Here is a 143,768-nt window from a genome sequence, read left to right as displayed (position 1 = left end):
CAGCAGAATTAAATGATGGTCTTACCAGACATGATGTGGTCAACTCGTATCAGCCTTAAATTATGCTACCTTACTCAATATTTGTTTTACATTTTTAACGACAGGAAATCCCACCACCTCCGCCTACTTGTACGAAGAAGATTCTAATTTAGACAGTGGGTGTATTGCTTCACACTGAAATTATTCCGAGAGACAAGCAGAGGAACACATGGACGAGGAAATAACACAAGTCAGGACACATTGTGAGAAGGAATGTTGTCCGATGGTTGAGAGCAACGACGGAGTGGCCGCCAAAGGAGGGGAGGCGCCTGAGAGAAGGGCCATTGCAGAGACTGAACATTGACATAATCTCGGTTGCAGGAGCTAGATGGGGGTTTGCATCGCAAGACCGTGAAAGATGTCGATGGCATGCTAATTTCACAAATTAGAAAATTCGCTTGTACGCATGCATTATATAAAGGTGTTCAACATGTGATTGTACTCGGAAGTATTTAAATACCAGTGCAGAAGTCGACGAGTAAATTGTGCAGCAGATTTGCAAAAGTGTACTATCATCCTTTTGGCTCTAGTTTGTGTCCCCAAGTGTTGGACAGTTCAATTTAGCATTTATTATTTTCATTAATTTTGATGTTTTACCTACGTGACTTTACCGAAAAAACCTAAGAATATGATTCCTTGCAGTCACGAAAGCTTCAAATCTAGAATCAATTTAGCAAGTTCCTAAGAGCAACACAACTTTATACTAACTACATGGTCATTCACGTCGGATCATCTTCAATTACAAACAGACTGTTAGAGCCAAATCAGTGTTAAACATTACCAATGTATTGCCCAACCAATCATAGTGTTATAACGCAATTCAAGAGGCAAACACATGTGCCGGTCCTTGTTTGTTATAAGTGTGAAAACGTCGAAAAACTCACAATTGAACAGTAAGTTTGTTCCGTTTAAACTGCATAGGTCAAATGTATGAGTTAACATACGTTTAGAATTCTAGATTATATCCAGCAAATTTCGTATGTGTCACATTACTTAAACACAAACACTCGCGATTTCAAGATTAACATCAATTCAGAGATAACTTACCATGAACTTGCAGGATTGCGCACAGTAGTGCGATGTACACATATGCAACATGCGTAAGTATTCTTGACTCAGTCATTTTGACCGATTTAATTTAAACGTTAATCACACTTGCAATGCGAGGTCTCTGATGTTCTCCCGCTAAGCATGTCGACGGCAATGGTGTTAAGGGGGGTGCACAGCGAGGTTTTATTTACCACGCATCTCCGAGACTTCCTAAAGGCACACCCACAGGAGCTATGCGAGGCTACCCTTTCTGCGTTGCACTAATGACACAAAGTTTACCCAGACAATTCTTGACACGGCGTGGGCAGTCACCTTGGTGACACCTTCGTCACGCTGAACCGCGCAGCATTTGTCCAAGGAAAATTGACGCCGTGTCAAGGCGCGCGCCGGTGATGAGATGGCACCAATCGCCCGCTGAGGGCACGCAGCCCGCTGCCGAGATTCTGCTGCTGCCGAGGTCGTCTGCTGCTGCCGAGGTCGTCTGCTGCTGGTCTCGCCGTCGACGGCGCCAACGACGACGCGTTCGCCACTCGTGCACAACGCCACGTTTTAGTCTTCATGCACCGATACGAATGCTCCCCCTGGTTCGTTTGCGTGAGAGGTGATTGTGCGCACGCATGCCGGATGTTTATCCTAAACACAAACACAAAGCATTTGCACCTATGACAACTGTGCTGTGATACGACTTGTTTCTTTGACCATCTATTCCCATGCACGTGTGTGTATTCATTCATGGGAGTCAAAACATTTTGCAAACGGGATATGAAATGTGCGTTCAGATCCTCACATAGACTGTCTGCTGAGGGCCCCACGCAGTGACCACACCGCGTTGGTCAACGCCACCGATGTGAGCCATGACCAAGTGTCGGCCTCAGCTTGCCAGATTGGTAGCAAGTTCGCAATAAAATGTGCCACTGCTTAGCTCCATACAGAACGTCAAATAAAAAATGGTAAAAAACCAATAGCAGCTGAAGCGTCAAATAAAGACGAGTAGCCACGGGTCCTAGCAAGCCCAATTCTGAATGTCGAAGTTTTTCCGTGTTTGCTTGTATCGATCCATTGCTGCTGATATGATGCACATCCAAAAGGCCTTGTTGATGCTGATGGGATGTGAGAACACTACTTTAAAATGTTCTGCGGAGAAACAGATTTGGCAAGGAGGCGAAATGTCTGTCTATTTACATTGTTACGTATATTCTCCACAACGATGCTGACGATTATATTGTTCCATGAATTTGAAAGTTGGTAACGGTGGTCTTTTAGCATTATTGAGGATTTATTGCCACTTTAGAATGACGTACTCTAACATTAAGCACACCCTGTTTCACAGCTGAATATAGGTACATTTGCACAGATTAATATAGATACATTGCAGTTAATTACTCTTCTTCTTCGTGGCTTTTTCAAATTGAATTGAATGAACCGCTCTACCCAAGAGTGACGACACAATGGCCTGACATTTCATAATTTCAACAAACACGTATTGCGTGGCACTGTGTAAACATGTTACACAAGTGTTACAATGGCTGAGTTGTATTAGCTGTCTTATTTATATATTTTTTTTGTTGTCATCATGTTATTGGGATATTTTGTCGAACACGATTGACAGTGTGCATGCTTTTTATTTTTTTTATCTGCGGGAGAAAACCGCGGAACCTTGAGGGAGACGGAAGGAAGAGCATGAACACTCCACGCAGAGGCGCCAGTCGCGAATTGAACCCAAGGCCTCCTTGCTGTGAGGCACGAGCGTCATGAGGATGTCTTTGGGGAAAGCGGACTGTAATTCACGCTTGTGAAACGCTTGTGAAATCGACAAAAACCTAGTAACAATGCAGAACAAAGTACACAACATACACTTAAATAACATGTGTGTTGAACTTTTTTTGCACCGTACGTAGCCAACCGTGCCACTCGGAGGTGCAGGGGAAGGACAACAAACTAAACACACAAAAACCGGTTCTTTAAATTAGAGTAATTAAAACGTCAGTTTTCAGCTCACACTGCTTCAATTTGCAGTGGTGACACAGCAAGGAGCACTTGGGGCGCCTCTGCGTGGAGTGTTCATGGTCTTCCTTCCGTCTTCCTCCGGGTTCTCTGGTTTCCTTCCGCAGATGAAACCATGCACACTTGTCAATCGTGTTGGACAAAATATCCCAATACAGGACCCTGCTGAAAAGGCTCCGCAAAATCAGCGTAGCATGCCTGGGTAAATAAACAAATAACTGCAGTATGTATTTTTGTTCTTTGACCTTTCTTCAAAGGTTATACTATGAAAATAATCTCAAAATAAAATCTCAGAAACGTTTCTTACGTCGTTAACCTCCAGGCGGAATTTGTGGAAATGGGACGCAACTATGTAGCAATGGATGTGTCAATAACTCAACAATATTCACGCCCTCTTCCCCCGCCTGAAGTACGCAACCTTGGTATGCTGTTCGAGTAGAACTTGACTGAGCGCCCGCAGGTCAGAGCAGGTTTCTGCCACCTCTGAATTGCACCCACTCCTCTCCTCCCCAGACCTGGAATCACGAGTTCATGGCTTTGTCTCAACACGCATGGATTATGGGCACGCCCTCTACGCAGAGCTACCGCTGGGATTGTTGGAGAAGCTCCAGTGAGTGCAGAATGTAGCTGCCCGGATGATCCGATCTGAACTCATGACGCCCGCACTCCGCAGCGTGCACTGGCTACCGGTCCGCTTCAGCATTCTGTTCAAGGTTGCGCTCCGAACCGACAAAGCACTGCATGGCTTGGCCCCGGTCTACATGCAAACCCGCATCTCCCTCCAATCCTCAGGCACATTCTGTACACTCCGTTCCACGGGAATGGCGAGACTCTCCCAGCCCGGGACTGTTCACCCGACGCTGAGGGGACGAAGTCTTCTCGAGCACAGCCCTACAATCTGGAACTCCCCGCTGCCTGCCACCAGACATCCAAAATGCGCCGAGTGTCCTCTCAATTCCGTAATCTGTGCAAGACACAGTTACTCACACTCGCCTTCACATATCTCAATTTTAAGAAGGGAAAGAAATCAAACTCAGTTTCCTTATTTATTTTCTCAGTTTCTTTCCTTATTATGTATTTTATTCACTACTATTTTACGCTATTCGTTGCCCGTGGTTCTACTTCGTCTTGCGCGCGGTTGCAATTGACTCTGCTCAGTGGGTGGCCGCCGCTGAGGTCGTGACAGGTTCCTTTTCTCATTCACATGGCTCCATGCCCCTCCTGTACCGTTCCCGCTACGTTGTAATGTGCACCGATGCCCACTTTATTGAGGGCGATATTGGCACCTAAATAAGGATTGATTGATTGGCTGAACGTGTGTGTCTGGGGCAGGATTGATGACGGTGTTCCTGCACGAGCATCGGAGAGCCGTCCTCGCAGGGCGCGTGTCGACTGCAGCATCCGTGGGAAGTGTGGAATAACTCCGTGCGGGTGAGGCGCGGTGCATTCAGTGGCATGGGCCCTGTTGACCCTCCACTGGAAACGCTAAGCTGCAGCATAACATCGGGTTGGCCATCATGAAACACGAATATGTTACCGCCACTGAATGCACCGCGTGTCAATGAAACGCGCGTCAATAAAACGTTGTTGTTGACCTACATCTCAGGACGCGAATGCTCTTCCAATTCGAAGGCAATGAGATGGCACTGAAAAAATACTGGGAGTGAATCGAGGGCGTCCGCCCAAGGTTAAACCAGGTTTATGAACGAAGAGAGTTTCACGATAGGAGCGTGCGTGGTCTCCGGCGACTGCACAGCCTCAACAACCAACCCGTTCAGTTTACTCTCTTTCTGTTTAATCATCAAACCAAGCACTTAGTCCAGTCACACTCCGCGCAGCTGTCAATGGGAGATTAGCGAGCTGGCGTGATCTGTGCTGTTGTGGGATTTTGGAGGGATGCTTGTGATGCTGTTGATGGGTATTTGTAAGCGGTGTCGGAGGCGAGGGCAGCTCTATATCTAAAATAAATGATCCCATCATTGGTATAATGTCATGAATGAACAACAAATAGTTTTTGGCTGTGTGTTGGCACTGACTCACCTTTCACACATGTGCATTTCCACACTTACTCTTTGGTTATTTCGGTAAAGTCACGTAGGTATAAAATAAAATAAATTAAATCACGACGTTTCGATCGCAACACAAGCAACCGATACAGCAGGCGAAACCGATACAGCAGGACAACTGCTGATTTAGGAGTCAGCATGACAACTGTTGATTTAGGAGTCAGCAGTTGATTTAGGAGTCAGCAATTGATTTAGGAATCAGCAGTTGTCCTGCTGTATCGGTTCCGCCTGATGACTGTCGCTTGTGTTGCGATCGAAACGTCGTGATTTAATTTATTTTATACCTACGTGACTTTACCGAAAGAACCAAAGAGTATGGATCCCTGCAGTCACGAAAACTTCAAATCTAGATTATTTCCACACTTGCTCCAAAAGGGGAAGTATTTTTGTTTCTCTCTGAATATCTCATTATGGGGTGCAGCGGTGGTGCAGGTGGATCCCCAGCCACGACTCACATCAGTGACAAGTGAACCGGTCTGGAGCCCCCTTGTCACCATCCGGCACTGACCAGAATGGATAAGTATGGTCAAGCAGCCCCCTTGACGAACACGGTGTGCGAAGGCTTTTGTTCAGCGTTGGATTAACCTCGGGTTATACATTATTGTTATTTTAGCTTGTATGTATAGTCACCTGGTGAAAAAAATTGCGATGCATTGTGTGAAGTATGATTTTGCAGTTTGGCCCCCAGTAATATTTCGAATATCTTGTGATTATCCTGCTGATAAAGCCGTATTAGAAACAACGCTTTTCACTCTGCGTCTACGTAGGAGATGTTATCTGCAAGCCGCCATGCCAAAAGAGCAGATGTGGGCTCTTGCATCAAGATAGATAGAAATCCTCCATTCAAAGCGTGAAATCTCGTCAGAGAGCTTGAGAACGCTCTGCCTTTAAATCTTGACATTTTGTGATTACAATGCATTCTTATGTAACAAAAACACAAACAAAAGCAAAAGAAACACGTTTCAAAACCAGCGTCAACCTCGGCGAGTGACGTATTTTGGTGTGAATTCACCACTGGAGCTAAAATATCTCAATAATAATTTTCATTGCGCCTCCAAGCTAACGAAACATCTGAGAGAGCATTTTTCTTAGCACAGGGGACCACCCAGTAACAGCTGTTCCTGTGCAGTACAAGCTAACGCAGCACTGGCCTGCAAGTTGGCATTAGTCTGTCAGTAGAGGATGATGATTGCTAAGAGTAATCCCAATTAAGTCATTTGCGTTGCTCACTAAAGACCTCTGTGGTTATGTATGTATGTTGAACTTCTTTCGCACCGTACGTAGCCAACCATGTTCATCGGAGGTTCGGGGGAAGGACAACACACTAAACACAGAAAGCAGTCCTAAAGAAAGGAGTTGTCAATCTCGATTTAAAAGTGCACAGCTCCAGCGGATTCCTCATATTGGAAGAAAGAGCGTTCCAGATGGCCACAGAAGCACATCTGAAAGCACGCGATGCGGTGACCGTCTTTGTTCGATGGCCAGCAGCCAAAAGCCGCTGCGAGGATGGTGGTTTATGCTCCTTGACGAGATCAGCAAGGTATTGTGGTTCATTTGTGGCAAGCACTCTGTGTGTAATGGGTGCATCATTATAATGTTTTCGTTCGGCAACCAGAAGCCAATGCAGCTCGGTGAACACTGAACATCATCGCTTCTTGCAGTACCCATCACGACACGTACCAAATAATCTTGTACACGCTGCAGCTTGGTAATGGTTTTTTTCCAGACGTAGAGTAGTGAGTTGCAATAATCGAGCCTTGTCGAGACTATGCAACACGCCACCGCGTTGGCTATGTCACGACTACATCGTGACATAGCCAACACGCCACCGCGTTGGCTATGTCACGACTACATCGTGACATAGCCAACACGCCACCGTGTTGGCTATGTCACGACTACATCGTGGATACTACTCGCAATTGCAGTGCAACGCTATTCATTTTCACAATCTTCGCGAAAGGATATTCATCGTCATCACTTAACACCACGATGACATTCCGAGCACAGCATCTGTATCTTTGGGACACCCTGAGCAGTTCAGCCTAGAAACTTGAACATGGACGGGCAGGAATGAACAGATGTGATCGGATATCGAAACATTCGGACATGAAGATACTTCGGCTGGAGAAGCATCATCTTGGTGAAACATTCCCTTACCCATAATTATTAAGATATTGAGACCACCACCATAACAACCGCAACATTAATCACTGAGAGAACAACTAAACCCCTCAAACAATCTCCGTTAAACTTATCTCCTGCCCTGGAGCCACAAAAATGTATATTCTGTCGAAATTTACTCAAGAAATACATTTAAAAATGCAATTAATATAGCCAGCACCCCATTCCCGGGAAGCTTCTAGATTCGTTTTCCCAGAAAACCACGCAGACTCACATGAGAACAAGTGTAGCGATAGCCCAACGGAACACACTGGAGAATCGATCGTTGCATTGTCATCCATCTTGTCCTCTGTTAAGTTAACTGCTTACGTAACCTACAATTACAGAACTCGAGGTGGGGTTTCCCGCCTGCTGTGCATGAGAATGTGGGTGCGTGGGTGTCGGGGCACGCACCTCCACACGCGGACATGCACACGCGTGCTCGCTTTACTGTTTCTCGAGGCACAATTCCACAGCCAATTCCAGTAGCAGAATGGAAGCTCTCGTCATTAACTGGATTGCCAGCTTGTATGGCCTTGATTCGTAATTGAAGAGTGGGATCAGCCACGTAATGATCTGGCCAAATTTCTGTGAAAAAACTCTCCACAACCCAATTACTATTGTTTCAGCTCACGGGCAAGTGCAAGAACAATTCTCGCAACCAAATACAAATTGCATCCAATTGCTACATTTGGTTGTGAGAAATTACCGATGAGCTGGAACGATAACAATTGGCGTGTAATAGGCTTGTACACCACGTGACAGTCCAACTTGTTTGGCCATGTCAGCGGGTGCAGGGTCTTACACAGAAACTTGGCCAGAACATTTTGTGGCATAACCCAAACTCATGCCACTCCATGACATTGTCTATGACACGCGACTGGGTGGTGTTGTACGATAGTGCGACATCGCGGTGTGTGTTTTAGCAGTCACTCGCAGGAGCCTGTATTCTCTTCCCGTTTTTATTTCGTATAACATGCGACTCCTGGGAAATCACAACAAAGTAATTCCACGACATTTGCTTATGTAGTAACACATAGAATGTGGACAGACTGTCCATGGATAGACTTGCCCCCGCCATAGGAATGTGGAAGTTTGCTTCCACTGACTGTCAAGAGGCGATGGGCACCATTTGAGCCTGAACTCACGTTGAATGTTGGCGACCACAAAATGCAGTGAACGCCTTGATTACATAGTAACAGCACCAATTCTCAGAAACATTTATAAGGTGTGTAAAATTAAGCAGGATAACTACTGTTTCAATGGGTTTTACTACCGCTGGATATTTTTATGAATTCATTAGTGACATTTTTTTTTACGTGCCTTTCCTAAAAAAGGGAATGCCTCACAAGTACTCCGTTTATATATATTTTTTTACAATTTAAAATGCCTTTTTAACATAAGCTGTAATTTTTACAATCTACCGAAAATCTACTTTAGTTTTACGACTTCATGCGTTGTACGGGAATGTTTGTAACAGGTGTGTTGGCCGTAACTCAAAACATGACACCACCTGCTCAACTGAGACAGCCAGAAACGTTGACATGGATACTGTGCTGCAGAGGTGTAATCAGGGCCGGTGCTAGGCGGTTCTGGGATGTTCCTTTGCCCCTTCCAAGTTAACTTTCTTGCGCTGTATTATTCTAACTGTTATTGTGGCGCACACAACAGGTCTGCTGGGACCCTCATCCAAGAGGAGCTGGAGCCTGGTGTGATATTGCGTCGTCATCCATTACCACCGATTCTTAAGCTCACAACACGGGCATTAAAATGCACGTGTCAGGATCAGTGTATTGGATTGCCCCGGGTAGGACAGGATAGGTGAGGGCCGATTGCCGAGACAGGCATCGGAGTGGTCTCCACGAATCCCACGACCTGGCGGGACAAGAGAAGACCGAGAAGGGGAGTCCAGGGACCAAGGGGAAGAGAAGAACCAGACGGTGGCAGACTGTCATGGCAAGATCCTGCCGGTCGTATGTTGACTGTGCTGCAACTGTGGGATCTGGCAGAAAGTAGAATGTGTCCTGACATTGATCGTGCACTGGAACGTTTGACCAATTATTTCTTAAGGAGGGTTTAGCTTATGAGAATAAATCAGAGAAACCCCACTCTTATCAGATAAGCAAGTGGTTGTATGAGCCTGTTAACAAACCCAGTTCCTGTACTGCGGGTTTGGGAGTCTTGCAACTATTCTTTGGTTCTTTCGGTAAAGTCACGTATAAAGATAAAATAATAAATTAAATAATAGCATACTACGACGTTTCGATTGCAACACAAGCAATCATCATCAGGTATAAAAGAAATAGCAACACAAATCTAACCAGAAAACTATAGACAGACATATAAGCAGGCAGACATCATAAAGATACACAGAGAGAGAACACGTATCGGCACAAAGATTAAGATTGAACCACTTGAACCACTTCTACGGGGAAGTTTTAAGCTTATTTTTTCTCTCTCTCTCTGGTTTTTGTTTTCTCTCTCTGCCTGTGTCCTCTCTTTGGAATTTTCACACTTAAATTCTAACTTAGCAATCTTTGAAATACGTAATCAACCGGGCTATGCGTTAATGGTGTGTTGACCGACTCTCTGTGTTGCATTACATTACATTTCGATATTTTACTAGGTTATTTAATTTTAGTGTGTCTTTCTCCTAATTTTCAAGCTTGCGTACCGTACCACGTTGTTGTCCACTCATTGCCATGCTAATTTTTTCTCTGCCCCCTCCCTCTTACTTTCACAGCCCACACCCTATCAATTTAACATTTCCCATTATAATAACGCAACATGTTGATTCTCTCGTTTCGTTATTATATTTAACGTTTGTTATCCAGGAAAGCCTCGTGGAGTGTCTGGTGGATTTTAGGATAATATCCACCCTCTTTAGAATGTAGGTGTTGAATTTTAGGGTTTGCACATTTTTGTTGGCGTGTCACTGAACTTTATTTCTTGGATTCTTAGATTCAATATAATGACTCCTGTATTGTCAGGGTCCTATGGTAAGAAAACGTCACGTGATGCTTTGTTTTTATTTGCTGTTGCCGCCGTGTGCGTGTGTCGCTGTTACGCTGCATTGCATTCTCTGTCAATGATGCTGCGTGTTATATTTGTTGACTGCGGTCTCCCCGAGTGCTTATAGAAGTAAAGCGGTTGGATAATTATGAAACACAGTCCGTATTTGACTTAGGATGGGTCCGTTGTATCTGAAAAGAGGCTCGTAAAATCGCGGGAATTTAAATCTTCTGGCAGACCACATCCTGCTGACAAATATCACAGGGAAATATTTCCAACACTTCTAATTTTCACTTCAGTTAATACCGTGGATGTATTTACAATAAAAATGCGTGCTACCTACGCTCTAAGACGTGTTATTACATTGTGGGCGCAATATATGCAAATATTATTATTATTCAAGGTCAGATAAAGGTAAGTATGTAAGTGGTACATAGTACTGGGAATGATCAGTTTAAGTCTGGGTTACGTTCCTGGAAAATACGACTAAAACGGATTTAACGTTAACTGATTAGCTATTTCCCATAGGAATTAACTAAAATACAGGAGATACGTTCCAACACTCCAATACTCCATATGTAAAGTCTTAATAAATAATGTAATGTGGAAGAATAATCTTCTATCTTCTTCTTCTATATATAAGTCAAAAATTGTGGATTTGTGGGTTTGTGTGTGGGTTTGTGTGTGGTCGCGCGCTTGGCTCTCCAACGGTGGGGTTAACGTAAAAAAAATATCCAGATACCACGCCGTAAGCTCCGCGGTCAGCAAGCGCTATTCCTTTTTTACATCCGTCAACTTAAAATTAGTTTAATTAGCGATTCAGTGTGTTTTTAGTGCGCTTCTCTATTTTTAATGTATGACGCGTGCACGACCATACCAACTCACGCGCCTTTGATGGGGGGAACGGCCAATGCCAAGTCGCACGCCTTCGGTGGGAGTCAGGGGGACATTTTCTTTCGCGTTAAAAATGCTATAAAAATACGGTGTTAAAATGCTAAAAATACACTAAACGCTGACGTAAATTCTTCACTGTGTCATGTCCCCCACACCCCGATGCGTGCAGTTACTAATATTTACAGTCGCTAGATGCTAGCATTATGGCAGTATACCTTTTATATATTTATCACGCGCGCACGACCATACCAACTCACGAGCCTTTGGTGGGGGGGGGGGCATTTTCTTTCACGTAAAAAATGCTATAAAAATACACTAAACGCTCAGATAAATTCTTCACTGTGTGATGTCTCCCCCACCCAGATGCGTGCAGTTATTACTACTATACAGTCGCTAGATGTAGCAGGTACCACCACTGTCGCTATGCACTGCTGTATCATAGCAGGTACCACCGCCGGGACTAGGCCTCACCACGCCACTCTGTCAAGTGAGTACTTTGTGTTATAGAGTCGATAAATACTGCTATCGAGTCAGCATGTACTACTGTAGTGATAGCAGGTACCACCACAATCGCTATGTACTGCTATAATCATAGCAAGTACCACCACAGTCGGTATGCACTGCTGTAATCATAGCAAGTACCACCACAGTCGGTATGCACTGCTGTAACCATAACAGGTACCACCACAGTTGTTATTCACTGCTGTAATCATAGCAGGTACCACCACAGTCAGTATGCACTGATGTAATCATAGCAGGTACCACCACAGTCGGCATGCACTGCTGTAATCATGGCAGGTACCACCACAGTCAGTATGCACTGCTGTAATCATAGAAAGTACCACCACATGGGACTAGGCCTCACCACGCCACTCTGTCAGGTGAGTACTTTGTGCTATATAGTCGTTAAATATTGCTATAGAGTCAACATGTACTACTGTAGTGATAGCAGGTACCACCACAGTAGCTATGCACTGCTGTAACCATTGCAGGGACCACCACAGTATGCACTGCTGTAATCATAGCAGGTACCATCACAGTCAGTACGCACTGCTGTTAGATTTTTAAGAGTAGTTTTGAATTATTTTTAAGACCCGGGCAATGCCGGGTACTTCCCTCTAGTACTACTGTATATAAAAGAGGAAAGTAAGTACAAAATATATTTACACACATCAATTATGTATTATAAAACAATCAAATAAGATACGTAAGACGTACTTGTAGTTTCAAAGGTACATCAATATTTACATCGGGTATATTTGCTCACATTTATATGGGGGGGGGGGGGCGGGGGTGATGTGGTCATGTACAATGCTAAACCATTGCAAATGTTTATTGGAGGAACAACTGTAAAGCATAGCAGAGTTATTGTACCTAGGGCAGCTTTCGAAAGTGGACCGGGATACAAAAGATTAAATGAAGAGATGAACTAGAGCAAGTAAGAGTGATTTTATGAAACTGAATGTGATGATGAAAAGTAACAATGTGCCTAAAGAAAATGGCCAAAACATAATGGAATTTGAGCCAAGGAATGGTATGCATCCGAGAGGATGTCTAGCAAGGAGATGGAGCGTTGACCTGATCTATACACAGCAAATCAAATTACACCAACAGACAGTGAAACCAGTGGATTAAAGAACGAATGGCAATCAAGACATCATCGTGACTGCTGAGAAAAGTGGACTTAAATAGGACTCATGACTGAAAGAGATGATGGCTGATGGAAGAGGCAGCCAAAGGAGAGAACGTCCCCCAGAGGAATATCACCAGGGAGATGGAACGATGAGATCAGCTCACGTACAGGAGTGAGAGGGATTGTGGCATTTAACGCACGACCATGAGGAATGGCGATGGCGTTGGGAGGCCTTGATAATAATTATAAATCCACATGTATTGCAAATCATGTCGTAACGCATCAAAATAGTCGCCCGGACACGACTACTACTATAACTGCTGCTGCTCAGCAGTTATAGTAGTAGTGTGGGCAGTAGTAGTGGTGTCAGGAACATGTCAGTTCAAGGTCAAAGGCAGTGTGAACACACATGGGTGCGATGTGTACATGACCCCTCAGGCAGGTTTCTTTGTGTCTGAAAAAAATCCCCAAAACACAAACCTTGTGGTGAGGATAGAAGCCAATTGTTTCATTTCAATATTTTTATAAACGCACGCTTCCTGGTGAGCCGTGCTCACAAGATAAAGTTCTCAACGACAGCTGAACAAAGCGGCACGCACACAGAATGACGTCGGTTGCCTTTCAGTTGTCGGTTAACTTTAAACGTGGTGGAGAGAAAACCTGAGTCAAATTTGTATTTTTTTGCCCTTTTCAGCAGTGGAATTTTTCGTCACTTCTTTTTTTTTGACAATTGATGTGAAAAATTTCCATATAATTTATTGCCATAGCATCACTGATTTGACAGGGGTGTGGAAACCGGACTCACAAATTCGCCCGAAGCTAACTATTTGAAATATTTGGTTTATTTTAAACTTCTTGGTTCTTTCGGTAAAGTCACGTAGAAGGGAAATAATACAATTATATAAATATAAAATAATAAAAAATTCTCACTCTTTTTTTATTTCCCTTCTACGTGACTTTACCGAAAAAACCAAGAATATGAATCCCTGCAGTCACGAAAGCTTTAAATCAAAATTTATTTCAAACTGTTGGCTTCGGAAGGACCCCGTCACAGATTGTTTTGAGAAATCAACCCAGAACAGCCAAACCCATGGCAAAGGCCTCAACGCGAACTACACTTGTCACTTCAAACCCGTGGGACATAGGTTGCAGCGTGGATACCGTACGGAAGAAATATTTCATTTGCATGGGCAGACAGTTGCCTCGATGTCGCGGTAACATAACATGCAAATGAGCAACATGATACAAATGCCTTACTAACATCACATTGAATAGAGACGTGGACATGTGATCTCCCTGTATTTTTGCCTTAATAACCCGGGGGGAGGTGGGGGACATGGGGACCAGTGGTCTTGAATGGGGGGCTTCTATAACATTAGGGTTGAGAACTACTAGATTAGACTAATAGCAGGGCCTGGAGGTTTGTTGGTGACAGTACAACAGTTGCAGAATGTTTCAGAAAACAATAATAGCTTGATTTGGTGGTGGTGGCAACCACACTATTCAAATCTATGCCTATCTTCTGACCCAACTCCACACACAGGTGATGTACCTGCACCAATTGGCAACTCTGACCACTGCCTAATTACTGTAAAACACCCCTACATCACTCTAAAGGCTTATTTAACTAAGGTTGGAATACTGCTGTGGAATACCCGTCAAACAATCCTCGTAACCTACAGAGCATGGGCAGGCCTTCATCCAGCAGTGGATTGACAAAGGACTGTAGCTTGATTATTATTGTTGTTGCGGTTGCCTTGCTAGTACAGGTTACCTCAAGCAAGAACACTACCATCTCTGAATAGTACGCATCTGGAACAAGGTTATTGTGTACTAGTGTATTAATCATTTACTGTAGAGGTGCTGCTGCTTGGAATTTGCCTGAAGCGAGCTGGAAATAGCAAAAACAGCCTTTTCTTCTTCACTTCACAAACGTGTTCAAATGGCAGTTACAAGCGCAGAATGACGCGACCTGCAATTTTAACAAAAAACCTCACTATTTGTCATATGTTATATCTTTGTGACTCTAATTGGCAAACCTTAATACCACAAGTGTTTGAAATTTAAAGCGACTTTACTTGTTATGTGAATAACACGTCCATATCTGCTTAAGTGTTAGATAACAGGATAAAATCAAAGTTTAAAAATTTTTCTCACTGTTAAATGTCTGAGAATATTACCCCTTTACGCTCAAGTCTTGGCATCAAGTCTTAATTGAGCTCTAGGCCAGGTGCACACCTTGAGGGATCGTGCTTCTGTGCCTTTACGTGTGTGTGATATTAAGCAGCCACTTCTGGGTAGAGAACACGGCCCTTGGACAGACTCCAACTGCTCAGGAGATGGGCCCCTGAGAGGTGAAACGAGTCTTGGTAAGGTGTTGAGCTACTTCTTATCGACACGTATTGTGGGGCAGCTTTAAAGTTGTTCCAAAGAATACTGTTGCTTGTCTGGGTTGCACACCACGGCGTAGTATTGCACACCCCAGTGCCTGGTGTTCCAATTGTTCGGCATGGTAAAAAGACAAAGGTACAGACCTGTAATAGCTTGCTCACGCCACTGCTGACGGAAGGGCTTCCGCTCGAGGGGGCTCTGTAGAAACCACTTGAGATATTTTTTGGCCTACTCTTCCATGCTGGCCAGACATCTCGAGAGAGGTCGAAGCACCCTCACCTTTCCTACGGCACGTGACGTGGCGATCAACTGATGGTGGGTTAATAAAGTTTCACCGTCGTTTCGACTGCCACACTGTGGCATCAAAGTGTGCCGGCGACCTATGGATTGCAGGTCCAGCGGACTAACAATGACACCGTGGTATCATCCATCTCCTTTGGGCAGTGTTTCATCCATTATGCAAAATCCGTTGGGTTTCTGTCAGGAGGAACTGGAAACTCCGTGTTTATTGTGAGGGCAGGTCAAATTAAATAGTGAATGGGGGCATCATTGGGCAATGGACATTTTTTCTAAAGGTGTGTGCTTGATGTTCCACATGTGTTTATGAGCCACACACGACAAGCTAACCTTTTACTGTTTGCTTGGTCCACACATGGTGCATTGTGCTTGTATTTCACAGGAGACCTATGCAAGCATAGCTTCAGTTCTGTCCACAAGCTGCATTAACATTTGAGTCCTTTTGGAAGAGGAAGCTCACGTTCATGGAAGGAAGGTTATGATTGTCGATTGTCGCATGTTAAATCTTGACTTAAAGCTTGCTTGTGTTGCGATCGAAACGTCGTGATATTAATTTGTATTTATTAACTTTATTTTTATTTTTGTTATTTTATTGTTCTATCTACGTGACTTTGCCGAAAGACCCAAAGAATATTGTAGCATGTTGGGGGTAGCATTTGTTAATGCTACCCCCCTTCCCCCTCCCTTTGATGCTGCTAATCCTGCATAATGCACGGGCATAATATTAATTTGAAACCCCCCCGCCCACGTCCTACGCATTTTCCATATGCTAAATTCCTCTTGATATGCAAATTATTTTGTCAAGGCGCTCTTCTTCCCACCTCCCCCCCTCCAACCCAGCTTAAATATACGCTCCAAGCTTGGTAGTGTTTCATTCTTCACCTGAGGACGGCTGCTTGCGTTGTGGCCGAAACGTCGTGAGAATTATTTTATTATGTTTTGTTTTTATTATTTTATTACTTCCCTTCTACGTGACTTTACCGAAAGAACCAAGAAGATGAATCCCTGCAGTCACGAAAGCTTTAAATCGAAAAATAATTGGATACCTCAGGAATGATAAAAGTTGTGGTCATTATGAAGCTGCTCTACAACCCTCCTCAGCATCAGTTGGTTCACCTCTCTCCATAATGTGTTCCGGTATTTCAGCTGCTCAGTATCATAAAACATACACGTGCATCTTAAATATAAAGCAGAAAATACATCTGTTTGTTTGTGTGAACAAACTGATGCAGCAAAAAAACTCTCTGGCGTCATGAAGTTTGCACAGCTCGCTACGTCATTCCCTTCCCCAGTTGCCAAAATCGACCTTGCGTATAAGTGGGTTAAGGTTGAATTTCCTTGAGTGAAAAACATCCGATTTAGTTAAATTGATTTGTTTTGGCTTTTTTCTTTCTTGCAAGCATCAATTTTTGTCAGGGGTTTTAGTTAAATATAAGGGAATATGAAATTAATCCAAGACAAGAATCCAAGTCCCGGGTGAAGCCGGGTAGTAAAGCTAGTACTTTCATAATATCTATGGCTTTTAAAGTTCTAAAGATATTGATCTAGTTTTCCACGCTATCATACAAAATAAAGTGTCACGATATGACAATTGTCGTGATATTAGTTTCTCACAACATTATCATTTTATTTCGCATCTCCAATGTATTGTTTGTTTGCTTTTCTGTACTTCCAGTATTCATACCATTTACTAAAACATTCTACAACTGCAGTGCGCTCAACATAAGCCTGCCTGCCGAAAAAAATGTTTAATCATTAGAATCTGTAACGCTTACAATGCACATGCCGTCAGTTACAAAATATTGTTCATAAAAACGATGGTGTTATAATGGCCATGCTGTCAATTACTAGTGTTGCGAGTTCAACCGAGTCGAAGACGTACTCTTTAGGAGGCAACACATTTATTGATACCAACACAAAGGGGTAACTGCCCCTTTACCAAATAACAACCTATGGTGGTGGACCACCAGGCGAACTACACTAATCACACTGGGAGTAGCTACAACGGACAGGACCCCAGCTTGGGTCCAGGTCCACGTGTTGGTGACTCTTCTCGGATGTAGAACGTAGAACGTAGATTCTTCAAGATAACCACAGCAGCCGGTCACTCTCGGGGACCCGGCTTATATCCTCTGTGGTGTGGCTGGCTCCGCCCTTAGCCACGACCACCTTCGAGAACCCTCCAGCAGGATCTCGGCCCTGACACGAGACCACCCCTAGCCCCCACCTGGGGGCCCTGTGTAGACTTTACTGGTCACGTGTCCTTCAACAATTGTACAAATATAGAACGTGTCAAACATCGGCAAATCATTCCTCTTTACGTTGACATTAAATGACATTTCCTGAAATGTCAAGGTTGTTGCAGAGCTAAATGAAATTAAACTATTATATATATGCACACAAGTGTAATGGCGGTCAAATGCTTTTAAAATCGTGTTTAAAAGTGTTGCAATAAGCTACAATTAGACTTATTTTTAAGACTCGATTTTACGTAAACAGTTTGATAATGAACTTATAGGAGCTCTTCACTGTCTCCCATTTCAGTTCCAGATGAACTTCAAGATCGCACTCCTCATCTTCAAGATCCTTCAATGGACTTGTCCCTACTTGTCTCTCCCCAATGACTCGCTCTACTCCCCTCCACGCACTCTCCTACCTCTCACCTTTCTTTTCACTCTACTCCCCACCATACGCTCTCTCCTCATGCAATGAAGGCTCTTTGTTGAAGCCCCCAGTTAACGTGCACTCGGTGGGAGGTTGCTTATTCTCGTCTGTTGCCCCCATTGTCTGTAACTCCCTTCCACCTGCCATCTTTGCTGTCTACTCCCTGTCCCTGTTCAATTCCAGATTTGTTTCCCTCTGGCTGTGACTGACTGCCCCTCTCTAAATTAAGTATGCACATTGTTTCTGAAGAGCATATACGGTTGCATTTAGACACCATGTAAATCAAGGCCGATGATGATGCATTTTGGGTGGAACGATGCATCTGTAGCAAGTGTGAGCTCACCTGTGATTGATCACACCCTGTATAACTGTGCACTCTGCAGCATATTGGAACCTAAGAGACAATTTTGCATAGTTACGGGTAGCCAGTGAATGCAATGGCGATAAAGGATTGGACCCCGTGCCCTACCTCTCTCTTCTCGTCGAGGACGAAACATGCCCCCAATTTAGATTTGGGCGGATTTCGTGCTGTTAAGCTGAATCCTACATTAGCTTCAATAATAAATAACTTAAATTGATATTAATTGACTGTTAAGTCAACTGACAGGAACTCGGTAATGGTAATTGACTGTTGATTGAGTTATTGGGTAGTCGTGAAAATATGCATAATTAAGCCTTTGATATTCAAGTTGATTTCAAAATGTTAAATAATGAGGTGTTTTGGGTGAGATCGCGTCAATATAAATGTGTCATTAAACCCGCCGTCACCCGACACAGCCAACTAGTAAGGTTTGTCATGTAAACGGAACTTGCCAATTCGTTACTAGTGTAATGCGGGCGTAAACGGCCTCGCGGATATGACGTCACGGGGGGGAGGAGTTAGGTCACGTATGAGAGAGGGGTGAGGTCTTAAGGGAAAGATACCGGAAGAGACGGGAGAGTGTGGGAAATAGAGATAGAGTGAGGCCACGCAGGGCGGAGGTTGGAGAGTGGCGAGATCGCCACACACACAGAGTAAGACTCGGCACCGTCGGCCAGCGGTGACCGAGCACGGAGGAACGAGGAGCAGCGGTGGAGCTGCAGTGAGGGCAGCCGGAGGACTGCACAGGGAGCCTGTAGCGGAGCTGCAGAGGTGAAGAGGCTATGGGAGCGAAGGCAGCTGTGGAGCTGCCAAGCGGAGAGGCTCTGAGCGAGGGCCATGTGGGACAAGTGTAAAGAACCCAAATAAAGGACAACGGAGACAGACCCAGTGATCGAGTCCTTTATTACACTGGTGTCAGAAGTGAAACGGCATGTCAAAACAGCTCAGAAAAAAGAATATTCCTGCGCCATCATCTGCATCATCATCCGACGACGACGACCTTCCTCAGGCGGTGGACTTGCCTGCGATGGAGGAGGAGATCCGTGCGGGAACGAGTACGGGTCCGGGAGTCCAAGATGTCGCCGCGTCGGTAGACCCGTCTGCGCCAGAGGACGCGGATTGGCGATGGAGGCAGATGGCGGCGCAGCTGGAGACACTGAAAATCGTGCTCGCGCAATTGTGCGAGCTCGTCACGCCGAGGACGGCGTTGGGGAGAGCCGATGGAGGTCCGCAGGTCGCCGCCTTGCCTCCGCTGTCGGCGCCATCGGCCACGCGGCACGAAGACGCCATCTTGGGCGTGGCAGGAGAAGAACGGTGGGAAGCCGCCATCTTGCGCTCTCCGCGGCGAGAGGCCGCCATCTTGAACACGTTGCGATGCGACGCCATTTTGAATATGCCGCCTGGTGAGTCATCGGCTGAGGACGGCGCAACAAGGAGTCGCAGTCGTCATCTCACGACCGTTAAAGAATTCTCCATTGGTGGCAATTGGAGTGCTTTCGCCTGCAGATTTTTGGCGGCGGTACGCTCAGCAAGGTGGACGGACGTTGAGGAATTGGAGGTTTTACCGACTCTTCTCGATGACGAGTCGGTGAGATTCTTCCGTTCTATAAAGGCCGAGAAGAAGAAAACATTGAGAGGAGTTTTCGACGAGATGGCAGATGCATATGAGCCACCGGATGATGCTCATCGCCGGTTTGTTCAACGTCAGCGAGCACCCGAAGAGTCGCCGGTGGCATTCAGGGGTGCGGTATTGGAGTTGGCCATGGCTGCATACCCGGAGACGGAGCCTGACCTGCTTGAACCTCTCATCTTGGGTAAGATGCTCGAGCTGTCCCGGGATTTGGGGATTCCTATGCCGGTGTGTGGCCACGAAAAGCTGACATCCCGGGCGGCCGCTAAATGTCTTGATGCCCAGTTCAACCTGCGCCGTTGGAAGCAAGTCACGGCGTGGACGGGGGGGCCCATCGTCGAAGGAGGTGCCGCAGGTTGGGATCCCAAGAAGGCGGTGTACGTTCCTGACGGGGGGGGGGCCCGCAGGAGCTGACAGCCGCCTCTGCTCAGTGGTCGGCCCGCAGTAGGCCGGGGCCGCGATCTGCGCCGCCGCCACGGGAGCGTCGGGACAGGGGGCCTGCGGCGCGGCGCAACGACATCGACTGCTTCCGCTGCGGCCGTAAAGGCCATTACGCCAGGAACTGCTGGGCCCGTGTCCCGGGTCCGCCCCAGCAGGAGGCCTCGACAGCGGACGTGCCATGGAAGGATCCTCCAGGACAGGCAAGTCGGTGCGCACCAGACACCCGGCAAGGCTTGACACCTCACTCATCACCGTTGTCGTGCGATCCGGGTGTTGTTAATAACGGGGGGAGGCCATCGACTGGGCCACGTCGCTCGGTAACGCAGTGGCGTAAATTGGCACGGCGGGTCGTCGCGGCCGCTACTGGTTCGTCCACTGTACCCGGTTATATACAAGGGGTGGACGTGCGTATTTTAGTGGATTCCGGGGCGTCCGCGACCATTATATCGGATGTAATTTTCCATCTGTTGGACATCCCACCTGAGGCCGTGCGTCCGGTTTACGATTCCTGCGTCGCTGTGAACGGGGGTAGCATGGGCATTGTGGGCCAGGTGGACGCTAAAATATCTATCGGGGGAGTGTCGGCCTCGGGAATTGTGTTAATTTCGAGGTCCCTTGCGGTTCCTTGCTTGTTGGGAACTGACTTCCTGGCCAAGATGCCCATTCTAATTCGAATTAATCAAAACTGCATTGAATTACCGGGTGGGCGAAAAATTACATTTCTACCGTCGCCCTGGGGGTAACCTGCTCCGGTCGCTCAGGTGCAGGCGCTGTCCGAGGTATCTGTTGATATTCCACCTGGCTCACAGATGCTTATCCCCTTGCGATATCGGAAGCCTGTACCTGGTCGTCAAGGTGCAATTGGGGTTTTGTTGTCGCCATCCGCCACCATAACGGGCGGATCGGCGCTCGTTGGGGCGCAAACTATTGTCCGGCCAGACCAGCAGCCGTTTCTGCAGGTGCTTAATGCAAGTACCGAAAATGTGTGTGTGCCGGCTGGTACGGTTGTGGCACATGCCACTACGGCATTTACGGCACAAGATCATCTGGGCAGCCAGGTCATGGTTGGTGGTGTTTCAGGTCCTGGTGCCGCAGATAATCGCTGGATTGCCGAATTGTGTGGGGAAAATTCTTCCCTTTCCGGTGAACAACGTTGCGCGCTTTGTAAATTATTATTGAGTTATTCTGATGTGTTTAGCTCCGACGATTTGGACTTGGGACGCACCTCGTTGCTTTACCATCATATTGACACAGGGGACGCTGCCCCTATTCGGTTAAACTCGCATCGGATGAGTCCGGCGGAGCGAGATCAGGTTCGAGGGGCAGTAGATGATGACATGTTGGCTGCGGACATAATATCTCCATCTAACAGCCCATGGGGCGCGCCTGTTGTTTTGGTTAAAAAGAAGGATGGCAAATTGCGATTTTGTGTGGACTTTCGAAAATTGAATAAAGTGTCTGTGGCAGATGCGTACCCCCTGCCGCGTATGGACGACTCCCTCGATGCCTTGTCGGGGGCGAAGTTCTTTTCAACGCTAGATCTCTCTTCGGAATTCTGGCAGCTTCCCCTTGACGAGCCCTCGCGGGAGAAGACTGCTTTCCGTACGCCGCAGGGGTTATTCCAATTTAATTGTCTTCCGATGGGGTTGAATGCTGCCCCTGCCACATTTCAAAGGTTGATGGAGTTGGTGTTAACGGGGTTGGAGTGGGAGACATGTTTGATATATTTAGACGATATTATCGTATTCAGCCGCACATTTGATGAGCATTTACTGCGGTTGGAGGCTGTGTTCGCCAGGATGCGTTCTGCTAATTTGAAATTTAAGCCTAAGAAATGTCACCTACTGCAACGGTCTGTGCGCTACTTGGGGCATATCGTCAGTGCGGACGGGGTGGCCACGGATCCGGACAAGACAGCATGCGTCCTTGACTGGCCAACCCCGGCCACGGTGGGGGATGTACGTCGGTTTTTGGGGTTTGCCTCATATTATCGGAGGTTTGTTCCGAATTTCGCGACGATCGCGAGGCCCTTGCACCTCCTTACGGGTTAAGGACGGAAATTTGCTTGGGGACCGCCAGAAGAGGCGGCGTTTCAGGGCCTGCGCGATCGACTGGCTACGGCACCGACGTTGGATTATCCTGATTTCGATCACCCCTTCATTCTGGATACGGACGCGAGTGACACGGGCATTGGGGCCGTGTTGTCTCAGTCAAAAGGTGGTGTGGAGCGCGTGGTGGCGTACGGTAGCCGGGTTTTGTCTCCCGCAGAAACCCGCTACTGCGTCACACGCAGGGAACTTTTGGCAATTGTTTTCTTTCTCCGCCAATTTCGACCGTATCTCTACGGTCGTTCGTTTATTGTACGCACGGATTATGCGGCCTTGCAGTATGCTCTCAAGATGGACCAACCATCCGGCCAGTTGGCGCAGTGGTTGGACACGCTGCAAGAATTTTCCTTCCAAATTCACCATCAGAAGGGGGTGCGTCACGCGAATGCGGACGCGCTTTCTAGGTTGCCGCAGCGATCCCCTTGCGCGTGCGCGTCTGGGACGCATAGATGTGCGCCGATTCAGCACCCCCCTCAGCCTGTTGCGTTGGCGGTCGATGTGCCTGAAGCTCCAAAGGAGCCGGGACCGGCTGATGGGATTTTTAATCTTCCAAGGGCTGTGTGGATTCGGGAACAAATGTTGGATGATTCATTGGTCATGTTACGGAATCGGACTGCGAAGAAGAGTGGGGGACTGGGTACGGGGGATATGCCGGAAACCGCTCTCCGCGATGGTCTGCTGATGTGGAGGGAAGGGTTACAGGAACGCTGGCGTCTGGTTGTACCGGCATCCTTGCGGTACGAATTGATTAGGACTCTGCATGGGGACACGCGTTTACATCTGGGGGTGCAGAAGACCCTATTGACGTTGCAGCGAGACTACTTTTGGCACGGCATGACAACGGATGTCGTCGGTCACGTTCGCGCGTGTCCCGATTGTGCCCGGCGAAAACCACCTAAACAACCATATGTGCCGCCGATACAGTCTATTCAGGTGTCTAGAGTTAACGAATTGGTGGCGTTGGACATTTTGGGACCCTTCCCGCCATCCGCTAAGGGTAATAAATACTTGCTAGTTGGAGTGGAGTACCTCTCCCGCTGGCCGATGGCCTGGCCTTTGCCTGACCAGTCAGCGGCGTCTATCACAGACACCTTTCTATTTGGGTATGTTATGGACAAGGGGGCGCCAGAGAGGCTCCTCACAGACTAAGGCCAGAATTTTTCTTCTAAATTGTTGGGGGAGGTGTGTGCGGCTCTTGGAACTAAAAAGATACGGACATCTCCCTACCACCCAAAACGGATGGTATGGTCGAACGGCTAAATCGGACTTTGTCCGCCATGTTGTGTCACACCGTGAGTGAAAAACAATCGGATTGGGATTTGCATATCCCTGGGGTACTTTCGGCATACCGGATGACGCCGCATGCGGCTACAGGATATTCGCCGTTTTTCCTTATGTATGGTCGCGAAAACGTGCCGCCAATAGATGTGCAGTTGGGAACTGGAGTGAGGGGACCTGCTAAGCCTCTTCCTGATTACATTCAGGATACCGTTCGCCGTGTTACTGAGGCGCGGGAAGGGGCCCGCATGGCTATTGCCAAAGCCCAGGCCCGGAATGAGCGGTGTGCTCGACGCTCAAAGGGGGAGTGCCCCTGGAAGGTGGGGGACATGGCCTGGCTCCATTGCCCGCAGGTGCGGCCAGGTACCTCTCCTAAATTATACAAACCATGGCAAGGGCCGGTTCGCCTCATCGAGATTCCCAACCCACAGTCCGCGCGTGTTCGGTTTGGATCTCGGCGTTGGTTCGTTCAAACGTCGCGCTTGAAACCATATGTGGCCCCTCGAAACGATGCGTCATTTCCTGATGTTGCCTTGCCGGGGTCTGTTGCTGCCGACTCATCCTTGCCTGTGCCTGTTGACCTTGCAAGAGCGCCTGTCGTGCCTTTTACAGACAAGCCGGCCGTGACATTGCTGGAGACAGGAGACTCTGCTCGGGGTGTGCCTACCACGGCTGCGGGGACTCCGAGCCCCGCCGCCCTTCCGACCCCGCCGCAGACACGATCGCGACGCACCCCCGACGCTGGGCCTTCAGGGACACGGGACCGGGACGTTGACGGGCCTCCAATAGCGACAGGAGGACTTCATCCTGTCGCTCCTAAAACCCCGTCACGTTCCCGGTCTGCAGGAGGGCCGCCGCCCGTCCGGGATGGACCGGCGACCCGCACGCGCTCAAAGTCCCTTACAGTTCGTTGAATTTTACTGTTGTGTTTTCTTGTTGTTGTTATATTTATTGTATGCTTCGTTGTCCTTGCATGTGTGATGGTTGTGTTCGCTCGCATCACTTGTGTCGTTATTGTTCAGCCGAGGTCGGCTGGATTTTCTCTACGGGGGAGGGTGGTGTAATGCGGGCGTAAACGGCCTCGCGGATATGACGTCACGGGGGGGAGGAGTTAGGTCACGTGTGAGAGAGGGGTGAGGTCTTAAGGGAGAGATACCGGAAGAGACGGGAGAGTGTGGGAGATAGAGATAGAGTGAGGCCACGCAGGGTGGAGGTTGGAGAGTGGCGAGATCGCACACACACAGAGTAAGACTCGGCACCGTCGGCCAGCGGTGACCGAGCACGGAGGAACTAGGAGCAGCGGTGGAGCTGCAGTGAGGGCAGCCGGAGGACTGCAGAGGGAGCCTGCAGCGGAGCTGCAGAGGCGAAGAGGCTACGGGAGCGAAGGCAGCTGTGGAGCTGCCAAGCGGAGAGGCTCTGAGCGAGGGCCGTGTGGGACAAGTGTAAAGAACCCAAATAAAGGACAACGGAGACAGACCCAGTGATCGAGTCCTTTATTACACTAGTACCGCACACCGGTGTGTTGGAGAGCAAATCCACAACATTTACAATCTGAGTACGATGTTTCGGCAGTAATTACAACATCAGGCAGACAGCCAGATTTGTGGAGAAATCCTCCTGTTTTGTTCCTTAAATAGAGGGATAGATGTTATGCCATCACTTGTGAGCACTTCTAGTGTGCAGGGGGGGGCATTAATGAATGCATATACATTACAATGGGTATCTATTGCCGGATTGGGTTATTCATATGGTAATTAGCGTACATTGTGCATGCACATTATACATGTACATTGTTATTGTACTTTCTGTCGTTGGTGTGCACTAAAATAGTAGTCCCTGTTATTGTCTGCGTACAGGTAATCCCTATTGATGTATGGTGACCTGTATAGGCATGCATTTAAACAATGTATTATTTGATGATTAGCTTCCAAGCAGCACTAAGCCTGTAGCTATCCGAACGGTTACAATTATTTGTATATCTCTCAATTTCAATAGATTATCTAATTAGTCTTGGCCAGTAGTACCTTGTTTTGCACAGAACTTCAACATTATCAAAATCAATTGAGTGTCCTTGTTGGCACGCGTGTTCTGCCTTTGCCAATAGTTGTATTTGGGAGTATTTAATATTTATTTGGCGTTCTTTTATTCTCGTGCTGATCATTCGTCCTGTCTGCCCAACATAGCATTTGCCGCAAGTGAAATTAATCCGGTACACACCTTCTGTTCGTAACTTCGGTAATACATCTTTAGTACCAGATATTAGTTTCTTTATTTTATGTACCATGCCAAATCTGACTAGGATGTTTTGTTTTTCCAAAAATCTGGCTAGTTTATCAGTTAATCCCACAATGTTCTAAAATATTAACACTGGCACTCAATCCAATTAACAGAGGAATTCAGCTGCTGTGTTTGGACGTGGAAGGTATTTCTGATCGCTATTGCAGGTGTAATGTAGCACTCAGAGATGCTGTCTTCTTAAGTTATATATACATTTATTATACAAAACAGTCCACCCGACTTGATTACGTGTTATCAGATGGACGCAGATTGACTATATTACAATTGGGTGACTATGTCGCTGATACACGACGTTCACTCCATAGCTGACTGACTATATAGGAGCCGTCGATGTAGTAGCCATGGCGTAGATATATCACTTCCTTCGCTAGCTTTCCAAGACGACGAGGGTGATCCACAGCGATGACAGCGACGACGGGCTCGACTTTGATTCCCCGCGGCAGCCTCGAGCCTCTCTCCGTGCTGCCTTTTATCTCCCCTGGGCTCGGCCCCGCCCCTTTTCCCGAACGCTGTCTTATCGGAGATTCTGTAGCCTATCTAACACCTCGTGGGTTCCACCCCTCCCCCTGCGGTCACTCCTCACCCAGTTACCTCACTTGATCTTGCCTGTCCTCATCGCTGCAATCCTTATTTGCGGCCATTAGGCCCCGTACTGTCCTTACACAGGTACAAAATATTAACTTGTTTTTTAGTTGTATATATATATTTTGTAGTTTTTGCGTGGGAAATCGAATAATACGATGGCGTGGCGCCATGTGGTGAGTTATTTAATGTATTATTACGTTTGTTCATGATTTATTTATGTTGATAAATTCAACCCGAAGCAAAATATATAACGGAGTTGGAAGATTATTAGAGTGTTTTGGTGATGAAAATATAAGTTTTGTAATAGTTTATAACATTTGATATTGTGTTGCGTTGTACTGTTCAATAGAAAGGCACACAATGGCTGACTTAGAGCTTAATTTTAACATTGAGCTAATGGGGTGGGCAGCACAGGTGTTCTTGCAGAGGTCACGTTCCCGATTCGAGGATAAGAAAGAATAATAGTTTTTATATGTATTGTCAGTAAAACATAATTTATAAAATTTACATATTGTTAATATAATTTGATGTTAAAATTGTATTTATTTTTGTGTAATGACCGAAAAATTACCCCAAGCCATAATGTGAACCTTATGGCGGGACCCTAGGGTCCCATAAGCTCCCGGCGCTCACATAAACTGCGTTGCGACGTAATTTTATGTCTGTTGACGGTGAACAATACGGCAATCTATTCCTCTAGACGAGCTCTCCACGATGCGCCAATCAACGTTTCAAAGTTTTGTTTCTTCTGCGCATTTGTTCTCGCTGCACTTGGACGACATGACAACAGAATGATCCGTGCCAGGTGGGTCGCAGCATTTATGTGCGTGGTGGGACGAAGTCACCTAAAATAAATTACTTCATTAAGATTTTGACTTCCATTTATTCGGGACCTCTGGGTCCCGCCGTAAGGTTCATATGCAGCCTAAACGGCTATTTAAAAATAAACAACGGTCTCCGATTGGAGGAGAGTCCCTCACTGTGATTGGTCGGGAGCCAGACTTTAAAGGGAACGGAGAATAGTGTTTGAGCGGGCAAACAAAAGGGATCCATTAAAGGGAAAGTACAGGGATTGGCTAGAGCTAAAAACAAGGACAAGAAGGTTCAAGAAAGGGGGCTGAGGGAGATATAAGGGAAGAACACGAGGATTGGGGACGTTCGGAGGAAGATACAAACTGGAAGACAAGCACGAATCTTAGGGTCCCTTATTGTGGAAGTCTTCAAATAAAAGTGGCTCTTCATATAACTTGTCGTTGAGTCGTTATCATTGTATAAGTATGTATTCTTGTTTATGTTGTGTTAGCAGGGGCTGTCGGATGCGTTCCAGATGTTTTCGGCAGATGTTTGATGTTATTGATATATTAAAATGTTTCCTGTTAAATAATATGTATGTTAAATATGACAAGCGGTTGTTATCATTATTGAGATTTGGGCTATCTTCTGGACCGAGGAATTCAGCTGCGGTGTTGTGACGTGGAGGGTATCTCTGATCGCTATTGCAGGTACACAATTGCCCTTCTGAAGAGGACTTTGGAAATAAAGTTTTGCCGTTTCACAAACTCCTGGTGTTCAGCCGTTGTCAAGTCGCCCACTTCTCCGGAGGACAGAACACAACGCAGAGTCACTACTTGTCGTCTTTATTTAGTTCAGTTTATTTTGAAGTATCCTGTGAGTCAAGAAGCTCTTAAATCGGGATTCATCATCACCATCGGGTGGTTGTTGCCCCCCCCCACTCCCCTCGAAAGGGTTCCTGGCGGGAGCAGAGTGGACGGGGTGGATCGGGTTACACATCATTTCATAAATTAAAATCTATTATGTAAGCTCGAGATGCATGCATCAAAACACGAGTAATCGTCAACCAACCTGTTTAGATTCGTATTATATGTATTCACATGACATGTGCTGTGTACAATGGTCATCACCAATGTGTAATGCGGGCGTAAGCGACCTTCCGGATGTGACGTCACGGGGGGTGGAGTCATGTGACGTGGGGGGAAGGTTCGGGTCCTTAAGCGGGTAAACCGGAAGGGGAAGGCAGTCGGGGTGTGAGCGGAAAAGAGTGAGGCCACGCGGGCGAGTGTGGTGAGGGGGGGGCGCCGACGGCCATCGGGAGCCAACCCCGAAGATAAGAGGAAGCTGCGGAGTGGTGTGCAGCTGCAGAGGAGACAGCCAGAAGGGCTGCGTGTTAGAGGCAGCGGTGTGGCTGCCAGGAGGAGCTGCGGAGAGAGAGAGAGAGAGGGCTGCATGTGAGGGCTGCATGTTAGAGGCAGCGGTGTGGCTGCCAGGAGGAGCTGCGGAGAGAGAGAGAGACAGCACGAAGCTGTCAGAGCTGTGGAGAGAGAGGAGTTGCAGCGAGTACAGCCAAGGGGGGCTGTGGGAGAGAAACAGCAGCGGGGCTGCTGTTGGGGATCGGGCCGACATTGGAGTCAGCACGGTGGAGAAGCTACAGAGTAAAGACAGCCGTGTGGGTGTACAGCACGAACCGAATAAAGGACACTGAGCCAGACATCGTGGTCCAGTCGTTTATTACACTGGTGTCGGAAGTGCAACGGCATGTCGAAACAAGTGAGGAAGAAAGTTACTCCGGCGCCTGCATCGGCTTTTTCGTCCGACGACGACGAACTCCCTCCAACCACGGATCCTGTTGGGGTGGTGGAGGAGAGCCCGGCTGAGGCGACCACGGGAACAGGAGTGGAGGATGTTGGCGCGGTGGCGGGTCCGTCGACATCATCAGACGCGGATCAACGATGGCAAGCGATGGCGGTACAACTGGAGGCACTTAAGGACGTCCTGGCGCATCTATGCCATCTCGTCGCGCCAGGGACGATGGATGATGCAATTGGTGCTCCGCGGGCCGCCACGTTGCCTGTCCTGCCGCCGCCATTGCCCACGCGGCAGGAGGCCGCCATTTTGCGCGCTCCGTGGCGCCAAACTGCCATCTTGGCCACTCCGCGGGCCGACGCCATTTTGAATTTGCCATCACAACCACCACCATTGGAAGACGGCGGGAAGAGGAGTCGGAGTCGCCACCTTACAACGGTTAAAGAATTTTCCGTCGGTGGGGACTGGAGCGCGTTCGCCTGCCGCTTCTTGGCGGCGGTACGCACAGCAAGATGGACCGATGCGGAGGCTTTGGAGGTGTTGCCGACTCTCCTGGACGACGAATCTGTCCGATTCTTCCGTTCCATAACGACCGATAAGAAGGCAACTTTATGTGGTGTTTTTCAAGAAATGGCCGATGCTTATGAGCCACCAGATGATGCGCATCGGCGATTCGCTCAACGACAACGAGCACCAGAGGAGTCGCCCGTGGCGTTCAGGGGTGCGGTGCTGGAGCTGGCCATGGCAGCTTATCCTGAGACGCCACAGGACCTGCTCGAGCCTCTCATATTAGGGAAAATGTTGGAGCTGTCTCGGGATCTAGGGATCCCCATGCCTGTGTGTGGGCATGAGAAGCTAACTTCCCGGACGGCTGCTAAGTGTCTCGATGCGCAATTCAACCTCCGTCGCTGGAAACAAGTGACGGCGTGGACGGGGGGGCCCGTCAAAGAAGAGGATGCGCTGGGGTGGAACCCTGCGCAGGCTGTCTATGTTCCGGATGACCGGGGCCCTCAACAACTGACGGCCGCCTCCGCTCCATGGACGGGACGCGGCGGGCCGAGACCGCGCGCGGCGCTACCAGAACGGGGCCGTCAGGAGGCGAGGCCTGCGCTTCGGCGCAACGAGGCCGAATGTTTCCGCTGCGGGCGTAGGGGCCACTACGCCAGAGACTGCTGGGCCCGCTTCCCGGCTCCGCCGCAGCAGGAGGCCTCGGCACCGGTCAAGTCGGCTAAAGATCCTCCGAAACAGGCATGTCGGCACGCACCAGACACTCGGCAAGGCTTTCCACCTCACCCACCACCTGTGTTGCGCGATCCTATTGTTGTTGTTAAAGAAAGGCCATCGACGGGGCCTTGTCATTCAGTTACGCAGTGGCGCAAATTGGCACGGAGAGTTGTCGCGGCCGCTACGGGTTCGTCCACTGTACCGGGGTCCATACAAGGTGTGGACGTGCGCATTTTGGTCGACTCGGGGGCGTCTGCGACTATTATATCGGATGTCATTTTCCATCTGTTGGGCATTTCGCCGGGGGCTGTGCGTCCGGTTTATGGGTCGTGCGTCGCTGCGAACGGGGGTAGCATGGGTATCGTGGGTCAGGTGGATGCTAAGATATCTATTGGGGATGTGTCGGCCTCGGGTGTTGTGTTGATATCGAGATCTTTGGCGGTTCCTTGTTTGTTAGGCACCGATTTTTTGGCTAAGATGCCCATTTTGATCAAAATCAATGAGAATTGTATTGAACTGCCGGGGGGGCCGTCAAATCTCGTTTCTGCCGTCGCCCTGGGGGCGACCTGCTTCGGCCGTACAAGTGCAGGCGCTGTCCGTCGCATCTGTGGACATCCCACCTGGTACACAGATGCTTATACCCTTGCGGTATCGGAAGCCCCTGCCTGATCGGCTAGGAGCAGTAGGGGTCTTGTTGTCACCGTCCGCCACGATAACAACCGGGTTGGCGTTAGTGGGGGCACAGACCATCGTCCGGCCGGATCAATTACCGTTTTTACAGGTGCTTAATGCGGGGGGAGAAAACGTCCGTGTCCCGGCCGGTACGGTTGTGGCACATGCCACTACGGCGTTTGCGACCCATGATTGTCCACATAGCCGGGGAGTTGTTGCTGGGGTTTCCGAGCCAAGGAGTTCGGATGATCGTTGGGTTGCTCATTTATGTGACGAAAATTCTTCCCTGTCCATGGAGCAACGTGGTGCGCTGCGTAAATTGTTGTTGACATATTCCGATGTGTTCAGCTCCGATGATTTGGATTTGGGCCGCACTTCGTTGCTTTACCATCACATTGAGACGGGCGATGCTGCCCCTATTCGATTAAATTCGCATCGGATGAGTCCTGCGGAGCGAGAACACGTACGGGGGGCAGTGGAAGACATGTTGGCTGCGGACATTATATCGCCATCTAACAGCCCATGGGGCGCTCCAGTCGTCTTGGTTAAGAAGAAGGATGGCAAATTGCGATTTTGTGTTGATTTCCGCAAATTGAATAAGATATCGGTGGCAGATGCGTACCCCCTGCCGCGTATGGATGACTCCCTCGACGCATTGTCGGGGGCTAAGTTCTTTTCCACACTGGACCTCTCTTCGGGATTTTGGCAGCTTCCCCTTGACGAGTCCTCACGGGAGAAAACCGCATTCCGTACGCCGCAGGGGTTATTTCAATTCAACTGTCTCCCGATGGGATTGAATGCGGCCCCTGCTACATTTCAAAGATTGATGGAGCTCGTTTTGACGGGGTTGCAGTGGGAGACATGTCTTATATATTTGGACGATATCATTGTCTTCAGCCGCACATTTGATGAACATTTGACGCGGCTGGAGACAGTGTTCACGAGGATGCGTTCTGCCAAATTGAAATTCAAACCAAAGAAATGTCACCTACTGCAACGGTCCGTCCGCTATTTGGGGCACATTGTGAGTGCTGAGGGAGTGTCCACGGATCCGGAAAAGACAGCGTGTGTCCGGGATTGGCCGACTCCGGCCACCGTGGGGGATGTTCGGCGGTTTTTGGGATTTGCCTCGTATTACCGAAGATTTGTGCCGGGTTTTGCGACGATTGCGAGGCCCTTGCATCTCCTTACGGGTAAAGGACGGAAGTTTGTTTGGGGACAGCCGGAGGAGGCGGCCTTTCGGAGTCTGCGTGATCTATTGGCCACGGCCCCAACATTGGATTATCCCGATTTCGATCACCCATTCATTCTTGATACGGACGCGAGTGACACAGGTATTGGGGCGGTGTTATCACAGTCTAAAGGGGGTGTAGAGCGTGTCGTGGCGTATGGTAGCCGAGTCTTGTCTCCTGCGGAAACCCGCTACTGTGTCACTCGCAGAGAACTATTGGCGGTTGTTTTTTTCCTACGGCAATTTCGACCATACCTCTACGGTCGTTCTTTTATTGTGCGTACGGATCATGCGGCCTTGCAATATGCCCTTAAAATTGACCAGCCATCCGGACAGTTGGCACGTTGGTTGGACACGCTACAGGAATTTTCCTTCCAAATTCAACATCGGAAGGGAGTGCGCCATGCGAACGCTGACGCACTTTCCAGATTACCGCGGTGCGCCCCTTGTAAATGTGAGTCGGGGACGCATAGGTGTTCGCCGATTCCAAACCCCCCTCAGCCGCTTACGTTGGCCGTCGAGAAGTCGGACACTCCGATGGAACCGGGACCGGCTGACGGGGTTTTGAATCTGCCGAGGTCTGTCTGGATCCGGGAACAGATGATGGATGAGTCATTGGTGTCCTTGCGGAAGCGGTCTGCTAGGGACAATGGGAGTCCGAGTACGGCTATGGGGCCGCAAACCGCTCTCCGAGATGGTCTGCTTATGTGGCGGGAGGGGTTCCAGGAACGTTGGCGCCTGGTGGTACCAACGTCCTTGCGATTCGAGTTGATTAGAACCCTCCATTGTGACACTCTCTTACATTTAGGGGTGCAGAAGACCTTGTTGACGTTGCAACGTCATTATTTTTGGCACGGCATGGCGACAGATGTCGTAGGGCACGTGCGCGCGTGCCCTGCGTGTGCACGACGTAAGCCGCCGAAACATCCTTACGTGCCGCCTCTCCAGTCGATTCAGGTGTCTCGAGTCAATGAATTGGTGGCACTGGACATATTGGGACCTTTTCCACCATCGGCGAGGGGTAATAAATATTTGCTGGTAGGGGTTGAGTACCTCTCCCGTTGGCCGATGGCCTGCCCGTTGCCCGATCAGTCGGCCGCGGCCATTACCGACGGCTTTTTGTTTGGGTATATTATGGATAAGGGGGCGCCTGAGAGACTCCTCACGGACCAGGGCAGGAATTTCTCTTCTAAATTATTGGCGGAAGTGTGCGCGGGCCTTGGGACTAAGAAAGTACGGACATCCCCATACCATCCGCAGACGGATGGTATGGTTGAACGGCTGAACAGGACATTGTCTGCCATGCTTTGCCATACCGTGAGTGAACAACAATCAGATTGGGATCTGCACATCCCCGGGGTGCTTTCGGCGTACAGGATGACGCCTCATGCGGCTACAGGATATTCGCCGTTTTACCTTATGTATGGTCGGGAAAACGTGCCGCCGGTGGATGTGCAATTGGGAACTGGGGTGAAGGGACCTCGTAAACCACTTCCTGAATACATCCAGGACACGGTTCGCCGAGTCACGGAGGCGCGGGAGAATGCCCGCGTGGCTACGGCCAAAGCCCAGGCCCGGAACGAGCGATATGCGCGACGGTCTGAGGGGGAGTGCCCTTGGAAGGTTGGGGACCTAGCTTGGCTTCATTGTCCACAGGTACGTCCGGGGACCTCGCCGAAATTGCACAAACCCTGGCATGGTCCCGTACGCCTCATTGCGGTTCCCAACCCACAGTCAGCACGCGTCCAGATTGGGTCTCGTCGCTGGGTTGTGCATACGTCGCGCTTGAAACCATATGTTGCTCCCTTACATGATGCGTCATCCCCCAATGTTGCCTTGCCGGGGTCTGTTGCTGCTGACTCTCCCCTGCCTGCGTCCATTGATCTTGCTAGAGCGCCTGTCGTACCTGTTCCAGACAGGCCGGCCGTGACATTGCGGGGGACGAGGGGCCCTGCTCGGAGGACGCCTGCCAGGTCTGCGGGACCTTCGAGCCCTGCAGCCCTTCCGACCCAGCTGCGGGCACGGTCACAGGACAAGCCCAAGACTAACTCTTTAGAGACACGGGACGGCGGTGGACTTCCAGCTGCGACAGGGGGATTAACCCCTGTCATTCCTCGACTTTCATCGCGTTCCCGTTCTGCGAGTGGGCCGCCGACCGTCCGGGACGGGCCGGCGACCCGCACACGTTCCAAATCGCTTACGTTTCGTTGATTGTTGTTGTCTTGTTATTTTTTTTTCTTACAGTTGTATTTATTGCATGCTTTTTGTACGTTCGTTGATGTTAATTGCGTTGTTGTTGTTCTTGCTGTTACATTGTATGCTTAGTGTCCTTTAGGGGGGGAAGCTCGGTTCGCCGCATTACGATTTGCTATTGGTCAGCCGAGGTCGGCTGGGATTTTTCTACGGGGGAGGGTGGTGTAATGCGGGCGTAAGCGACCTTCCGGATGTGACGTCACGGGGGGTGGAGTCATGTGACGTGGGGGGAAGGTTCGGGTCCTTAAGCGGGTAAACCGGAAGGGGAAGGCAGTCGGGGTGTGAGCGGAAAAGAGTGAGGCCACGCGGGCGAGTGTGGTGAGGGGGGGGCGCCGACGGCCATCGGGAGCCAACCCCGAAGATAAGAGGAAGCTGCGGAGTGGTGTGCAGCTGCAGAGGAGACAGCCAGAAGGGCTGCGTGTTAGAGGCAGCGGTGTGGCTGCCAGGAGGAGCTGCGGAGAGAGAGAGAGAGAGGGCTGCATGTGAGGGCTGCATGTTAGAGGCAGCGGTGTGGCTGCCAGGAGGAGCTGCGGAGAGAGAGAGAGACAGCACGAAGCTGTCAGAGCTGTGGAGAGAGAGGAGTTGCAGCGAGTACAGCCAAGGGGGGCTGTGGGAGAGAAACAGCAGCGGGGCTGCTGTTGGGGATCGGGCCGACATTGGAGTCAGCACGGTGGAGAAGCTACAGAGTAAAGACAGCCGTGTGGGTGTACAGCACGAACCGAATAAAGGACACTGAGCCAGACATCGTGGTCCAGTCGTTTATTACAAATGTACAAAAAGAAATTGGACTCTTAACTCCAACCTTGACCCTGAATCACGTCACATATATTTGAAGAGTGACAGGTTGTGTGTCATTCCTCCACGGCTGTGTTTAGAATGTTGAGGGAGCACGTTCAGAGTTATGTTTTGTAACGTCAAACTGCCAAAGCAGAATTAACAATAAACAGGAGATTAGATTTACTGTATATGTTTGATGTCAGCTTTTACGTCTTGGGTGCGTCACGTCGCACTCAGACGCCTGAAAGATCTGGCAGTTGATTGTCACTCAGTCTATGGATTATTTACAAACGGGGCAGCTGTGGTGCAGTGTTCACGTAGTGAGGAAAGACGTTAGAGATAGCTGAGTGTGTGGAGGGGAGTATAGTGAGATGAGAGGTAGGAGAGAGTGAAGGGGAGTAGAGTGAGATGAGAGGTAGGAGAGTGTGAAGGAGAGTCGAGTGAGATGAGAGGTAGGAGAGTGTGGAGGGGAGTCGAGTGAGATGAGAGGTAGGAAAGTGTGAAGGGGAGTAGAGTGAGATGAGAGGTAGGAGAGTGTGGAGGGGAGTCGAGTGAGATGAGAGATAGGAGAGTGTGAAGGAGAGTCGAGTGAGATGAGAGGTAGGAGAGTGTGGAGGGGAGTAGAGTGAGATGAGAGGTAGGAAAGTGTGAAGGGGAGTAGAGTGAGATGAGAGGTAGGAGAGTGTGGAGGGGAGTCGAGTGAGATGAGAGATAGGAGAGTGTGGAGGGGAGTAGAGTGAGATGAGAGGTCGGAGAGTGTGGAGGGGAGTAGAGTGAGATGAGAGGTAGGAGAGAGTGGAGGGGAGTAAAGTGAGATGAGAGGTAGGAGAGTGTGGAGGGGAGTCGAGTGAGATGAGAGGTCGGAGAGTGTGGAGGGGAGTACAGTGAGATGAGAGGTAGGAGAGTGTGGAGGGGAGTAAAGTGAGATGAGAGGTAGGAAAGTGTGGAGTGGAGTAGAGTGAGATGAGAGGGGGAAAGGTAGAGGAGTGCGTGGGAGTAGCGAGCTGAGAATGGAGTGGTAGGAGGGTGGGTTTCAATGGGCTAATTGAAACTGACACTGTTATTGAAAATTGCTTTGTGCTAAGAGTATGCACCCAACGAATGAGCGAGGTGTGGTTTTAAGGGCTTTGGTCATGGTGACATCTTGATACGTTAAGCATTTTTATTTATTTAAAGCTTTCGTGACTGCAGGGATTCATATTCTTGGTTGTTTCGGTAAAGTCACGTAGAAGGGAAATAATAAAATAGTACAAATATAAAACAATAAAAATACTTTAAGCATTGTTTACTTGATGCAAACGCGCTTTTAATATATTTTTTACAAAACTCAAATACGTCACGTCAGTTTCAGTCTCTTGTGAAAATTTTAGTTGAAAAAAAAACCCAAGAGTAATAGTAAAGGCCGTGTGTGGCATGGAAGTTCATAAACATATTTTCAGAAAAAAAATGGTTGTCTCATGCTTTGCTCACACTCACATTTCCATCACCACAGAACAAATGTGTTAGTTTAAACACACGTAAAAGCAAGCAAACCCATCTCCCGATGACAAGAGAGGATATTGACTCAACCCATGGGTGAAGGCCTCATTGTTTTGTAGACGGCGGTGCTGGGCATGGACGAGTGCAAGTGCTTGCTCACAGCGGTGTTCCCTCTGCCACTATTCACCTGTCCATAGTAGCACGTCTTGCCTTAAGCACAGTGCCAATTACACCATAGCAACTGATTTGTGTTAAGACCACCCGGCCACCGGTGGCGGGCTGCATGTCTTATTGCTGTGCCACGTAACGGATGCAAAACACGCGTCTCTTCCACTGCAACGCCGTGAGGTGCCAGGTTTTCCACTTCAGAAGGCGAACCATGCCACTGACGTTACGTGCGATGAACGCGTCGAAACGCGTCTAGTTGAGGCGTGATGCACACACTCGCCATGCCAACACGGTTCGTCAATACTATTGTGGTCTCAAAAGGTACATTGTGTTAAACGAAACGTCGCCTATTATATACGTGTCCTTTTAAGGCCACAGTATTATTGAAGAATGTGTTGTTTATTTTGTTATTTGTGGCTGTGTACCACTTTCCACAAATGCAAAATGTAACACTGTCCAATGTGCGACTGAGGTCATCGAGAACAGACCGTCCAACGTATAACGACGCAATGTCCAATCCACAAATACGAAGGGGACATCACAGCGATTACACTTTGCTGCTCCTGACGTGGTTATCTGGCCTGACCACCTGAAGGTGAAACATTTTAGTTGTTGTTCTGCATCTACATCAGCTGCTGTACGAAAGATGAAGACAACCACTGCCAACACAGAAACACCGATATATCGTTTAATACTGGCACGTTAGTGTGGCGGCAGAAGGGAGACAAGGGCTTTAGAGTATGTGGCTGCTGCTATAAATGTCCACGTGATGATACGCCACTTCGTTGAGCTATCATTTGTGGCCAGGTCGCTTCTGAATAAAAACTCCATAGCTCAGTGGGCCTTACCTGGAAAAATAAAAATAAATCTAGTTTGGATAGTTTGGGGGCGGAGGGTACCACAAAGGTTGAGAATCAATGAGACATCAATTGCGGTAATTTTGGGCCACATGTCCAGACGATATATTTTTCCCTTGCCCAGTCTTTGATGTTATCTCCATCTGAGCGCCAGCTGTGCCCGCCGGGCTATTGTGCCTTGATCTACGAGCCCAAGCGAGCGCTGGGTCCAGGGTCCAGATCTCGCCCTCCCTGGCCACGAGGCTTGGCTCCTGTGGTGCCTGAACAGTTGGGTTCTAAATATATTGAGCGTTTAAGCCCCATCCTGTTCAAAAACAGTGACTCCTTCAAGACAGGTTTGCCAACTGTTCGGATATTAATAGCTCAGTTGATATTAATATTGTGTTGACTGCAGTGCGCCTTAAGTCCATTGTTTGATTTACGTCATGATTTAATTTTTCAGCCTCCATTATCACAACTATGGTTAATGCTCTGTTTGCAGTGTGGATTACGAGCGTGGCTTGCATAGTTACTGGAAGTGCTGTGCAGTCTGGTGGCAATTCAATGTACATGATTACACCTTAGCAATGTGACTTTTCACCCCTGCAATAAAACACGTTCACGATTCAATTCCAAAACTGAAGAGGACACAGCAAGAAGACCCTAGTTTCGATTCCGAATTGGCATCTGTCTGTGTGAAGTTTGTATGTTTTTCCCCTTTTTGCATGCGTTTTCTCTGAGTTCTCCGGTTTTCTCCCATAGCTAACATAGATATCACACAATGTAACTGCTATTAGATAAACATGCCAACGCTGAAAAAAGTACCAGAAAATTACTCAATTGTGACAGCCCATGGCAGTATTGGCTCTTCCTGCAACAACTTGATCAGAGCCAGCAAGGCTTTCCTGGATTAAAAAAAAGTAATCAGAATTCAATCTTGGTTATCTTTTTTCCTTTAAAAATTTGCTCTGTCTATACTATTTTTCTTAACTATATTTTACTGTGGCTTGCTCGCCATGGTTTGTCGCATCCCTCACAAACCATGGCAGTAGATACACATACCTGATACACAAATGAAAAATTATAAACTCTCCAGTCGTAGTGTGCGACTGTGGTCATCCAGAACAGAACGTAGTACGACGTGTAACGACGCAAGGCCCCGATCCACAAACACGAAGACATCACCGCGATAATTATAACTCCGCTGCTCCTGAGGCGGTTATCTGGCTTGACCACCTGAATGTGAAATAGTAGTTGAAGCTCTGCATCTACACCAGCAGCCATACGAAAGAAAAGTCGAATGTATACAAGTCTCTGTAGGCTTTAATAGTATTACACATATGTTCTTTGGCAGTGTGTATTTGATCTATGACTTCTTTGAGGGCAGCTGCACATTAGAAGGCCGTCAAAACATTTCCGTGCACTGGGATATTCGCTGGCAGATTGACGTCACGTCGGTTACGCGGGAATTACAGCAAAGTGTTTTCAGTATTGCTCCGGTGACTGCAATGACGAAGTATGTTTTTGTAACTGTTCGTGTTGGGCGTTGATGGAGCTGCAGATTAATTATTGCTTATTCATGTTGATGTCAGCTCACGAGAGAAATCTAGATCGGCACAAGCGCGGCTGATTGATGACATCGGCCAGTGGTTTCACAACACCTGGCGTGGGCTTTTTCGACAGATTTTGCTGTCAAAGCATTCCAGAGAGGTCTCTGTCACCCCCCCGAGGTCTTGGCTCTCCTTGGTGCAGCCCCCGAGGGGAGGGGAGGGGGCAGGTGAATGTCACAGAGCTACCTGCCGAGTCTGCCTCCAGCCAAGTCAACACAACGTTTGAGGAGCTACTTCAGTTAAGGGATAGATGGCAGAAAGAGATGTTTAACTTTTTTTTTATTTATCAGGGAATAGTTGTTTATTGGGCTTTCTCCCACCTTCATGAGAAGAGATAAAGACTGGGGTTGTTGAATGATAACCGCTAAATCGGTAACCGTTTTGAGCATTGGTTACCGGTTATAAACCTCATGAACCAAATGTGGTGTACCCATTTATAGGGGGGGGGGGGGGGGGTTGGACGTTCTTTATCGTCAGACATTCCTCCAGGACTGGTGTGGAGAATATGAAACCGATTTAATTTTTTGTTATGCAGTTACTGGTATTGCAAATGAATCTGATTTGAACAGCCCTGAGTGAAGATGGCCACAGTTACGGGCTGCAGTGTGGATACTTTTCAGCTGCTTGGAGTGTACATGTGGAGTAAATTGTTTCAAAGTATTTCATCGTGAAATAACTTCCAGTCATTCCTCGAAAAAACTCCTTCTCACTGCGCAACGCGACTTCCAGGAATGGAGATACGCCCATCCCACACATTGCTCTCTAAACGTGTACTTGAAAGTTTTCCTCGGGCAGTTCCGAGCCCCGCAGTGAGCCGTCGCAGGTGATTGTCGTGATTACACGCGGAGGGCTGGCTGGCCGTGGAGAGACAAAGAAGGGTTTAGATTCATCTTAAAATAATAAAAATAAAACATAATAAAAATAAAACAATAAAATAATATTATTTTATTGTTTCCATTCTACGTGACTTTACCGAAAGAACCAAGAAGATTAATCCCTGCAGTCACGAAAGCTTTAAATCGAAATTTAGGGTTTAGATTATTTCCGTAAAGGCCATCTGGCCTATGGGATGTAAACAAATATACTATTATTTATTTTATGTGGATGAATTGTCTGCTTATTTATTGTTACTGAATCTCTCTATAACGACAATAATTATTGTGATATATCCACTGCTAGATTAAAGCCTCCCCAGCCGTTGCCATCTCTCATGGTCTCGCAATGTATTTAAGTACAGTACGTTGAAATTATTTCGCACCGTACGTAGCCAACCGTGCTAATCGGAGGTGCGGGGAAGGACAACAAATTAAACACAAAAAGCAGTTCCAAAGAAATGAATTTTCAATCTACGCGAGCTGCCTTCACCGCTCCGTCTTCACGGTGGACGTTCTCTCCGTCGTCTTCCTTTGAGTGCCACTCCTGCGATCGTTCCCATCACCGGCCCTCCCGTATAGGGGACGCATCCTGACAAACCCAACCACTTATTGTGTGCAGTTTGAACGAGGTCTCTAATTTGCGCGTTCTCTAATCAATGTGTTGATATTTCCATCTCCGAGTGTAATTTCAACTTTGTGCACTTTTCAATGTCCGTGTTTCTGATCCACAGCAGATTATACCCGCCGATTATAACCGCTCCTATATATGCTCGCTGATTTTAATCTCGGTATAAGGGGCCATCCATTTAGAACGTACGCATGGAGGGGGGAGGGGGGGGGTTGATCCATATGCATACGCTTGCCCTAGGGGGGGTCTACTGACAATGTCCGTACGTGTAGTGGGCTCCACGGAGGCACACACTTGGAGGCAACACGTTTATTACACGGCCCCAACAGGGCTACTACTTAAACGTGCACAGACCCCAACAGGGTAACTACATAACCGGGTCAGTCAGTAACATTCTGACTGGTCCACGATGCCGAGCGAAGTCCGAAGATCGAAGAGACGCAGCACCGAGGGTTGATCCCAGAGAACAGCCGCGATCGCTCTCGGGACTTCCCCTTTTTGCTCCCGAGAGGCGTGGCCTCGCTCCACCCTCGACCACGCCCCCTTCTGGATCTTACCAGAAGGCTCTCGTCCAAGCACCACGTGTCCCTCGAGCCCCCTTTAGGCCACTTTGCTACCCTGCTCCAGTCACGTGCCCTCTCGGGTTCACTCATACTGCCATGTCTTTACTTGCCCTCTCTCAGACCATCAACAGAACTATGCCCCCTCAAGCGTACGTACGCAAGTGGGGGGGGGGGGGGAAGTATGCGTGCGTACAGGGAGGGGGGAGGGGTCAAGTTTTGAGCGATTTTTGCGTACGTACTAAATGGATGGTCCCTAAAATGGATGGTCCCTAAAGTTACGTTTTTCAAAAGTATTGTGACCCGTTCTCGACCACCACGGGGGACGCTGCACCTCTGAACCCCCCAGGGGTGGAAGGGGATCTGTGTAGAGCCTGGGCAGCAGAAGCAGCAGCCTCTCCTCATAGTCCATTGTGCTGCCGCTGGTGGCAATGAATCGTGCTCTTTGAAGAGCCGAACCTTTGTGGCGGTGTGGTGGAAGGCAGCCAATTCCTCCAGTCGTAGCTTGTACCATGACATCCAATGGCAGAGTGCACCACCTTGTAGGGCAGCAGTGAACGAACTTGTCCGTACGAGACCATTCTGTCTGCTTATTTAATTCCATATGCTCTATTTATGTCGTGTTGCCAAAAAAACCATGACTGTGTGGGCCAAGAGGATATGTAAAGAACGACTTATTATCTGCGTAATTATTGTATCGTCAAAACTGAACGCTTTCGTCAATATACACGTTGGCTTTAAAATAAGAACTGCATAATAGGAAATGTTTGGGGCATGAATTGATTTACATACCATGAAGGGTCATTACACAAACGTCGCCCCTATCATATTGGTTTTCTTTTAAGGTCAAATTGTTATTGACGAATATGTTGAGTTTTGTGAGTTGTGCTTGTGCTAATTTTAACCCGAGTTCTTAAAAGCTGGTCAGCAAGACTGGCGACAGTGAGCGATTGCTGTAAATGTTTGATGGCAGCACGAACATTCACAAGTCACCTACCTGAATGTCCCCAGAATAGCACGGCATTGTTGCACAACATTACACAACGTTACACGACTTCACGCAATGGGACACGGCAGCTTGTGCAACAAACACATCGCCCTCAACCGATCAAGAAAGTGGTTTAGTTTCCTAGCCGATTTTCGTTTACATGAAATGTGTTTTCTTTATTTTATCACATTATTTTATATATATTATATTTGAGCAGTTTTTGATTTCCTCTGCAACACTTTTTTCTTGTTTTTGCTCTGGTTTTTATTTGCTTCATCGTTGTACTTGTTTTTATGTTGTATTTGTTTTTCTGCTATTGCCTTTGAAATGTTGGTAACCCAGGTTACTCTTGTACATGAGACTTTATCAATGTTAAACCAAATTAACCTTAAATTGTATTTAAGCCAGGGCACGGTGGCTATGCTTTGCTTGCTTTGGAGGCAGGGGGTTAGCAGCTGGCAGAGTGAAACTCCCCAACGTGCTGGGTCGCTTTGTGGCCTCGAGATGGCAGTACAGCAAGTGTGTTGTTGAACCCATCTGTACGCACCTTTCAGGATTACGCTCCCATACGCGTGCTGGATTTTCTCCGGTCCCTCTAGGATTTCACTTACATGAAGACAGACTTTGCTTAAAGTGGAATTTGTAAACTATGCCACGGTGCAGTACCCTCCTAATGAAAGGGCCTTGAGAATCCGTGAAACTGTCCCCTAGATATACGACACTGGAGTTCTTTACATTGTATACAATAAAACAGCACCACGTTTAATGTCAAATAATTTATTTCTGCTTGTACTGTAGGGGATTTTAACCATTCTTTTAAAACAATGAAGAAATATGAATAAGTCAATTATACTGTTCAACAATGCCTCAACATGTAAACTCAAATGTTTCTCAAACGTTCATCCTGTTTTATTTGGCTACATTCCTCTTCATTTCTCACTTTAGATAACTGTGGGGTAAGTGTGTAATTTTAATAATGTGATTTATTTGAATATTGGTTACATTTTTATTAAACTGTCTTTGTTCGATGTTCTGTCATTATGAAAGTTATTTGAATTGTTCCTCTCCATAATAAAATAACATTTCAATAAAACAACATTTTCTGTATAAACATTCCAGTTCCTCATAAAACGATGGTCACTCTATTGCCAATTTAGTTTCAGTGGGATTTGTTTCAGTCTAATACACAGTAACTGTACGAATGTTCACATATATAGTCTGAGGTCCAAACATGTAAACCTTACAAGAACAAAACTTCCCTTCCAGAAAACAGATATATATGTTTTTACTCAATGCACATGTTTTTAAAAACAAGACACATTATTTAATATTTCTTCAGCTCGAAGTTTCACTATACATCCCATGTGCCTTGCAGAAATACATGCATTAATTAGGGTATTATAAGCATGTGTTGTGTGTGAACACGCGCCAAGTGGCTCATCAGCCACGGCAGGGGCTCAGCACGTGTCTACACTCCTCTAGAATCACATTCACATGCGATGTGAATCACACAGCAGTGGCTGCCACGAGGCTCCAGATTGAGGTGGCAATGTTGTTATCACAATTGAGTGATTTGTAAGTAATTTTTCAGCAACGGTATGTTTGGTTAATACCAGTTGCATTGTACGTTTTTAGAAACCCATGCAGGCAAAGGGTGAGAATATACAAATCCCATATGCAGACCGGCGCATATGTCGTAATGCGAACCGAGGCCCTTCTTGCTGTGAGGCGCAAGTGTTACCACTGCGCCATCCTGCCGCCATACACGTGGAGCAGTGGAGGTGGAGTCTTTCGATAATTAGAACACAAAGGCATTGTGAAATAATTGCAGTTCCTTAATTCATATCTAAGCACGTTTCTGGATCTCCATGCGAGTTCAAGTGTATCTGTAAGATAATCTGGGTCTGTGTGTAAGTCTATGTGCGTCTGTGTGAGAATCAGGGTCCCATGTGAGTGGAGTGGAAGTGAGATATCAAGACTTAATGGCATCATCACCCCGGCGACCGAACATCGATCAATGATCTCCTGGTCTCCAGAGCAAAAACTTAACTGTGTGAGTGGTTCAATTTGTGAGTCTATTGGTATCTGTGTGAGATGGAACTGATAATGAAACCAATGCATTTGAGTGTCTCGGTGATTCACCACCTGCGTGCATCATCACCTGAGAAGTGAAAACTCCGTCGGACTTTGTGTCTACCTTAGCCTGGAGCCTCGACGTGCCTCTTGCGATGTAGCCGCGTTAGTTACACATTCCAAACATATGTATACCTGGTTCAATATGTAAAATTCATATTGTACATCAACTCATGTCATGGTCATGATTCGAAAATGTTAATCTAAGCACTGTAACATGGACCTCTACAAAGTGGTTTTGTTTACTTAAGATTAAGAATTGCACGGAATTCACCACCGATACCGTGGGTCCACGAACCACGGGACTTGAGTAGGCACTTCAGTTGCCCCCCACCCCCCCCCAAAGAAGCCCCTCCCCGTTTCCACGTTTATATTCAACTTGAAGTTGGCTGGCAATTTAGGCTGGAGCCCGCAATCTCTGGGCCGGTTTTTCTTCATGGGCAGGCCTGGGATTCCCTACATTCGAATTTTTTGGACGGAATCAAAGTTCGACGCCATGTGGAAACGGGTTACAATGCTACAGGCCATTTAGTTTTCTGCGTGTAAATGCAACACCACAACTTGTGAGTGAATCATGGCATGTGATCGTCATGTTACAGTTCTCGGTTATCCCACGTAACGCACCATGACCCGCATACACCGTGGTGGACGTGCTTTTCCTGTGGGGCAGCCCACATGTCGGCGTCTTGTTGGCCTTACACAGATCGCTACTCGTACTGGCTCATCGCCGGGTTGTCAAATGCTGTCGCTCTTGGCAGACGCACCTGAATGGGAGATAGGGGTTTGATGTAAATCCACAGAAGCGGCGCGATTTATATTGTCGTGAGACTCCATGCACGGTGAGCAGACTGGTGTGGGCTTGGTGACAGTGTGAGAGTGAGCGAAGGCCAAAGTGCTTACACACAGTCACGACTTCATCGTAAGCCATTGTCTCTCCGCTGCTGGATGCTGCAGGATGAAGGCATCCCTTACGGTCCTGTGATTTTACAGTTCATCTCAGTCCTGCACATCTACCTATCCTGACGCCGGCACACAATGGCCTACTCTTGCGAAGGACGTCAGGGGATCTTTACCGTCCTCTGCGAGTGAAGCAGACTGCACGTGGTACTATTTTGGTTATTACACCGACAGTGTTAATCAGGCGGCCGCTGAGTGCAAGCACGCCACGTTCTCACCTCCTTGTGAGGGTCGGGCTTGCTGTTTTCACGATAGGACAGCGTCTTGATTCCTGCAGCGTCGCTCAAAATCGTGCTCTCCGGCATTGTGGTTATCCCTGTCCGTGAACACACGTGCAGTCAAACACATCAACACGAGATCGTAATGCGTAATACTGATTTTCATAGCGCGCTGCTTCCCTTTACACTGAGACGTCTCATCTCAATACATTTGAAAGGGCACCCTGCCGAGGCGGTAGGATCCCGCCCAGTGTGCCGAAGAGGGTGGCAAGAACACTCGCGAGATGAGCATCACCTCTTCACACCAGGTTCTCTGGCCTGCAAGCGGACGTGAGTCTGCCAGTAGGGGGCGATGATTGCTACTACGTGTAATCCCAATGGAGTAATTTGTTGGTCATTTTGCGGTTTAGGCAAATTTGGACCGTGACGCCGGTACCCGATGGTCTACTCATTTAGAATGTCAGGAGATGTTTTATGTCCACTATGAAGCAGACGGTGCGTATTTATGGATAATAAAAAGTCGCAGTAGTAACCAGAGTGGCCTGTCGGATTCGAATTTCGAGCCTCTGCAGCAAGTGGCGAACATGATATCCCTGGGCCGTGTCACCGAAACTTACACAAGGAAGACGCGGTGTGATGTGATTTCCAATGTCTATGATCGTAGCCAACAGGGCAGTGCAGCAAGAACTACGGTTGTGATCTTGTACCTATCTCTCTGCCTTCACCAACCCACACTGCACTATACCTGCACAACCCACACGGTATTGGGGAGGCCCTTATCCACAAGCTGATTGTCAAAGTTATAGGTTTAAAATGTCTGTATTTGTGTCATTTGCTATGAATGTGTCACTTGAAAAACGAGATGTCCAATCTCAGGAGATTACCCAGGTGAAATGTTGTAAAAAGAATGCACAAAAGTAAAGAAAAACGGCCTGGACACTTACATAAGTATTTCAGGGTCGTGTGACAAGCCAAATACATAGACGCATGTGACACACATTTTGAGTGTAAGATTCTGACAAGTGAGAATTGTTGATGTAATAAAATAGCGCAACTTACAGGGGATGTACGAGCCTTTCCTTGAGAAACTTGGGAACCGCGAGCGATTCGTCCCAAGGCTGTTGAGGAACAAAGACTATTTAAAAAAATATTTTACTTTGCGTTCCAGTTACAATCCGTCCCTAAATACATAGCGCATGATATTAGCACGTATGAGGTTGAACATGTTTTGCACTAATTTTGAGTACTCGGCATTTTTGTCATATACCAATTCGTATGTTCACCTGCAGACAGGTGTATACAATGTGATGTGTTGGGCCAGATAAATATTTGGCATTACAATAAAAACATGCCATTAATATAACGATGCGTTAATCACCGAGTGATACGGATCGTGGCTTCGCAGGGCCATGACAGATAGCGACAGCCCGGGCAGGCCTGCGTGCAGCAATGGATAGACAGTGGCCGATGTCGATGCTGATGAAGACGAGGATAACGATGACGACGAATAATCTGCGGCGTGTTGTCTACGGATCACGCTTCACTTGTGCGGCCCTCCCAGCTGCTGTGGGTTTGCGTGGCCCCCGTTGGCGGCTTTGAAGAGGGCCTTGTAACGGTCCAACTCACCTGCCCGTGTCACTGAAGCGGTCCCAGGCCTTCTTGCGGCGGTACAGCATGTAGCCAAGCAGGCCTGCGAGCAGCAGCAGTAGCAGGATGCCACCCAGTGTGCCAAAGAGGATGGCGAAGAACACTCGCGAGATGAGCGTCACCTCTTCGCACCGGCTTCCCGTCGTCTGGTAAATGCCTTTGTTGTTACACCTGTGGGGTCGCCAGGTATTAGTTCATGAGTTATTTTTAAACGCAGTTGCTGGGCACAGGGCTCAAATGCCGAAACGGTAAAGCGACCAGCAACAAACAGCACTGTAAGACGTGTACTACGTAAGAGTGTAACACGCTGTTTGTATGAAGAAAGATTATTATAGGAATTTGAGCAACAAGACGATGAGATGGAATTACAAAGTGGAGCAGTGCGAGGGAAGACGCATAAAGCTCAGTGTTGTGACCTGCAATATCGTGGGTGGGTATGTGATTGAATGCTTTATTGAGTGGGTGGGAAGATGAGCGAGTATGTTATAACCTGCAGTGTTGCGACTGATCACAGTATGGAAAAGATGAAACAGTCTGGCAGACCCGAGACCTCCACATGGTTGGAGGAATCAGTGAGTGAAGCTCACGGGAACAGTAACTATGTTAGTAGCGATATCGATAGAAGAGTGATAATGAGGTGACTGACCACCGGTGAGCGAGTTACTAGTTTAAAGCAATGAATGCTGGATCATCAATTTGTCAGTTGCGTAAAGATGGAGACATGCTGTTCAGTCTCAGTGAATTACGGAAACAGTAGTTTTGGCAAGCACCTCTGAATGCCAATATGGCCGATGCAAGGAGTGCTGTAACCAGTGCCAATCCCAGACACTTCCCACCCCACCCAACCCACCACACAATGCTCATGTCGAGACACAAAGCAGCAGCTGCCCACTTTAGTCTAACAAGTCAAGCCCAAGCCAAAGGGAGATATCAATCGCCACTGCTGATTTACAAAGTATAAACCGCTACGCCGCCACCCCCCACACTTTAGACACGCACGCAATCGTCCCGCGAAGGGTTCCATGGACCGTCTGCGAGCGACTGCCGCCGTGGCTGACGTGATGCACAAAGCGCGTGGCGGGGGGGGGGCAGCACCACGGACAGAGGTGTGCGAGCGATGCCGTTGCTTGTCGGCACGCTGGCCGCTGAGTGGTGCGAGCGACTCGGAGCTGCAGGGGCGGTTACTCACACACACACGGTGCCCGTCTGGAGGTGCTGGCATTCTCCGTTTTTGTTGCAGTGGTTCTCGTTGGCACACGGGGACAGGCAGACAGGGCCGCTGGTCTCCGGCAGGCTGAGCGTGTAGCCCGTGAATGTGGTGTTACAGTTGTACACCTGGTCCAGTTGGTTTTGCGGAACTGGAATGCATCAATGCCGTGGTGATTACAGTTGCCATTAGTGATGCACTCATCTCAACAGCAAAGTAGTTTGAGATCACGCTGCCTACGATTAAATGTTACCAATTGGCAGATATTTGTCAAACTGGCAGATATAGGGCTGCCTACACAATGTCAGTCACTGAGTTGCTTGACTATACTTCACCACACCGGTCAGTGCTTATTGGCTACTTCATAATTTATTGGATAGAGGTTATTCAATGCCAAATCTAAGTTTAGTCCGTTCAGATGCATGAAAAAAGATTTCTATTCAAGAACGATTACTTAATTACGAGCTCATTGCCGCAGGTCACCTGCTAGAAAACTTACACACAGCCACACATCTCAAAAGTGGCGTATCTCACCGACTGTCTGCTGAATGTCTTCCAGAAGAATGTTCCCCAAGTATCGCATAAACCCAAACTTGGACCTGATGAGGGCCAGCTGGGTCCCATTGTAGATGGCATGGATGCTGCTGTCGAGTGGGTAGTCAAAGTTGGCCATGCAGTTCGATTTAATTGTGGAGTTCCCGGTAGAGCTGATGAATATAAAGGACAGAAATGAATACCAGTTAACTTAACGCGTTTCATAATTGACGTTTGGGTTAGGTTATGTCACGATCGAGCCAAAGTTAGGCTACGTTATGATCTAGCCAAAGTTACCCTGTGAACCCTCCACCACCCGCCATCGCCAACACAAATTAAAGGGTCACCTGGTGCACAAGTGTTTAACGCGCCGCCATTTTCTGTTCTATTAGCTCATCAGTACGTTGAAGTTGAAAATGTAATTAACGCCATACATTGGTCATTACATGGTCTAACCAAAAAAAATATATGCATCACAAACACCAGTGTTAAAAGAGAACATATATTATGACTGCTCCACAACCACGATGCTATTGTGTGTCCATTGTTATTATTACCTGAAGTTTTCAAGAGATACTGCGTTGAACCCGGATATTATTTTCAGTTTGTTAATGACCTGTGAATCATGCAAAAATACGCAGAGTAGTGTTACAACCCAATGCTGCACGATTTCCAGCTTTTGTAACATTTCCACGTTTTATTTGCCGTTTGTTGGGGAAATTGACAGAAACTGTAAAAGAAAATACGCTTTCGAAAATTCGTGTTGCTCATGAACAGGGCTCGTAGTCAAAACGGACGGTGATGTGGCCCACTGTATCGCGTTCGCTGCTCGCTGCAGAGGTTCACGGTTTGAATTCAGAGGCTGCCCTGATTATTACTGCGGTGTATACTAACTATAACAATACCACGCACCATCTGCCGCACCCACAGTGGACGTTAAAGATCCCTGTGTCGTCATTCGTTAGCGGAGGCAATTGTGTGCTGGCGTCAGGGTCCAAATTTGCCAAATAAAAAAAATGACCCCCAAATCACTCAATTATATGCATGTTGAACTTCTTTCACACTGTACATAGGCAACCCATGCTAATCGGAGGTGCGGGACTGTACACAGCAATCATCGCCCCTTACTGGCAGACTCATGTCCCAAGTCACTCTTACAAGTACTAATTTATACTGGTCTCTTGAATTCTTAACTGGTTTAGTAATATAACTTGAACTTAAGCCAATCAGAGAGTGGTCTGTACAGCAGCGGACTGGCACTGATCAGTATAGCAATGCACTGTCCTCTGAAATAGGGGCAATGCCCGACCAAGTGGGCAGTGCCCACAGATATGTGGGAGAAAAGTGGCTCTGCGCATCGCTATAAATTCCTCTATTCGCTTATTGAAGATCAGGTTGGGGTCAGGCAAGAAATTCGTATTGGTTAAAATCCTGCCAGCTACATCTGGTGTTACATTTTTCTTTTACCTTAAAAACATATATATGTAACTGAATAAAATAAAGCAATTCTCCACTTGGGAACTGAAACCAGAAGCAAGATTCTCAGAAAGGGAACTTAAACCCCTTACATTATCAGTGTAAATATATATTGATCCATCAATTATTATTCATTCTCTGAGCTCACAAAATGTTAGTCGAGTGACACACATACAAATTTATGTTTTTTCCTTTTGTATATGTTGTATGTCATGTGTTCCCATGGACCGCTACACCTCCGATTAGCACGGCTGGCTATGTACACTGCCAAAGAAGTTCAACATACAGACACTAGTGATTGCTACATTTACCACAATGTGTAAGAGAAAGAATACTTTTTTGAATTTAATCGTAACCCTGAATTTTAGAAATTATCTATCAAATCGTCGAGGTGTCGAAGGTGTGAATCATTACTCCCCAATGTAGGGACAGTCTGGATAGGATTTGTCTGCTGAGCAATCAGATATGAGAAAGCTAGGACCAGATCTGTTTGGTTGGGAATCGGATTGATTGTACCTAATGTATTCAGGCCATATCAGTGCACCTTGATAAAATGTGATTTATATTTCTCATGTTTAAACTGGTCGGTTATTGTTACAAACAATACACATATTGGTTTAAGCAAGTTGTATAGTTATTAAATTGCTTCACGAGCCAGCCTCAGCGGTTAACCACCACCTTGAAGCAAACATCAGTGGCGGCAATGCCAACTTACCGCATTCGTCAGCTCAGCTTTGACAGCTTCTGTAATGCTACTGTATTTCTTGGAAATGAACCATAGTTTCAGAGCGTATTTCACCTTTGCAGCTCCTAGATGGGGTGCACAGAGTAACAATGTGAGATGACAACTGCCCATGTGCGTGTCAGTATTACAATGCTTGATATTTCTTTATTTGAATGCACAATTTTCACACTGGAGATTTCTCGTATGAATAAGAACTCAATGCTTTTGGCCACAATGCACAATGTCCGCACAAATATGACTCATAAAATGTGGACCGGAAACTCGGTGGTAGAGCAGCTGTCCGTGACCCATTTGTGACGCGATCGAGAGCGTGCACAGCACACGGGATGATCACTCTCCTTTGTTGCATGCTGCTCTCTTCTGTCCAACGAGTGTTTCACCAGGCACAAAAAGCGGCACCAACCTGGCTTGCGAGAGACTGGGACGGTGAGGGTCCCGAACTGACACTTGTCGCCTTGGGTGACCGGCGTGCACGAGCACTTTGCCGCGCTGCAGCCTCCATCCGCGCCGTCGACGTAGCACGCTCCGCCGTTAACGCACGGGTCACTGGGGCACGGCACGCTCCTGCACACCGGCTTGCATGACTGCCCGACGGCTGGGAGGAAGAGGAAAGGGGGGTCATGTGGGCAAGCAAACGGTAGAGGGCGGTGAAGAGAAAGAATCGTCCCCGTGTGAGCTGCGGCAAGGCTTGTTTTGACGGTCAAGGAGCCTCGCTGCCAATGCCCCCTTGGCCCTGGGTTCGGCCTCCCGTTGACATTTAAAAGATCACGCACACGCGTGTTTGTGTTTGCAAGGAGCAAGTGCGCCCCTTGAGCAAGTTAACTTCCTCCTATGTAGTGTGACCACAAGCTCATTAATCATGTTGCCTCCTTTGTTGAGTCTAAGCAGGCACTTGTAACATAAGAGCTTGCATGGTACAGATAAAGGACTGTTTGCATAAACTAACATTGAAAGCTGTTAGTTGGTAGAGGAAGTGCAGTGCGGTAGCTTTACATTTGAATTAAACAACACTCAGTGGTGGAAATGTGTCAGTATCCATATACATTTTAGTTTAGTGGCCACATCTGAGTCAGAATTAAGGTAATTTTATCAGGGGAAACACCGGTCTGCTGCAGCTGCCAAGTTGTAAACAGAGCGGCTGCAGGAACCCGTTGTGACTCTCCTCTCTGACACTCATTGCACTTTTCTGCCAGGCTAACCTGTGTAGTTTTCATTGCAGAAGCAGGTGAAGCTGCCGAAGGTGTTCTGGCACTGCGCGTTGGGCCAGCACGCGGTCTTGTTCTTGCACTCGTCAATGTCCACGCAGGCGTTGCCACTTGTGACCATGCCCGGCCTGCATGAGCAGCTCTGTACTCCGGGGACGTAGAGGCAGACTTCCATGCGCTCGCAGACGATCCCGTTGCCTGGGTGGGGGAAGAGGGAGGAGGACACGTGCTTGGCTTGCTTAGAGGTTTCAGGTGTAGAGAACTCAAAAGACAAGGAGAAGTCTGTCTGGCAAGAGTGAACTTGGTCGGCAAAAGATTACAAAGGCAAAAGCGTAAAAATAAGTACAAAAACGAAGTGAATAGAAATCAGAGCAACCACAACCAAAGAGAAAGTATGTATCATAATGGAGTGCCCTGGCAGCATTACGCTTGAGAGATATTGAAATATTGAACACAACTTCAAGACCATTTGGAACAGATTAATAACCCATCTCTATGAAACGTAGTATTCTGTTTAAATTTATTGCAGTCATCGTCACTTGAACCCATATCGCCGCTCGCATTGAATCGTTGCGGGTAGGGAGGGGCGGAAGTGAATGGCCACACACGTCCACACACGTAACCTCCAGCATCTACCGCGCTCTATCCAAAGACGCGCGTCACATACGCCGGAGTGGCCGTCACCTGTGAATCCCTCGTTACAGCTGCACGTGTAGCTTCCGTCCGTGTTGGCGCAGGTGGCGTCCGCAGAACAGGCGTTGGCCTGCGAGCACTCGTCAATGTCCAAGCAGCTGCTGTTGTCCGGTTTCATTTGGTACCCAGACTTACACCTGCAGTGACACGTGGAGAGAGCATCAGTGCTTATTTGTTCAATGTGCATTTATGAATTAGGCTACTTGGTTTAGCAGTAGAGCGAGTGGATCGCAATCCAAAGGTTGTAAATTTCACATCCTGGTTGGGTGTTGCCCATCATCTTTCTGGGGTCAATAAAATAGGTACCACTTTTTGTGGAAGTCAACAATGGTAATTTTATTGATGACCTCACAACCGTCATAGAGATGCGGAATTTCCACCACTGGCTCAGGGCTGTAAACAGGAGATGAGCACCGGCTCAATGTTCATTTGAACAGAAACTCGCGACCACTTGTTATAAAACAGGTCTATATTTACATTCTCATGTCTTCGCCGTACGTTCTGAAGAGCCATCGCCAGACATACCAGTCCGTTTTTCTGTATAGTTAAGAATGAACGAATTTTGAGCTCACAATGCTTGCATCAAATCGCGCGTGTAACAATCTTAGTTTTTACATGCACGTCGTTTGTAATGTGTTTAAGTGACCTCTACAACCACTCCTAGTAGGAGGGCAATCGAGAATCGCAGGCCGAATGCGACAAGGAGTCGTAATGCTACGTGCGACGCGACGTTCATGTGACCGCATGCGCACCCTGAGCAGCTGCGGCTCCAGCTCCTCTCGGATTGGGGGGTGGGGGGCAGTTGGACTGTAATGTTGGGGGGCCACCGTGACAGTCATACACGCCATTGAGAAGAGTGAACATGAGTGGACCAACGTGACATCTGATCGTGCAGGGCCCACGGCAGCAAGCCGCTAGTGCCGGCCCGGACACAGTGGAAAAGCCGCCTGCACTCGTGCCACCGACAAGGTGACGGCGATTGTGCCGGAGATACTCACACGCACACAGCTCCCGTGCGGAGGTGCTGGCAATTGTGCCGGAGATACTCACACGCACACAGCTCCCGTGCGGAGGTGCTGGCATTCTCCGATGTTATTGCAGTAGCTCTGATTGGCACACGGGGACAGGCACACGGGGCCGGTCTCTGGCAGGGTCAATATGTACCCCACGAACGTTGTGTCACAGTTGTACACCTGGTCCAGTTGGTTTTGTGGAACTGAAAAACAGATGCCGTAGTGGTTACGGATGAGTTAGAAATGCACCTGGTCTCACTGCAACATCAAAGCATACATGGGAAGTCAATATATTTTCAGAAAGACATGCTTAAATCAAGTTTTCTTGGAGGAAGCTGGGCAACTTATGAGTCAAAAAGCACTTCAATAAAGAATGTGTAACCTTTGTTAAAGACATTACCTGTTTCATTTAGATTTATTCAATCATGTATAGACACTCATGAATGGAGTTGGTCAAACATCCAAATATTGGGCCACAGAGCTTCGGCAATAGATGGCGCCAGATACGGTTTGCTTCTCCTCTTGTCTGTGGCTTCCCACGCCTCTGCATTACAAAGTCAACTTACAGCATTTGAGATGCAGTTCGTATGAATGGCGCGATATGAAGTCAAAATGAAATCGTTTTAAATAGGACCCTACATTAACATCAGTAATAATATTTGGTCTCAAGGGGGATGCGATCGACCATCGCACCGCCCCCCCACCGCCCCCTGCCCCCCCTTGGATCCGCCACTGTAGGCAGCGGGATAACAAGAACCCCTTGAGCCTGGACTTGAACAGCACGGAAAGATGTGAGGTGAGCCAGGTGAGAAATCAGATGCAGAGGAAATGTATCCGCATTCGTGGAAAAAAACTTGCAAGTTGAATTCCCAATGCCTTTCCCAACTCTATCGAGGAATGGCTTTCATGCATGTTGCAATTATGTCCTCAAAATGGGCAGTCAAGCACAAATCTTGCGGTGATCTTTAGACCAGGGGTGGACATGCGGCGGTGTAACCCGGAACGCTGTGGTCATGGATGTGAGATCTACACCAGACTCGGTCGTTCCGGAAGGAACCAGCGGAAAGGGCAGTAGCTTGGCGGGTAGTCTATGGTGTTTCTATCTATTTAATTCACAAGTGTCCGTCCATCACACTCTGGGTGTCCCAAACTATTTGTGGGGGGGGGGGGGGGGGATAAAAACAAATATACAATTGTGTAAAAGGTGTATGAACATACTTAACAAATATATACGTAACGTTGCTGTATTATTTTAAATTAATGCCGCTGCTGACACAGGCGAATTTATGTTAATTGATTAGTCAATACTCGTATCCCCCCCCCACCCCCTTGTGTTCAGGCTCAGTTGGTACGGTCCCGATGTGTTTTAGAAACTGGCTGCTCATTGCCGCAGGTCACCTGCTGGAAAACTTACACAGCCATACATCTCAAAAGTGCCACATCTCACCGAGTATCTGCTGAATGTCTTCCAGAAGAATGTCCCCCAAGTATCGTGTCAGCCCAAACTTGGACCTGATGAGGGCCAGCTGGGTCCCGTTGAAGATGGAATGGATGCTGCTGTCGAGTGGGTAGTCAAAGTAGGCCGTGCAGTTTGATTTAACTGTGAAGTTCTTGGTAGAGCTGATGAACGTAAAGGACAGAAAAACGCCAGTGTTAGAAGAGAGCTGATGTTATCACAGTACCACAGGCGCTATGTTGATGTACCTGCATTGTTATCGTGGCATGATATTATTACCTGAAGTTTTCAAGAATTACTGAGTTGAACCCAGATATTATGTTCAGTTTGTTGATGACCTGTGAATACAAGAAGATAACATTCAATGCCACATGATGTACAGATTCAGTGAACTTATTAAGAAGTTGATGGTGAAGTATGACCAAACAACCCCTTTCGACCAAATGGGCACGGGGAAGCCTTTATCCAGCAAGATCTTATCAAAGACCCGTACATTATTCACAAACTTTACAGTTAATTTAAAACATTTCCCCTGTGCTTCACGTACCAGCCACAGGGGTTAACCCCCACCTTGTAGCAAACAGCAGTGGCGGCAATCCCAACTTACCGCATTTGTCATGTCAGCTTTGACAGCGTCTGTGATGTTGATGTATTGCTGGGAAATGAACCATAGTTTCAGCATGTATTTCACCTTCACAGCTCCTAGACGGGGGGCACACAGAATAACAATGTGAGGTGACAGCCCCCCCACCCCACCCCGTGCTTGTCAGTATTACAATGGGAAGAGAAGTGTCTTTTATACTTTTTATATATTCGAATGTTAAAATGTATGAAAACGAATATGCATCCATGTCAGGGGATTTTCCAGGTGAAATATAGAAATGAATATTCCTCATGAAAACAAAGAGCCCTCTGGGAGTACCTATTTCAGCAGCATTGATTCAACACAGGCTATACTCTTGATACATTTTAAGACACACTTTCTCATCAGCAGAATCTGTCTTGCTTGAATTACTGCTTTATGACTGCCAGATATTATAGGCAAGGGCCATCTTCTCTCCATGATGTGGGGGCCTAGTTTGACGCCAGATTATACAACACACAACTCAATAATCATGGCACCAACCTGGCTTGCGAGAGACTGGGACGGTGAGGGTCCCGAACTGACACTTGTCGCCTTGGGTGACCGGCGTGCACGAGCACTTTGAGGCGCTGCAGCCTCCATCCGCGCCGTCGACGTAGCACGCTCCGCCGTTAACGCACGGGTCACTGGGGCACGGCACGCTCCTGCACACCGGCTTGCATGACTGCCCGACGGCTGGGAGGGAAGAGGAGAGGGGGGTCATGTGGGCAAGCGAACGCCAGAGGGCGGTGAAGAGAGAGAGAAGCGTCCCGTGTGAGCTGCGGCCAGGCTTGTTTTTCCGGTTACGAAGCCTCGCTGCCAATGCCCCCCAGGCCGCCCCGGGTTCGGCCCTCCCGTTGACATTTAAGAGATCACGCACACGCGTGTTTGTGTGTTTTTGCTGACTCCTGCAAATTAGGCTATTCTGGGCTCTTGATTTCTTATTTGATTAAACAAAATAATATCAACTATGTGCAAGGAGTAAACGTGCCCATTGAGACTGCTGAACAGCACTGTGACCACGAGCTCTGAACTGCACCATCATCTTCTCAATAGGCCGTCTTTTATTAAACCGTCCATTATAAAAAAGATTGGACAGGCGCAAGTGACTTAAGATATTCAATGACTCATACAGCAAGGTTTGATAAATTGACATGAGAATGTCAATACGCACAGTGATTGCTGTAACCTCATTCGTTAGTTGTGCAATATTTCTGACTGAACCTGGACTCGTTCTCTGTCATATTGATGTTTTTGTCTTTTGTTTTTGTTGTTGCTGTGTTAACGTACCAAAAAGATCCCTTTAAAAATAGCCAAGAAACTGACAAAACGCATTTATCCGTGTAACAAATCAAATCAACTCAAACTTAAAACTGAGTAACATTCTGCGGAATTGCAAAACCACGTTAAATCAGTGGAGACATTAGTGACGCAGCGGCGACCTGACTTAATTCCCAGCCTGAACTAACATCAGATCCATAGTTAGCAATATCTGAACCAGTTCTTATCACCCCCTTCACAAACATGCACTGACCAGCATGGTGAAGTATAGTCAAACGACTCCCGTGACTGACACGGTATGGGAAAGTCTTTAATCCGGCAAAGAATTAAAAACAAGATGAGAATTATCTTGAATAAATCTGTTCCGTAAAAATAATATAGTAACCCCCCCCCAACCCCCCAAGTATATAATGGTAGGTAAATGCAAATAAGGTTTTTATTTCTCCTCTCCTCTCGTGGTTTGGAATTCCCATTCCCCAGCCATCCCTTCTGGAAGCTCAAGACTCAAGAAAGCGTCTTGAGTCGGGAATTAATTGAGAGGAAGTGTTTTAAGTTTTAAGTTGTCAAGACAGCGTCTTGAGACACGGTTGAATTGTTAGCCTCTAGATATCCACTTTGTAATAGTTGTGCAATGAGTGATGAAAGCTATCGGGAGAAACACCGTGTGCTCGCCTGCTGCAGCTGCCTCGTTTTAAACAGAGTGGCCGCCGGGACCCATTGTGACCATCTTTTCTGACACTCATTACACTTTTCCGCCAGGCTAACCTGTGTAGTTCTCATTGCAGATGCAGGCGAAGCTGCTGAAGGTGTTCTGGCAATGCGAGTTGGGCCAGCATGAGCTTTGGTTCTGGCACTCGTCGAAGTCCAGACAAAAATTGCCATTGCTGACCATGCCCGGTCTGCAGGAGCAGTTCTGCAGCCCGGTGAGATTGAGGCAGGCCTCGATGCGCTCGCAGTACGTCCCGTTGCCTGGGGGGAGGGGTAGGAAGAGAAGACGTGTTCTCTGTTGTTAGAGGTCCCACATCGGAGATCTCGTAAAGCTATCCATGGGACGATTCATCTTTTACAACTGAGTTTTCACATTAAAGATTCACACGTAACATTGTTCACGTAAAAAAAATCGACGTGCAAATGGAGAGGAGTACGGAAAACAAGAAACAACACAGGCAAGATTGTATTCATAAGCATATACAGTGTGGAGTAGTGGCACACAGTGGTTTGCACATTGTGCTAAGAAACCGGCCACCTGGTGATAGAAATTACAATTTTAATTTTACCAGGTAAGGCTCACTGAGCTATTAGCTCTTTTTCAGAAGCGACCTGGCCACAAATGATAGCTCAACAAAGTGGCTTATGATGGGGAGATTTATAGCAGCCAATACTCAAAACGCATGTTTCTAAATGTGGAGAGAAAACTCGGAGGACCCGGAGAAAAATCGAAGCGACCACGGGGAGAATATGCAAACTCCAAATATACAAGCGTCAGGGTCGGGATCGAATCCCGGCAAGGGAGATTACATCTCGCCACCACGGCATCAATACTGCTCCAGGCCCTCGATCCTTCACCAACCCACATTTAAAAGAGTGGTGAAGTGTGGTCAAACAACCACGGTGACTGACATGGCACGGCTAGAGCTTCATCTACCAGTGGATTAACAAAGAACTGTAAATTGTCGAATTGTCTGCATGAAGTGCAACTTTGGCAATGATCAGCGATTCCGTCGGCCGTGCTAAAGCCACAGACCCTCGTCGCACCTGTGAATCCCTCGTTACAGGTGCACGTGTAGCTTCCGTCCGTGTTGGCGCAGGTGGCGTCTGCAGAACAATCATTGACCTGCGAGCACTCGTCAATGTCCGCGCAGCTGCTGTTCGCCAGCTTCATTTGGTACCCAGATTTACATCTGCAGTGACACGTGAAGGGAACGATAACGGTAACAGAGTCAGTGATTTTGTTTTTTATAGAGCTCCGTAAACTTACGTCTAATCTAAATGGCCGCTCAGTGCAGAGGGCAATGCCATTGACAGCGCAAACATGTATTCACCGATACATCAACGCAAAACATACCGCGAGGCATGTTCTGAAGAAACGCGACCTTCACGAGGAAAAAGCGAAAAACAAAAGCGGCGAAATGCGATTTCCTTAGATGCATGTGTGGCACATTAGAAATGATCACTCTTTTAATTATATCCTTGTGCAGCAAGGGAGTAAAGTGTGGTTCTGTGAAAGTCCTGATGTGCTGTGCAGTGCATCAATGCATGTGTGTACAGCACCATGTGATGACTGAGTTGGGCCTGTAGGTGGCTGGCAGGGTTAATGAATAACCGCACGTGTAAACCAGCCACATGGTTAATGGCGACTCTGAAGACATGCTGTTGTAACACGTGCTGTTGCATTTTACAGAGTTACGGTGCTGTTCTTCACAAGATTGCTATTAGCCACAATAAATGTGCTTGCCCTCGATTTGGAGCACCTGCCCACGTCCTTCATTTCGAGTGTGCAACACATGGTAGAAAAGACGAGGTGATTGGGCGAGGAACAATCAGTCGAGGGAGGACGCTGCAGAAGGACGGTTGTTGCTCGTGTTCACTTACAGGCAGGCCGGGCCATCCTTGAGATTGACGCACTCCATGTTGGTACCGTTTCCACAGTAACTGGCGTTGGCACATTGGGAGTGGCACTGCACGCCCCCATCGCTGCCCCATGAAACAGTGTAGCCACTATAATTCGTGTTGCACTTGTAATAGGTTAAAAACTCTTCTGCCGTGATACCTGTGAGAGCGAATAAAAACGAAGTGTTCGATCGCATCTCACTGTTGTACATCCATTTGCGCCACGTGAATGCAAATTATTCCCATTGAACACGGCTGCCCGATTTTAAATGTTGCAAAACAGTGGAGCACACTGATATTTTACCCAGAAAAAAACAGAGGATGCACATATTTGTTTTAATGTTTGACAAACCAAAAACAGAGCACTTTAAAAACCTAATAATCTCATGGGTAGCTTTGCCTCTGAATGAAGGTTAAACATTCTGCTAAACATTAACGCTAGAGTACATGAAAGCTAAATAGGTACAATGCAATAATATACAGATTCAAAGTAGCAAACGGCATGCGCTTATCCGTTATATGTTTTTATATCAGGGCCCGTGGCATGCGTGGGGATATTGTAAATGGTGGAGCGGCTTAGCAGCGCCGGGGCTGATAAGCCAAATGATACTGGTAGGAACGAAGTGGACCAGCCACCAATAGATTATTTCGTCCGTCCGTCCGACCGTCCGTCCGTCCGTCTGTGTAGCAACATCGCCCCCTACTGCAAACACTTGGCATGACCCTACAAACATCTTTAAACTCAGTGACGCTTTCCTGGCTAAACAAGTGTAACATTCCCTCATAATTCCCTCAGATAGCTTTTAATTAAAACATTTAAATTAATTAGGCTTTCCTGGCTAAACACGTGTAATATTCCCTTATAATTCCCTGAGATAGCTTTTAATTAAAACTTTGAAATTAAAAAATAATATCGTCCGTCCGTCCGATGTCCGATTACGTGTAGCAACATCGCTCCCTACTGAAAACACTTGCCATGACCCTACAAAAACCTTTAGACTCAGTGAGGCTTTCCTGGCTAAGCAAGTGTAACATTCCCTTATACTTCCCTGAGATAGCTTTTAATTAAAACTTTTAAATTAAAATTTAACTCACAGCGCCATAAAGCCTACAGCTAGGCCTAAAGCCTCGAACTACGCCTATCACTCTCCCTTCGTATCGTACCCCCGCGTGTGTGCAAGGGAGTTAATGTTTAACAATGTTACATTCCCTGATGCTTTTAAATAGAAACATTTAAATTTAAAGCTTTTACTTAAATAATAAAAACATTTAATTTTAAAATTAACTCACGGCAGCCTAAAGCCTACAGCTAGGCCTAAAACCTAGAACTAGGCCTCAACCTCTCCCTTCGTATCGTACCCCCGCGTGTGTGAAAGGGAGTTAATGTTTTACAATGTTACATTCCCTGATGTTTTTAAATAGAAACATTTACATTTAAAGCTTTTACATAAATAATTAAAACATTTAAATTACAAATTAACTCACAGCGGCCTAACGCTGACAGCTAGGCCTAAAGCCTAGAACTAGGCCTCACTCTCCCTTCGTATCGTCCGATTCGGTGTAGCAACATCGCCCCCTACTGCAAACACTTGGCAGGACCCTACAAAAACCTTTAGACTCAGTGGGGCTTTCCTGGCTAAACAAGTGTAATAATACATTATGCTTATATTCTTTGGTTATTCGTTCCTACCAGCCCACCCCGCAGGGTCCTGTTTAATTGTCCGGTCAAAGCTAAATTTTTATTGAAATGTTGCCCTCTTTTGCATACACTATACATCATAAACTTTCAAATGTCTTCTCAGTCATTCAAATTAGTTGGGCGAACTAGGTGGCGTTCCCTGGAAAATCACGTGGACAGGCTAGCCACTTATTTTGCAGATTGCGGGATGATTCACAGCCACCTTTGTCCCATTTTGTGCCAGCAAAGTGCATGGTAAAACAAAACTCCTTACAGGGAATAAAGATTTATCTCTCAATATGACATTGCCTACTGATGTGATGTGATGGCAACGTCCAAAAGCGTATGTTTATTTTGTTTAACCAGGTGATAACTTAATAGACCAAAATATCCTCATTTGTAAAAGTGACTTAGGTCACCCCAATGATAAAAACAAAGTACAACAATGAACCAAATAGAAATCGGAGCAAACAACCGTGTTAGAGGAAAATTATATTTGATACACTACTTTCTACAGAAGCTCTGCAAAGACATTGACTTGGCATGATGTTGAGAATGGCGTCATTGGCTGCAGGATGAAGTAATTGAGGATGTTTAGGATTAACGCTGCGAACCGAGCTCACTTACCTGTGCCGTTCTCGTATATGTCTGTTTGATTCGGGAAAGCAATTTGCAAGTCGCTGCTGTTTTGTACTTTGATTGATTCGGTGATGGCAGAAAATATTGATGGGATGAGATCTTTTGAGTAGAAGTCGAGAATGGTGCGGTTTGGCGTGTAATTGTAGCGTGCCTCGCTCGTCACGGTGATGCTGCCTTTGCTGTTTATGGCACACAGGCAAAAGGAACAAAAAAACCCCGTAGTAAGTGAAAGACATGGTTATCTTAAAGTGCAATAATGGGAAACCCGTGTGTCATCACAAAAATGTAACTCAAATGTTCACGTGATTCTAAAATAACAAATACTATAAATTGCCGACAAATTAGGGACAACAGCATTTTATTAAACAGTAGAGAATATATCATGGGACCTCCTTTGCCAGTACCAAAATATGAGAATAGGTTTTGTTGCCAGATAAAAGGGGAAAACCTATTCTCAGTAGAGAATATTTAACGATATAACTCAACACAAAATACACCTTCCCATATCTTAGTTTTCACATCCTATCGACCACACGGCCTTCTAGGAATTAATCTTTTCCATCAGCATTGGTTTCACACAAGTTTTATCATAACGAGTCTTCATCAGCCTAACGTTACCCACAATCACAAAATGGTGTGGTGGGGTGGGGCTTGGTAATAAATAGGGTGGGCATTCATGAACAGCTAAGTATACAGTGCTATCTCCAATCCGATATAGAATTTTGCATACCGGTCAATTTAAATTTCCACCCACCCCAGTCCACCAACCTTGAATTAGTGTGCCGACTATAGCCTACCATACAGTAGTTTACTTAATCTAGGAAAGCCTCACCGAGTCTCAACACTCTTTTTATAGGAGGGTCTCGGATCGTAGTCAGAGACTGGAGTACTCTGAGAAAACCCATGCGTATGAGAGAAGAAACACATGAAAGTCTTGTAAGTTTCACAAACCTATGTGATGCACCAACCCTTACCTCTAAATATATTACAAACAATACCATGCTCATCTCTGTTGATTAAAATGCATTTATCAGAAGTTATGGAAATGACGTACCTCATTTTGCGGATTGACATATCAAAGAAATCGCTGAGCAAAAAAAGCAATAACCTAAGCATCTGTAAAGTAAAAATAAAACATCAATTAGAAATGTCATCTGTGATATAGAAATATATATAATTTAACATCATGTAAATATTATTTACAGCCAATGCTGGATGGAGGCCTCTCCACACTGTGACGCTCATGTAGCTTGAACCATACTCCATCACGCTATCAGGTGGGGCTGAAGTATGGTAAAAACAATTCCTATGTCATGGGGGTCCTTCATCCAGCACTAGATTGACATAGGACCAAATAATATTATTAATACGGGATATGTTATCTCATGAGATTGCACTTACACATAAAGCGTGCAAAAATTGTGTTGCAGAAATTGTGCGTACCCGTCTCATGAACTCGTCTTCAAATAGATTTATGCTTTCCTGGTCTTTCATACAATCCTCGTAGTTCCTGTTGGTGACTCTGACCACGATGACGATGACCTTCGTGTGCGGCACTGCAGACGGCACAAAGCATCAACGGCCACAGTGAAGCGAATTCACCAAACTCACAGAAACCTTCGCTAGGCCTGTATTTACTATTTTTATTTTACCAGGAAAAGCTCACTAAGCCATTTGCTCTTCTTCATAAGCGACCTGGCCACAAATGAAAGCTCAACAAAGCGGCCTATCATGCCGATATTTGTAGTATCCGAACACTGTACTCTCAACGCATGTTGATTCTAAATTTCGAGGGGAAAACCCAAAGACTCGGAGGAAAATTCACACGACCACGGGGAGAACGTGCCAACTCCAGCTATACAGCAGGCGTCAGGGTCGGGATCGAACCCACGACCTCCTGTATACCAGGCAATGAAGATAACATCTCGCCACCACGGCGTTCCATGATGCTAAGCAGATGGTTCTCCTTAGCATCATCCAACCTGGGCCTATTTCCATCAATACACAAGTGGGCCGAATCCGGGGATCACTACACGACTGCTGCTGGTGTAGTTCACGACCGCCAGTGCACTCCGAGCAGTAGTCCACTACACCAGGAGTAGCAGCTGCACACCATAGTGCCACCACCACGACACTGCCAGGTGTAACCTTCTAAAAGAGCACCTGGCAGTTGGACTCTCTAGCTGGTGCTCATTAGGGTTGATGCGGATTCTTAGGGGCCGTCCATAAATTACGTCACGCACCTGGGGGGGGGGGGGGGTGTCAGACATTCGTGACGATGTGTGACGAGGGGGGGAGGTTAAGAAATGTGACTTCACATCAAAATGCGCAACTTTAAATAAATATAGACAACACGTTCTACTTAATTAAATATTCTTTTTAATAAATGTTTTCTCCTACAACATCAGAGTGCAGCGCCACATTAAATACGCACTACAATGACAATAGTTTATAGCGATTTGAAGCATATTTAAATTTTTAGGGGGGGGGGGGGGCAGAGCTTTGTGACGTCATATTTGAGGGGGGGTCTGACTTTTTGTGACGCCGTGTGACGAAGGGGGGGGGGGGGTTCAGAAATTGTCCAAAATCGCGTGACGTCATTTATGGACGGCCCCTTATTGGCTGGAGAGAATGTTCGTGTTTTGGCGGTGTGAGATTACCACACAGCTTATAAATGTGTTTTTTCTTCACATTGTGGCGAATGGTAGCACCTCTCATTGTTACAGGACCTATGCTTTATTTACTTTGTATTTATTCTGCTTGTTTACTCAGGAAAGCCTCATGGAGTCTCAAGACTACTCTTCAGCAGGAGCCTGACAAGTGGTTTTTTTTCAAGTTAGTAATTTTTCAAATTTGGAACATTTGGATCATTGCCTAGTTTGCTTCATCACGAAATGTTTAAGACGGCGCATATGTTTCGCCATGTTTAATACGCCCACAATATGAACTAGGGTGGCATGTCAGATTTGTGAACGTTGAACCTGCGACTAGTGGTGAACGCGCTCCTCGTGGACGTCATTGCATCCTACCGTCAAATGGGACGGCCGGCACGAACGTCTTTCCCCTTGAACAGTCATCGCCGGTGTAGGCGTCTTGGCAGATGCAGCTGGATCTACAGTCGTCATTCGTCTGACAGGATCCATCGTTGTCGCACTTTCTCTTGCCGCAATCTGTAACCACACAACGGAGTAGCAGTATCGTTTCACATCCGTGACATTACCACATTTACGGGTAAACGCGCGGCCTTGCAATCGTTCGCTCACGCCACCGCTGGCAGAAGGGCCTCCACTGCAGTGAACTCGGGAGGGTATTTGGTCTACTCTTCCACATTGACCAGACGTCTTGAAGAGGTGGGCATATCCACACTTTACCCCACCGCACGCGACCTGCTTGTGCTGCTGGGTGGACAGCAGCATTGGGGTGGATTTGGGAGACTCTCCCCCTTGTTGTTAATACTGCTGCGTTGTGTGCTCTCCATTACTGCACGGCAGCTACACCAACGTACACAGCAATATTAATAATAATTCCCTTTATTTAACCTGAATCAGGTTGGTTCAGTAATGGAACGCTTGAACCAGTTCCTTGATGACGAGGGTTTGGCGTGTGGCAGGAATCCAGTGTGGCTGGAGGAACCCGACGCAGACGGGGGATTAACGTCCAAATCTCCTAGCCCCCTTGCAGCCCAACAGGTTTAGCATTTTTCAAATCTCTGCGTGATCCACCAATCCTTGCTTCCGAAGTGCTAGATTACAGGTGTGCGACACCATGCACTACTGGCACAGAGAAGCTGGTTGGGATGTAAACACAGTGCCATTCACGTACACAATTTGTACTGCGTGTTTGTGTGCCTCGTAGTATACTGTATGTATACCGCAATAGGGTACATTAATCAGAAACATGGGGTGGCTACAGTCTATACTCTATACCAATAAACTACCACTGCATCTAAATTCCACTTCATCAGTAGTCATGAGCTTTGATTAAAACAATTATATATCCATGTTCATAATAAAGTAAATTAAATATATATATATAAAACATCTTACCATCCGTTTTGCACTTGCAGTTAAACGATCCCTCTGTGTTTATGCATGTTTTGCCTGAAGGGCAAATGTTCGATTTGGTGTCACACTCATTCACATCTCTGCATACTTTTCCATCTCCCACGAAGCCGCTCTTGCAGATGCAGTCATAAGAACCGATAGTATTTTTGCATTTGGCATTTGGGGTGCAGTTGTTGACTGTTGCACACTCATCCACATCGGAGCACTTCTTGCCATCTCCCTGAAATCCGCTTTTGCAGAGGCAGCTGTAGGAGCCAAATGAATTTTGGCAGCTTGCATTAACGCTACAGTCGTTGGCTATTCGACACTCGTCCACATCCGTGCAGACACCATCGTTCGCCGTGAAGCCAACCTTGCACGTGCATGTGTAGCTGCCAATGGTGTTTCGGCACTCTTTATTGCCAAGGCATAACCCTCCCGCCTGACATTCATCGATATCCACGCAAGTTCCTGTGACATCTGCAATACACATCAGTATGTTTAGTAAATTAAGGGTATGATGATTATTACAGAGCTGAAAACGACCATTCTCCCAGCTAACAGCTACCATTCCTCGCATGGGAGCACTGTGGGAACACGGATGTCTCGACTGGACATGTGCGAAAAAGACCTTCATAGCTCATCGGCACTGCTGTGGCAAGATGTTAACTCCCTCGCCTGGTATCCATGAAGGTCGTGGGTTCGATCCCGACGCTGACGCCTGTGTATTTGGAGTTTGCATGTTCTCCCCGTGGTTGTGCTGATTTTTCTCTGGGTGCTACGGTTTTTCCCTCCACATTTATAAATATGCGCTTAGAGTGTTTGGGCTGCTATAAATTTCCACATGATGAGCCACTTTGTTGAGCTATCATTTGTGGCCAGGTCGCTTTTGAAAAAAAGCTATAGAAGCTCCGTGAGCCTTACCTAGTAAAATAAAATAGTTCAGTTTTAGTTGTATTCTTTCCTCCAGTCTAAATACAGGCGCGGTTCATCCACGAGGGGCGTTGGGGCGCCGCCTCACCAAGCAGCTGGAGATGAGAAATTATTTTTCTCATAAAAAGACTTTTCTATAAATTGTTTTGTTGTGTTTACTTTTTAAAAATATAATCATTCTTTCAACGCGAATATCCTCCTGAAGATAACATTTTAATTTGTTCATATTATAAACCGCTGCAACACAGTCTGATTTGTGCCTCGGGGAGGTCTCGGGGGGGCTGCGAAGGCGTCCGAGTGAGAGATATCCCTTCATTCATTGAGATCAGCTTCGCATTTTAGCCACGCTGTTTGAGACCCATTCAGGGCGGTGAAAAAGGCGCCCATGGCTGTAATGACGATGTCACAACGCTAGGGTGCACTGTGCAAATATAGCAGGTCACGGTCTACACGCTCAAGCAGGGAGTGTTTAAGGGGCCGTCCATAAATGACGTCACGCGATTTTTGACGATTTTTGACCCTCCCCCCCCCATCGTCACACGGCGTCACAAAAAGTCAGACCCCTCCTCAAATGACGCCACAAAGCTCTGCCCCCCCCCCCCCCCAAATAAAAAAATGCTTCAAATCGCATGAAACTATTGTCATTGTCGAGCGTATTTAATGTGCAGCTGCACTCTGATGTTGTAGGAGAAAATATTTATTAAAAAGTATATTTAATTAAGTAGAACGTGTTGTCTATATTTATTTAAAGTTGCGCATTTTGATGTGACGTCACATTTCTCAAACCCCCCCCCTCGTCACAAATGTCTGACCCCCCCCCCCTCCTAGGTGCATGACGTCATTTATGGCCGGCCCGTAAGGGGTTGTGCAGCGTTGACTTGAGCGTCATGAGGACAGCATTTGAGTTTATTTGTTTTGTTTCGTATTGTTTATAAATGCCTACCGTTGGTAGATAAGACAGTTATATCACTTTCATGGGAAAGACAATAACATGACGAGGTTTTATTTAATTAAAATACCATATTTTCAGAGGTCACTCACAACAGCTCCACCTAGTGTAAATGTCACGAGCCGCACTAAAGAGTTGAGAAGCAATGCACAACGCCGAGTGCCTTGCCTGCTAACATCTTGAGATGTGTACGCATTATAAATCCCCACCGCATTGTAAGTTACAAAAAAATCCAGGATAAAGTAATGTATTAAAAAAACGGTATACATTGTGAACTTACTCTTAAAGCCGCTGTTACAGATGCAATTATACCCGCCGATCACATATTGGCAATAGCTGTTGCTGGGGCAATTGTGGGTGTTGCTCTTGCAGTAGTCGACGATCACACACTTGAGGCCGACAACTCCATAACCCGGCAAGCAGAGGCACGTGAAAGAGCCCTCGTTGTTGATGCACTGGTGTCCCTTGCCGCATGCCTCGCCACCCGCCATGCTGCATTCATCGATGTCTGTGCAGCCGCCGCTGGAAGTTTCTGCAGCAGGACAAGAGGGCTGTGACTGCGGCTGATGAACATTGAAACAATTGGTGCACCTTCCGCGAGCTCACGGCTCAAAGGGCACCATCTCTGGGCAAGTCTGTAAGAAGGCGTAGGTGGGCACTGCCATGCAAAACACTGCTTCAATGAAAAATACACTAGTTACGCCAAACAGAATTGGTTAAGGGGCCCAACGGGGCATGGCAATTTGTGCATTATTGTTCATGGGTCTACCAGAGCAATGTGTCTGAAAATTGGTACCGGAAGAGTGAGTGAAAAGATCGGGATGGGGTGGGGTGGGAAGGAAGGAGGATCAATTGGCTCACGCAAAAAGAGGCCCCAGGAGGGTAGGAGGGATCTGGGAATGTTGGAATAATGTGGTTCCACGTCTGCCCCGATCCTCGAGGAACCCCTGGGCGGACATGGTTAAGGATTGCTCCGCAACTAGTGTTCAGTGGTGCTGCAGTATTGTGCACTATAAAAATGTAAGTATCACATTCCCTTGCCCACAACCTATCAGAATCTTTATCAGAATCCAATGAGCCATGAAGCTCTTTTTCACAGATCTCCAGTCGGAGCAGGTCAGTAAGTTACAACAACAAACAATACGTAAAAACGATAGCGCAAAATAGATAAAAAGGTAAACAAGTTACTAAAAAAAAGTATATAACCTAAGATGATGGTTTCAAAATAAAGTGATGGAGAGGTTGTTATATATTTCCACTTACTGTTATATCCAGAAGTGCATCGGCACTCATATGATCCCACGGAATTCGAGCAGTTGGAATTTATGGGGCAGGAATTAGTTTTGGACAGACACTCATCCACGTCTGAACAGTTCTTGCCATTTCCCTGAAAGCCGGTCTTGCAAGAACAGCTGTAGGAACCGACTGAATTTGTGCAGTTGGCATTCTGGCTGCAGTTGTTGTATCTTGAACACTCGTCGATATCTGAACAGTTCTTGCCATCTCCCTGAAAGCCGCTTTTGCAGAGGCAGCTGTAGGAACCGATTGAATTTGTACAGGTGGAAAACATGCTGCAGGTGTTTGCTGTTGTACACTCGTCTATATCTGAGCATTCCCTGCCATCTCCTTCAAAGCCACTCTGGCATGCACAGCTGTAGGAACCGCGTGAATTCGTGCAGATTGCAACCATGCTGCATTTCCCTTCTTGTAAACACTCATTTATATCTGAGCATTTCTTGCCATCTCCTTCAAAGCCAGTCTTGCAAGTACAGCTGTAGGAACCAACTGAATTTGTGCAGGTAGCATCCAGGCTGCATGTTCCTTCTTGTGAACACTCGTTTATATCTGAGCATTCTTTGCCATCTCCTTTAAAGCCAGTTTTGCAAGTACAGCTGTAGGAACCAACTGAATTTGTGCAGGTGGCATACACACTGCATGTTCCTTCTTTTAAACACTCGTCTATATCTGAACATTCTTTGCCATCTCCTTTAAAGCCAGTCTTGCAAGTACAGCTGTAGGAACCAACTGAATTTGTGCAGGTGGCATACACACTGCATGTTCCTTCTTGTGAACACTCGTTTATATCTGAGCAATCTTTGCCATCTCCTTCAAAGCCAGTCTTGCAAGTACAGCTGTAGGAACCAACTGAATTTGTGCAAGTGGCATCCACGTTGCATGTTCCTTCTTGTAAACACTCGTCTATATCTGAACATTCGGTGACACTGGGAAGAACTGAGTACCTGGAAACACAGAAAGTAGGGTTAGTCACATATGGTACATTTCATTTCAGTAACATTTTGTCATGCTGTTTTAGGCCAGGGGTTGGCAATCTTTCAAATAATAAGTGCCATTTCTTTTGTTTTTGACCAAAATAGTTCGAGAGCCACATCACACGCATAGCTCCTTGTACACAAACACCAAAGCAGGTTTTCAGCAGATGACAACAACACACATTCTGACTTAAATAGACAATATAGGTGATGGAATAAACTATCTATTTAGTTTTTCTTCCATTAGTTATTCTTTAACAATACAGTTTGACTGTACATTTTGTTGTCACCAAGACATGACATAGTGACCCATTCCCTGGCATACTTAATAAGTGATCTTACGTTAAATTACGTTAAATATATTTTTGTAAGCGTCTGCTCACAGGAGGGCAGCAAAGAGCCGCATGTGGCTCTGGAGCCGCAGGTTACAGAGCCCCGGCTGTGTCTGTCCGTGAAACATGTCCGGCTTTGGTCTGTGAATAAAGTGGCAACTCTATCTGAAACTCCTCGTGTTGCTTCCATTTTATGCTCGGCAGCAGCTTTTAAGGTGAGTTTGAAGCCACGTCTGTAGATATTATCAGCAGGGTGTTGCTAAAAATTTAGCCGTTTTATCGCTCTCATTGCCAAACATATTTCTGTCGTGTCGTAGCAAGTCGTGCCACTGGCATTGCGCAAATGCTTACCCCGTATCGCAGACGCAGCTTTGAGAGCCGTTCAAGTAAAGTTGGCAATTCCCGTGATCTCCGCAATTAAGATTGCATTCTAGAAACGGAAATGCAAAGAACTGTGGTCAAACAGTGTTACTCAATGTGAAAACGGTAAAAAAACACATTAACACCATGTGCACACAGAATTTGTTTTTTTTTGCTTTTGAGCCATGCGGCCAGGATTGAGCAAAATGTAGCCCACTTTTCACACAAGGCAACTGGAGAGCACAGACTAAGTGTTTCACACATAACGTTAAATCTAACAATGTCAAATTTAAGTGCACGAGTCCCTGAAAATGTACACGTGCACAAATGGTCACATCGTTGGTGAGCGAGAAACGCACGACAAACCATATTCAGTGTCGGAAAACGGCCGCAATTTTATTTTAGTGACTTAAATTTGCAAGCCATGTCAAGCAACTGCTAAATGAAGGTCTCCACAATTCGTTTCCATCTGGCACAAATAAGTAAACTGGCTCTATCTCTGCATCGGACGTACATTTGGTTGCATTCCCTCCTTGGCTGCCACACCACCGTTAGTCTCGACCACCGGCCATCATCAAACCCACTTCCCTTTCTTAAGTCAATATGATGTCTCCAACGTGTGCTTCCTATGTGTTACTCTATCTCCTGCTTCTGCTGTGTGTGACTGCACAAACAGCAGACAGGCACAACTCTCACCATGCCTTGCATGCATATATTGTGAATACCACATTGCATCCACAACACTGTCAGCCTTATTCAGACCACTAACTCAAGAAATGAATGTGATCCATGTTTATGAGAGATGTGCCTTCCTGCTGTTTGTGTGTGTACGTTGAACTTCATTCGCACTGTGCATAGCCAACCGTGCTGGGTTTAGTCAACATAACTCTTTCCACCCTGAATGTCTTCTCGTGTTGTGATGCAATTTCCATCATTTACAGGAGAAACTGTTGCATTTGAAACTCAAGATCCCTGAAAACAAAGCGTCTGCACACAGCTGATGCCAAGCGGTAGCTAAACGGGGGCGTTCTTGAGGCGTAGTTTCAGAAAATAACACCACAGTGAGGGCCACACCGTTGCTCACTCACTGCCTTGGGGTCATCGTCACAGCCGAGAAAGCAATATTTAAAAGAAAAATCACTGTCAGCGTTGAAGGTGAGACGGAAAGTGCAGTGTTAGCACCACGTGATGTGCTCTCAGTATTTATAATTTGTAGTTATACGTCTTTGAAATAGCTGAAAGTGCTTAGAAATTTCACTCAAAGGTGAAGGCCTCCTCACACCATGTCAGTCGAGGGGAGTTTGACCTTACATCACCGCACTCGTTGGTACGGGTTGGTGTACAGGGGAGGGGGTGGTGGGGTCGGATATCACTTTGCCACTGATGTAAGTCGTGCACGAGAATTGACCTCAGCCCTTCAGCCCAGAGTGCAGTGCTCTAACCACAAAGCCACCACTCGATCCCTCTTCCGCTTTGTATAACCAAAGATAAGTTCATAAGAGGTTTTTGGGTTAGATCGCGTAAATATATAAATGTGTCGTTAAAACCCGCCACCACCTAACACAGCCAACTAGTAAGGGTTGTCACATAAACAGAACGTGCCAATTCGTCACTAGTACAGCCCACCGGTTACAAACTGAGTACGACGTTTCGCCAGTAAATACAACTAGCTTCATCAGGCAACAGCCAGATTTGTGGAGACGCCCATCTGTTTTGTTCTTTATATAGAGGCGTAGTAGATGTGGTGACCACCCTTCTGCGCTCTAGCGCCACGTGGGGGGGGGATTACTGAGGCAACGTACATTATGCATGTGCATTATGCGAGCCCTTTGAACTCGTCCTTCCTCTCTGTTGTGTTTATTAAAATAGCCCTACCAACGGTAATCCTATTGAAGTACGCTGCCCTTTGTAGGCATGCATTTAAATAATGTAATATTTGATGATTCGCTTCCACGCAGCACTAAGGCGGTAGCTATCTGAACGGATAAAGATATTTAAATTGATTTAAATTTCGATAGATTCTCTAATTAGTCTTGGCCAGTAGTAGCTAGTTTTGCACAAAACTTCAACATTATCAAAATCAATTGAGTGTACTGGTAATTGTTATTATGGTGACATTAATTCCACCATGTTTACAGCGTGGAAGAGTAGACAACAAACCCTCAAGAGTTCCCTCTGGGGCAGGCCATTCCACCAGCAATGGCGTGAAACAAGTCATTGCAGGGCCACACCTTTACATTATAACTGTGAAATGAGGACACATGTATCATGCTGTTGTGCTAGAAGTTTAACGTGCGCGTACATCATATCTCCTAAAAATAATTCCAATCTATGCCTCAAGTTTCCTGGCTGGCTGCTGGCTGGGCTCCCCTCCACTGTGCGCCATTGCCACAGAAGCGAGCTGGGTACCTGGCTGAACGGGATTTTCCGCATAATAAACACTGACTGTGAGACGGTACAAGTATGGAAGACTTAGTAAAGAGCCAGACCGAAGACTCGAAGAGGTTGAAGTAACAAACACAAAAGACTGACACGGTTCATTTACAATTGTCCTAACGTTTCAACCTGTGCTCCTAATACTACAATTATTTCACTAGAATATTGTTTAAAATCCTAGAGAATAAACAACAATCTTACAATACATATTATCTTGGCATTGTATTATTAAATAAAAAAAGCTGATTACTTGTAGTGCTCCGAATAAAGGATTGTGAGAAGAATATGAAAATGAAAATTGGTCCGATGAGTGTGTGTGAACAAAGAGGCTGAGTATCAGGTGTGGGTGATGTCCGCTGCGTTTCAGTGGAATCACGTGGCTGGAGATTGTAAGGAAACTCGTGGCTGGTGTCTTCTAAGTGGCGAGGTGTTAGCTGAGTCTGGTGAGGTCAGATGTCAGGTGAATGACTGGCATTGGTGTCAGGTGAGTGGTGAGTATCTGAGACAGTGGTTTTAAATCGATAGCGTGCTAATTATCGTTCGAGAAACCTAAGGTTTTGTATGTGATACGTAACTTTTGATAATCCATAACACTGGTCAACAAAAAAAAAATTCTGCCCTGGACTTTTGCAGCTGTTTTAGACTAATTTCAGGGTGCTGATTCCAAATCTGATCTCAGATTTGCTCTATCACATCATTTTTATGCTATCGGCATACCCCATTTTCATTGATTTTACCCAAAATTAACTCTGTAACTTATGATTGCAAGTTGTTGCGAGTCAGTGACTGCTTTAGTGTTAAAATATGGTGCTGTATTTTTAGGATAGTGTGTTTATAATATAATTTTATGTAGATATCCACATTTATTTAATATTTTTCTTCTGCAGTTTTTATTGAAAATGCAATATTTGATATCTCAAAAACCTGATGTGATAGACAAAAAACGATGCCAGATTTGGAATCAGCACCCCAAAATTACCTTGAACCCGTTGGAATACCTTATGCCAGAAAAAGTGTGTTGACCAGTGTAATTGATCTTAAGTCAAACTATGCTGCCTGCTTTGTTAAGTTCTGCCACAGTACTGTCATTTAAATACTGTATTTATGACCACACTGTTCCTGTGGCTCAGCATGGAAAGCCTTACCTTCAGGAGATCGAATTGGTGTGGTATAGCTGTCGTGGTGTCTACTGCCCGTGTGGACGATGTTCTACCTATTATATACGTCGATTTAGACGTTGGCGTAACTGCAGATGATGACGTCGAAGGCAACTTTAATGGCGATTGGGTCGTTGTTGGTAATACGGATGTTGTCAAAACTGCAATTGAGGATCTTGCTGCAGTTGTTGCACCAACATTTGTTGATGCAGATGCTACAGTTGGTGGTGTTCTTGGAGTTTGACTAGCAGTTATTGTAGGTGATAGAGTTGTCGAGGTTGCAGATGAGCCTGAACTTTCAGTTGTAATAGTTGCGCTTGATTTGGTTGCAGGTGTTAAACTCGTGGTTGCTGCAGGTGTTACATTTGTTGCAGTTGTGCTTTCAGGTGGAACTACAGAAGATGCATGAGCTACAGTTGTCATAGAGGCTACAGATGTTTGTCCTACAGTTTTTGCTTCTGCACTTGTGGGTGGATTCATAGTTGTTGTTAACACTGCAATGAAGGATGTTGCTGCAGTTGCACAAGTATTTGTTGATGCAGATGCTACAGTTGGTGGTGTTCTTGAAGTTTGATTAGCAGTTGTTGGAGGTGATAGAGTTGTCGAGGTTGCAGATGGGCCTGAACTTTCAATTACTATAGTTGCACTTGATGTGCGTGCAGTGTTTGAACCAGTGGTTGCTGTAGGTGTTACATTTATTGCAGTTGTGGTTTCACTGGGAACTCCAGAATTTGCCTGAGCTGCAGTTGTCATAGAGGCTACAGGTGTTTGTGCTACGGTTTTTGTTTCTGCACTTGTTACATTTACAGTTGTTGTCAACACTGTAATCAAGGATGTTCTTGAAGTTGTTGCACCAATATTTGTAGATGCAGATGCTACAGTTGGTGGTTTTTTGGAACTTTGACCGGAAGTTGTAGATGATAGCGTTGTAGAGGTTTCAAATGGGCTTGAAGCACCAGTTATAATAGCTGCAGTTTAATTGGGTGCGGTGTTTGAACCAGTGGTTGTAGGTGACATATTTATTGCAGTTGTGAGTTTAACTGGAACTCCAGATAATGCTGGAGCCGCAGTTGTCATAGAGGCTACAGTTGGTTGCCCTATTTTGTTTCTGCACTTGTGAGTGGAATTACAGTTGTTGTTAAGACTGTTATCAAGGATGCTCTTGCAGTTGTTGCACCAACATTTGTTGATGCAGATGTTACAGTTGGTGGTATTCCGGAACTTTGACTGGAATTTGTAGATGGTAGTTGTTGTAGAGGGTGCAGATGGGGTTGAAGATCCAGTTACAATAGCTGCAGTTGATGTGTGTGCAGTGTTTGAACCAGCGGTTGCTGTAGGTGTTAAATTTATTGCAGTTTTGGTTTCACTGGGAAATCCAGAAGATGCCTGAGCTGCAGTTGTCATAGAGGCTACAGGTGTTTGTGATACGGTTTTTGTTTCTGAACTTGTCGTTACATTTACAGTTGTTGTCAATACTGTAATCAAGGATGGTCTTGAAGTTGTTGCACCAATATTTGTAGATGCAGATGCTACAGTTGGTAGTATTCTGGAACTTTGACCGGAAGTTGTAGATGATAGCGTTGCGAATGGTCTTGAAGCTCCAGTTACAATAGCTGCAGTTGATTTGGGTGTGGTGTTTGAACCAGTGGTTGTAGGTGACATTTATTGCAGTTGTGAGTTTAACTGGAACTCCAGATGATCCTGGAGCCGCAGTTGTCATAGAGGCTACAGTTGGTTGTCCTGTTTTTGTTTCTGCACTTTTGAGTGTAATTACAGTTGTTGTCAACACTGTAATCAAGGATGTTGCTGCAGTTGTTCGTTGATGCAGATGCTACAGTTGGTGGTGTTCTTGAAGTTTGATTAGCAGTTATTGTAGGTGATAGAGTTGTCGAGGTTGCAGATGAGCCCTAACTTTCAATTACTATAGTTGCACTTAATTTGGTTACAGGTGTTGAACTAGTGGTTGCTGTAGGTTTTATATTAATTGCAGTTGTGGTTTCACCTGGAACCCCCGAAGATGCCTGAGCTGCAGTTGTCATAGAGGCTATAGCTGTTTATGCTACAGTTTTTGTTTCTGCACTTGTGGGTGGATTTACAGTTGTCAACACTGTAATCAAGGATGTTGCTGCAGTTGTTGCACCAACATTTGTTGATGCAGAAGCTACAGTTGCAGGTGTTTTGGAACTTTGACCGGCAGTTGCAGAAGATAGAGTTGTAGAGGTTGCAGATGGGCCTGAAGCTCCAGTTACAATAGCTGCAGTTGATTGGGGTGCAGTGTTTGAACCAGTGGTTGCTGTAGGTGTTATATGTATTGTAGTTGTGGCTTTACCTGGAACTCCAGATGACCCTAACGCTGAAGATGTCAAAGAGGTTACAGATGGTTGCCCGACTGTTTTTGTTTCTGCACTTGTGGGTGGATATACAGTTTTTGTTGACACTGTTATTATAAAAATTTTAATGCAGCTGGTAGTAGAGGAACCTTTCTGAAAGCCAGCCTGCTCCTGTGGTTGATAATTGTGTTTCCAATGATTTTTGTGAATAATATCTATACTTGTGTAATAAAAGACTCCTTCACACGATGTCACTCTCCTTGGTCCTTTATTGATGTTCTTCTCCTCCGCACCCCGCTGGCCTCCTCCTCGGCCCAGCGTCGTCTCTCCTCGCGCCCCGCGCACTCTGCAGCCACCCCACTGCTCCGTGTGCTCCCGCAGACTCTGCAGCCACTCTGCTGCCCGTGCACTCCGCACGCTCCGCTAGCCCTCCGCCAGCCCCGTGCAAATCGCACGGTCCCGCTAGCCACTCTGCTAGCCCCATGCAACCTCGCATGCCCTGTGTGCCCCGCACACTCCGCTCTCTCTCCGCACACCGCTAGCTGGCGGTGTGCCAGCCCTATCAGCCACGTGGCTGATGGCACGGCGGCCACCCAACGTGGTCTCGCCTCTTCACTCCATCGACTGCCCCCATCTCTTCCGGGCTCCCTCCTATAACTTCTCTCCCACGTGACCCTGACTCCTCCCTCTCACATGACCCTGACTCCGCCCCCACTCACCCCGACGACCAGGCTCCGCCTCCCCTATACTCCGGCCCGTGTGAGTGGTGCAGAGGCAGCGCCCACCCTGTCCTTGCTCGCATTACACTTGTGAGAAGTACTTGTGAGAAGTGCCATTTACTCAAATACAATCTTCTTGGAAAAATCAGTTGGAAGAATATAATGCACACGTACAAAAAATGTATACCATTCGAGAACATAATAAAAACAAATCTACATGTCCTTAATATTTTTTTGAATACAATATCTGCATTTATTAAATTAAATGATTGTACCTAGGGGGGAACAAGAATTAGATCTGGACATCGCTTTTATGTTATGGTATTGTATTTTGTTACGTTATTCCCCTTTTTCCCTCTCTTCCCTTTATTTCCCTTCTAGGCCTCGGCAAGGTAAGGTAATTTATCCTTTTTACCGGGTAAAAGGGTAAAGGTAAAAGGTAAAGGTGTCGACATGCCAAGGGGTAAGGTAAAGGGTAGGGTAAAGGTAGCTCAGAAGAATTACCCGGTAGGGTAAAGGTAGCGCAAAGTATTACCCGGTAAATACGGTACCTTGTTTACCGCTAAAAGCTCAATGGCACAGTCCATGGCCTCCACTTAACAAGTAATATTAAAAAAAACTTCAAAAAAACACGCTTTTATGAAATGTACTAGTAATGGCAGAACTCCACGACTCCAGGAAGTGGCCCCGAAAGCTTGCCATAACGTTAGGGACCGTGGCCAATTACAGCCAACGTCAGTTGACCATGGACAATTAGACCCAAGCTGAAACATAACATACAAAAAAGAATGTTTAAAAATATTAAAAAAAAAATTTTATGATGGAATATAGTATTGTCATCAGTATGACATAAGTGTAATGTGAGGATATATCCGGGTCGTTGACAAATCACAACTCGTCACGATGATTGGCTCTGCCGGTCCTGGTCCATAGCCAATGGGGGGAAGCCTAGAGTCGTGGCCCTGACGTAATGGAAAGGTGACCGCTGTAAGTAGAGGATTGGTTCTGCTGGCTTTAGCCACAGCCAATGGGGAGATGAGTCAGGGGCGTGGTCCGGGGAGCCTACGGTGGAGTCTGGAAGATTCCATAGAGGCTAACCAGGATTGGTGGAAACGTACCACATGACCCGGGTATTAAATAGGGGTGGAGACGAACAACATGGGGTCTGAACTGGAACGAACGAAGGGAAGAGGCCACGCAAGAGCGGGGGTCCAGGCTGCCACGTGGCTGCGCGCGTCTCTATCTTTCTATCCCTCTCACGCTGCCTGTCAGCAGCGTGAAGGAGTGTTGTAATGAAAGACGAATAAAGACCGGATTCCAGAAGTCGCTTCAACGACCTTTATTACATAAGTATACCAAGTTTTCAGTCGATACCACATTGGGAAGTGGGTTAAAATTGAGTTACAATATTTGAGGATACAACAACGACAACAGACAGAGTGAGTTAAAAGAAAGCGTGTAAAATTGGAATCATTGAGAGTATTCTATATGAATAAAGCGCTCTACCTAGCATTTACCTGTTATAAACCTGTTTCATGTGTAGTACCCCAGTAATTACCCTGTAATCGGGTAATGTGTATGGGGTAAGGGTAAAAGGTAGGGTAAAGGTAGGCTCGTTGTTTTTACCTTTTACTTTACCTTGCCGAAGCCTATTCCCTTCCCCGTTAATCTGCTGCTTCCCATCGTTGTCATCACTGTGGTAGGGTGATGAACCCACGTGTCCTTAACTCACCTCCATTTGGAGTTTTGTTCTGATTTCGTTATAACACGTGCAAACTGTTACGATTATTTTTTGGGTTTCTGAAGTTAATAAAACATGTAAATAAAAAAAATAATTAACTGTAAGAGGTTATAAGCTACACATGATAGATTCTATCCTATAAGTTATAATTAGGATGCTACTGTAAAGAAAGTGCGTACAAAAGTAAACAACACCAGAGGTATCTCACTACTGGTGTTGTTCGAATAAGCTGGGTTTATTTCTTCTACTTACTGGAAACCCAATAAAAAATGAACCAATTAAAACGAGCTACATCTTAAACAATCTTGGTGAGTGGCCTTGTTAATAGACAAATGATATGGCGACACGCAACCTATAAGACGATTTACAACACATTGACTAAGCTGCTTGACAACAACTCCGACTACCACCTGCTGTGGAAGCTGCCTCTGGAGCCGAGAAAGCAAACAGAAAAGGTAGACCTCTTATGTCCAACAATTCGTAATGCACTTGATGCTCTCAGAGTGGCAGTAATTGCATGGAAGGGTTTTGATTCTTCGTCCTTTTAAATTTGTAGTGAGTCCAACTAAGTCGCAGACGTTCCTTTTAAAGGCAACACATTTATTGTAACACTATAACACAAAAGGGTAACTGCCTCTTTACCAGATACAGCTTAGGGTGGGGACCCCCCAGCTAACTACCCTATACAGAGGAGTTACTGCTACGAAGGGTCGGACCCTCACTCGGGTCTCCGACCACATGGTTGCCTCGTAGGATGAAGAGCTTCAGCTTGAGACGTAGAGCTTCCCGCTTCTAGATGTTGAGCTTCCATCTTGTAGAATGCAGCGACCCCGGTCCCTCCCAGGGATCCACCTTTTATCCCCCTACGGTCGGGGCTGCTCCGCCCTCGGCCCCGCCCGCCTTCTCGAGCATTCTCGTTCCCTCTTGATCCTTCTCAAGAACTCTCCCCAGACACGTGATGACCCACTAGCCCCCCAACCTGGAGCCCCCTGTGTGGACACTCTGGATCAGGTGCCTACGGGGTCAACCAGAGTGCCATTGCCCGGGGCAACCCTGCCCCTGGGCTGATGCTCACCCACTCCTCCTCGTGGGAGCCCCCACCACATGCTGTGCGTGGTGCCCGCAATATCCCAGTGCTTACCAAGCCCCGCTAGGGCCGGTATTACAGCCACCCACACGGTGCTGTCCACGATGTAGGAACATCGAACGGCACGGCTCTTCCGGGCCGGCACCATACAGTGACATCCCCGATGTCACTACATCACCCCCCCCCCCTTCGTAGCATCCAGCCATCCCAGTTGTCAACTCTCCCTTTAAACGAACAATACGTGAAATTCAACGAGAAAAAAATAAACACTGTGCCTCAACAATAACAAGAACAGAAATAAATACCCCAAACCACCTGTACAAAAATTACACTATATATAAGTGTACAAACTAACAGGGAGAAGGGTGGCAACCAACGAACCAATAATAACCACACCATCTCAACAACAATATAAAAGAACCGTGTAACCCACGGGATCCCCCATTACCATCACACTTCCCACCTTCATCGTGTAACGACGGACGCGAGTGCAATGGCGGCAAGGATCAACCAATAACCGCCGTGACTCAGCGAGCACGACAGGCAACCAACAGCGTGGGAGCTGTGAAAGGGAATCATGAAAACAACACCGTCGCACTTCCCACCTTCACTGTGTAACAACACTCATGAGATTCAATGGCGGCCAGGTTCAGCTAATGACCGCCACGACTCAGCGAGTGTGACAAGCAAGCGACAGCGTGGAAGCGTGTGCCAGAGGATCACGAAAACGAGTCTTAGAGTGAGTCCTTGATGCTGGGCCCTCTCAGGGGAGGTGGGCTCGCTCACCCTGGAGGACCCATAGGGAATGTGCTAATGTCCTGCCGAACCCGGCTCCTCATGAAGAGCAGTGGGCCGGGCCGACGGATCCACCGCTCTCAAAGCCCATGAAACCGGCATGCGTGGCCTGGGGCCGAACAGAATCACCTCATCCGGGAGCAACCGAAGCGGTCACCCACCCTGGGTCGCCGGATGCACTCGACACTCGACCCCAGCGATATGGAGATGAGATGAATTCTCGTGGGGCGATAACCAGTTCAAGGCAAGAGGAGCGGACAACACAGCAATTAACCACATCCTGGGATTGTCGCGTGCAAGGCTCAGCACCTGCATTCCTGACAACGCCCCCTTCCGGACGTGCCGGAGCTGCATGAGCTAATTCTGTACCCTCCTGAATGACCGTGGTGTCCAACCCAGCATTTAGAACCTAAACACAAGGTTCCTGGTCATCGGACACCAACGTCTGAGCTATAGCTCCGTACCACGCAGTACCCAAATCGAGCGGCTCCCTCAAATGGACGTGAACAGGCATTCGCGCGCCGGGCGGGATTTCCCCCGTTCGGTGCGCGGACACCTGGACCGTAGCATTAGCTGCACACAACCGGGTAGGGGAAGGCAAAAATGCCACATGGCGTCCGGATGGCAATTCCAAACAGCCGCGGTCAATGCAGATTTCGAATGGCATCCTACCAAGGAAATAGGTTCCGAGTAAACATGGAGCAGTCAGGGACGTGGAGACAAAAATGTGTTCCGACAAGCTAACATCAGCAATGCGTACCTCGGCCATGATCCGACCGATGATACCCAATGAGTTGCCATCAGCAGCGACACACGGCGCATCGACAAAGTCGAGAACCCGACACTTAGGGGGCAGAATGTAAAAAATGAGGACCGAAATGATAGATGCCGATGCACCTGTGTCGATTAGCATCCTTAATCCCACACCCTCGATAGACCCAAGCACCGTAGATGAACCCTCGGTCGTAGCCACCACTCGATGGGCCAGCTCCGATCACTGACCTGGTCGGAGCTGACACACCTCATGATTACGCGTAGGACTTTCCCGTACTGACACACGATCGGGCCACAAACCAAATTGCCTAGATGGGTGAAGTGAGGCCAGGGATCGAGTGTGGAGTGCATTGCGACTTTCCTCAGGGTGTAGAGAAGAGCAGGAGGGCGGTGATGCCGGAAGGCGCCGACGTGGGACGCGGCAGCCCGAAGCCACGTGACCTGACAGGCCGCACTGATAGCAAGTAACACGGCTGCCTCTGGAACGAGAAGACGACCTCGACCGCCCCTGCTTGTCCGTTCGCCGCGTGCCACCATCACCCCGGTCGCCACCACTCCGAGTCGACGCGCCTTCCGTAAGGGACCCTGCTCCATGCGGTGGCCCCGGCTCCGTGCGGGACACGGCACAAGTCCCCAGCGCCCTGTACTGATGCAAAAGTTGCTGGGCTCGGACGCACTTGGCGAATTTTTGGTACGTGTCTGCCGAAGGCTTGTAGATGGACGGCAACTGGTCGAAGGCTTGCGTAAGGGTGGATCTCTCCAGCAGCAGGATTACTAGAAACACTGCAAGGGCGCCTTTGTCAAGGGAGGCAGGTACCGCCCACAGCGCCTCCTTCTCCGATCACCCTGCCAAGCCGGCGTTCACGAGGATCCGCCACTTGAAAGCCACCCAGTCGCCCTTGGTAGCCATGAAGCCTTCAACAAAGGGAAGCCGACATTGGAGAGCCAGGCTGTCCCTCGGCGCCAACAGCGCGTCTTCAATTTTGGCGGCTGATCGCGCGGATTGCGTCACCAAGATTGCCTGCCTGTTGTGGAATGGCGACAGAATCGCCAACCACGAGCGATATTGCCGCTCCTTCCATCGCCGGCGAGACTGCGAGGCTAAACTCCGCAAGGAGCGAAGTCGCCGTGTAGAGGAGCTCCGCGAGATGCTCGTGCGCCTCCCGGAGGGTCGCCACCGCCAACGGCGAAGCATCGAGCGCTTGGATAGCGCCCGGCTCAGTTGAAAGTGTCTCCCCCGCATCCTCCGGAGCTGTAAGCTGCACGAAGTCCTCGTCCTTGTCGTCCGATGTCCAGATACATGGTCTGTGACATGTAGACATAGTCTTCAGCTAGTTGAATAACTCGTGTGTTGCCCACTTCCGACACCAGTTGTAGTGAATTTAACTGAGTCACAGATGTTGTTCCTTTTAGAGGCAACACATTTATTGTAACGCCGTAATACAAAGGGGTAACTGCCCCTTTACCAGATACAGCTTAGGGTAGGGACCCCCCAGCTAACTACCCTATACAGAGGAGTTACTGCTGCGAAGGGTCGGACCCTCACTCGGGTCTCCGACCACGTGGTTGCCTCATAGGATGAAGAGCTTCAGCTTGAGACGTAGAGCTTCCCGCTTCTAGATGTTGAGCTTCCAGCTTGTAGAATGCAGCGACCCCGGTCCCTCCCAGGGACCTGCCTTATATCCATTTACGGCACCCCCCGACCTGGGGCCACTTGTGTGCACACTCCGGATCACGTGTCTAAGGGGTCAACCAGAGTTCCATGGCCCGGGACAACCCTGCCCCTGGGCTCACGCTCACCCACTCCCCCTCGTGGTAGCCCCCACCACACGCTGTGCGTGGTGCCCGCACTATCCCAGTGCTCACCAAGGTCCGTTAGGGCTGGTATTACACACAGCCACCCACACGGTGCTGTCCACAATGGAGGAACATCGAACGGCACAGCCCTTCCGGGCCGGCACCATACAGTGACATCCTCGATGTCACTACAAATTTATCAACATAGCAGTTCTCTCTGCCTCCTCTGTTTATCATCAGTATGTTTCGGCTGCCAGCAGTCAACTTAAACACAATACAATATATATTGAATACAGAACTCTAAATCAGCTGCATATTGAGCATTTAAAAAAATATTTTATTGTGTATGACATTTAACTTTAATGTATCATATGTCTATTAAGTTGTGATCCTAGGGGCCGACGATGAGTCTTTCTGTCAAGTCGACTTCTCAACTACACTATGAAGTTTATGGTTTAAAAAAATATATATGTAAAATTAGCACACTTTGTAAAGAATAATGGGCATTTGAACGATTCTCACTGAGACAGGTTTTAGGGTTTGTAAGACCAAGATTTGTACAATAGATCAGTAACATTGTAGTTATAATGTGAGGTTGTAGTCATTGCTTACCTGATAAGTTAGCATTAAAGATTGTAACTATTTATCAAAATTACGGTTGCACGTGTCAAAATTGGTGAGTAAATTACTAAAATAAATATCTGTTCAGGAATTTCATCTAATCATATGTTTTAAAGTGGTAACGTATTGAAACAGTAAAGCAATGCACGATGAAAACACAGTCAGCCACCATCATACTTTACATTCCAAAGTTACAAAAATTCTAACCTTCAAAAGTAGGTGCTGGTATCATAGTGGTTCCAATCCCGAGTGTCGATGCGGATGTAGGGACGATTGTAGATATTGTTGACTTGCCATTTGTTGATGCTGGCAGAGCTGCCGTTAATGGTACCTTGATAGTGGTTGATGCAGCAGTACTTGATTGAGCGGAATATGATGGTACTGTAGTTTGTGGTGCTACAGTTGCGGTGGGTGAGGTTGCTGTGCCAGGAACTGCAGATGTAGTTGGCAGCACCGACGCATTTGGAACTGTTGTGGTAGATGCTGAATTTGGTGGTTCTGAATTTGTAGATGCTTCAGTTGTTAATGCAGAATTTGTGGGAGTAACAGTTACGAGTGCAACACTCGTGGTTTCAACTACTGTTGGTAAAGGACCTGAAGTTGTGCTTGGAGCAGATGGGTTAGATGAAGCAGTTGTTGTTGCTATGAATGCTGTTGATGCGGTAGCTAGAGTAGAAGATACGAGTACAGATGAAGTTGTCGTTACAGTTGGTGGTGTTCCTGTTGACACAGAAGAGGTCGAAGCTTTTGTTTGTTTTTCGGTTGTCGAACCTGCAGTTGAGGTGGGACCAAATGTTGCACCGGATAATGGTGTTACAGCGGTGGTTGCTAATTGAGTTGTTGCAGTTTCTGTTGTCCTCATTGCTGCTGATGTTGTTGCTCCTGTTGCAGGTGAAGTAACTGTACTTTGAGTTGAAGCCATGGTTGGGCCTGTAGTTGCTGCAGTTGTAGAAGCCGTGAATGCTGCAGTGGTGGTTTGTGGTGTATTTCCAGCTTGAGATATAGTCGTTGCTGGAGATGCAGCTGTTGTGTGAGAAGTAGTTGTAACTGGAACTGTGCTTGATGTTATTTCTAGAGGTGTTATCTGAGATGCTGTTGTTGCTCCAGTGGCAGTTGTAGAGATTTTCGCTGCAGTGGTAGCTGGAGATAAATTAGGGCTTCGTGACGTGGTTGATTCTGTAGGTGATAGAGCCCCATTTGTCAGGGAAGTAGCAGATGGTGCTGTAGTTTTAGATGTGCCTGAAGCTGTTGTAGCAGTTACTGCTGCAGTTCTTGATGGAGCAGTACCTGATAGGGAAGAAGACGACGGTGCTGTGGTTGTCCGTGTTAAAGTTGCAGTTGGTACAACAACTGTTGCCGATACAGAAGTTGTAGTTGGTGATGTTGCTGTGCCAGGAACTGCAGATGTAGTAGGCAGCACCGACGCATTTGGAACTGGTGTGGTAGATGCTGAATTTGGTGGTTCTGAATTTGTAGATGCTTCAGTTGTTAATGCAGAATTTGTGGGAGTAACAGTTACGAGTGCAACACTCGTGGTTTCAGCTACTGTTGGTAAAGGACCTGAAGTTGTGCTTGGAGCAGATGGGTTAGATGAAGCAGTTGTTGTTGCTGCTATGAATGCTGTTGATGCGGTAGCTAGAGTAGAAGGTACGAGTACAGATGAAGTTGTCGTTACAGTTGGTGGTGTTCCTGTTGACACAGAAGAGGTCGAAGCTTTTGTTTGTTTTTCGGTTGTCAAACCTGCAGTTGAGGTGGGACCAAATGTTGCACCGGATAATGGTGTTACAGCTGTGGTTGCTAATTGAGTTGTTGCAGTTTCTGTTGTCCTCATTGCTGCTGATGTTGTTGCTCCTGTTGCAGGTGAAGTAACTGTACTTTGAGTTGAAGCCATGGTTGGGCCTGTAGTTGCTGCAGTTGTAGAAGCCGTGAATGCTGCAGTGGTGGTTTGTGGTGTATTTCCAGCTTGAGATGTAGTCGTTGCTGGAGATGCAGCTGTTGTGTGAGAAGTAGTTGTAACTGGAACTGTGCTTGATGTTATTTCTAGAGGTGTTATCTGAGATGCTGTTGTTGCTCCAGTGGCAGTTGTCGTAGAGATTTTCGCTGCAGTGGTAGCTGGAGATAAATTAGGGCTTCGTGACGTGGTCGATTCTGTAGTTGATAGAGCCCCAGTTGTCAGGAAAGTAGCAGATGGTGCTGTAGTTTTAGATGTGCCTGAAGCTGTTGTAGTAGTTACTGATGCAGTTGTTGATGGAGCAGTACCTGATAGGGAAGAAGACGACGGTGCTGTGGTTGTCCTTGTTAAAGTTGCAGTTGGTACAACAACTGTTGCCGATACAGAAGTTGTAGTTGGTGAGGTTGCTGTGCCAGGAACTGCAGATGAGGTGGGCAGCACCGATGCATTTGGAACTGTTGTGGTAGATGCTGAATTTGGTGGTTCTGAATTTGTAGATGCTTCAATTGTTGATGCATAATTTGTGGGAGTAACAGTCTCGAGTGCAACACTCGTGGTTTCAGCTACTGTTGGTAAAGGACCTGAAGTTGTACTTGGAGCAGATGGGTTAGATGAAGCAGTTGTTGTTGCTATGAATGCTGTTGATGCGGTAGCTAGAGTAGAAGATACGAGGACAGATGAAGTTGTGGTTACAGTTGGTGGTGTTCCTGTTGACACAGAAGAGGTCGTAGCTTTTGTTTGTTTTTCGGTTGTCAACCCTGCAGTTGAGGTGGGACCAAATGTTGCACCGGATAATGGTGTTACAGCTGTGGTTGCTAATTGAGTTGTGGCAGTTTCTGTTGTCCTCATGGCTGCTGATGTTGTTGCTCCTGTTGCAGGTGAAGTAACTGTACTTTGAGTTGAAGCCATGGTTGGGCCTGTAGTTGCTGCATTTGTAGAAGCAGTGAATGTTGCAGTGGTGGTTTGTTGTGTAGATCCAGCTTGAGATGTAGTCGTTGCTGGAGATGCAGCTGTTGTGTGAGAAGTAGTTGTAACAGGAACTGTGCTTGATGTTATTTCTAGAGGCGTTATCTGAGATGCTGTTGTTGCTCCAGTGGCAGTTGTCGTAGAGATTTTCGCTGCAGTGGTAGCTGGAGATAAAGTAGGGCTTCGTGACGTGATTGATTCTGTAGGCGATAGAGCCCCAGTTGTCAGGGAAGCAGCAGGTGGTGCTGTAGTTTTAGATGTGCCTGAAGCTGTTGTAGCAGTTACTGCTGCAGTTGTTGATGGAGCAGTACCTGATAGGGAAGAAGACAACGGTGCTGTGGTTGTCCTTGTTAAAGTTGCAGTTGATTTAACACCCGTTTCTGAAACAGAAGTTGAAGTTGGTGATGTTGCTGTGCCAGGAACTGCAGATGTAGTGGGCAGCACCGATGCATTTGGAACTGTTGTGGTAGATGCTGAATTTGGTGGTTCTGAATTTGTAGATGCTTCAATTGTTGATGCAGAATTTGTGGGAGAAACAGTTACGAGTGCAACACTCGTGGTTTCAGCTACTGTTGGTAAAGGACCTGAAGTTGTGCTTGGAGCAGATGGGTTAGATGAAGCAGTTGTTGTTGCTGCTATGAATGCTGTTGATGCGGTAGCTAGAGTAGAAGGTACGAGTACAGATGAAGTTGTCGTTACAGTTGGTGGTGTTCCTGTTGACACAGAAGAGGTCGTAGCTTTTGTTTGTTTTTCGGTTGTCAAACCTGCAGTTGAGGTGGGACCAAATGTTGCACCGGATAATAGTGTTACAGCTGTGGTTGCTAATTGAGTTGTGGCAGTTTCTGTTGTCCTAATGGCTGCTGATGTTGTAGCTCCTGTTGCAGGTGAAGTAACTGTACTTTGAGTTGAAGCCATGGTTGAGCCTGTAGTTGCTGCATTTGTAGAAGCAGTGAATGCTGCAGTGGTGGTTTGTGGTGTAGATCCAGCTTGAGATGTAGTCGTTGCTGGAGATGCAGATGTTGTGTGAGAAGTAGTTGTAACAGGAACTGTGCTTGATGTTATTTCTAGAGGCGTTATCTGAGATGCTGTTGTTGCTCCAGTGGCAGTTGTCGTAGAGATGTTCGCTGCAGTGGTAGCTGGAGATAAATTAGGGCTTCGTGACGTGGTTGATTCTGTAGGCGATAGAGCCCCAGTTGTCAGGGAAGTAGCAGGTGGTGCTGTAGTTTTAGATGTGCCTGAAGCTGTTGTAGCAGTTACTGCTGCAGTTGTTGATGGAGCAGTACCTGATAGGGAATAAGACGACGGTGCTGTGGTTGTCCTTGTTAAAGTTGCAGTTGATTTAACACCCGTTTCTGAAACAGAAGTTGAAGTTGGTGATGTTGCTGTGCCAGGAACTGCAGATGTAGTGGGCAGCACCGATGCATTTGGAACTGTTGTGGTAGATGCTGAATTTGGTGGTTCTGTATTTGTAGATGCTTCAATTGTTGATGCAGAATTTGTGGGAGTTACGAGTGCAACACTCGTGGTTTCAGCTACTGTTGGTAAAGGACCTGAAGTTGTGCTTGGAGCAGATGGGTTAGATGAAGCAGTTGTTGTTGCTGCTATGAATGCTGTTGATGCGGTAGCTAGAGTAGAAGGTACGAGTACAGATGAAGTTGTCGTTACAGTTGGTGGTGTTCCTGTTGACACAGAAGAGGTCGTAGCTTTTGTTTGTTTTTCGGTTGTCAAACCTGCAGTTGAGGTGGGAACAAATGTTGCACCGGATAATGGTGTTACAGCTGTGGTTGCTATTTGAGTTGTGGCAGTTTCTGTTGTCCTCATGGCTGCTGATGTTGTAGCTCCTGTTGCAGGTGAAGTAACTGTACTTTGAGTTGAAGCCATGGTTGGGCCTGTAGTTGCTGCATTTGTAGAAGCAGTGAATGTTGCAGTGGTGGTTTGTTGTGTAGATCCAGCTTGAGATGTAGTCGTTGCTGGAGATGCAGCTGTTGTGTGAGAAGTAGTTGTAACAGGAACTGTGCTTGATGTTATTTCTAGAGGCGTTATCTGAGATGCTGTTGTTGCTCCAGTGGCAGTTGTCGTAGAGATTTTCGCTGCAGTGGTAGCTGGAGATAAAGTAGGGCTTCGTGACGTGATTGATTCTGTAGGCGATAGAGCCCCAGTTGTCAGGGAAGCAGCAGGTGGTGCTGTAGTTTTAGATGTGCCTGAAGCTGTTGTAGCAGTTACTGCTGCAGTTGTTGATGGAGCAGTACCTGATAGGGAAGAAGACAACGGTGCTGTGGTTGTCCTTGTTAAAGTTGCAGTTGATTTAACACCCGTTTCTGAAACAGAAATTGAAGTTGGTGATGTTGCTGTGCCAGGAACTGCAGATGTAGTGGGCAGCACCGATGCATTTGGAACTGTTGTGGTAGATGCTGAATTTGGTGGTTCTGAATTTGTAGATGCTTCAATTGTTGATGCAAAATTTGTGGGAGAAACAGTTACGAGTGCAACACTCGTGGTTTCAGCTACTGTTGGTAAAGGACCTGAAGTTGTGCTTGGAGCAGATGGGTTAGATGAAGCAGTTGTTGTTGCTGCTATGAATGCTGTTGATGCGGTAGCTAGAGTAGAAGGTACGAGTACAGATGAAGTTGTCGTTACAGTTGGTGGTGTTCCTGTTGACACAGAAGAGGTCGTAGCTTTTGTTTGTTTTTCGGTTGTCAAACCTGCAGTTGAGGTGGGACCAAATGTTGCACCGGATAATAGTGTTACAGCTGTGGTTGCTAATTGAGTTGTGGCAGTTTCTGTTGTCCTCATGGCTGCTGATGTTGTAGCTCCTGTTGCAGGTGAAGTAACTGTACTTTGAGTTGAAGCCATGGTTGGGCCTGTAGTTGCTGCATTTGTAGAAGCAGTGAATGCTGCAGTGGTGGTTTGTGGTGTAGATCCAGCTTGAGATGTAGTCGTTGCTGGAGATGCAGATGTTGTGTGAGAAGTTGTTGTAACAGGAACTGTGCTTGATGTTATTTCTAGAGGCGTTATCTGAGATGCTGTTGTTGCTCCAGTGGCAGTTGTCGTAGAGATGTTCGCTGCAGTGGTAGCTGGAGATAAATTAGGGCTTCGTGACGTGGTTGATTCTGTAGGCGATAGAGCCCCAGTTGTCAGGGAAGTAGCAGGTGGTGCTGTAGTTTTAGATGTGCCTGAAGCTGTTGTAGCAGTTACTGCTGCAGTTGTTGATGGAGCAGTACCTGATAGGGAATAAGACGACGGTGCTGTGGTTGTCCTTGTTAAAGTTGCAGTTGATTTAACACCCGTTTCTGAAACAGAAGTTGAAGTTGGTGATGTTGCTGTGCCAGGAACTGCAGATGTAGTGGGCAGCACCGATGCATTTGGAACTGTTGTGGTAGATGCTGAATTTGGTGGTTCTGTATTTGTAGATGCTTCAATTGTTGATGCAGAATTTGTGGGAGTTACGAGTGCAACACTCGTGGTTTCAGCTACTGTTGGTAAAGGACCTGAAGTTGTGCTTGGAGCAGATGGGTTAGATGAAGCAGTTGTTGTTGCTGCTATGAATGCTGTTGATGCGGTAGCTAGAGTAGAAGGTACGAGTACAGATGAAGTTGTCGTTACAGTTGGTGGTGTTCCTGTTGACACAGAAGAGGTCGTAGCTTTTGTTTGTTTTTCGGTTGTCAAACCTGCAGTTGAGGTGGGAACAAATGTTGCACCGGATAATGGTGTTACAGCTGTGGTTGCTATTTGAGTTGTGGCAGTTTCTGTTGTCCTCATGGCTGCTGATGTTGTAGCTCCTGTTGCAGGTGAAGTAACTGTACTTTGAGTTGAAGCCATGGTTGGGCCTGTAGTTGCTGCATTTGTAGAAGCAGTGAATGTTGCAGTGGTGGTTTGTTGTGTAGATCCAGCTTGAGATGTAGTCGTTGCTGGAGATGCAGCTGTTGTGTGAGAAGTAGTTGTAACAGGAACTGTGCTTGATGTTATTTCTAGAGGCGTTATCTGAGATGCTGTTGTTGCTCCAGTGGCAGTTGTCGTAGAGATTTTCGCTGCAGTGGTAGCTGGAGATAAAGTAGGGCTTCGTGACAAGATTGATTCTGTAGGCGATAGAGCCCCAGTTGTCAGGGAAGCAGCAGGTGGTGCTGTAGTTTTAGATGTGCCTGAAGCTGTTGTAGCAGTTACTGCTGCAGTTGTTGATGGAGCAGTACCTGATAGGGAAGAAGACAACGGTGCTGTGGTTGTCCTTGTTAAAGTTGCAGTTGATTTAACACCCGTTTCTGAAACAGAAGTTGAAGTTGGTGATGTTGCTGTGCCAGGAACTGCAGATGTAGTGGGCAGCACCGATGCATTTGGAACTGTTGTGGTAGATGCTGAATTTGGTGGTTCTGAATTTGTAGATGCTTCAATTGTTGATGCAAAATTTGTGGGAGAAACAGTTACGAGTGCAACACTCGTGGTTTCAGCTACTGTTGGTAAAGGACCTGAAGTTGTGCTTGGAGCAGATGGGTTAGATGAAGCAGTTGTTGTTGCTGCTATGAATGCTGTTGATGCGGTAGCTAGAGTAGAAGGTACGAGTACAGATGAAGTTGTCGTTACAGTTGGTGGTGTTCCGGTTGACACAGAAGAGGTCGTAGCTTTTGTTTGTTTTTCGGTTGTCAAACCTGCAGTTGAGGTGGGACCAAATGTTGCACCGGATAATGGTGTTACAGCTGTGGTTGCTAATTGAGTTGTGGCAGTTTCTGTTGTCCTCATGGCTGCTGATGTTGTAGCTCCTGTTGCAGGTGAAGTAACTGTACTTTGAGTTGAAGCCATGGTTGGGCCTGTAGTTGCTGCATTTGTAGAAGCAGTGAATGCTGCAGTGGTGGTTTGTGGTGTAGATCCAGCTTGAGATGTAGTCGTTGCTGGAGATGCAGATGTTGTGTGAGAAGTAGTTGTAACAGGAACTGTGCTTGATGTTATTTCTAGAGGCGTTATCTGAGATGCTGTTGTTGCTCCAGTGGCAGTTGTCGTAGAGATGTTCGCTGCAGTGGTAGCTGGAGATAAATTAGGGCTTCGTGACGTGGTTGATTCTGTAGGCGATAGAGCCCCAGTTGTCAGGGAAGTAGCAGGTGGTGCTGTAGTTTTAGATGTGCCTGAAGCTGTTGTAGCAGTTACTGCTGCAGTTGTTGATGGAGCAGTACCTGATAGGGAATAAAACGACGGTGCTGTGGTTGTCCTTGTTAAAGTTGCAGTTGATTTAACACCCGTTTCTGAAACAGAAGTTGAAGTTGGTGATGTTGCTGTGCCAGGAACTGCAGATGTAGTGGGCAGCACCGATGCATTTGGAACTGTTGTGGTAGATGCTGAATTTGGTGGTTCTGTATTTGTAGATGCTTCAATTGTTGATGCAGAATTTGTGGGAGTTACGAGTGCAACACTCGTGGTTTCAGCTACTGTTGGTAAAGGACCTGAAGTTGTGCTTGGAGCAGATGGGTTAGATGAAGCAGTTGTTGTTGCTGCTATGAATGCTGTTGATGCGGTAGCTAGAGTAGAAGGTACGAGTACAGATGAAGTTGTCGTTACAGTTGGTGGTGTTCCTGTTGACACAGAAGAGGTCGTAGCTTTTGTTTGTTTTTCGGTTGTCAAACCTGCAGTTGAGGTGGGAACAAATGTTGCACCGGATAATGGTGTTACAGCTGTGGTTGCTATTTGAGTTGTGGCAGTTTCTGTTGTCCTCATGGCTGCTGATGTTGTAGCTCCTGTTGCAGGTGAAGTAACTGTACTTTGAGTTGAAGCCATGGTTGGGCCTGTAGTTGCTGCATTTGTAGAAGCAGTGAATGTTGCAGTGGTGGTTTGTTGTGTAGATCCAGCTTGAGATGTAGTCGTTGCTGGAGATGCAGCTGTTGTGTGAGAAGTAGTTGTAACAGGAACTGTGCTTGATGTTATTTCTAGAGGCGTTATCTGAGATGCTGTTGTTGCTCCAGTGGCAGTTGTCGTAGAGATTTTCGCTGCAGTGGTAGCTGGAGATAAAGTAGGGCTTCGTGACAAGATTGATTCTGTAGGCGATAGAGCCCCAGTTGTCAGGGAAGCAGCAGGTGGTGCTGTAGTTTTAGATGTGCCTGAAGCTGTTGTAGCAGTTACTGCTGCAGTTGTTGATGGAGCAGTACCTGATAGGGAAGAAGACAACGGTGCTGTGGTTGTCCTTGTTAAAGTTGCAGTTGATTTAACACCCGTTTCTGAAACAGAAGTTGAAGTTGGTGATGTTGCTGTGCCAGGAACTGCAGATGTAGTGGGCAGCACCGATGCATTTGGAACTGTTGTGGTAGATGCTGAATTTGGTGGTTCTGAATTTGTAGATGCTTCAATTGTTGATGCAGAATTTGTGGGAGAAACAGTTACGAGTGCAACACTCGTGGTTTCAGCTACTGTTGGTAAAGGACCTGAAGTTGTGCTTGGAGCAGATGGGTTAGATGAAGCAGTTGTTGTTGCTGCTATGAATGCTGTTGATGCGGTAGCTAGAGTAGAAGGTACGAGTACAGATGAAGTTGTCGTTACAGTTGGTGGTGTTCCGGTTGACACAGAAGAGGTCGTAGCTTTTGTTTGTTTTTCGGTTGTCAAACCTGCAGTTGAGGTGGGACCAAATGTTGCACCGGATAATGGTGTTACAGCTGTGGTTGCTAATTGAGTTGTGGCAGTTTCTGTTGTCCTCATGGCTGCTGATGTTGTAGCTCCTGTTGCAGGTGAAGTAACTGTACTTTGAGTTGAAGCCATGGTTGGGCCTGTAGTTGCTGCATTTGTAGAAGCAGTGAATGCTGCAGTGGTGGTTTGTGGTGTAGATCCAGCTTGAGATGTAGTCGTTGCTGGAGATGCAGATGTTGTGTGAGAAGTAGTTGTAACAGGAACTGTGCTTGATGTTATTTCTAGAGGCGTTATCTGAGATGCTGTTGTTGCTCCAGTGGCAGTTGTCGTAGAGATGTTCGCTGCAGTGGTAGCTGGAGATAAATTAGGGCTTCGTGACGTGGTTGATTCTGTAGGCGATAGAGCCCCAGTTGTCAGGGAAGTAGCAGGTGGTGCTGTAGTTTTAGATGTGCCTGAAGCTGTTGTAGCAGTTACTGCTGCAGTTGTTGATGGAGCAGTACCTGATAGGGAATAAGACGACGGTGCTGTGGTTGTCCTTGTTAAAGTTGCAGTTGATTTAACACCCGTTTCTGAAACAGAAGTTGAAGTTGGTGATGTTGCTGTGCCAGGAACTGCAGATGTAGTGGGCAGCACCGATGCATTTGGAACTGTTGTGGTAGATGCTGAATTTGGTGGTTCTGTATTTGTAGATGCTTCAATTGTTGATGCAGAATTTGTGGGAGTTACGAGTGCAACACTCGTGGTTTCAGCTACTGTTGGTAAAGGACCTGAAGTTGTGCTTGGAGCAGATGGGTTAGATGAAGCAGTTGTTGTTGCTGCTATGAATGCTGTTGATGCGGTAGCTAGAGTAGAAGGTACGAGTACAGATGAAGTTGTCGTTACAGTTGGTGGTGTTCCTGTTGACACAGAAGAGGTCGTAGCTTTTGTTTGTTTTTCGGTTGTCAAACCTGCAGTTGAGGTGGGAACAAATGTTGCACCGGATAATGGTGTTACAGCTGTGGTTGCTATTTGAGTTGTGGCAGTTTCTGTTGTCCTCATGGCTGCTGATGTTGTAGCTCCTGTTGCAGGTGAAGTAACTGTACTTTGAGTTGAAGCCATGGTTGGGCCTGTAGTTGCTGCATTTGTAGAAGCAGTGAATGTTGCAGTGGTGGTTTGTTGTGTAGATCCAGCTTGAGATGTAGTCGTTGCTGGAGATGCAGCTGTTGTGTGAGAAGTAGTTGTAACAGGAACTGTGCTTGATGTTATTTCTAGAGGCGTTATCTGAGATGCTGTTGTTGCTCCAGTGGCAGTTGTCGTAGAGATTTTCGCTGCAGTGGTAGCTGGAGATAAAGTAGGGCTTCGTGACGTGATTGATTCTGTAGGCGATAGAGCCCCAGTTGTCAGGGAAGCAGCAGGTGGTGGTGTAGTTTTAGATGTGCCTGAAGCTGTTGTAGCAGTTACTGCTGCAGTTGTTGATGGAGCAGTACCTGATAGGGAAGAAGACAACGGTGCTGTGGTTGTCCTTGTTAAAGTTGCAGTTGATTTAACACCCGTTTCTGAAACAGAAGTTGAAGTTGGTGATGTTGCTGTGCCAGGAACTGCAGATGTAGTGGGCAGCACCGATGCATTTGGAACTGTTGTGGTAGATGCTGAATTTGGTGGTTCTGAATTTGTAGATGCTTCAATTGTTGATGCAGAATTTGTGGGAGAAACAGTTACGAGTGCAACACTCGTGGTTTCAGCTACTGTTGGTAAAGGACCTGAAGTTGTGCTTGGAGCAGATGGGTTAGATGAAGCAGTTGTTGTTGCTGCTATGAATGCTGTTGATGCGGTAGCTAGAGTAGAAGGTACGAGTACAGATGAAGTTGTCGTTACAGTTGGTGGTGTTCCTGTTGACACAGAAGAGGTCGTAGCTTTTGTTTGTTTTTCGGTTGTCAAACCTGCAGTTGAGGTGGGACCAAATGTTGCACCGGATAATAGTGTTACAGCTGTGGTTGCTAATTGAGTTGTGGCAGTTTCTGTTGTCCTAATGGCTGCTGATGTTGTAGCTCCTGTTGCAGGTGAAGTAACTGTACTTTGAGTTGAAGCCATGGTTGAGCCTGTAGTTGCTGCATTTGTAGAAGCAGTGAATGCTGCAGTGGTGGTTTGTGGTGTAGATCCAGCTTGAGATGTAGTCGTTGCTGGAGATGCAGATGTTGTGTGAGAAGTAGTTGTAACAGGAACTGTGCTTGATGTTATTTCTAGAGGCGTTATCTGAGATGCTGTTGTTGCTCCAGTGGCAGTTGTCGTAGAGATGTTCGCTGCAGTGGTAGCTGGAGATAAATTAGGGCTTCGTGACGTGGTTGATTCTGTAGGCGATAGAGCCCCAGTTGTCAGGGAAGTAGCAGGTGGTGCTGTAGTTTTAGATGTGCCTGAAGCTGTTGTAGCAGTTACTGCTGCAGTTGTTGATGGAGCAGTACCTGATAGGGAATAAGACGACGGTGCTGTGGTTGTCCTTGTTAAAGTTGCAGTTGATTTAACACCCGTTTCTGAAACAGAAGTTGAAGTTGGTGATGTTGCTGTGCCAGGAACTGCAGATGTAGTGGGCAGCACCGATGCATTTGGAACTGTTGTGGTAGATGCTGAATTTGGTGGTTCTGTATTTGTAGATGCTTCAATTGTTGATGCAGAATTTGTGGGAGTTACGAGTGCAACACTCGTGGTTTCAGCTACTGTTGGTAAAGGACCTGAAGTTGTGCTTGGAGCAGATGGGTTAGATGAAGCAGTTGTTGTTGCTGCTATGAATGCTGTTGATGCGGTAGCTAGAGTAGAAGGTACGAGTACAGATGAAGTTGTCGTTACAGTTGGTGGTGTTCCTGTTGACACAGAAGAGGTCGTAGCTTTTGTTTGTTTTTCGGTTGTCAAACCTGCAGTTGAGGTGGGAACAAATGTTGCACCGGATAATGGTGTTACAGCTGTGGTTGCTATTTGAGTTGTGGCAGTTTCTGTTGTCCTCATGGCTGCTGATGTTGTAGCTCCTGTTGCAGGTGAAGTAACTGTACTTTGAGTTGAAGCCATGGTTGGGCCTGTAGTTGCTGCATTTGTAGAAGCAGTGAATGTTGCAGTGGTGGTTTGTTGTGTAGATCCAGCTTGAGATGTAGTCGTTGCTGGAGATGCAGCTGTTGTGTGAGAAGTAGTTGTAACAGGAACTGTGCTTGATGTTATTTCTAGAGGCGTTATCTGAGATGCTGTTGTTGCTCCAGTGGCAGTTGTCGTAGAGATTTTCGCTGCAGTGGTAGCTGGAGATAAAGTAGGGCTTCGTGACGTGATTGATTCTGTAGGCGATAGAGCCCCAGTTGTCAGGGAAGCAGCAGGTGGTGGTGTAGTTTTAGATGTGCCTGAAGCTGTTGTAGCAGTTACTGCTGCAGTTGTTGATGGAGCAGTACCTGATAGGGAAGAAGACAACGGTGCTGTGGTTGTCCTTGTTAAAGTTGCAGTTGATTTAACACCCGTTTCTGAAACAGAAGTTGAAGTTGGTGATGTTGCTGTGCCAGGAACTGCAGATGTAGTGGGCAGCACCGATGCATTTGGAACTGTTGTGGTAGATGCTGAATTTGGTGGTTCTGAATTTGTAGATGCTTCAATTGTTGATGCAAAATTTGTGGGAGAAACAGTTACGAGTGCAACACTCGTGGTTTCAGCTACTGTTGGTAAAGGACCTGAAGTTGTGCTTGGAGCAGATGGGTTAGATGAAGCAGTTGTTGTTGCTGCTATGAATGCTGTTGATGCGGTAGCTAGAGTAGAAGGTACGAGTACAGATGAAGTTGTCGTTACAGTTGGTGGTGTTTCTGTTGACACACAAGAGGTCGTAGCTTTTGTTTGTTTTTCGGTTGTCAAACCTGCAGTTGAGGTGGGACCAAATGTTGCACCGGATAATAGTGTTACAGCTGTGGTTGCTAATTGAGTTGTGGCAGTTTCTGTTGTCCTCATGGCTGCTGATGTTGTAGCTCCTGTTGCAGGTGAAGTAACTGTACTTTGAGTTGAAGCCATGGTTGGGCCTGTAGTTGCTGCATTTGTAGAAGCAGTGAATGCTGCAGTGGTGGTTTGTGGTGTAGATCCAGCTTGAGATGTAGTCGTTGCTGGAGATGCAGATGTTGTGTGAGAAGTAGTTGTAACAGGAACTGTGCTTGATGTTATTTCTAGAGGCGTTATCTGAGATGCTGTTGTTGCTCCAGTGGCAGTTGTCGTAGAGATGTTCGCTGCAGTGGTAGCTGGAGATATATTAGGGCTTCGTGACGTGGTTGATTCTGTAGGCGATAGAGCCCCAGTTGTCAGGGAAGTAGCAGGTGGTGCTGTAGTTTTAGATGTGCCTGAAGCTGTTGTAGCAGTTACTTCTGCAGTTGTTGATGGAGCAGTACCTGATAGGGAATAAGACGACGGTGCTGTGGTTGTCCTTGTTAAAGTTGCAGTTGATTTAACACCCGTTTCTGAAACAGAAGTTGAAGTTGGTGATGTTGCTGTGCCAGGAACTGCAGATGTAGTGGGCAGCACCGATGCATTTGGAACTGTTGTGGTAGATGCTGAATTTGGTGGTTCTGTATTTGTAGATGCTTCAATTGTTGATGCAGAATTTGTGGGAGTTACGAGTGCAACACTCGTGGTTTCAGCTACTGTTGGTAAAGGACCTGAAGTTGTGCTTGGAGCAGATGGGTTAGATGAAGCAGTTGTTGTTGCTGCTATGAATGCTGTTGATGCGGTAGCTAGAGTAGAAGGTACGAGTACAGATGAAGTTGTCGTTACAGTTGGTGGTGTTCCTGTTGACACAGAAGAGGTCGTAGCTTTTGTTTGTTTTTCGGTTGTCAAACCTGCAGTTGAGGTGGGAACAAATGTTGCACCGGATAATGGTGTTACAGCTGTGGTTGCTATTTGAGTTGTGGCAGTTTCTGTTGTCCTCATGGCTGCTGATGTTGTAGCTCCTGTTGCAGGTGAAGTAACTGTACTTTGAGTTGAAGCCATGGTTGGGCCTGTAGTTGCTGCATTTGTAGAAGCAGTGAATGCTGCAGTGGTGGTTTGTGGTGTAGATCCAGTTTGAGATGTAGTCGTTACTGGAGATGCAGCTGTTGTGTGAGAAGTAGTTGTAACAGGAACTGTGCTTGATGTTATTTCTAGAGGCGTTATCTGAGATGCTGTTGTTGCTCCAGTGGCAGTTGTCGTAGAGATTTTCGCTGCAGTGGTAGCTGGAGATAAAATAGGGCTTCGTGACGTGGTTGAGTCTGTAGGTGTTAGAGCCCCAGTTGTCAGGGAAGTAGCAGGTGTTGCTGTAGTTTTAGATGTGCCTGAAGCTGTTGTAGCAGTTACTGCTGCTGTTGTTGATGGAGCAGTACCTGATAGGGAAGAAGACGACGGTGCTGTGCTTGTCCTTGTTAAAGTTGCAGTTGATATAACACCCGTTGCTGATACGGAAGTTGTAGTTGGTGATGTTGCTGTGCCAGGAACTGCAGATGTAGTGGACAGCACCGATGCATTTGGAACTGTTGTGGTAGATGCTGCATTTGGTGGTTCTGAATTTGTCGATGCTTCAATTGTTGATGCAGAATTTGTTGGAGTAACAGTTACGAGTGCAACACTCGTGGTTTCAGCTACTGTTGGTAAAGGACGTGAAGTTGTGCTTGGAGCAGATGGGTTAGATGAAGCAGTTGTTGTTGCTGCTATGAATGCTGTTGATGCGGTAGCTAGAGTAGAAGGTACGAGTACAGATGAAGTTGTCGTTACAGTTGGTGGTGTTCCGGTTGACACAGAAGAGGTCGTAGCTTTTGTTTGTTTTTCGGTTGTCAAACCTGCAGTTGAGGTGGGACCAAATGTTGCACCGGATAATGGTGTTACAGCTGTGGTTGCTAATTGAGTTGTGGCAGTTTCTGTTGTCCTCATGGCTGCTGATGTTGTAGCTCCTGTTGCAGGTGAAGTAACTGTACTTTGAGTTGAAGCCATGGTTGGGCCTGTAGTTGCTGCATTTGTAGAAGCAGTGAATGCGGCAGTGGTGGTTTGTGGTGTAGATCCAGCTTGAGATGTAGTCGTTGCTGGAGATGCAGATGTTGTGTGAGAAGTAGTTGTAACAGGAACTGTGCTTGATGTTATTTCTAGAGGCGTTATCTGAGATGTTGTTGTTGCTCCAGTGGCAGTTGTCGTAGAGATTTTCGCTGCAGTGGTAGCTGGAGATAAATTAGGGCTTCGTGACGTGGTTGATTCTGTAGGCGATAGAGCCCCAGTTGTCAGGGAAGTAGCAGGTGGTGCTGTAGTTTTAGATGTGCCTGAAGCTGTTGTAGCAGTTACTGCTGCTGTTGTTGATGGAGCAGTACCTGATAGGGAATAAGACGACGGTGCTGTGCTTGTCCCTGTTAAAGTTGCAGTTGATATAACACCCGTTGCTGATACGGAAGTTGTAGTTGGTGATGTTGCTGTGCCAGGAACTGCAGATGTAGTGGACAGCACCGATGCATTTGGAACTGTTGTGGTAGATGCTGAATTTGGTGGTTCTGAATTTGTAGATGCTTCAATTGTTGATGCAGATTTTGTGGGAGTAACAGTTACGAGTGCAACACTCGTGGTTTCAGCTACTGTTGATAAAGGACCTGAAGTTGTGCTTGGAGCAGATGGGTTAGATGAAGCAGTTGTTGTTGCTATGAATGCTGTTGATGCAGTAGCTAGAGTAGAAGGTACGAGTACAGATGAAGTTGTCGTTACAGTTGGTGGTGTTCCTGTTGACACAGAAGAGGTCGTAGCTTTTGTTTGTTTTTCGGTTGTCAAACCTGCAGTTGAGGTGGGAACAAATGTTGCACCGGATAATGGTGTTACAGCTGTGGTTGCTATTTGAGTTGTGGCAGTTTCTGTTGTCCTCATGGCTGCTGATGTTGTAGCTCCTGTTGCAGGTGAAGTAACTGTACTTTGAGTTGAAGCCATGGTTGGGCCTGTAGTTGCTGCATTTGTAGAAGCAGTGAATGCTGCAGTGGTGGTTTGTGGTGTATATCCAGTTTGAGATGTAGTCGTTACTGGAGATGCAGCTGTTGTGTGAGAAGTAGTTGTAACAGGAACTGTGCTTGATGTTATTTCTAGAGGCGTTATCTGAGATGCTGTTGTTGCTCCAGTGGCAGTTGTCGTAGAGATTTTCGCTGCAGTGGTAGCTGGAGATAAAATAGGGCTTCGTGACGTGGTTGATTCTGTAGGTGTTAGAGCCCCAGTTGTCAGGGAAGTAGCAGGTGTTGCTGTAGTTTTAGATGTGCCTGAAGCTGTTGTAGCAGTTACTGCTGCAGTTGTTGATGGAGCAGTACCTGATAGGGAAGAAGACGACGGTACTGTGCTTGTCCTTGTTAAAGTTGCAGTTGATATAACACCCGTTGCTGATACGGAAGTTGTAGTTGGTGATGTTGCTGTGCCAGGAACTGCAGATGTAGTGGACAGCACCGATGCATTTGGAACTGTTGTGGTAGATGCTGAATTTGGTGGTTCTGAATTTGTAGATGCTTCAATTGTTGATGCAGATTTTGTGGGAGTAACAGTTACGAGTGCAACACTCGTGGTTTCAGCTACTGTTGATAAAGGACCTGAAGTTGTGCTTGGAGCAGATGGGTTAGATGAAGCAGTTGTTGTTGCTATGAATGCTGTTGATGCAGTAGCTAGAGTAGAAGGTACGAGTACAGATGAAGTTGTCGTTACAGTTGGTGGTGTTCCTGTTGACACAGAAGAGGTCGTAGCTTTTGTTTGTTTTTCGGTTGTCAAACCTGCAGTTGAGGTGGGAACAAATGTTGCACCGGATAATGGTGTTACAGCTGTGGTTGCTATTTGAGTTGTGGCAGTTTTTGTTGTCCTCATGGCTGCTGATGTTGTAGCTCCTGTTGCAGGTGAAGTAACTGTACTTTGAGTTGAAGCCATGGTTGGGCCTGTAGTTGCTGCATTTGTAGAAGCAGTGAATGCTGCAGTGGTGGTTTGTGGTGTAGATCCAGTTTGAGATGTAGTCGTTACTGGAGATGCAGCTGTTGTGTGAGAAGTAGTTGTAACAGGAACTGTGCTTGATGTTATTTCTAGAGGCGTTATCTGAGATGCTGTTGTTGCTCCAGTGGCAGTTGTCGTAGAGATTTTCGCTGCAGTGGTAGCTGGAGATAAAATAGGGCTTCGTGACGTGGTTGATTCTGTAGGTGTTAGAGCCCCAGTTGTCAGGGAAGTAGCAGGTGTTGCTGTAGTTTTAGATGTGCCTGAAGCTGTTGTAGCAGTTACTGCTGCAGTTGTTGATGGAGCAGTACCTGATAGGGAAGAAGACGACGGTACTGTGCTTGTCCTTGTTAAAGTTGCAGTTGATATAACACCCGTTGCTGATACGGAAGTTGTAGTTGGTGATGTTGCTGTGCCAGGAACTGCAGATGTAGTGGACAGCACCGATGCATTTGGAACTGTTGTGGTAGATGCTGAATTTGGTGGTTCTGAATTTGTAGATGCTTCAATTGTTGATGCAGATTTTGTGGGAGTAACAGTTACGAGTGCAACACTCGTGGTTTCAGCTACTGTTGATAAAGGACCTGAAGTTGTGCTTGGAGCAGATGGGTTAGATGAAGCAGTTGTTGTTGCTATGAATGCTGTTGATGCGGTAGCTAGAGTAGAAGGTACGAGTACAGATGAAGTTGTCGTTACAGTTGGTGGTGTTCCTGTTGACACAGAAGAGGTCGTAGCTTTTGTTTGTTTTTCGGTTGTCAAACCTGCAGTTGAGGTGGGACCAAATGTTGCACCGGATAATAGTGTTACAGCTGTGGTTGCTAATTGAGTTGTGGCAGTTTCTGTTGTCCTCATGGCTGCTGATGTTGTAGCTCCTGTTGCAGGTGAAGTAACTGTACTTTGAGTTGAAGCCGTGGTTGGGCCTGTAGTTGCTGCATTTGTAGAAGCAGTGAATGCTGCAGTGGTGGTTTGTGGTGTAGATCCAGTTTGAGATGTAGTCGTCACTGGAGATGCAGCTGTTGTGTGAGAAGTAGTTGTAACAGGAACTGTGCTTGATGTTATTTCTAGAGGCGGTATTTGAGATGCTGTTGTTGCTGCAGTGGCAGTTGTCGTAGAGATTTTCGCTGCAGTGGTAGCTGGAGATAAAGTAGGGCTTCGTGACGTGGTTGATTCTGTAGGTGTTAGAGCCCCAGTTGTCAGGGAAGTAGCAGGTGTTGCTGTAGTTTTAGATGTGCCTGAAGCTGTTGTAGCAGTTACTGCTGCAGTTGTTGATGGAGCAGTACCTGATAGGGAAGAAGACGACGGTGCTGTGCTTGTCCTTGTTAAAGTTGCAGTTGATATAACACCCGTTGCTGATACGGAAGTTGTAGTTGGTGATGTTGCTGTGCCAGGAACTGCAGATGTAGTGGGCAGCACCGATGCATTTGGAACTGTTGTAGTAGATGCTGAATTTGGTGGTTCTGAATGTGTAGTTGCTGCAGTTGTTGATCCAGAATTTGGAGTAGGTTGTGAAGTTACAGTGGGATTCACAGTTACAAATGCAGCACTCGTGGTTTCAGCTCTTGTTGGTAATCGACTTGAAGTTATGCTTGCAGCAGATTCACTTGTTGTTGGTTCTCCAGTTGCTGGGAATTCAGTTGTTATTGGTTTTGTAGTTGTTGGAGATTCAGTTGTTGGCGATTCAGTGGGTGGTTTTGGTTCTGTAGTCGTTGCGTATTCAGTTGTTGCTTCTCCCATTGTTGTTGGGAATTCACTTGTAATTGGTTCTGTAGTTGTTGGGGATTCAGTTATTGTTGGGGATTCAGTTGTTGTCGATTCTTCAGTTGTTGGCGAATCATTTGGTGGATTTGCAGTTGTTGGTGGGGATTCACTTATTGTTGGTTCTGCAGTTGTTGTAGAAGATTCAGTTGTTGTTGGTTCTGCATTTGTTATCAGGAATTTAGTTGTTGCTTCCACAGTTGTTGATGATTCAGTTGTTGGCTCTGCAGTTGTTGGGGATTCACTAGTTGTTGGTTTTGTGGTTGTTGTCGGGAATTCAGTTGTTGGGGAATCATTTGTTGTTATTTCTGCAGTTGTAGTTAATTCCGTTGTTGGTTCTGCAGTTGTTTTAGAAGATTCAGTTATTGGTTTTGCAGTTGTTGGTGATTCACTTGTTATTTGGAATTCAGTTGCTGGTTCTGAAGTTGTTGGGGATTCAGTTGTTGTCGATTCTTCAGTTGTTGGCGAATCATTTGGTGGATTTGCAGTTGTTGGTGGGGATTCACTTATTGTTGGTTCTGCAGTTGTTGTAGAAGATTCAGTTGTTGTTGGTTCTGCATTTGTTATCAGGAATTTAGTTGTTGCTTCCACAGTTGTTGATGATTCAGTTGTTGGCTCTGCAGTTGTTGGGGATTCACTAGTTGTTGGTTTTGTGGTTGTTGTCGGGAATTCAGTTGTTGGGGAATCATTTGTTGTTATTTCTGCAGTTGTAGTTAATTCCGTTGTTGGTTCTGCAGTTGTTTTAGAAGATTCAGTTATTGGTTTTGCAGTTGTTGGTGATTCACTTGTTATTTGGAATTCAGTTGCTGGTTCTGAAGTTGTTGGGGATTCAGTTGTTGTTTGTTCCATAGTCGGCAATTCCCTAGTTGTTGGAGATTCACTTGTTACGTCTACAATTGTTGTTGGGGATTCAGTTTTTGTAGTTGGTTCTGCAGTTGTTGTCGGGGATTCACTTGTTGGCTGTGCAGTTGATGGGGATTCGCCTGTTGTTAGTTCTGTAGTTGTTGACAATATAGTTGTTGGAGAGTCAGTTGTAGTTAGTTCTGTCGTTGTTGTAGGGAATTCAGTTGTTGGTTCTGCAGTTGTCAGTGATTCAGTTGTTGCTTCCACAGTTGTTGAGGATTCACTTGTTGCTTCTGAAGTTGTTAGGATTTCAGTTGTTGTTTGCTCTGTAGTCGTCGATTCAGTTGTTGTTGGTTCTGCCGTTGTTGTTAGGGATGCAGTTGTTTCTGAAGTTGTTGAGGATTCAGTTGTTGCTTCTGAAGTTGTTAGGATTTCAGTTGCTGTTTGCTCTGTAGTTGGGGATTCAGTCGTTGTCGGGGATTCAGTTGTTGTTTGCTCTGTAGTTGGGTATTCAGTTGTTGCTTCCAAAGTTGTTAGGATATCAGTTGTTTGCTCTGTAGTCGGGGATTCAGTTGTTGTTGGTTCTGCAGTTGTGGATTCAGTTGTTTTTGGTGATTCACTTGTTGTTTCTGCAGTTGTACTTGATTCAGTTGTTGCTTCTGAAGTTGTTACAATTTCAGTTGTTGTTTGCTCTGTAGTTGGGGATTCAGTTGTTGTCGGGGATTCAGTTGTTGGTTCTGCAGTCGTTGTTGGGTCTGCGGTTGTTGTTATGGATGCAGTTGTTGTTTCTACAGTTGTTGGTGATTCAGTGGTTGCTTCCACAGTTGTTGAGGATTCACTTGTTGTCTGTGCAGTTGTTGGGGATTCAGTTGTTGCTTCTGAAGTTGTTAGGATTTCGGTTGTTGTTTGCTCTGTAGTCGGAGATTCAGTTGTTGTTGGGGATTCAGTTGTTGTTGCTTCTGAAGTTGTTGGGGATTCAGTTGTTGTTTGCTCTGTAGTCAGGGATTCAGTTGTTGGTTCCACAGTTGTTGAGGATTCACTTGTTGTTGGTTCTGCAGTTGTTGCTAGGGATGCAGTTGTTTCTGCAGTTGTTGGGGATTCAGTTGTTGCTTCCAAAGTTGTTGGTGATTCAATTATTGCTTCTGCAGTTGTTGGTGATTCATTTGTTGCTTCTGCAGTTGTGGGTGATTCAGTTGTTGCTTCCAAAGTTGTTGGGGATTCAGTTGTTGCTTCAGCAGTTGTTGGTGATTCAGTTGTTGCTTCTGCAGTTGTTGGGGATTCAGTTGTTGCTTCCAAAGTTGTTGGGGATTCAGTTGTTGCTTCAGCAGTTGTTGGTGATTCGGTTGTTGCTTCTGTAGTTTTTGGTGATTCAGTTGTTGCTTCTGCAGTTGTTGGTGATTCAGTTGTTGCTTCCAAAGTTGTTGGGGATTCAGTTGTTGCTTCAGCAGTTGTTGGTGATTCAGTTGTTGCTTCTGCAGTTGTTGGTGATTCAGTTGTTGCTTCTGCAGTTGTTGGTGATTCAGTTGTTGCTTCTGCAGTTGTTGGTGATTCAGATGTTGCTTCTGCAGGTGTTGGGGATTCAGTTGTTGCTTCCAAAGTTGTTGGTGATTCAGTTGTTGCTTCAGCAGTTGTTGGTGATTCAGTTGTTGCTTCTGCAGTTGTTGGTGATTCAGTTGTTGCTTCTGCAGTTGTTGGGAATTTAGTTGTTGCTTCTGCAGTTGTTGGTGATTCAGTTGTTGCTTCCAAAGTTGTTGGGGATTCAGTTGTTGCTTCTGCAGTTGTTGGGGATTCAGTTGTTGCTTCCAAAGTTGTTGGGGATTCAGTTGTTGCTTCAGCAGTTGTTGGTGATTCGGTTGTTGCTTCTGTAGTTTTTGGTGATTCAGTTGTTGCTTCTGCAGTTGTTGGTGATTCAGTTGTTGCTTCCAAAGTTGTTGGGGATTCAGTTGTTGCTTCAGCAGTTGTTGGTGATTCAGTTGTTGCTTCTGCAGTTGTTGGTGATTCAGTTGTTGCTTCTGCAGTTGTTGGTGATTCAGTTGTTGCTTCTGCAGTTGTTGGTGATTCAGATGTTGCTTCTGCAGTTGTTGGTGATTCAGTTGTTGCTTCCAAAGTTGTTGGGGATTCAGATGTTGCTTCTGCAGTTGTTGGGGATTCAGTTGTTGCTTCAGCAGTTGTTGGTGATTCAGTTGTTGCTTCTGCAGTTGTTGGTGATTCAGTTGTTGCTTCTGCAGTTGTTGGTGATTCAGTTGTTGCTTCTGCAGTTGTTGGTGATTCAGATGTTGCTTCTGCAGTTGTTGGGGATTCAGTTGTTGCTTCCAAAGTTGTTGGTGATTCAGTTGTTGCTTCAGCAGTTGTTGGTGATTCAGTTGTTGCTTCTGCAGTTGTTGGTGATTCAGTTGTTGCTTCTGCAGTTGTTGGGAATTTAGTTGTTGCTTCTGCAGTTGTTTGTGATTCAGTTGTTGCTTCCAAAGTTGTTGGTGATTCAGGTGTTGCTTCAGCAGTTGTTGGTGATTCAGTTGTTGCTTCTGCAGTTGTTGGTGATTCAGTTGTTGCTTCCAAAGTTGTTGGGGATTCAGATGTTATTTGCTCAGTAGTCGGGGATTCGGTTGTTGTTGGTTCTGCAGTTGTTGTTGGGAATTCAGTTGATTGTTCTGCAGTCATTGTTGGTTTTGCGGTTGTTGTTGGTGATTCACTTGTTGGTTCTGCAGTTGTCAGGAATTCAGTTGTTGTTGGGGATTCACCTGTTGTTAGTTCTGCAGTTGTTGGCAATATAGTTGTTGGATAGTCAGTTGTAGTTAGTTCTGTCGTTGTTGTAGGGTATTCAGTTGTTGGTTCTGCAGTCATTGTTTGGGATTCACTTGTTGTTGGTTCTGAAGTTGTTAGGATTTCAGTTGTTGTTTGCTCTGTAGTCGGGGATTCAGTTGTTGTTGGGGATTCAGTTGTTGGTTCTGCAGTCGTTGTCGGGGATTCAGTTGTTGTTTGGTCTGTAGTTGGGTATTCAGTTGTTGCTTCCAAAGTTGCTAGGATATCAGTTGTTTGCTCTGTAGTCGGGGATTCAGTTGTTGTTGGGTATTTAGTTGTTGCTTCCGAAGTTGTTGGGGATTCAGTTGTTGTTTGCTCTGTAGTCGGGGATTCAGTTGTTGGTTCCACAGTTGTTGAGGATTCACTTGTTGTTGGTTCTGCAGTTGTTGCTAGGGATGCAGTTGTTTTTGCAGTTGTTGGGGATTCAGTTGTTGCTTCCAAAGTTGTTGAGGATTCAGTTGTTGCTTCAGCAGTTGTTGGGGATTCAATTGTTGCTTCTGCAGTTGTTGGTGATTCAGTTGTTGCTTCTGCAGTTGTTGGGGAATCAGTTGTTGCTTCAGCAGTTGTTGGTGATTCAGTTGTTGCTTCTGCAGTTGTTGGCGATTCAGTTGTTGCTTCTGCAGTTGTTGGTGATTCAGTTGTTGCTTCTGCAGTTGTTGGTGATTCAGTTGTTGCTTCCAAAGTTGTTGGGGATTCAGTTGTTGCTTCTGCAGTTGTTGGTGATTCAGTTGTTGCTTCTGCAGTTGTTGGTGATTCAGTTGTGGCTTCAGCAGTTGTTGGTGATTCAGTTGTTGCTTCTGCAGTTGTTGGTGATTCAGTTGTTGCTTCTGCAGTTGTTGGTGATTCAGTTGTTGCTTCAGCAGTTGCTGGTGATTCAGTTGTTACTTCTGCAGTTGTTGGTGATTCAGCTGTTGTTTTTGCAGTTGTTGGTGATTCAGTTGTTGCTTCAGCAGTTGTTGGGGATTCAGTTGTTGCTTCTGCAGTTGTTGGGGATTCAGTTGTTGCTTCTGCAGTTGTTGGTGATTCAGTTGTTGCTTCTGCAGTTGTTGGTGATTCAGATGTTGCTTCTGCAGTTGTTGGTGATTCAGTTGTTGCTTCCAAAGTTGTTGGGGATTCAGATGTTGCTTCTGCAGTTGTTGGGGATTCAGTTGTTGCTTCAGCAGTTGTTGGTGATTCAGTTGTTGCTACAGCAGTTGTTGGTGATTCAGTTGTTGCTTCCAAAGTTGTTGGTGATTCAGTTGTTGCTTCTGCAGTTGTTGGTGATTCAGATGTTGCTTCTGCAGTTGTTGGGGATTCAGTTGTTGCTTCCAAAGTTGTTGGTGATTCAGTTGTTGCTTCAGCAGTTGTTGGTGATTCAGTTGTTGCTTCTGCAGTTGTTGGTGATTCAGTTGTTGCTTCTGCAGTTGTTGGGAATTTAGTTGTTGCTTCTGCAGTTGTTTGTGATTCAGTTGTTGCTTCCAAAGTTGTTGGTGATTCAGGTGTTGCTTCAGCAGTTGTTGGTGATTCAGTTGTTGCTTCTGCAGTTGTTGGTGATTCAGTTGTTGCTTCCAAAGTTGTTGGGGATTCAGTTGTTATTTGCTCAGTAGTCGGGGATTCGGTTGTTGTTGGTTCTGCAGTTGTTGTTGGGAATTCAGTTGATTGTTCTGCAGTCATTGTTGGTTTTGCGGTTGTTGTTGGTGATTCACTTGTTGGTTCTGCAGTTGTCAGGAATTCAGTTGTTGTTGGGGATTCACCTGTTGTTAGTTCTGCAGTTGTTGGCAATATAGTTGTTGGATAGTCAGTTGTAGTTAGTTCTGTCGTTGTTGTAGGGTATTCAGTTGTTGGTTCTGCAGTCATTGTTTGGGATTCACTTGTTGTTGGTTCTGAAGTTGTTAGGATTTCAGTTGTTGTTTGCTCTGTAGTCGGGGATTCAGTTGTTGTTGGGGATTCAGTTGTTGGTTCTGCAGTCGTTGTCGGGGATTCAGTTGTTGTTTGGTCTGTAGTTGGGTATTCAGTTGTTGCTTCCAAAGTTGCTAGGATATCAGTTGTTTGCTCTGTAGTCGGGGATTCAGTTGTTGTTGGGTATTTAGTTGTTGCTTCCGAAGTTGTTGGGGATTCAGTTGTTGTTTGCTCTGTAGTCGGGGATTCAGTTGTTGGTTCCACAGTTGTTGAGGATTCACTTGTTGTTGGTTCTGCAGTTGTTGCTAGGGATGCAGTTGTTTTTGCAGTTGTTGGGGATTCAGTTGTTGCTTCCAAAGTTGTTGAGGATTCAGTTGTTGCTTCAGCAGTTGTTGGGGATTCAATTGTTGCTTCTGCAGTTGTTGGTGATTCAGTTGTTGCTTCTGCAGTTGTTGGGGAATCAGTTGTTGCTTCAGCAGTTGTTGGTGATTCAGTTGTAGCTTCTGCAGTTGTTGGCGATTCAGTTGTTGCTTCTGCAGTTGTTGGTGATTCAGTTGTTGCTTCTGCAGTTGTTGGTGATTCAGTTGTTGCTTCCAAAGTTGTTGGGGATTCAGTTGTTGCTTCTGCAGTTGTTGGTGATTCAGTTGTTGCTTCTGCAGTTGTTGGTGATTCAGTTGTGGCTTCAGCAGTTGTTGGTGATTCAGTTGTTGCTTCTGCAGTTGCTGGTGATTCAGTTGTTGCTTCAGCAGTTGCTGGTGATTCAGTTGTTGTTTTTGCAGTTGTTGGTGATTCAGTTGTTGCTTCAGCAGTTGTTGGGGATTCAGTTGTTGCTTCTGCAGTTGTTGGGGATTCAGTTGTTGCTTCAGCAGTTGTTGGTGATTCCGTTGTTGCTTCTGCAGTTGTTGGGGATTCAGTTGTTGCTTCTGCAGTTGTTGGGGATTCAGTTGTTGCTTCTGCAGTTGTTGGTGATTCAGTTGTTGCTTCCAAAGTTGTTGGGGATGCAGTTGTTGCTTCCAAAGTTGTTGGTGATTCAGTTGTTGCATCTGCAGTTGTTGGGGATTCAGTTGTTGCTTTTAAAGTTGTTGGGGATTCAGTTGTTGCTTTAGCAGTTGTTGGTGATCCAGTTGTTGCTTCCAAAGTTGTTGAGGGTTCAGTTGTTGCTTCTGCAGTTGTTGGTGATTCAGTTGTTGCTTCTGAAGTTGTTGGGGATTCAGTTGTTGCTTCAGCAGTTGTTGGGGATTCAGTTGTTGCTTCTGCAGTTTTTGGTGATTCAGTTGTTGCTTCTGCAGTTGTTGGTGATTCAGTTGTTGCTTCTGCAGTTGTTGGTGATTCAGTTGTTGCTTCTGCAGTTGTTGGGGATTCAGTTGTTGCCTCTGCAGTTGTTGTTGATTCAGTTGTTGCTTCTGCAGTTGTTGGTGATTCAGTTGTTGCTTCCAAAGTTGTTGGGGATTCAGTTGTTGCTTCAGCAGTTGTTGGTGATTCAGTTGTTGCTTCTACAGTTGTTGGGGATTCAATTGTTGCTTCTGCAGTTGTTGGTGATTCAGTTGTTGCTTCTGCAGTTGTTGGTGATTCAGTTGTTGATTCTGCAGTTGTTGGGGATTCAGTTGTTGCTTCTACAGTTGTTTGTGATTCAATTGTTGCTTCTGCAGTTGTTGGGGATTCAGTTGTTGCTTCTGCAGTTGTTGGTGATTCAGTTGTTGATTCTGCAGTTGTTGGTGATTCAGTTGTTGCTTCTGCAGTTGTTGGTGATTCAGTTGTTGATTCTGCAGTTGTTGGGGATTCAGTTGTTGCTTCTGCAATTGTTGGTGATTCAGTTGTTGCGTCTGCAGTTGTTGGGGATTCAGTTGTTGCTTCTGTAGTTGTTGGTGATTCAGTTGTTGGGGATTCAGTTGTTGTTTCTGCAGTTGTTGGGGATTCAGTTGTTGCTTCTGCAGTTGTTGGTGATTCAGTTGTTGCTTCTGCAGTTGTTGGTGATTCAGTTGTTGCTTCCAAAGTTGTTGGGGATTCAGTTTTTGCTTCCAAAGTTGTTGATGATTCAGTTGTTGCTTCAGTAGTTGTTGGTGATTCAGTTGTTGCTTCTGCAGTTGTTGGGGATTCAGTTGTTGCTTCCAAAGTTGTTGGGGATTCAGTTGTTGCTTCAGCAGTTGTTGGTGATTCAGTTGTTGCTTCCAAAGTTGTTGGGAATGCAGTTGTTGCTTCAGCAGTTGTTGGTGATTCAGTTGTTGCTTCTGCAGTTGTTGGTGATTCAGTTGTTGCTTCTGCAGTTGTTGATGATTCAGTTGTTGCTTCTGCAGTTGTTGGTGATTCAGTTGTTGCTTCTGCAGTTGTTGGTGATTCAGTTGTTGCTTCTGCAGTTGTTGGGGATTCAGTTGTTGCTTCAGCAGTTGTTGGTGATTCAGTTGTTGCTTCTGCAGTTGTTGGTGATTCAGTTGTTGCTTCTGCAGTTGTTGGTGATTCAGTTGTTGCTTCTGCAGTTGTTGGTGATTCAGTTGCTGCTTCTGCAGTTGTTGGGGATTCAGTTGTTGCTTCAGCAGTTGTTTGTGATTCAGTTGTTGCTTCTGCAGTTGTTGGGGATTCAGTTGTTGCTTCTGCAGTTGTTGGTGATTCAGTTGTTGCTTCTGCAGTTGTTGGTGATTCAGTTGTTGCTTCCAAAGTTGTTGGGGATTCAGTTGTTACTTCCAAAGTTGTTGGTGATTCAGTTGTTGCTTCTGCAGTTGTTGGGGATTTAGTTGTTGCTTCCAAAGTTGTTGGGGACTCAGTTGTTGCTTCAGCAGTTGTTGGTGATTCAGTTGTTGCTTCCAAAGTTGTTGGTGATTCAGTTGTTGCTTCCAAAGTTGTTGGGGATTCAGTTGTTGCTTCAGCAGTTGTTGGTGATTCAGTTGTTGCTTCCAAAGTTGTTGGGGATTCAGTTGTTGCTTCTGCAGTTGTTGGTGATTCAGTTGTTGCTTCTGCAGTTGTTGGTGATTCAGTTGCTGCTTCTGCAGTTGTTGGGGATTCAGTTGTTGCTTCTGCAGTTGTTGGTGATTCAGTTGTTGCTTCTGCAGTTGTTGGGGATTCAGTTGTTGCTTCCAAAGTTGTTGGTGATTCAGTTGTTGCTTCTGCAGTTGTTGGGGATTCAGTTGTTGCTTCCAAAGTTGTTGGTGATTCAGTTGTTGCTACAGCAGTTGTTGGTGATTCAGTTGTTGCTTCCAAAGTTGTTGGTGATTCAGTTGTTGCTTCAGCAGTTGTTGGTGATTCAGTTGTTGCTTCTGCAGTTGTTGGTGATTCAGTTGTTGCTTCTGCAGTTGTTTGGGATTCATTTGTTGCTTCCAAAGTTGTTGGGGATTCATTTGTTGCGTCTGCAGTTGTTGGTGATTCAGTTGTTGCTTCCAAAGTTGTTGGGAATTCAGTTGTTGCTTCTGCAGTTGTTGGGGATTCAGTTGTTGCTTCAGCAGTTGTTGTTGATTCAGTTGTTGCTTCTGCAGTTGATGGTGATTCAGTTGCTGCTTCTGCAGTTGTTGGTGATTCAGTTGTTGCTTCTGCAGTTGTTGGTGATTCAGTTGTTGCTTCTGCAGTTGTTGGGGATTCAGTTGTTGCTTCTGCAGTTGTTGGGGATTCAGTTGTTGCTTCTGCAGTTGTTGGGGATTCAGTTGTTGCTTCTGCAGTTGTTGGGGATTCAGTTGTTGCTTCTGCAGTTGTTGGTGATTCAGTTGTTGCTTCCAAAGTTGTTGGGGATTCAGTTGTTGCTTCCAAAGTTGTTGGGGATTCAGTTGTTGCTTCCAAAGTTGTTGGTGATTCAGTTGTTGCTTCAGCAGTTGTTGGTGATTCAGTTGTTGCTTCTGCAGTGGTTGGGGATTCAGTTGTTGCTTCCAAAGTTGTTGGGGATTCAGTTGTTGCTTCAGCAGTTGTTGGTGATTCAGTTGTTGCTTCCAAAGTTGTTGGGAATGCAGTTGTTGCTTCAGCAGTTGTTGGTGATTCAGTTGTTGCTTCTGCAGTTGTTGGTGATTCAGTTGTTGCTTCTGCAGTTGTTGGTGATTCAGTTGTTGCTTCTGCAGTTGTTGGTGATTCAGTTGTTGCTTCTGCAGTTGTTGGGGATTCAGTTGTTGCTTCAGCAGTTGCTGGTGATTCAGTTGTTGCTTCTGCAGTTGTTGGGGATTCAGTTGTTGCTTCTGCAGTTGTTGGTGATTCAGTTGTTGCTTCTGCAGTTGTTGGTGATTCAGTTGTTGCTTCCAAAGTTGTTGGGGATTCAGTTGTTACTTCCAAAGTTGTTGGTGATTCAGTTGTTGCTTCTGCAGTTGTTGGGGATTTAGTTGTTGCTTCCAAAGTTGTTGGGGATTCAGTTGTTGCTTCTGCATTTGTTGGGGATTCAGTTGTTGCTTCCAAAGTTGTTGGGGATTCAGTTGTTGCTTCAGCAGTTGTTGGTGATTCAGTTGTTGCTTCCAAAGTTGTTGGGAATGCAGTTGTTGCTTCAGCAGTTGTTGGTGATTCAGTTGTTGCTTCTGCAGTTGTTGGTGATTCAGTTGTTGCTTCTGCAGTTGTTGGTGATTCAGTTGCTGCTTCTGCAGTTGTTGGTGATTCAGTTGTTGCTTCAGCAGTTGTTGTTGATTCAGTTGTTGCTTCTGCAGTTGTTGGGGATTCAGTTATTGCTTCTGCAGTTGTTGGTGATTCAGTTGTTGCTTCTGCAGTTGTTGGTGATTCAGTTGTTGCTTCTGCAGTTGTTGGTGATTCAGTTGTTGCTTCAGCAGTTGTTGTTGATTCAGTTGTTGCTTCTGCAGTTGTTGGGGATTCAGTTGTTGCTTCTGCAGTTGTTGGTGATTCAGTTGTTGCTTCTGCAGTTGTTGGTGATTCAGTTGTTGCTTCTGCAGTTGTTGGGGATTCAGTTGTTGCTTCCAAAATTGTTGGTGATTCAGTTGTTGCTACAGCAGTTGTTGGTGATTCAGTTGTTGCTTCCAAAGTTGTTGGTGATTCAGTTGTTGCTTCTGCAGTTGTTGGTGATTCAGTTGTTGCTTCTGCAGTTGTTGGGGATTCAGTTGTTGCTTCTGCAGTTGTTGGTGATTCAGTTGTTGCTTCTGCAGTTGTTGGTGATTCAGTTGTTGCTTCTGCAGTTGTTGGGGATTCAGTTGTTGCTTCCAAAGTTGTTGGTGATTCAGTTGTTGCTACAGCAGTTGTTGGTGATTCAGTTGTTGCTTCCAAAGTTGTTGGTGATTCAGTTGTTGCTTCTGCATTTGTTGGTGATTCAGTTGTTGCTTCTGCAGTTGTTGGTGATTCAGTTGTTGCTTCTGCAGTTGTTGGGGATTCAGTTGTTGCTTCTGCAGTTGTTGGGGATTCAGTTGTTGCTTCTGCAGTTGTTGGGGATTCAGTTGTTGCTTCTGCAGTTGTTGGTGATTCAGTTGTTGCTTCCAAAGTTGTTGGGGATGCAGTTGTTGCTTCCAAAGTTGTTGGTGATTCAGTTGTTGCTTCAGCAGTTGTTGGTGATTCAGTTGTTGCTTCTGCAGTGGTTGGTGATTCAGTTGTTGCTTCCAAAGTTGTTGGGGATTCAGTTGTTGCTTCCCAAGTTGTTGGTGATTCAGTTGTTGCTTCAGCAGTTGTTGGTGATTCAGTTGTTGCTTCCAAAGTTGTTGGAGATTCAGTTGTTGCTTCCAAAGTTGTTGGTGATTCAGTTGTTGCTTCCAAAGTTGTTGGGGATTCAGTTGTTGCTTCTGCATTTGTTGGGGATTCAGTTGTTGCTTCCAAAGTTGTTGGGGATTCAGTTGTTGCTTCAGCAGTTGTTGGTGATTCAGTTGTTGCTTCCAAAGTTGTTGGGAATGCAGTTGTTGCTTCAGCAGTTGTTGGTGATTCAGTTGTTGCTTCTGCAGTTGTTGGTGATTCAGTTGTTGCTTCTGCAGTTGTTGGTGATTCAGTTGTTGCTTCTGCAGTTGTTGGTGATTCAGTTGTTGCTTCAGCAGTTGTTGTTGATTCAGTTGTTGCTTCTGCAGTTGTTGGGGATTCAGTTATTGCTTCTGCAGTTGTTGGTGATTCAGTTGTTGCTTCTGCAGTTGTTGGTGATTCAGTTGTTGCTTCTGCAGTTGTTGGTGATTCAGTTGTTGCTTCAGCAGTTGTTGTTGATTCAGTTGTTGCTTCTGCAGTTGTTGGTGATTCAGTTGTTCCTTCTGCAGTTGTTGGTGATTCAGTTGTTGCTTCTGCAGTTGTTGGTGATTCAGTTGTTGCTTCTGCAGTTGTTGGGGATTCAGTTGTTGCTTCTGCAGTTGTTGGTGATTCAGTTGTTGCTTCTGCAGTTGTTGGTGATTCAGTTGTTGCTTCTGCAGTTGTTGGGGATTCAGTTGTTGCTTCCAAAATTGTTGGTGATTCAGTTGTTGCTACAGCAGTTGTTGGTGATTCAGTTGTTGCTTCCAAAGTTGTTGGTGATTCAGTTGTTGCTTCTGCAGTTGTTGGTGATTCAGTTGTTGCTTCTGCAGTTGTTGGGGATTCAGTTGTTGCTTCTGCAGTTGTTGGTGATTCAGTTGTTGCTTCTGCAGTTGTTGGTGATTCAGTTGTTGCTTCTGCAGTTGTTGGGGATTCAGTTGTTGCTTCCAAAGTTGTTGGTGATTCAGTTGTTGCTACAGCAGTTGTTGGTGATTCAGTTGTTGCTTCCAAAGTTGTTGGTGATTCAGTTGTTGCTTCTGCATTTGTTGGTGATTCAGTTGTCGCTTCTGCAGTTGTTGGGGATTCAGTTGTTGCTTCTGCAGTTGTTGGGGATTCAGTTGTTGCTTCTGCAGTTGTTGGGGATTCAGTTGTTGCTTCCAAAGTTGTTGGTGATTCAGTTGTTGCTACAGCAGTTGTTGGTGATTCAGTTGTTGCTTCTGCAGTTGTTGGTGATTCAGTTGTCGCTTCTGCAGTTGTTGGGGATTCAGTTGTTGCTTCTGCAGTTGTTGGGGATTCAGTTGTTGCTTCTGCAGTTGTTGGGGATTCAGTTGTTGCTTCTGCAGTTGTTGGTGATTCAGTTGTTGCTTCTGCAGTTGTTGGTGATTCAGTTGTTGCTTCCAAAGTTGTTGGGGATTCAGTTGTTGCTTCCAAAGTTGTTGGTGATTCAGTTGTTGCTTCAGCAGTTGTTGGTGATTCAGTTGTTGCTTCTGCAGTGGTTGGTGATTCAGTTGTTGCTTCCAAAGTTGTTGGGGATTCAGTTGTTGCTTCCAAAGTTGTAGGTGATTCAGTTGTTGCTTCAGCAGTTGTTCGTGATTCAGTTGTTGCTTCTGCAGTTGTTGGTGATTCAGTTGTTGCTTCCAAAGTTGTTGGGGATTCAGTTGTTGCTTCCAAAGTTGTTGGTGATTCAGTTGTTGCTTCCAAAGTTGTTGGGGATTCAGTTGTTGCTTCAGCAGTTGTTGGTGATTCAGTTGTTGCTTCCAAAGTTGTTGGGAATGCAGTTGTTGCTTCAGCAGTTGTTGGTGATTCAGTTGTTGCTTCTGCAGTTGTTGGTGATTCAGTTGTTGCTTCTGCAGTTGTTGGGGATTCAGTTGTTGCTTCTGCAGTTGTTGGGGATTCAGTTGTTGCTTCTGCAGTTGTTGGTGATTCAGTTGTTGCTTCTGCAGTTGTTGGTGATTCAGTTGTTGCTTCTGCAGTTGTTGGTGATTCAGTTGTTGCTTCCAAAGTTGTTGGGGATTCAGTTGTTACTTCCAAAGATGTTGGTGATTCAGTTGTTGCTTCCAAAGTTGTTGGGAATGCAGTTGTTGCTTCAGCAGTTGTTGGTGATTCAGTTGTTGCTTCTGCAGTTGTTGGTGATTCAGTTGTTGCTTCTGCAGTTGTTGGTGATTCAGTTGTTGCTTCTGCAGTTGTTGGTGATTCAGTTGTTGCTTCTGCAGTTGTTGGGGATTCAGTTGTTGCTTCAGCAGTTGCTGGTGATTCAGTTGTTGCTTCTGCAGTTGTTGGGGATTCAGTTGTTGCTTCTGCAGTGGTTGGGGATTCAGTTGTTGCTTCCAAAGTTGTTGGGGATTCAGTTGTTACTTCCAAAGATGTTGGTGATTCAGTTGTTGCTTCTGCAGTTGTTGGGGATTTAGTTGTTGCTTCCAAAGTTGTTGGGGATTCAGTTGTTGCTTCAGCAGTTGTTGGTGATTCAGTTGTTGCTTCCAAAGTTGTTGGGGATTCAGTTGTTGCTTCTGCAGTTGTAGGTGATTCAGTTGTTGCTTCTGCAGTTGTTGGAGATTCAGTTGTTTCTTCAGCAGTTGTTGTTGATTCAGTTGTTGCTTCTGCAGTTGTTGGTGATTCAGTTGTTGCTTCTGCAGTTGTTGGTGATTCAGTTGTTGCTTCTGCAGTTGTTGGTGATTCAGTTGTTGCTTCTGCAGTTGTTGGTGATTCAGTTGTTGCTTCTGCAGTTGTTGGGGATTCAGTTGTTGCTTCTGCAGTTGTTGGGGATTCAGTTGTTGCTTCTGCAGTTGTTGGGGATTCAGTTGTTACTTCCAAAGATGTTGTTGATTCAGTTGTTGCTTCTGCAGTTGTTGGGGATTTAGTTGTTGCTTCCAAAGTTGTTGGGGATTCAGTTGTTGCTTCAGCAGTTGTTGGTGATTCAGTTGTTGCTTCCAAAGTTGTTCGGGATTCAGTTGTTGCTTCTGCAGTTGTAGGTGATTCAGTTGTTGCTTCTGCAGTTGTTGGGGATTCAGTTGTATCTTCAGCAGTTGTTGTTGATTCAGTTGTTGCTTCTGCAGTTGTTGGTGATTCAGTTGTTGCTTCTGCAGTTGTTGGTGATTCAGTTGTTGCTTCTGCAGTTGTTGGTGATTCAGTTGTTGCTTCTGCAGTTGTTGGGGATTCAGTTGTTGCTTCTGCAGTTGTTGGGGATTCAGTTGTTGCTTCTGCAGTTGTTGGGGATTCAGTTGTTGCTTCTGCAGTTGTTGGTGATTCAGTTGTTGCTTCTGCAGTTGTTGGTGATTCAGTTGTTGCTTCCAAAGTTGTTGGGGATTCAGTTGTTGCTTCCAAAGTTGTTGGTGATTCAGTTGTTGCTTCAGCAGTTGTTGGTGATTCATTTGTTGCTTCTGCAGTGGTTGGGGATTCAGTTGTTGCTTCCAAAGTTGTTGGGAATTCAGTTGTTGCTTCAGCAGTTGTTGGTGATTCAGTTGTTGCTTCAGCAGTTGTTGGGAATGCAGTTGTTGCTTCAGCAGTTGTTGGTGATTCAGTTGTTGCTTCTGCAGTTGTTGGTGATTCAGTTGTTGCTTCTGCAGTTGTTGGTGATTCAGTTGTTGCTTCTGCAGTTGTTGGTGATTCAGTTGTTGCTTCTGCAGTTGTTGGTGATTCAGTTGTTGCTTCTGCAGTTGTTGGGGATTCAGTTGTTGCTTCAGCAGTTGCTGGTGATTCAGTTGTTGCTTCTGCAGTTGTTGGGGATTCAGTTGTTGCTTCTGCAGTTGTTGGTGATTCAGTTGTTGCTTCTGCAGTTGTTGGTGATTCAGTTGTTGCTTCCAAAGTTGTTGGTGATTCAGTTGTTGCTTCTGCAGTTGTTGGTGATTCAGTTGTTGCTTCTGCAGTTGTTGGGGATTCAGTTGTTGCTTCTGCAGTTGTTGGTGATTCAGTTGTGGCTTCTGCAGTTGTTGGTGATTCAGTTGTTGCTTCTGCAGTTGTTGGGGATTCAGTTGTTGCTTCCAAAGTTGTTGGTGATTCAGTCGTTGCTACAGCAGTTGTTGGTGATTCAGTTGTTGCTTCCAAAGTTGTTGGTGATTCAGTTGTTGCTTCTGCATTTGTTGGTGATTCAGTTGTTGCTTCTGCAGTTGTTGGTGATTCAGTTGTCGCTTCTGCAGTTGTTGGTGATTCAGTTGTTGCTTCCAAAGTTGTTGGGAATGCAGTTGTTGCTTCAGCAGTTGTTGGTGATTCAGTTGTTGCTTCTGCAGTTGTTGGTGATTCAGTTGTTGCTTCTGCAGTTGTTGGTGATTCAGTTGTTGCTTCTGCAGTTGTTGGTGATTCAGTTGTTGCTTCTGCAGTTGTTGGTGATTCAGTTGTTGCTTCTGCAGTTGTTGGGGATTCAGTTGTTGCTTCAGCAGTTGCTGGTGATTCAGTTGTTGCTTCTGCAGTTGTTGGGGATTCAGTTGTTGCTTCTGCAGTGGTTGGGGATTCAGTTGTTGCTTCCAAAGTTGTTGGGGATTCAGTTGTTACTTCCAAAGATGTTGGTGATTCAGTTGTTGCTCCTGCAGTTGTTGGGGATTTAGTTGTTGCTTCCAAAGTTGTTGGGGATTCAGTTGTTGCTTCAGCAGTTGTTGGTGATTCAGTTGTTGCTTCCAAAGTTGTTGGGGATTCAGTTGTTGCTTTTGCAGTTGTAGGTGATTCAGTTGTTGCTTCTGCAGTTGTTGGGGATTCAGTTGTTTCTTCAGCAATTGTTGTTGATTCAGTTGTTGCTTCTGCAGTTGTTGGTGATTCAGTTGTTGCTTCTGCAGTTGTTGGTGATTCAGTTGTTGCTTCTGCAGTTGTTGGTGATTCAGTTGTTGCTTCTGAAGTTGTTGGTGATTCAGTTGTTGCTTCTGCAGTTGTTGGGGATTCAGTTGTTGCTTCTGCAGTTGTTGGGGATTCAGTTGTTGCGTCTGCAGTTGTTGGGGATTCAGTTGTTGCTTCTGCAGTTGTTGGTGATTCAGTTGTTGCTTCTGCAGTTGTTGGTGATTCAGTTGTTGCTTCCAAAGTTGTTGGGGATTCAGTTGTTGCTTCCAAAGTTGTTGGTGATTCAGTTGTTGCTTCAGCAGTTGTTGGTGATTCATTTGTTGCTTCTGCAGTGGTTGGGGATTCAGTTGTTGCTTCCAAAGTTGTTGGGAATTCAGTTGTTGCTTCAGCAGTTGTTGGTGATTCAGTTGTTGCTTCAGCAGTTGTTGGGAATGCAGTTGTTGCTTCAGCAGTTGTTGGTGATTCAGTTGTTGCTTCTGCAGTTGTTGGTGATTCAGTTGTTGCTTCTGCAGTTGTTGGTGATTCAGTTGTTGCTTCTGCAGTTGTTGGTGATTCAGTTGTTGCTTCTGCAGTTGTTGGTGATTCAGTTGTTGCTTCTGCAGTTGTTGGTGATTCAGTTGTTGCTTCTGCAGTTGTTGGTGATTCAGTTGTTGCTTCTGCAGTTGTTGGTGATTCAGTTGTTGCTTCTGCAGTTGTTGGTGATTCAGTTGTTGCTTTTGCAGTTGTTGGGGATTCAGTTGTTGCTTCTGCAGTTGTTGGGGATTCAGTTGTTGCTTCAGCAGTTGCTGGTGATTCAGTTGTTGCTTCTGCAGTTGTTGGGGATTCAGTTCTTGCTTCTGCAGTTGTTGGTGATTCAGTTGTTGCTTCTGCATTTGTTGGTGATTCAGTTGTTGCTTCCAAAGTTGTTGGGGATTCAGTTGTTACTTCCAAAGTTGTTGGTGATTCAGTTGTTGCTTCTGCAGTTGTTGGGGATTTAGTTGTTGCTTCCAAAGTTGTTGGGGATTCAGTTGTTGCTTCAGCAGTTGTTGGTGATTCAGTTGTTGTTTCCAAAGTTGTTGGGGATTCAGTTGTTGCTTCTGCAGTTGTAGGTGATTCAGTTGTTGCTTCTGCAGTTGTTGGGGATTCAGTTGTTGCTTCAGCAGTTGTTGTTGATTCAGTTGTTGCTTCTGCAGTTGTTGATGATTCAGTTGTTGCTTCTGCAGTTGTTGGTGATTCAGTTGTTGCTTCTGCAGTTGTTGGTGATTCAGTTGTTGCTTCTGCAGTTGTTGGGGATTCAGTTGTTGCTTCTGCAGTTGTTGGTGATTCGGTTGTTGCTTCTGCAGTTGTTGGCGATTCAGTTGTTGCTTCTGCAGTTGTTGGTGATTCAGTTGTTGCTTCTGCAGTTGCTGGGGATTCAGTTGTTGCTTCACCAGTCGTTGGTGATTCAGTTGTTGCTTCTGCAGTTGTTGGTGATTCAGTTGTTGCTTCTGCAGTTGTTGGGGATTCAGTTGTTGCTTCTACAGTTGTTGGGGATTCAGTTGTTGCTTCTGCAGTTGTTGGGGATTCAGTTGTTGCTTCTGCAGTTGTTGGTGATTCAGTTGTTGCTTCTGCAGTTGTTGGTGATTCAGTTGTTGCTTCCAAACTTGTTGGGGATTCAGTTGTTGCTTCCAAAGTTGTTGGTGATTCAGTTGTTGCTTCAGCAGTTGTTGGTGATTCAGTTGTTGCTTCTGCAGTTGTTGGGGATTCAGTTGTTGCTTCCAAAGTTGTTGGGGATTCAGTTGTTGCTTCAGCAGTTGTTGGTGATTCAGTTGTTGCTTCCAAAGTTGTTGGGGATTCAGTTGTTGCTTCAGCAGTTGTTGGTGATTCAGTTGTTGCTTCTGCAGTTGTTGGGGATTCAGTTGTTGCTTCAGCAGTTGTTGGTGATTCAGTTGTTGCTTCTGCAGTTGTTGGGGATTCAGTTGTTGCTTGAGCAGTTGTTGGTGATTCAGTTGTTTCTTCTGCAGTTGTTGGTGATTCAGTTGTTGCTTCTGCAGTTGTTGGTGATTCAGTTGTTGCTTCTGCAGTTGTTGGGGATTCAGTTGTTGCTTGAGCAGTTGTTGGTGATTCAGTTGTTGCTTCTGCAGTTGTTGGTGATTCAGTTGTTGCTTCAGCAGTTGTTGGTGATTCAGTTGTTACTTCCAAAGTTGTTGGTGATTCAGTTGTTGCTTCAGCAGTTGTTGTTGATTCAGTTGTTGCTTCTGCAGTTGTTGGTGATTCAGTTGTTGCTTCTGCAGTTGTTGGTGATTCAGTTGTTGCTTCTGCAGTTGTTGGTGATTCAGTTGTTGCTTCTGCAGTTGTTGGGGATTCAGTTGTTGCTTCTGCAGTTGTTGGTGATTCAGTTGTTGCTTCTGCAGTTGTTGGTGATTCAGTTGTTGCTTCTGCAGTTGTTGGGGATTCAGTTGTTGCTTCCAAAGTTGTTGGTGATTCAGTTGTTGCTTCTGCAGTTGTTGGTGATTCAGTTGTTGCTTCCAAAGTTGTTGGTGATTCAGTTGTTGCTTCTGCAGTTGTTGGTGATTCAATTGTTGCTTCAGCAGTTGTTGGTGATTCAGTTGTTGCTTCTGCAGTTGTTGGGGATTCAGTTGTTGCTTCCAAAATTGTTGGGGATTTAGTTGTTGCTTCAGCAGTTGTTGGTGATTCAGTTGTTGCTTCCAAAGTTGTTGGGGATTCAGTTGTTGCTTCTGCAGTTGTTGGGGATTCAGTTGTTGCTTCAGCAGTTGTTGTTGATTCAGTTGTTGCTTCTGCAGTTTTTGGTGATTCAGTTGTTGCTTCTGTAGTTGTTGGTGATTCAGTTGTTGCTTCTGCAGTTTTTGGTGATTCAGTTGTTGCTTCTGCAGTTGTTGGTGATTCAGTTGTTGCTTCTGCAGTTGTTGGTGATTCAGTTGTTGCTTCTGCAGTTGTTGGGGATTCAGTTGTTGCTTCTGCAGTTGTTGGTGATTCAGTTGTTGCTTCTGCAGTTGTTGGTGATTCAGTTGTTGCTTCTGCAGTTGTTGGGGATTCAGTTGTTGCTTCCAAAGTTGTTGGTGATTCAGTTGTTGCTACAGCAGTTGTTGGTGATTCAGTTGTTGCTTCCAAAGTTGTTGGTGATTCAGTTGTTGCTTCTGCAGTTGTTGGTGATTCAATTGTTGCTTCAACAGTTGTTGGTGATTCAGTTGTTGCTTCTGCAGTTGTTGGGGATTCAGTTGTTGCTTCCAAAGTTGTTGGGGATTCAGTTGTTGCTTCAGCAGTTGTTGGTGATTCAGTTGTTGCTTCCAAAGTTGTTGGGGATTCAGTTGTTGCTTCTGCAGTTGTTGGGGATTCAGTTGTTGCTTCAGCAGTTGTTGTTGATTCAGTTGTTGCTTCTGCAGTTTTTGGTGATTCAGTTGTTGCTTCTGTAGTTGTTGGTGATTCAGTTGTTGCTTCTGCAGTTGTTGGTGATTCAGTTGTTGCTTCTGCAGTTGTTGGTGATTCAGTTGTTGCTTCTGCAGTTGTTGGGGATTCAGTTGTTGCTTCTGCAGTTGTTGGGGATTCAGTTGTTGCTTCTGCAGTTGTTGGGGATTCAGTTGTTGCTTCTGCAGTTGTTGGTGATTCAGTTGTTGCTTCTGCAGTTGTTGGTGATTCAGTTGTTGCTTCCAAAGTTGTTGGGGATTCAGTTGTTGCTTCCAAAGTTGTTGGTGATTCAGTTGTTGCTTCAGCAGTTGTTGGTGATTCAGTTGTTGCTTCTGCAGTTGTTGGGGATTCAGTTGTTGCTTCCAAAGTTGTTGGGTATTCAGTTGTTGCTTCAGCAGTTGTTGGTGATTCAGTTGTTGCTTTCAAAGTTGTTGGGAATGCAGTTGTTGCTTCAGCAGTTGTTGGTGATTCAGTTGCTTCTGCAGTTGTTGATGATTCAGTTGTTGCTTCAGCAGTTGTTGGTGATTCAGTTCTTGCTTCTGCAGTTGTTGGTGATTCAGATGTTGCTTCTTCAGTTGTTGGTGATTCAGTTGTTGCTTCTGCAGTTGTTGGGGATTCAGTTGTTGCTTCAGCAGTTGTTGGTGATTCAGTTGTTGCTTCTGCAGTTGTTGGGGATTCAGTTGTTGCTTCTGCAGTTGTTGGTGATTCAGTTGTTGCTTCTGCAGTTGTTGGTGATTCAGTTGTTGCTTCCAAAGTTGTTGGGGATTCAGTTGTTATTTCCAAAGTTGTTGGTGATTCAATTGTTGCTTCTGCAGTTGTTGGTGATTCAGTTGTTGCTCCTGCAGGTGTTGGTGATTCAGTTGTTGCTTCTGCAGTTGTTGGTGATTCAGTTGTTGCTTCCAAAGTTGTTGGGAATTTAGTTGTTGCTTCTGCAGTTGTTGGGGATTCAGTTGTTGCTTCCAAAGTTGTTGAGGATTCAGTTGTTGCTTCAGCAGTTGTTGGTGATTCAGTTGTTGCTTCTGCAGTTGTTGGGGATTCAGTTGTTGCTTCTGCAGTTGTTGGTGATTCAGTTGTTGCTTCTGCAGTTGTTGGGGATTCAGTTGTTGCTTCTGCAGTTGTTGGTGATTCAGTTGTTGCTTCGAAAGTTGTTGGGGATTCAGTTGTTGCTTCTTCAGTTGTTGGGGATTCAGTTGTTGCTTCCAAAGTTGTTGGGGATTCAGTTGTTGCTTCCAAAGTTGTTGAGGATTCAGTTGTTCCTTCTGAAGTTGTTGAGGATTCAGTTGTTGTTGGTTCTGCAGTTGTTTCTAGGGATGCAGTTGTTTCTGCAGTTGTTGGGGATTCAGTTGTTCCTTCCAAAGTTGTTGGTGATTCAGTTGTTGCTTCTGCAGTTGTTGGTGATTCAGTTGTTGCTTCCAAAGTTGTTGGGAATTCAGTTGTTGCTTCTGCAGTTGTTGGGGATTCAGTTGTTGCTTCTGCAGTTGTTGGTGATTCAGTTGTTGCTTCCAAAGTTGTTGGGGATTCAGTTGTTGCTTCTGCAGTTGTTGGGGATTCAGTTGTTGCTTCCAAAGTTGTTGAGGATTCAGTTGTTGTTGGTACTGCAGTTGTTGCTAGGGATGCAGTTGTTTCTGCAGTTGTTGGGGATTCAGTTGTTGCTCCAAAAGTTGTTGGGGATTCAGTTGCTGCTTCAGCAGTTGTTGGTGATTCAGCTGTTGCTTCTGTAGTTGTTGGTGATTCAATTGTTGCTTCTGCAGTTGTTGGTGATTCAGTTGTTGCTCCTGCAGGTGTTGGTGATTCAGTTGTTGCTTCTGCAGTTGTTGGTGATTCAGTTGTTGCTTCCAAAGTTGTTGGGAATTCAGTTGTTGCTTCTGCAGTTGTTGGGGATTCAGTTGTTGCTTCCAAAGTTGTTGAGGATTCAGTTGTTGCTTCAGCAGTTGTTGGTGATTCAGTTGTTGCTTCTGCAGTTGTTGGGGATTCAGTTGTTGCTTCTGCAGTTGTTGGTGATTCAGTTGTTGCTTCCAAAGTTGTTGGGGATTCAGTTGTTGCTTCTGCAGTTGTTGGGGATTCAGTTGTTGCTTCCAAAGTTGTTGGGGATTCAGTTGTTGCTTCCAAAGTTGTTGAGGATTCAGTTGTTCCTTCTGAAGTTGTTGAGGATTCAGTTGTTGTTGGTTCTGCAGTTGTTTCTAGGGATGCAGTTGTTTCTGCAGTTGTTGGGGATTCAGTTGTTGCTTCCAAAGTTGTTGGTGATTCAGTTGTTGCTTCTGCAGTTGTTCGGAATTCAGTTGTTGCTTCTGAAGTTGTTAGGACTTCGGTTGTTGTTTGCTCTGTAGTCAGAGATTCAGTTGTTGTTAGGGATGCAGTTGTTTCTGCAGTTGTTGGTGATTCACTTGTTGCTTCTACAGTTGTTGAGTATTCACTTGTTGTCTGTGCAGTTGTTGGGGATTCACCTGTTGTTGCTTCTGAAGTTGTTTGGGATTCAGTTATTGTTTGCTCTGTAGTCAGGGATTCAGTTGTTGTTGGGGATTCAGTTGTTGCTTCTGAAGTTGTTGGGGATTCAGTTTTTGTTTGCTCTGTAGTCAGGGATTCAGTTGTTGGTTCCACAGTTGTTGAGGATTCACTTGTTGTTGGTTCTGCCGTTGTTGCTAGGGATGCAGTTGTTTCTGCAGTTGTTGGGGATTCAGTTGTTGTTTCTGCAGTTGTTGGGGATTCAGTTGTTGCTTCCAAAGTTATTGGGGATTCAGTTGTTTGTTCTGCAGTTGTTGTTGGGGATTCAGTTGTTTGTTCTGCAGTCGTTGTTGGTTCTGCGGTTGTTGTTGGTGATTCACTTGTTGGTTCTGCAGTTGTTGTAGGAGATTCAGTTGTAGGGGATTCAGTTGTTGGTTCTCCAGTTGTTGTCGGGGATTCTGTTGTTTGTTCTGAAGTTGCTGTGGATTCAGTTATTTGGGATTCACTTGCAGTTGTTTCTGAAGTTATTGTTAGAGCTTCAGTTTTTGTTGTATCTACTGTTGTCCAATAATCAGTTGTTGTTAGGTATTCAGTGGTTGACACTTCACTTGTTGACATATCTGTTGCTGTTGATAAAGCATAAATACAAATGTTAATTTTGCATGTTAACCTGTAATTCAGCTTTCTTTCTCAATCTACATCTCCATTAATCATCACGAGCTAAGATCTATGTATTGCTGGATAGATACCTCCTAATGTTTTTACCATTTTTAAAGATATTGCAAAGCCACATAATTCCATCTCCACGCCATTAAATATCGATGTCCCTGGTGTTTCCTCTCCCTTAACTACCATTCCTTTACTATTCTCGTCCATTACTCATCATTTTTTCTCGTGATTTCACCTGCCCAAGATCACTTGCTTTTCTGGATAGCTTATATTTTGTATTGAATATAATGCAGCCTACCTTTCACCATTCGTTCAATGTTATTTGTTACTGTCCATGCTTCTGATTCTTGCCATAGCATTAGGTGAAAACTAAATTTTTGAGTACGTTGGTATGTTGCTTTTAATTATAAAAACGAATTGTTTCAAAATTACTCTAACCTGCTCTCACTCACCTTTTTGATCTGTCTTCAATAACTTCCCTAGATGTACATCCTCTTTTTGTACTCCACATCACAGCAATCATCACCCCTGATTTGAAGACGAATAGCTGTTTGCAGGCCAGATGCTGAGTGAGTCACTTTCAAAAGTGTTAAGATAACATGTGATATAGTGTTCTGATCCACCCTGGCACATGGGGCACTACATCATAATAAATCATTCTCATATAATTCATATCGCTTGTGTCCTTCTGACTATTATTATCTTTTGTTCAGTGAACTTGTTGTACGTGACTTTTGTTTTGGTCATATTTATCTTTATCTTAACTCTTCAGCTTTCCATGTTATATGTACACTTTCACAAACATTCTGATTCATAATTAGTTTATGAATCAGAATGGCCTCTTCATGACATAGAGATAGAGAAGCCAGAGAGATATATTGGATGAGAGTTGGAGACTTTACTTTACATCATGCACAGTCAAGTTTATTAAACAAATGCTGCTGAAATTACAAGGAAATTATTGGAAACAGCACCCCATTTGTAGAGATAAATGGATATCATTAAACCATCTCTTATCATCAGTGCATGTGTAATATGAGGATGCACCCGGAGGTAACTGGGCGATGGTGATAGACTCTGCCGGCCTCAGCCCACAGCCAATGGGACGTCGAGCCAAGGGCGTAGCCCTGGGGCTGTATAGCAACATCGAGAAGGTTCCATGGGAAAGGCTTATGATTGGCTATGTGGCATCACGTGAGCCAGGTGATATAAGGGGTGGAGAGAGACAGTTCGGGGTCAGTGCGAAGAGCTTGAAGGAGAGACTACATCTTGTGCCTCTGGCACGCCAGCGGCCACGTGGCAGGCCGGAGGCTGTCTCCCGAACGCCATTAGCCAGCGGTGTGAGGGGGCGAGGAAAGCGAGCAATCGCCACGCTCTGAAGGGAGTAACGGGAGTAACGGGAAAAGGAACCCAGTGTGAGAGAGAGCTGTGAACCGGGAAAAAAACGAATAAAGATGTAATAATCCTTCTTGAGACGGCTTCGGAATCAGTCCATTTTATTTCCACTCCACAATACACTTTACTCACTCACTCTCCGTTGCTGGCAGACAACGGAGAGAGGACAGACTTCACACTAAGTCCCCACCGTGCACGTGGCAGCCCGAGCCCCCGTCCGCGCGTGACCCTGCTCTTGTCAGTTTCCAGTCTGCTCTCGATCGTTCCCTCTCACTCTCTCTTAATCCCTTCGTCACGTGGTCCCCCCAGCCAATTGTTCATGGACAGCTTCGACCATTCTCGATGGTTCCCTGTCAATCCCGGGACCACGCCTCTCATCCGGCTCCCCATTAGCTGGGGCCCCGAATGGCTAGGCCAATCACTCCTGATGACATGCCGTGATCACGCCTGGGCCATGCTCCCTATCTCAACCCTTATTGGCTACAAGCAGGACCGGCAAGCCAATCTCCACGTGAACCCTCTATGGCTGTTATTACAAAGACAAGACAAGAGAATACGATATCGTCCGGAGTGGGTTTATTACACATGTATACCGTCAGTGACTGCACCTCCCCTTTTCCCCACCTCTCCGCAATAGGAATAAGGCTGACTGCTCGAGCCACTATAATTTGTGGATTGGGGAAATTCTTCTTCTCTTAAAGACCCAGACTTGGGTGTACATTCCATGAGCAGAGTAACATTACACTCATAAAAACAACAACCCTTCCTCATATAAAAATCTAATATAGATATATAATCTAAGAATAGGCTTTCCCCTTTTTGTTTTGTTGCCAGAAAAAATGGGAAAACTTATTCTTATAGATATAAAATATTATATATAAACATAATATTCTTACAATATCATATTTTTATATTACGTATTCAGAGCTACCAAAGCCAGTAGCGTCCTGCTCAAATGAGCATCGAGGCATTAGTGCTCATCTCTCATTTACAGTTCTGAGAAAGTGGTGGAAATTCCTTATTCCATGGCAGAGCCCAGAAGAACAATGCGGACAATCACAACAACAACAACGCCACAATCCATACAACGTGTGCAACACAATCCCTGTGATCGTCACGACAAGCAACGGACATTTCGAACATGCGGTCGCTCAACACAACTCAAAAACACAATTTCACAGGCGATCCGTCACCGAAATGTCCAGTTATTGACGTCGGTCCTTCCCCCGGGCAGATTTGTGGCCATCACTGGCCAAAAGGGCTTGCAATCAAGCCCAGGGGGGGCTTAGAGGTCTTTGGGGCCCCCAACGCCAGGGATTTGTAACTGCGGGTGGTACAACACATTTCCCTCGGCGTCCGATTACTCCGGCCAACCGCCCCGGCCCAACCGACACCCCAGACCGCACAACACTGGGGATAAATAATTCAAGTCGAGGATGAACATACGGCTCTAAGCGCGAGTTGTGGACAACTCAGCAGCGACATCTTACTCGCTCATGCCCACACCGCGGCCGTCGAATTTCAACGACATCCACCGGCCATTTACCTGGCCAGTGCAATTTCGGTCGAATGCAGTGGCAGGAATGGTTCCCAATCTCCCTTTAACAATGTTAGCACCCCAAGCGGTGTGAGCCCATGGCCCTTCCACTCTAGACGGGCCAAGGAAGACCCCCGCCTCCGGCCCGCCAGGTCAAATTGTCCACAACAACGCAACCGGACCCCATCCCCCGAGCAATGTGAGCCCCAGCCCCATGCTCCAGACGTTCCAAGGAGGGTCTCAACCTCCGGGCCGTCAGGTCAAACCATCTGCTACAACACGACGGGACCACTACTCTTGTGTCAGGCGGGATCTCTAGAGATTCCCTGAATGCAACCTGAACCAAAACCTCTGCTCGCCAATGCGGGGAATTCACATAACATTCGTGGCCCCGATGCCATCTGACCATAACCCTGGTCATCAACAAATCATGGGGGCATCCTGCTCAGGATCCATGCCCAAGAAATAGGCTACAGCCAGCGTCTCAAATCCAACACTGGCGTCAAATCTCAACCTCTCCTCATCTGACATAGGCTATAATACCCCAACTTTCCCATTCGCCGCTACACACGCAATCACCACAAATGAACCACAACGATTCCTCAATTTATAGGGCTTCATAACAAAATACAACTCCAGAATCACAAGTTGCCAAGGCACCCATCCCTTAAAACACAAAACTCCACACCTTACACACAATCCGACTATTCCCGATGAATCAGCAGCCGCTACTACTACTCAGCCCGCCAGCTTTCGCCACTGCGTGCCTGAGTTTGGTCTCTACGACATCCGATGACCCTGATGCGTGAGGTGGTTTTTAGCGGTTGGGTATCTGTTGCATCACGACTCGCCTGGGCCAGGCCATGGCTGTCGATGAGGCGGTGGATGCAAGGGGCTCCACGATGTCCCCATGACTCTTGTCATCCCTGCGCGAAGTTTCGAAGCTGGCCACAGCGGAGCAGGCGGGCCTGGGCACCCGTGGCGAAGGTGCTGAATTGGACCGGGATCGCCACTTTCGGTGTCATCCCGGCATCCCTCCGCGATCCGCTGCCATCACCTCCCCCATAGACTCCGTTTCTTCCTCCGACGGCTCCAAGGCAATCTTTGATGGTTGGCCAGTCCACTCGTCCCCAATTGCAGACTTTCCGATCCATGCAGCCACCCAAGTCCATTTCCGCAAGGTTTCGTACACTTGCAAGCACCACGCAGGGCCGATGGTGGGTCATATACTGCAGACATCTCCTTGTAGGTATCCTGAAGCATAGCCCTCTTCTCCTCAGGGATGGCCCAGAAGGCTGCGAGGCCATCATCGTCAATAGCCGTAGGTAAAGCTATCAACGCCTCCTCCTCCGTCCCCCGACGGACCGTAAGCTGCTACAAACCGGCGGGTGAAGGCACTCCAATTCCCCCCGCCCCCCGCCGCCGTAAATTCACTAATCAAAGGCAATCTTCGTGGTTGCTCGGCGGCCCCTCACCTCGCCGCCCGAGTTGACACCGCCACTGCTGCTTCACGCTTCCCCTCACGCGATTCTGTCAATGCTTGTCCCATCAATCACCATTAGCAAACACTTAGGTCCCACACTACCCAAACATGACCCTGTCTGTTCCCGTTATGTTAATTAGTAACCATGGTCCCGTGGAGCCGTACTGTCCCTACATCACCCCGTACTGTCCTTACATATGTATAATTATTATATAATTGTTAAACCATTATGCGTTATGCCCGTTTGCCTCTTTAAGATAATTAATAGTAATTTCTCTCAAAACGTTAATTACAGCACATTTCTCTATCATATTTGCTTGTTTCATATGCAAACGTGTTTTTAGAATAATGTATGTTATTCTTAATGCTTAAATAAACATATTACATATTTAATATGCCGTATAGATTCAAAGCTTTCGTGACTGCATGAATTACTCTTTGGTTCTTTGGGTAAAGTCACGTGACTTTACCGAAAGAACCAAATAGTATTTTTCGATTTAAAGCTTTCGTGACTGCAGGGATTCATCTTCTTGGTTCTTTCAGTAAAGTCACGTAGAATGGAAATAATAAAATAATAAAAATAAAACATCATAAAATAATTCTCACGACGTTTCGGCCACAATGCAAGCATCCGTCCTCAGGTGAAGAACAGGTCTGTCGAGAAGACAGAGTCTGAATGACACACTCCAGGCTTGGAGCGACTATTTAAGCTGGGATGGAGGGGGGAAGGGCGCCTTGACAAAATAATTTGCATATCAAGAGGAATTTAGCATATTTCTGGGAAATGCAGATATGCGATATGCAATTCCTCGACCACATCAATTCCATACACCCAGCCATCAGATTCACCATGGAAGTCGAAAAAGATGGCAAGCTACCCTTTTTGGATGTCCTAATTAAAAGGAGACCTGATGGTTAAATGAGCCACTCTGTCTACAGCAAAGCCACCCATACGGATGCTTACCTAAAACCGGATTTCCACCACCATCCATCCCAGAAGAATTCCCTCATCAAGACTCTATACCATAGAGCCCAATGCATCTCCGACCAGGAACACATTGCCAGTGAACTCAAACACGTACGCCAAGCTCTTAAGGCTAATGGTTACTCCGACTACACAATCCGCAAAGCCATCACTCCAACCATCAAGAAGGATCCTGTTGAGGAGCCTTTCAAAACCATCACCTTACCCTACATTTCTGGGGTCACAAAAAAGATCTCCAAAATCCTGATAAAACGCAAGATCCAGGTCCGATTCAACACAGTACATAAAATCCGTGATCTGGTCCCGTCTGTAAAAGATGTTGTTCCAGACATACAGTACCCTGGCGTCTGCAAACTAAGTTGCCTCTGTGGTAGCAGTTACATTGGAGAAACCAAACGACATGTCTCGGACCGCATCCGTGAACATAAAACAGACTTTAAACACGGTAGGACAAACACCTCAGCCGTGGCATATCACTGTTATAATTCAGTGGGCTCACATGATATTGACTTCTCCAAGACAGAGGTTCTCTGCAAGCCATCTGGCTACCATGAGAGATTCGTTCATGAGGCGATCCACATATACAAACACAGAGACAATTTCAACCGAGAAGATGGATTCTGGCTCAGCAATCATTGGAAGGACGTAATAAACCATTTCGAATCTTAACTGATTGTGTTCACGTTTACGGTGACTTTCAGACCGCGTTCCACTCACTGGCATTGATTATATATCTTGTATTCTCCGCAGGGAATGGATTCTTTGCTCCGCTGCAAGTCTCCTACCACTACTCTCCCATTGACATATTTCGTTGCTTCATCTTAGTATCTTTCACGCGACGGTCAATGGTACAGTGTATAGCGGATTGTATAATAATAAATAGTTGAAAATTGTAATGTTTAATACAATGTACAAAGTAATATATAGTATCGTAATTGTATAGTGAATATACAGCAGTGTGATATACATTAGGGTGGGTAGAATAATACATAGTGTAATATTACAATGTATAAGGTATAGGGTGGTTTATAGCAATACAGTATGTAATTTAATGTTGGGTTTGTCTATGGCAGTATATAGTACGGTGTAGACTCGTGCAATGTAAGAGAATAAAGTTTAGCTGGAAGCATATTATATTTTTTGCGACGTAGAATTGTAATGTATTACTTACTGTTAGTAGCTCAGCTTATTAGAGAGTATATTTAGTATGCTGATGATACTATGTAGTTTATACTTAAGTTGTTTACGTGGTGGTTTAGTTACTGCAGCTACATACTATTAACATACCTTCCCTTTATTAATGTTACCCTTATCCCCTCCATTTGATGCTGCTAATCCTGCATGCACGGGCATAATGAATTTAAACCCCCTGCCAAATCTCCTACGCATTTCACAAGTAGTACTAATCGCATATCTGCATTTCCAATAAATATGCTAAATTCCTCTTGATATGCAAATTCTTTTGTCAAGGCGCCCTTCCCCCCTCCATCCCAGCTTAAATAGTCGCTCCAAGCCTGGAGTGTGTCATTCAGACTCTGTCTTCTCGACAGACCTGTTCTTCACCTGAGGACGGCCGCTTGCGTTATGGCCGAAACTTCGTGAGAATTATTTTATGATGTTTTTTTTTTAATAAATTGTATTATTTTATTATTTCCATTCTACGTGACTTTACCGAAAGAACCAAGAAGATGAACCAAATAGTAATTCTGTATAGACTTTAACAGCTTTAAATGCTCTATTTATTTACGCAATAATAATGTTAATACAGCATTTTTACCTATCATATCTACTTTTGATTCTAGTCATACTTACAAACGAGTGTTGAGAATAACCTACACTTTATAACTGTTACTATGATTGTTGACATTAGTAACTTAAATCCGTAATATGTAATTATTAAAGATTTACCTCAGAATGCTACAAAGTTGTGTTCAATTCTTGATCACATAACTCTATCCGTACAAGTTGTAGCCTTATCCCACTGCTCACTACCTCGTACAGTACATTGAATCTACCCAGTTACTTTATTTCACGTACCTGTACACAAGAAGTAACACTTTTATTTAAAGCCCGCCTCTCACTGCTTAGCAACATCACTGCTGTCAATCTGATGTTGGTTTCCCACCAAAATCCGGGATGAGAGGGCAGGGCCCGAGTGGTACCCTGCTTGGATCAGCGTTGAGCTTTGATCAGCCAACTTGGCTGGGAATGTCTTTAATAGCATCCTGAACATTATTCTAATAGAGGGGGGGGGGGGGGTGCGTCTCTAACTGACACCACGTCCCACACCTAGAACTCTAAATATCTGAAGACTCTAATGTAAATTCCTGGGCCCCCAAATCTGGGGGCTGTAAAAGCTGAAATTCAGCAACAATGTTGTATGAGTCCGGTACTAGACAATGGAGGGGAAGGAAGACCTAACATAGACTTGAAACAAAGTGGCTGCCATTTGGGCTCGTCAAACTTTTCGGGGTAGCTAGTGGAATTGCACGACTAGAAGGGCTAGAAGCGAACATTAGACAATAATATACAGAACTCTTATCTGTAAGCCGATTACCCAAGACCCTTTTATTATCGCCACCGTCCATGGATTTTCCCATGGGTGGTGCGGAACGGCTTCAAATGACTCGCGAATGTTTTTTTTGTGGTGAAGAGGGGAGTCACACTGCAAATCACTCCAATTGTTGTGGCTTGTCTGCAAAACTCTTGTATTTAAAGTAGAAAAAAAGTCATAGAGAAAGAGAGACACTGAGCACGGTGTGATCAAAGACCATGCCGCGGGCTGGACGTGCATAGCTCCCAAACGCAAGGCAGCATGCGCAGAGAGACACTCGCAGAGACACGGAGACAAGAGATACACTCAGGGACATGAAGCCATATGCACACACACAAAGGCAGAGATCCCCGAATAGCCTTAAAAAATGTTTTTATGAAGGCCAGCACGGCACACGAGGGAGTGGGTGGCCAGCATCACTCCCGGCCGCCTTTGTCTCCCGAGTGGTGATCTTTACACACCACACCAGATACTCGTTTTTGGCTAAGTCGACCTAGGTGAATCTCAGTACCGGTTGAGATCATTGTCACTGGTGTTGGTCGTGAATAGAAATCGAACTCGGGTCACAGGGTTAGAAGTGCAGTGCGCTGACCTCTACACGACCGCACAGGGAAGTATAGACATCGAGAGACAAACACTCAACGTTGAACTAGGAATGAAAGCAGCACAGCAATATTCCCAAAGAAGAACGCGTGCAATGAGTGTGCACTGCTGCGATAAAGATATATGAACGCGATTTCAGAAGATGGTCTCATGCAGGAGTGTAGGAGTCTAGTACAAGAATGGATATTTCTGCTCTGCCCTCTGCTGCCCACCACGTAGCCCCACAGTGGCCTCTAACAATCTGTGATGATGACACCCCGCAATTTCTTGCTAAGGATGTAAATTCAACGTGCTCCGCTGAAGATAAGTGTGAGGCAAGTGCAAACTGACAATGAAGGAAACGGCAAATCAAAAGTGGAACGCTGACAACGCAAGATGCATTTTCTCGTGTCTGCGCCTGCCAGTTGAGCTGCTCTACCTTCGAGGTCTGGCATTCTGACCGCACAAATTCTCTAAGATGATATTCTGTGCGAATGCTCCTGCGCCACTGGATGATCTCTCCGTTCCTTCTCCTGAGTCGACGTCTCTGTCGAACCATTCACAACCGGTGCTGGCACTCTGTCCTCAGTCTCGCCCACCGACCGTTCGATTGATGTTTAACACTCTACCAAACGCACTGCATGCATTCCTTCTGGACGTGTCTGTATAAATACAAACTGCGCATTAGAATAAGTGGAAAGGCCCATGGGGGCCTCCTGTAGCCCATCAGAGAGCAAGGTGTTTAAATATTCACGCGAGGCTCCCATGGGAAGAATCCATGTATTTCCACTGCTGCATTAGTCACTCCTCGCAATTGGCTATAGCCAGGCCCTAATGTATTTTTCAGTTACGAATGCGTTGGTTTCCTCCACTCGGCTCTCCTCGGTGGGGAGTCGCATGCGCCCCGAACTGGATCTGATCGATGTGGTGAAATAAAGATGCACATGGCAGCAGCTTGGAGTGCTTTATGAAATGGCAGCCTAGGGAGGGATCATGCCGGAGAGTATGTCCGCTGTGCGGGCGGACCGATGGAATCAACTCGTGCGCAGTCACCACGCGGATTGTTGCCTGTAACCGATGCCGTCTAATGTTAAGTTGATGTATTGAATAACAATTCTTAACGGTTATTCATGACCATCAGCAATTGGTATTCATGGAATGCAGCCTCGTCAACACTGGCATGGCAAGCGATTCCATAAGCTTGGTTCAAGTGACACATCACCAATCGTTGCCAAATTACAAAAGGAATTTACTCGGCATTGCCCAACCCAATATCATTCGTCATCATATGTTGATCACGTGGTGAGTTGTATAATTTGTGTTTCACGGTTTTAATTCTTACTCCAGGGTTTCTGACATTAGCAATCATCAGTTAGCGGAGATGGACACGATGCAATTCGTAATGTGGAGCGGCCAGGAGATACATTTAATATATGTATTAAAACCACATCGTGACCAAACGTATAGCATAGTGCAAATCGTATTGGGTAAGCAGACGTCTTCAATCTCGACACACAACAACATCCGAGATAACAACTACGACACAACAATACAACAACTACAACACAACCGGCCGTGCGACTTGGCAGTGGAGGGAGCGGTTCTCAAAGGGAAGGTGGCGAGTTCACATCCTGGTTGGGGGTTGACTCAGCCTATCATCCCCCTGAGGTCCCTACAATGCGTTTGTGAGGAAGTCAATAGAGATTGTCCGATGTAAATCTTCACCCCGCCATACGAATGTGGAATTTCCACCAGAAGCTCTGCACTGTTAACACGAGATGAGCCCCACTCAATGCTCAATTGAATCGGAGATCACAAAATCACTCCTGACTTTGACTCTTACACAAGTCCTGGAGAAGAACCCAAAGCATAAACTCACAAACGTATTAAAAAATAAAAAGGATGGAAAATGGAACGGAGAATAAGTGAGCAGGTCAGCGATTTTACAGCTACATGACTGATTGCGCGTTAAAGCAGCGATTGCAGCAAAAGTTCCTGAACAGTATCAACACTAGAGGGGGGGGGGGGGGTTGCTTTAATTGTATTAATTACATAGGCCCTCCTCCCCAATTTACAATCGTAAAACTGTTAAAACTACGTTTTATTTGACCAGGTAAGGCCCACAGAGCTACGTAGCTCTTTTTCAGAAGCGACCTTGGCCACAAATGATTGCCCAACGAAGTGGCTTGTCGCCTTCATGTGTGAATGTAAATCAGCCAAATACTCTCAGCGCGTGACGATTTTAAATGTGGAGGGGAAAAATGGAGGGCCCTGAGAAAAATCCACGCGACCACGAGGAGAGAGACACGCAAACTCCAAACATACAGCAGACGTCAGGGTCGGGATCGAACCCACGAACTCCTGTATACCAGACGTGGGAGTTAACATCTCCTAGCCACCGCGGAATCCTAGCCCCAGTATGTAAACAACTCAACACCGTTGTCAATAACGTTGCGGCCTTCAAAGGAATAGTAAACAACAGGCAACATTTCAGCCGATTGCTTTTCTTTACAGCACGCATAGAAGTCGGAGACAGAGTTGACGATAAGAGTTGGAGACTTACATGTATTTGAGTGTCTCTATTTATTTGAGTGTCTCTTTAGTTCTTGTTATAAAAATCTACAGGGAAGGCAAATGTCGTATGCCAACAAATGTGTGTTCCAATAGGGGTGACACCATATATGAGCCCAAAAATCCATTATTTATTTTCTCAGCTGCACTTTCTGCCAATAATACAGGAGGTGTTAAGATGTTGAAACACCCGATAGACATCTATTACAAGGCATCAGGTCTGCATTAACCACACAAACGTGTGGTAAAACATGCAATCAAATGTAATTTGGTTATTTGCGCATTGTCCAGAGACAGATAGATACTCCGTTTTAATTGGACGTAGCCTTCCATCACGTGACTTTGAAGAACGCAGCTTATGATTATCGTACTTTTTCCTAAGACGCGGTCGCCAGAAATGCCATGCCTGGGTGGGGTAGTGCTACATGCATGTGGGGTAGTGCTACATACATGTGGGGTGGGGTTGTGCTACATGCATGTGGGGTAGTGCTACATGCATGTGGGGTGGGGTAGTGCTACATGCATGTGGGGTGGGGTAGTGCTACATACATGTGGGGTGGGGTAGTGCTACATACATGTGGGGTAGTGCCACATGCATGTGGGGTGGGGTAGTTCTACATACATGTGGGGTGGGGTAGTGCTACATGCATGTGGGGTAGTGCTACATACATGTGGGGTGGGGTAGTGCTACATACATGTGGGGTAGTGCTACATGCATGTGGGGTAGTGCTACATGCGTGTGGGGTAGTGCTACATGCATGTGGGGTAGTGCTACATGCATGTGGGGTAGTGCTATATACATGTGGGGTGGGGTTGTGCTACATGCATGTGGGGTAGTGCTACATGCATGTGGGGTGGGGTAGTGCTACATGCATGTGGGGTGGGGTAGTGCTACATACATGTGGGGTGGGGTAGTGCTACATACATGTGGGGTAGTGCTACATGCATGTGGGGTGGGGTAGTGCTACATACATGTGGGGTGGGGTAGTGCTACATGCATGTGGGGTAGTGCTACATACATGTGGGGTGGGGTAGTGCTACATACATGTGCGGTAGTGCTACATGCATGTGGGGTAGTGCTACATGCGTGTGGGGTAGTGCTACATGCATGTGGGGTAGTGCTACAGGCATGTGGGGTGGGGTAGTGCTACATACATGTGGGGTAGTGCTACATACATGTGGGGTAGTGCTACATACATGTGGGGTGGGGTAGTGCTACATGCATGTGGGGTAGTGCTACATGTGGGGTGGGGTAGTGCTACATGTATGTGGGGTGGGGTAGTGCTACATACATGTGGGGTAGTGCTACATGCATGTGAGGTGGGGTAGTGCTACATGCATGTGGGGTAGTGCTACATGTGGGGTGGGGTAGTGCTACATGTATGTGGGGTGGGGTAGTGCTACATACATGTGGGGTAGTGCTACATGCATGTGAGGTGGGGTAGTGCTACATGCATGTGGCGCAGAGCTACATGCATGCACTTTATTTTGTTCACTTTTATGATAATTTTTGTTTGTTTACTCAAGATAACCTCGCCAAGTCTTAGGGCTCTTTTCAGGAGACTCCTGCCAAGTTTGTCGCAGTGGGGAGGAGATGCGGCTGCTGCTGCGGCTGTGTGTGAAGCCAACCGAGTAGACTGCAGGTGAATCTTCAGCATTGGGAAGTGTGGCGAGTAGCAGTTACATTGTGCGTAGGTTTTTATTTAATTTGTCGAACTGTAACAATGCAGCATTTAACACTGCAGCTGAAATAATGATAATAATGTATTTAGCATATAGCGTCGTTGATGCTCACAAAGCTCAACAAGACAACACAATACAACAATAAAAATGTTGCCCCTCGCAAGACACATAGAACACCCAAAGCAAGATCAATGCAGCAAAGGGGATCGCTGATTAAATAACTCGGTGATGGACAGGCAGCGGGCGGCATGCCATTCCATCAGTGAAAGGGAATCATCCCCGTCCCCTGTCCTGCAGTCAAGTGCCCTGTCAAAGAACCACATCAGACCAGTGGTGGTTCAGGACTCTGGGTTGAGGATCTACAAAATCCGCCTCGAGTTTTGAAGTCGCTGGCGATGATGAATGCAGGTGGATTAATTGAGAAACTAATACACTGGCAGCAGCTTGCTACAGAGACACATAGATTCACACAGAGAGGGCCACAGTCTTGCATGGATACCCACATACTCGCATAGAGACCCCCATGAAGACCCACAAATTAACTTACAGACTCACAGATTCGCACAGACTCAAAAAGAGACCCACAGACTTGCGTAGAGATCCACAATCTCGCCTAGAGACACAGTCTCGTCTGGAGAGGCCCTTTACACAGAGCTACCACTGGTATTGGTGCAGAGGCTCTAGTTAGTGCAGAATTCAGCTACCTGGATGATCCGGCGGATGATCCGATCTGAACTCATGACGCCCGCACTCCGCAGCGTGCACTGGCTACCGGTCCGCTTGAGCATCCTGTTCAAGGTTGCGCTCCGAACCGACAAAGCACTGCATGGCTTGGCCCCGGTCTACATGCAAACCCGCATTTCCATCCAATCCTCAGGCACATTCTGTACACTCCGTTCCACGGGAATGGCGAGACTCTCCCAGCCCGGGACTGTTCACCCGACGCTGAGGGGACGAAGTCTTCTCGAGCACAGCCCTACAATCTGGAACTCCCCGCTGCCTGCCACCGGACATCCAAAATGCGCCGAGTGTCCTCTCAATTCCGTAATCTGTGCAAGACACAGTTACTCACACTCGCCTTCACATATCTCAATTTTAAGAAGGGAAATAAATCAAACTCAGTTTCCTTATTTATTTTATTGACTACTTTTGTTATGCTCTTTGTTGCACGCGGTTAACTTTATTTTGACTCTGCTAAGTGGGTGGTAGCCGCTGAGGCCGTGATGGGTTTCTTTTATCATTCCTGTGCCTCCATGCCCCCCCCCCCCCCCCGTAGCATTCCCGCTCCGTTGTAATGTGTACTGATGCCCGCTTTATTGAGGGCGATATCGCACGCAAATAAAGATCGATTGATCGATTGAAGAGATCCACGATGTCACATGGAGACCAATAGACGAACATAGAGCCCTACAGACTCGGGTAGATACCCAGAGACCCGCAGTGAGACCCATTGAGAAGCTGAAATGATCACAGGTCGCTTTTGTGATCAAATGATCAATTGGTCCATCCTGCTTGAGTCATCACCTGGGACTGGAAAATCCACGGAGGAATCCCGTTCCTCATGATCCTGGAGCCGAGAGCCGCTGCTATAGTCTACCAAACCTGCGTATCGATGTTGGTATGAAAGCAGACTTTCATGAAGCTATAAAGAAACTGTTATAGTCAACAATACTGCGGACTATATTAATCAAATCGATGCATCAGCATTTTTGTAACCATAGCGTGCAAAACAAGCTCAACATTTCAAAATAAAAACGTGAACGCAAGGAACAATATATTCTCATCTACGAGTAATCACATTGGGCGTGCAACGTGAGAAAAAAGCGGTCTTACATATCAATGGGGCTGTGCAGAGACACAGGAGAACGGCGCGCAGCAGCGAAGATGTCGGAGTCTCCATTGTGGATTCGTCTCAGCAGCCCCCTGTCTTCTCACGTAGTCGTTGGTCTCTCTGCCTCTGTCTGGTCTCCCTTGCCGACACGAAATAAGCCCACATACCGCGGCGGGTGCACTCTTGTGCCCGCGGCTCTCCAAACTCGAAAGCTCACACTGGTCAAGGGAATATCTGTCACACCCTTCGAATAAAGGACCGTTCACGTCACCTACTGAATATGCCGATCACTCGAACTGGTCTCAAGGACATTCTTTCAGTTGTCTTGCAGATACAGGTCCTGCCATGGGAATGGTGAATTTCCACCGCGAGAGACAAGGATATTCCCAAGTTCGACTGCCACGGTAGTTGACGGTGGTTTGAGTAACTAAGACGAGCGCTGCGACCACGCCGCGACTTCCATTGTGCATTGTGATCATCACAATACCCACCCACCTGATTAAGCACTGTATCCTGCTGCATACAATTGTTATTAGTCTTCTCGCTTTGTTTCCGTAGTTTTTTTACCACTCCGAAATAAAAGCTGACAAGCTGGCGAGTTAATGTTGCCTGTTCCATCTGCCCGATCTGTCTGCCTTCGGATAATGGTGTGTTTACGCACTAGGTTGTGATTGTATAGCAATGATAGTCCCAATGTGCTTATATAATGACCATTTATATATAAAAAAAACTTGTGCTGGTAGATGTATATAAATATAATTAATATTACAATTACAGCTCTTTGTCAATAGAATGCTGGATGAAGCCCTCCCCATGCCGTGTAGGTCAAGGGGGTTGATTTACCATACTTCACCGCGCTGGTCAGCGTGGGCTGGTGAAAGGGAGGCCCTGGACCAGTTCAGATGTCACTCACCACGGCTGCTAGCCATGCCCAGGAACCGAACTCAGGTTGCCGGTTCATAGTGCAGTGTCGACATCGCTACGCTGCCGCTCCTGCGTAATTGTCAAATATCAAATCTTCCAACCGATGTCACACGTTGGTCAAAGCTTCTGAAACGAGTCACATGACCTCTGATTGTTGGTTGGTTATGTACGATGCGAAGGAAGTTCAACATCCATGCATCACAATGTGGTCATGGAATTGTGTCCAAATTGCTCTTCCAACGTTGAAAAGGGAACTTTAATCAAACGTTGGTACGACGCTCTCGTCACGAGGAGTTGTTGGCGGCCTATCATCACGACAGTTGACGTGTGATGTGTCGCAGAGTATCTATGTAGTGGCTGTGTAGACAGTCAGTTCTTACGCTCGTGTCAAATGCTGCACGCACAAACGAGACCGACAATATACCTTGTGAACGAAAAGCTGATAAAAATAATCAGGCCTTGAATTGAAAAAAAAAACACTCAACACATTCGTCAACAGCGCTGCGTGGTCTTAAAAGAAAACGATCAAGTAGGTGACGCTTTAGGCAATTGCTCTTTTTTCATAGGAAATGAAGGGCCATTGCCTGAAACGTCACCAATTATTGTTTTTCTTTTTATCTTTAAAGGCCACGGTATTATTAACGAACGTGTCAAGGTGTTTACTGTGCACACTGCCAACGCCGCAGCAAGCAGCAGCAACAGCATCACGGGATAATGAGGCCCTGAGTGGAATCTTGGCTGGCGGCATCATTGGCGGTGGCGCACGCGTCTCGTGCTGGGGTTGGCTCTCTCGACTCGCAGAGCGGGTTCACGGCTCTCAGGTTGGGGCGAAGCGACCCACACCCCGCCACTCCCCTCCTCCGCAAACCAACAATGAAGCGGGGGCGAAATTAATGGTGACGAAAATAACAACACGGAATACATTTTTAAAGTGTGCTGCTTTATTTACAGTCAGATGTATTTTGGCAGACGTACTCATCTTCTCACATCGCACATACTTTATAAAGCTTAAACCAGTTACCTCCCAAGTACAAAAACATTTCAAAATCTCGCTAAAATATAAAAAACATTATTCAACCAATCTCCAGCGTTCATCACAACCCTCCGACAGATTGATCAAACCAACAGATGTATTTGCTCTCAATCCACACTGCTCCAACAAAACGCACATCTCTCCACGCTGGACTTCAACCATGAAGCTACAACCACTTTTCTCACGTGAGGATGGTCGCGGGGCGAGGCGGTGGTGGCGATGGTGGTTCGGAATTGATTTAGGAACTGTGTTTCGTGCTTTTAAATATATATAAAAAAAATAGATTTTATACTTTTTATACAATTATTTTGTGCCGTGTTCTGTTTATGCGT

The 143,768-nt window shown here is 46.2% G+C and overlaps 1 protein-coding gene and 1 long non-coding RNA gene across 2 annotated transcripts; both read right to left on the bottom strand.

Moving 5' to 3' along the window:
• Positions 1 to 1,253: 1,253 nt before the first annotated feature.
• LOC144728471 (uncharacterized) lies at positions 1,254 to 7,623 on the bottom strand. Its single transcript, XR_013587524.1, has 2 exons — positions 7,555 to 7,623; positions 1,254 to 1,722 (listed from the first exon to the last, which is right to left on the bottom strand). It is a non-coding gene; the product is annotated as an uncharacterized LOC144728471 (long non-coding RNA).
• A 35,951-nt stretch (positions 7,624 to 43,574) lies between these two features.
• LOC144728270 (uncharacterized) lies at positions 43,575 to 126,807 on the bottom strand. Its single transcript, XM_078607580.1, has 30 exons — positions 125,761 to 126,807; positions 109,459 to 110,757; positions 85,479 to 106,482; positions 71,806 to 71,884; positions 70,116 to 71,092; positions 69,133 to 69,384; positions 66,974 to 67,450; positions 65,957 to 66,097; positions 64,371 to 64,483; positions 63,982 to 64,043; positions 62,916 to 63,106; positions 60,593 to 60,770; positions 59,756 to 59,901; positions 58,766 to 58,969; positions 57,224 to 57,415; positions 56,705 to 56,799; positions 56,377 to 56,435; positions 56,089 to 56,261; positions 54,679 to 54,844; positions 53,620 to 53,765; positions 52,930 to 53,133; positions 52,134 to 52,325; positions 51,701 to 51,795; positions 50,067 to 50,125; positions 49,510 to 49,682; positions 48,958 to 49,126; positions 47,748 to 47,939; positions 47,181 to 47,239; positions 46,122 to 46,219; positions 43,575 to 45,710 (listed from the first exon to the last, which is right to left on the bottom strand). The coding sequence occupies exons 1-30, from the start codon at positions 126,805 to 126,807 to the stop codon at positions 45,654 to 45,656; spliced, it is 28,299 nt and encodes a 9,432-aa protein (XP_078463706.1). The 3' UTR covers positions 43,575 to 45,653.
• Positions 126,808 to 143,768: the final 16,961 nt, after the last annotated feature.

The sequence above is a fragment of the Lampetra planeri genome, chromosome 28, assembly GCF_965212315.1.
Source record: "Lampetra planeri chromosome 28, kcLamPlan1.2.h2, whole genome shotgun sequence".
Taxonomy (NCBI): domain Eukaryota; kingdom Metazoa; phylum Chordata; class Hyperoartia; order Petromyzontiformes; family Petromyzontidae; genus Lampetra; species Lampetra planeri.
The sequence above is the reverse complement of the archived record's forward strand: the minus strand, read 5'-3'. Positions and strand labels throughout refer to the sequence as shown.

Coding starts and splice junctions, on each gene's coding strand:
- LOC144728270 (XM_078607580.1), bottom strand. CDS start 126,807: ATGTCAACAAGTGAAGTGTCAACCACTGAATACCTAACAACAACTGAT. Junction 50,126..51,700: donor AAGCTGAGCTGACGAATGCG/GTAAGTTGGCAT, acceptor CATGATTCACAG/GTCATTAACAAACTGAAAAT. Junction 46,220..47,180: donor GAAAGGCTCGTACATCCCCT/GTAAGTTGCGCT, acceptor GTTCACGGACAG/GGATAACCACAATGCCGGAG.